Below are 143,801 nucleotides of genomic sequence, written 5' to 3' on the forward strand. Positions count from 1 at the left end.
CATCATTCTGGGTTCTTAGGGGTTCCTTTGGAACTGGCGTTGGCACCAGTGATACCATCCATTTACCTGACTCCGCCAGATGGATTTGCTCCGCATATCCATCTGGAAACCTTCCGTTGAAGTAATTTTGGGAAGGGGCGAAAATACTGGTTAACTGATTGGCCTATGTTGGTGATAGACGGGCCAAATAAACCAATCACATCAACGAAGCATATGACGTACTCGTCAACATGCTTCGTCGTCGCTCGTAACAGAGCGACGAAAACACAACCACAAGCCAAGCTACTCTTGCTGCTGCAGGTAAAGGCTCGTTAGCTCAGCAAAGAAATACTCTGTAATTCCGATAAAACTTGCTCGATAGCCACGCTAACGCTAGTTTCATCGGCTGAAGCCGCCATGTTCTTTAGACTGAACTGTCGCGCTTCTGGTTGCGTCACACCTCAACCCGCCTCAAAGCCAACGCTGATTGGACGTTCGTTTGGTGAACGGCTCAAAATTTTCTTTAACGGAGAGTAGCCAGACTGATCTGCGAGTGACACCTTGAAAGCTCGCGAGATCAGGATGGTCTCACGAGGCTAACCATCCATCCCCTCCTCCCCAAAACTAGCCGTCCAAGTTCAAGGGGTATGAATACTTTTAGAAAGCACTATACAGGAGTGCACGCCACGAGTGAATACATTTGCAAGTGTGGCTTAACAGATCTTTTTTTTCTCAATTTAACAGAAACTGCACCCTTATAGTAAAATGTATGTAAAAATGAATGTGTTTCAACCCAACATCAAGTATTCCCCATCCCCCTCTGATGTGATAAAAAAAAATTATTATTTTTTTTTTTGGGAATGCATGTAGACTGTTTCTCTTCATTTTAAGAAACTGTGTAGAAAAGAAACAAATGACTGGCCAATAAAAGCCTAATTATGTTTTTATGTTTGGAAAAGAAAAAAAAAGATATTTCAGTGGTGCATGGCACTCAGACACGCGCGCGCACACACACACACACACACACACACACACACACACACACACACACACACACACACACACACAGATACAGAAAGAAGAACAAACAAAACCGGCTGAACAAACCAAACACATTTGGCTCGAGAACAGTAATGCACAAGCACATACAGACATGTCTCTCTCTGCGGGGCCCTACCACGCCCACCCACCCACACACACATACACACACACACACACACACACACACACACACACAAACACAAACACACATTTCCGTGCTCTTCAGCCCGTGTACTGCCACCAGTTCTTCAGCCCTGTGAACAAAATAAGTAAAGAATATCCCCAGGACCCAGAAGTGACCCCTGCAGAGAGGCTAAAATGGTTGCTGCCAACAGAGATGTGTGCGTCATTTATGGTGTAATATGTTCTGGCACATAGGTTTGCAATATTCTGGTCAGTTTTGTTTCCCTTCGAAAATCCATTAAACCCTCTTGATTCCTTCGTGTTTGTGTTTGCCTTCTTCGCCCGGCCAAGAGGGGAGCGGGGAAGGAGATATGTGATCCAACAGTTTGTTTGTCTGTTTGTTGATTAAACAGCGCTCCCCAGGCAAACCTCATGAAACCCATAGGAGAAGCGGAGCATGTGCAAAAAATAGAAAAAGTAAAAGAAACATAAAATTTTTGGTACATATCTGGATCGCTTTCTGTAAGACTGCAGAATTTGCTATGGGTTTGGGTCTTGGGTTGAGATTGTCTACCTCATAGAAACCTCCTGAGCTGTAAAAACTGCAGTGGAAAGTAATAAATGCAGCAATGCCTTTGATTTTTTTTTCCACCTTTTACTTTCTGCACTGATAAATTGAAATTAAAAATACACCATCCTCCCTCTGGAGTTACGGGATTTTATTCTCTCTTCTTAGAGTCTTATTGATGTACAGTGGAAACATCCTGAAGGAATCACAGAGGGCATGACCATACCTTACTGCTGATAAGAAAGGTGGAGGGAGAAAGTAGCAATAAAGCCAAAGTAAATCCCTCTGATACCACTTGGCAGACGGTTGCTTGATATACCTCAGCCTGGATATTAAAAATCTCGGATGAGCCATCCAGCTGACAACTTAATCCATTTAGAGTCACTAAGTAAGCAGCAGGAGGCTGACTCAGGGTCAGCGTACACAGAGGTCTGTCATTTCTCGGGTGCAATAAGTTTATCTTTGGTAATCCATATTCCACAGACTTTAAGTGTCAGAAACAGCCAGCGATGGGGGAAAAAGTCCCCATATACAGTCCTCTTCAAAAACATGACTAAAGAAGATCTCTGTGCGAATACGGAAGGCAAAGCCCTTGAAATGCAAAGGCTAGAAAGTGACAATTTTGAAAAATGAAGCCGTGGACTATGTTAATGCAGGGCATGTTTTGGGACAATGCAGGTTTCACCAGGGGCTTTGAGTGACTTAGTGTTTAGGATTCTTGGATGGGGGTGTGAGTGGAATTCAGTTACTGCACTGTGGGGTTTTGGACTCACTGAAAATGAGGGGCAAACTTACAGGTGACAGAAAATCCTTGCATAGAAGACTAAAAAGAGAGTAACATGTAATCAGAGCACATGGGCTACTGTGTGTAAAGGTGATACAAGTAACGTATGACGTAACATATGAGCTACTTGGAATAATGCCAAAACTTTGTACAACCTTGATCAATGTGGGTTGGGTTAGCTTTAGAAGAGGCAGGTTTGGATTGAACCATTGCACCCATTTGGTGTCCTTTGTTGTGATATTATGTGACTGACCGACACAAACTACTGTAGCACATTAATGTGAAGTGGTACCAAAATAATACATACAATTCATAAATGTTTTGCAAATGAAATGTGAAAGTCTGTCACATTATACTTTTCATTTAGCTCCCTTTAGATCCCCATTTAAAGTCCAGTGCAACCAATTGCCTTCAGAAGTCATGCAAATAGCCCCCACCCACAGTTTGTGTTTTAAAGTGCCACTGATCTGAAAAGGCCACAGAGGTTTGGTAGAGAATATTAGTGAACAAACTGCCACTATGTCCTAACATCAAGCTCCTCTGGCTCCTCCCAGTGGTCCTACTGCCATTCGCAGAAATAAACTGGTCCCGGTTAGAAACAACCAATCAGAGCCAGGAGGAATGTCAGGCTCTGATTGGTTGTTAGCAGTGTTAGTCACTCCTGCATACGCCTACATACACCCCCTCCCCGCACAACGCCACCGTCATCCAAGCTCAAGGTTGCCGGTGGGCTGAAGCTGTGCAGAGAAATAGTGGAGAAACAACCTGCCTTACAGCAAAACTGCCAATTTCTGGAGTGGCAGCTGCATGGAAAACAAAGGAGCCGGTGATGGACTTTTGCTGACGCAGACCCACCTAACTGACAGCGGTGAACATCCAGGGAACTGATGTGGAGATAGTGGACTATTCTAAGTACCTGGGAGTTCACTGGACTGAAGTGACAACATTGATGCTCTTTACAGGAAGAGTCAGAGCAGACTTTACCTGCTGAGGAGGCTGAGGTCTTTTGGAGTGCAGGGGGCACTCCTGGAGACCTTCTTTAACTCTGTGGTGGCATCAGCCATCTTCTATGGTGTGGTTTGTTTGAGCAACACTGTATCTGTAGCTGAGAGGAAGCGACTGGATGAACTCATTAGGAGGGCCAGCTCTGTCCTGGAATGCCCACTGGACCCAGTAAAGGTGGTGGGGAACAAAAGGACTGTAAGAAAAATAACATCATTGAATGACAATGTCTCCCACCCATGCATGGAGCTGCTGGAGAGCTCTTTCAGCGACAGACTGCTACACCCTAGATGATCTATGGAGCGCTTCTGCAGGTCGTTCCTTCTACCTGCTGTTAGATTTTATAATCTCTGCTGCCCACAACTTATTCAGTAACTGTTCATAACATGCTAATGGATGCACAGCTTCTGTATTTATCTGCTTCTATCACCTGGGAGAGAGTTTACACAATCTCCCAGGCGATAAGGTACACATGCCTTAGCTTGTTTGAAATGCTGCTGTACTATCATGTCTATTGCATATTATCTCATGTCGTTCTGCTGGTGTTCCTACACTGTTTTCTCAGTCTTTAACTTGAACATTTCATATTTTTTACCTGAGTGTGCCATATTATTAATAATTGTGGAATCCTTACTCTGGTAGTTATTTTTACTGTTATTTTAGCCTTTCTGATAAAAGTTATTCTCTGTTGCTTTACAACTAATATTAATTTAGATTAGCTTGTTTTTTTATAACTATAAATTGTGTACAACTCTGTCTGTGCCTTTGCCACTATCATGTCCGAATTTTCCCAATACAGGAATTTGTTATCTTATCCTCGCTTAATTCTATGATTCTTTGCTTTGTATCTGCAATGTAGAAGGGTCATATAAATAAGGAAAAACCACTGAAGGACAAAGGTGAGTCCAGACTTTTGACTGGTAGTGTGTGTTTCTTTTCTTTTCTTTTTTTCTTTTTTTTTTCAATGAAGAACACCACTTTAGCGATATATTGGAAATCTATATTTCCTGAGAAACAGGGGTGAGAATATTTTGGAGCCCATCACTGGACCTGCACATCAAAGCACTTCCTTGTCACCTTCACGTTTCAGAGCTACATTCATCTTCAGCGCCATCTGATCTCAATGAGCTTCAACATAACAATCTTGGGGTGAAAGGTTTAAAATGGGGTATGCTGCTTTTTAAGATACAAAGAATTTAGCATTTTGTACATATCAGGCCAATTGGATGTAATGTTAAAAGTAATTTTCTTAGGCCGAGTAACAGCTTGAGCAGATTTATAGGGAAGTCGAAAGAAAAGACATTTTGGATATCTATTGCTCTGAAGTTTGTTTGTGCTCCCCCCGAACATCAAACATCCCAAAAACTCTCAAGTCATTCAGCTGGTAATGTTAGCTGATGATGACTCATGTCTTGACAAAGGCGCTTATAGCAAATTTATCGAAGCTGTTCTAAAAAATATCAGCTAAGACGGGAATTATTGTCTGTCTGCTGACTTCACACTGACAGAAACGTGACCGAGAGATGAGAGAATTCCTGGTGCTGCCTTCTGATGAGAGGGAACAGGAACCAGCCTACACTGAATGAAAATCAAATGGTGCCATCTTCTGGGAAAAGTCGCATCATTTCTTAATTTTTTTTTCTCTCTTAACTAACACAAATGTCAATTTAGCAAAATATTTTTTCTAACTGAGGTGGATCTATGGGAATAAGAAGAGAGAGTCTCATCATAAAACATCATGAAAGTGAAAAACAAATTAGCATGCAAATGTTAATGGATACAATATGACATATAAAGAAAATGGTACACCGGATGTAACTGGTGGTTAAGATGCTGTATCTGCAATCAAGTCTGAAATGTAATGTCCTTAGCCCCTAAAATCAATGCCTGTTCTCTAAAAACAAAGACGACAACATTAAAATTGCCCCTTTACCCTGGTGGAAGCAGTAGTCCTTTTTAATTACTAGCAAGTCCTTCAGTACCCAAGGACCAACATATTGTTGGAACATGTGTGAAACAACAGGCACAGAACCCTATTGCATGGTTATTGAGCCAATAGCCTGCTCCACTGTTCCCAGGACTGCTGAAGCCATCTGTCAAATGAGAAAACATCAACACTGTGGTACAAACAGGACTCTTCTATCCCTTAAATAAATCTGACCAAGAGAGATAAAGTGTCTATATATAGCATATATAAATGTATAACATTTCGATTAAAGAAACGTATTAAAACTTGATAAAATGTAACAGAATAAAATGTAACATTCACACTGTAACCTTGATCATTTTTTCTTTCTAAAAAAAAATGTTGTCATGTTGTATTATATGCATTGCATGAATATGTGCTATGTGGAGAGAACATATTTTTTTCAAAATGGCAAATCCCACTAAAGATGAAGAATGCAATTAAAGTTTGATATACCTTCTAAGAGTCTCATTTGACCTGATTTCACTTTTGTTGGAAATAAACGTCATATCACATCAAACCAGGATTGGTCAAGTGCTCCTGGTAATACAATACAATATTTGTCGTGGCTGAAATTCATAGAACATTCAAAGTTGTAGTCCTAAATTTACAGCTCTCAAGACGAAAATTCAGAATTCACTGTTTGAGAGACGCTTTAGGAAATTCTTATTCTGACTCCACACTGTTCTCTAGTGGTTAGAATATGTAGCAATCTCATCTAGGCGCGTGCTTGCGAAAATGTATTTGCGTATTTTCACCACTGGGAGGCAGTGCGTACTCGTAATGATAACCGTGTTGTTTGGAAAAGTACATTTAGGATAATATAACAACATGATAAAGGTACAGACAGCCCTGTGAGCTGCGGACTCAGCATTCAGCGGTCTAATAGTTATTATTATAATATATTATATATATTATTATTATTATTATTATATATTATGTATATTATTATTATTATTATATATAGACAGAAGCCCCATCATCCTCCAGATGGTTGTCGATGTCTGCCCCATACAGAGACAGATTTGAGGAAACAAACGCAAAAGGTTGCCATTGACGGCTATCAAAAAGCTGTCGAAAGCATAAAATAACTACATTTTCCTGTTTTATGCCATTTAGCATTACAATTTCTAATCAGAGAGAATTTTATGTTTGTTTTTGTTTTTATTTCTAAGTATGAGTCCATAAAAATAATTTGGAAATGCCCAAATTATCCTGGCATGATTTTGTAAACTCTGATAGGTTCATTCTCAGGATTTGCGGTCACTGGAGGCAGACTTGTAGATGTGTGTCAAGGAACACTTCAAACACTTCCTTGTGTGACATCATGGAAAAACAGGATGAAAACAGCCAGGCTCTCTATCAGGAAGAGAATTGTGGACCTCCTCAAATCTAGGGTTCAATTGCCAGAAACATGAAGGCACCACATCCGTCTGTTCTACCAATTATATGGTGGCATGACCACACTGAGACACTCCAGCCATCAGACCATTCAGGAAAGCGGATAGTTCCTGGGCCCCAGGGAGGAGTGTGTTGTACAAGCCAAACATCTTGTGAGGATACTGGCTGAAGCAGGTAAAAGAGTGTCATCCATGGTCAAACTAGTCCTGTATCGACATGGGCTGAAAAGCCTCTTGGCAAAGAAGAAACCACTACATAAAAAGGCAGATTACAGTTTGTAAATACATTCAGGCACAAACACTAGACTTCCTGGTGATCTGATGAAACTGAAAGAGAATTTTGTTCGGGTTTGTGGGGAGAAACTTGCAAGCCTAAAAACATCATTAGAATGAAGTACGAGCGTGGCAAGTCGTGTGGGTGTTCACGGTGGCATCACAAGGAAATAACATTATATAAACATTTTGATGGCATTTCAAAACAGGAAATGAATGTGTTGGCAAAACTGGGGACAATGACCCTAAGCATACTACCAAATTATTAACAAAGTGGCACAAGGACAACAGAAGTTAATATTGTGGAGTGGAGTTGTGTGCAGAGCTATAAAATTGTGAGTGAGCTATAGGAGGCCTACAAACCTGACTTAGTTACACCAGTTCTGCTGGTTCTGCTATTGTGGGAAGGTTTTGGAAGAAAATCCAGAATGTTTGACCAGAGTCATATGGTTTAAAAGGCAATAAAAGGTAAGAACTGCTGACCTTGAAAAAGGTATAAAAAAAACAGAGAAAATGATCTGTCTCAGTATTGTGGTTTAACAAATTAACAAATAATTTTAGTAATTGCAACCTAAAACAGGAAATGTTTAGTCAGATTTAGTGGTAGACGAGGTTGAATGTCTCTTAGAGTGCATGATAGAAAGGTAGTTAGGTAGAATATTAGAATTGCATTTATAATTACAATTATTACAATAAGTTTTATTATTTTTATTCTTAGTAGTAGTCACAATTATATTTGTTGATCATATGCAGAAATATACCAATCGTAGTTATTATTAATAAAACAATAAGCACCTTCTTATACTTTCGGATATAAAATTAAACGGGGGATTGAACAACTCTTCGGCACCAGGGCGAACTCCAACTGTCGCCCCTGCAGACATCGTTGAGTTTTGTCTCCATCGTCCCATTACCAGGAATAAAATCAACCATATATCAGAACATAGGAAAATGTGTTATCTAAATCAGCTGAATGCAAATCTTAGTTTTTCTTTAACCATGTAAGCACTGTATCCGACAAGCACGCATTAATCATTTTCCAAAGTGCACTTGGCACTGTACGGCGGACGCGCTGACGTATTCCTGGCGTTTTGATGACGTCTCTTTCAGGCGACAAAAGGAGGGCGGTTTGAAAGCTAAACAGCCGCCGTGTGTCAATATTTGGAAGATGAAACAGTTTATGTTACGAGGCTGAAATATCTCCGCGTTTTTTCGCCAAGGTCTTCTTGTTGGAGGCTCTTTAAAATGGACACAGAGTTAATTTTGCCCTTTTTGAACTACTTTTCTAACGCTAACGGAGCTCGGTGCTAGCTTACTCCCTCAGCCACCGAGCTGCCTTTAGGTTAGCCTTTAGCCCGCTTAAAGCCGCCCGAGGATGGCGAGTGTCCATGAAAGTTTGTATTTCAACCCCATGATGACCAACGGGGTGGTGCACGCTAATGTGTTCGGCATTAAAGACTGGGTGTCTCCGTATAAGATCTCCGTGCTGGCGCTGCTCTATGAGATGTCCTCTTCTAAGATCACCCTGCCGGAGAGGAGGCGGCTCAACAAGCTCATCCTGCCCCTCCAGCAGGTTCTGCTTAACCAGCCCAGATTTGTTTGTGTCTGGCGTTGTGCTGCAAGTGTGGTTCACCGTGTCTCTGCTGTCCTCGTCCGCAGGGTCCGGACCTGACTCTCGATCAGTTCCTGAAGACCGTGGAGGAGTGTTGTCCTCAGACCGCATATGCAGTTAAGCTCAGGTCGGCTGCCTCCTTTTCCTCCTGGCCGGCTCTGTTGTTGAATTTGTGACTCCATGTCGCCAACAACACGCTATAAAGCCATGTGGTCCTAATTAAATAATTCAGATCTTGTGTTTTAAACGTGAGACAGCAGCATGTAGGCCAGATTAATGCATAGTGAGTGGCTGTAGTCCCACGGACAGAGACTGTTTATTTATTTGCAGTCAGGCTCAGTTATGCACACCGAGTTGTAAAGGTAAACAATGTTAGTTGCTTATACTCTGCAGGGAGTCAACCCAAATTTTAGGTTTAAAAGAAGAGGTGTAGATTAGGACTGGTTTGGTAATTATAGAGGTTTATGTTCAGATTCTGTTATTTAATAAAACTAATATAACAAAACCAGTTGAAAACGACAAATTGTCATTTTTTTTAATAAGACACTGAATAAAATCTTCAAATTGATAATCTAGTGTACCACTTGATGTAATTTCACATCAATTGGGCTATGCAGATTAATATTATGCTATTTCACATTTAAAATAAAATTAAAAGTAAAAATATACAATGGATTGACCTGGTTTACGTTTTTGCAAGCATAAACGGAACTATAAGAAAACAATAAGTAAAAGTTTTGCAGAAATCATAGGATAAATCAGGATTTTTTTTAGCCATTATTTAGAGCAGAACACAATGAAAGATAATACTGAGGGTGGATCTGATAGAATAAAAAGGTTTATCTTAGCATACCAGTTGAAAATAAATAAGAAATTGATTTCAAAGTTATGTGCAGGAATACAAAGTTTGAAAAATATCAATACATATCGCAATTGAAACCTGATCAATATCAATAAAAAATATGTCAGACAAAATGGTCACTAATTCCACTGAACTCCGATTCAGATCCACATGATATTCTGGGGGATTTATGCAGAGGAAAGGATTTAGCCTCACAACCTCTCCCGGCAAAACTAAGCAAGGTTGATAGGAGGGCTGACCTGTTTTAAAGGTTAAAGGTTACATTTAAATAGGGTTAGGGTTACAGTATACTTTTATTTTTTCCCCAGAGCCTTGTTTCAAATAGTTAACTAAACAACTATCGATATCGACTGATATGAAAGGCTTCTATCGTGATCCATTTTTCACCCTAACACCATGTTTAAAACAGAAATGGGAAAAAGAAGCAAATGTAGAGTTAACAGAAGAAGACTGGGATGCTACAAACCAACAAATGTGGAAAGTAACGTATTCTTTAACAAGGAGGGAGCTTGGGTGGAAAAACTGTGATATTTTAGAACACCAGGTCAAATGAAGTATCGCCGTACAGTGCTGGCGGGGTAAAGGGTTGCGAACCATGCTCACGTTTTCTGGAGCTGTCCTCCTATTGAGAAGTACTGGAGGGAGCTTAAAGTGTGACTCATACATGTGTAAAGTTTAACCCCCATGTAAAAGCATAACTCTGTCCCCAGACAAATTAGAAAAAGTCCATCAAAGTGGACAGCATCCTACTGAAATAACCTCAGCCTTCAAGTGGTATTCTTTATTGTTAAAATTAAAACTGTTACTTCATGCTGCTGTCTTCCTTTGCTTTTCTCTCAACTTTGTCACCTGAGTGTGCCTTGTTCGGTTTCTGTACATTCTGTACATTTAAACAGTGAACACTTTTTTTTTTTGGCATGTGTTGACAAGTCCCACTTCAGCAGTTAATAATTACCTGAAAACGAATTGGGTTCTCAAAGATTGTTGCGATTGTTTGACAAAAAATAAAAATAGTCCCCTCCTTAGTCCAGCAGTCCACTTTCCACCTGACCGTTTCCAGTCCACAAAGTGGACTGGAAACGGTCAGGTGGAGGTTTGGCATCAGCCTGGTTTTATCCCTCCTCTCAGCAAACCTCTTCTGATCAGCTGAAGATAAACACCCTGCTGGTTTCTTTGCTTTCTATAAGGCACACTATACTGTGATACCTTTTAGCCTATACTGCCTATACAGACTATAATCTTAGTCTGACAGCACTGGTCCAGTTAGGTCCAGATGTCCCAATAGCCCTTAAGCACACGGGTGAATTGAGTACTAACTTCAGATTTCTTTTATATCATAATTTGTCAAGCAGATAAAAAAGTCATCTATAAAGGTTTCATAGTCGGCTTAGTATAGAAATCCTCTTTAATGGGGAAAGAGTCTGCAGAGTTTCGCTGATATGGCTTTTTTTTCTAATCCTTGAAGGCTGCATGAAATGGCAGACGGAGAGCTGAAAGATATGGAGTACTTTTTCTCCACCCTCCCCACTCCATTCACCGCTTTTGATTCGGAGGCTTATAAAACCAGCGTTGTGGGTGAGTAAACCTTGTCGTCTGACGGCCCTTTAGCTCTAGTCAAACCGCCTTGTTTTCCTCAGGGAACCCTGCATTTCCCAATAACTTGTCTTCCCTGTAGGACTTTTTATGAGGCACATGCTGCTGGCGTACAACAAGCTGTCTTTCAGTCAGGTTTACAAGCTGTACAAGTCCCTGCAGCACTATTATCACAGTCACTTCTCCAAGCCCGGCGACAGTTTGCCCGCGCTGGCTGCAGATGACTCGGACATGGACCTCACCAGCACTGAGGACACTGTCGGGGACAGGGCGGACGCCCCGCTGCTTGAGTCCGAGCTTCGGTAAGCAATGCTGTTTTAGGGCCTGAGTCTACCCAGCTGGTTTGTTTTATTCACCCGCATCCCAAAATCTATAGACCTTACACTTCGATATCTTTGAAAGCAGATAACACCAGATTGTGTGTCTGTTTTAGATCTGACAATGCGCCAAGCAGGGGGCCCCTCTCTCAAAAGCAAGCTGAGTATTTTCTTGCAAGACAGGTGAGTCTGGGCAAAGTCTAGAGGAAATGCTGTTGGTAGTTTTGTTCTGGGGGATCTGTCAGACCCAGACGCGCTATGGCAGCATTAAAGCTCGCTCTCTGATTCTGGGACCACTCCTCTGCAGGCTTATCTTCTGAAGAACGATGAGAACAAAGCCCTAAAGCCGGCGGCGCTGCAGGAAGAGCTCAACAACATGCTGAAGTTCAACCCGGACTTTGCAGAAGCGGTGAGGTCCATCAGAACCTCTCCCAGCAGTCTCAGGGATCCACTTGATTTACAGCACATGCCTACAAGTTTGGAGATATCTTATATTGTTTATTGTGAAACAGACATAAACTTCATACATTGGATCGTCTTATTCATTTTTGTGGAATAATTCTATTTATATACTTTGAAAAAGGGATATTTTTACTAAAAGTTTTCACTCCCTAGAAATCTGACCCCTGCCTGATCCGAAGTGAGCGTCAGTGATCCTAAAGCGGCTCTTTGCTCCTCCTCCCATCAACAGCATTACCTGAACTACCTGAACAGCATGAGGGTCCAGGACATCTTCCTCTCCGCTCACAGCCTCCTGCATTACTTCGACCGCCTCATCCTGTCCGGCAACGAGGGGAAGAGCAACGGAGACGAGGGCTACGGCCGAAGTCTCCGCTACGCTGCTCTGAACTTGGCCAGCCTGCACTGCCGCTTCGGCCACTAGTACGCGCCACACCCGAGTGTCGGTTTGTGTGGCAGGATGACGCGTTTAACCCAAATCTGTTGTCCTTTTAGTCAGCAGGCCGATCTGGCTCTACAGGAAGCCATCCGCATCGCCCAGGAGTCCAACGACCACGTGTGCCTGCAGCACTGTCTGGTAAAACATGCAGCTTTGTGTTATGTTCACATTAATGTCGCCTGGGAAGTTTGATAATTACATCAAAGTTTTCCCCGCCAGAGCTGGCTCTACACGCTGGAACAGATGAAAGGCTCCGAAAGCACGGTGTTGACTCAGGATTCAGTGAAAATGGCCGCTCATTTCTGCCTGCCGGTGAGTGCAACACGACCTTTCGGTGAAGATCGCGCTCATTAGTGACACTAATGAGTGCGGCGTTGGCTGTTTTATAGGTTATAGATTCACTTTGACTCTGAACCCGCAGTATGCTCAGTGAAAACCTCTGTACCAGGTTAATGATCAAACTTAATGTGTAGTATTAATGGGAACTTTCCTACTATATGATATGTCTTGCCATTATTTTTACCTGTCATTTTTACCAGCAGCAGAGTTGTTTTGTTAGAAAATGCCAATCTTAAATGTCTGGACACGCAAGGATCAGAATTTGGTTGTATGTTTCCAAGCTTAACTTAAAGGCATACTATGCAACATTTTTCAGTTAATTAATGTGTTCCATACCGTTTTGGATGATTAAATGAGTCATTTCAGGTCGAATAAAGGTTTTCTCGGCCACCCTGGGGGTGTGTGGGGGAAATACCGCAATTGCAAGAGCCCTCGGCCCGCACACACAGAAGTCTCGCTTTACGGCGAGAACTCCATGTGTTTTTGCCATGCCATTCACTATATGCACGCGCGAAAGCAACAACAGAGAACCGCGTGTTAACGTCAAATAAACATGCAAGCATATCGAGTTTTATTATTATTATTATTATTATTATTATTATCTTTTTTTTTTTTTTTTTTTTATGTTGGCGAGACACTACCGCGGCTGCGGCTTGGCGAAGCGGTGGCGTCTCGCCAACATAAAAAAAAAAAAAATAAAAATAATAATAATAATAATAATAATAATAAAACTGGCGAGGCGGCCGCGGCGGGAAGCTTGATGTTCATACTTTCACTGTATTAGTCATTGTTTGTACTGCCGTTTTTATCGACTTTTCGTTGCGTTCGCCTGTCTGCTAAGCTCAAAACAACCGCGCCTGGCTTGACGGAGGAACCAGAACAGCTGAGCATCTTTACAACAGTGCACTTTTACTTTCACCCTCTGGGGGGAGCCTTGCTGGAAAATCAACCCCGGTTGCATAGTATACCTTTAACTTTTATATTTCCAAACAAACTTTTGGAAAGTTTTAGGTTACTTTTGTTCCCCAGGTTCTCTGAGTAGCATGAGTGAGTGTCTCACAATGAGGAACTCCTCATACTCGCCACCAGCCTTGTCTGTCAGTGAAACATTCGACACAGGCTTACCTAGACAACCCTTTGTCCATGAAACAAACAGCTGTTCACCTTTCCTACGTGTTTTGGTTCTAACCCTGAACTCAAGCTAGGGCTCAGACCCAAACGGCCTCCAATCCTCAGCCCAAGGCGGCTACTGCTAAGGGCTCGTGGCAAAGAAACTCGAAGCCGCACGCCCGAGTCAACGCCGCCACCCGCCTCCACTTAGACGGTGAGGGAAGAGAGCGGAGGAAACCGCTGGGGATGGAGAGAGCGAGCTGGACTCACCCACAGTCATGGCTGCATTACAAGCATCACCAAAGAATTATCCTTAATTACACATGCTGCTGTTATGCCCTAGGTTTTGGGCTCATGCTCAATAATAGACTTGATATTATTTAGCTCCCCACGCTGTTCCTCAGTGAAGCAGAGTCTACATGTATGTTTGACTACATGGGGGTTTGACTCTAGAACGGGGGAGTGTTGACTGCGCGCCTGTGTCTGTCTTGGAAGACATAACCTAAAGGCTGCAGCACTCTTTTCATGTTACTGCACCTCTTTTGCATGGATATAACAGTAGCACCAAACATCCAATGGAGAGCAATGGGAGTATTGAGGTGGTTGTCTTTCTTGCTGGTGGAAAGCATGGATAGGTTTAACCATCTGGGTCTCCTGCAGAATCCTGGGCCTCATGACTCTCCTTAGAGCCTGGATTGCCACTTTATCAAAAATCTGTATTGTCGTAATGTTTTACCATAATGAAATCATTGGTGAGGCAGACACCGGCTCAGAATGCACATAAACACACGCAACTCGCAGACACAACAAGACATGATCTTCGTTTTTATTTTGTTTTTTAACAAGTTGATTGCATTGGCCTACATCAGTCCCTGAGGGGCTTTTGCATGTATATAGTCTTTAGCAACTAATGAACTCATTTCCAAGTAAAAAAAATCACACAATAAATTTGCATGGATGCCTAAACAAACAGTCACTGTGACATTGAAGTGTGCAAATGCAAATGTGCAACTAAAAGGCCGTATAGATGATTTCATTTACATCAGATCAGGAACTTGTGGAACCGGAAGTGTTTTTTTGGCATGAAACAGATTACTGGACTGGTGGTTTGTTGGTTTTCAGCAGGGGGGCGATAGCCCTCACACCTTTGGGGAAAGAAGCTGTTTTTTTAAGTCTGCTAGTTTTTGATTTAATGTTCCTGAATTGTTTCCCTGATGTTAGTGGGACTAATTGTGCATTGCCCGGGTGGGTGGGATCTGTGGTAATACGTCTGGCCCTTTTCTGGCCTCCTGCAGCATAAACCGTGTCTAGGTTCTGTGGACTGCATCCCACAATCCCCTCTGCTGGTCCTCACCCCCCGTGCTAAATCTTTCCTCTCCTGCTCTCTGCAGCTTCCATACCACACAGTTATGCTCAGTCACAAAATACTTTCTTTAGTAGCTCTACAAAGGTTTTTAGCAGTTTAGTGGAAAGTCCAGTCCGTTTCTACTTCCTGAGAAAGGAGCCGTTGTTGGACCCTCTTTGTTGGAACTTCACCACTGTGTTTGTGGGATGGACAGCAGAACAGCCCTGGGTGAAAAGGATGAAGAGAGCAGGGCTGAGGACCCAACCCTGTGGCGTTCCTGTGTTGAGGAACAATGGGGCAGATGTGCGTTTCCCTATCCTCAGCCCATGGGGCCTGTAGGTGAGGAAGTCACTGATTCAGGAGCAGAGTGCTGGAGATAATCAGGCTGTGCTGCTTGTACCTTTGCTTTGCCTTCTGGAGGCCTTTTTCAGCTCACTTCTAGCCCTGCTGTCGGCCGGTCTGTCTCCAGATCTGAATCCTGGGCCTTCAGCAGGGACCACGCTGAGCTGTCCATGGTTTCTGGTTAGGAAATACTGGTTGTCTGTGTGGGTAGGACAGCATCAGTGCAGAAGTAAATATATGACAGCACAGATGATATGTAACTCTGTAAATCAACGCCCTGTGTAAACACTCCCCAGTCTGTGTTTTCAAAGCAGTCCTGTAAAGCTGAGCAGGGCTCTTCAGTCCAAACCTTTTGGTAAATGGTGAATGGCTTGTACTTGTATAGCGCTTTAACTAGTCTTGACGACCTCCAAAGTGCTTCACACTACAGTTCAGTCATTCACCCACTCACACCCACATTCACACCCTGACGGTGGTGAGCTATGTTAGTAGCTACAGCTGCCCTGGGGCAGACTGACAGAGGTGAGGCTGCCATACACCGGCACCACCGGGCCCTCTGACCACCTTTTGGGTTTTGATCACGGGTCTGGTTCTGCAGATCAGTGGTTTGTACGCAGGGATCAGGTCCACAGAGATGTGACGCAGCAGCGTTTTATGCTCCTGGGATGTTGCAGTATAGCTGATCTAATATAATGTCGTCTCTGGTCGGGAACCTGATGAATTTATGGAATTTGGGGAGCACAGCTTTTAACTCAAAGTGATTAAAGTCTCCAGCAGCAATCACAGCTGCTTCTGGATTAGGATTCATTTGGTTATTGATAAAACTGCATAACTATGTATTATAGAATACATTATGGAGATGGATGCAGTGGTTATTGAGGATGCGCACACACACACACACTCCCACAGTGTAGTGTCTGGTCATCAATATGGAAGAGGACTTCATGGTGCAAACTAATGAAGCGGCCTCCTTGTAGCATTTCTCCATCAGTGGAAAAGGGCTACATGAATAAACTGAACTGGAAGTGCTTGTAAGTGAAGAAGTGTGCTGTGGTCTGATGAGTCCACATTTCACATTGTTTTTAGAAATCATGTCATCCAGGCCAAAGAGGAAAAGGACTATCTGGATTATCAGCGCAAAGTTAAAAAGCCAGCATCCGTAATGGTAGTGGGGGGGCATTAGTGCCCATGGCGTGGGTAGCTTACACATCTGTGAAGGCGCCATTAACACTGAAAGGTACATCCAGGTTTTGGAGCAACATATGCTGCCATCAAAGCAACGTTGTTGTTTTTTTTTCAGGGACGTTCCTTCTTATTTCAGCAAGATAATCCCAAGCCACCTGCACAGGTCATGGGTACTTGTTGATGGCATTAAAATTATTTCTAAGAGCATTAAAAGAGCGTTAAATTAGAGTTACTCATTCCTGTATAAACCCTGAATTAGTTCCCACACACTTATTGAGTGTTGTTAAAAGGTGATGTGACACAGCGGTAAACCTGCCCGTCTCCCAGGGTTTTTGAACGTATCACAGGCATCATAGTCAAAATGAGTGAATATTTGCAAAACAATGACATTTATCAATTTGGACATTAAATATCTTGTCTCTATAAAGGATTCAATTGAAAAATTGGGCAAAAAGGATTAGCAAGTAATTGTATTCTGTTTCTACTTACGTTTTTCCTTTAGAATTGGGACGTTACACATTAGCACAAGTTGAAGTTGAGATTTTCTTACCCTGTTGTAAGAAAATCCAGAAAGTCCAGAAAAATGTTCCATGTTTCAACTTGCAAAGAACCTTTTTACTACAGCGTCAGGAGCGTTTTACTGCTAAACAGATCACATGCCAGATTAACTTTTCCACACACTGCCTGTTTTTTTTGTCAGCACATGCAGTTCAGACACGTCAAAGTGTTTGTTCTTGTCTGCCATAAAAACTTATCCCCACGGCCTCCTTTAGCAGCTAATTAGCAGCCTATTGGTTCAGATGCGACACCCACGTGTTCGTTTGCACTCGGATCAAGTCGAGAATTGCTTGTTTCAAAGCGGCTTCGCTGTTGGTGTGCTGGTTCAGCAGCCGTCGCTGGAGGTAATATGTGTTCAGGTTATCCCTCATCTTCCCTGCACCCACCGCAGGTTATTTTAGCAAAAGTCAGTTCAACTCACACGATCTGATTCTCATAGTCGCCGTGCTGTTGGGTTAGAAAATATGCTTCTGGTCAGATCTGAAGAATTTCACACGCACGGATCAAAAAGGTGAAATAATTTCTCTCTTTGAAAGTTTCGTTGTTGAACATCACTAGGTTTAAGTGTCTCTCTAATGCCAAGTAACCCAAAGCTATTGTAAATGTTTGAAAAGCAAAGGCGCGGCTCCATATCAGCTGTTGTTCTGCGAACATACAGTGTATCCAGTTTCTCCCTTGTTTGTGCAAGAAACGTTTCGTGAGTAACCCAACCGGTTCCGGTCGTTCATATTGAGGTCACTTCCCCCCACCTGAAATCCACGTTCCTGTTGTGTTATGCTTTACATAATGCATAGGTGTCTGTTGAGCCTTATCCAGCACGTCTCACTCTTCTCCTCTCCCCTGTAGTACCTGGGATCGCTGGACATTCAGTCTCTGGTCCAGCAGGGGGCGATGCAGGGTAAGGCTGCACACAAGCTGATGGACGCGCTGAAGGACACGGAGATCCTGCACTGGAAGCACAGTCTGTCGGAGCTGATCGAGATCAGCCTGGCTCAGACCACGTCCATATGGAGGATGTACGGAAAGAGGTCAGGCTCTACGCTGTGCCCCCCCGACACGCCGCGGTTCTGCTCGCCAGCCCACAGGCTCTGGTGCATTCACTTTAAAGTAAAACCAGTGTCTTATGCCTGGGTTAACAGGGTTCTGGTCAGTAGTTCACATGCAGCCATCAGGGGCAGAACATGCAACGGTACTTTTGGCCTTTTACTGATTTATGGAAAGGTGCTTTTTACAGTAGAGAACGATCATAAGACAGCTTCAGTGATTTCAGGAAACTAGGATTAGGCGCACAAGTTTGGATTTAAAGTCGATTTCACAGTCGAATCCACGCGTTTTCAAAATGAGACATACTGGCTCTAATATTTACACACACCTGTCTCTACTAATACTAGGCTCATGTTGTACCTTGGCCCACGTTTTTTGTGTTTTTTATTTTTTTAAAGCAAGCTGTTTTTGTCTTTAATGTGACCTGCCTTACTTTGCAGCACCATGGCGCTGCAGCAGGCCCAGCTTCTTCTCAACATGAGCAGCCTGGAGCCGGTTAACTTTGGGGTCCACCAGAACAACACGGAGGCCTTCGCTGTGGCTCTGTGCCACCTGGCCGAGCTGCACGCTGAACAGGTAAACATCTGGGGTCCCTGCTTTCCGTCCCGATGCTCGCTGGACAGCTGTATTTTCTTCTGGTTGTAAATAGAGGTTATAAATGTTAAACAGCTCTTGTTTCCAGCTGCTGGGGGAAACCTAACACTGGACTGGTTCTCCTTTCTGCCTTTTTTTTTTATGCAGGGCCTGTACAATGCAACGTCAGAGATCTTCCAGCATCTGAAAGATCAGTTTCCTCCTCACACACAACATTCAAAGGTAGTTTTTCTCCACTTCGGTATTGCACTAATGTGTTAAATAATGGCTATGTAGTGCAGAGGTGAAGATTTGTTCAGATCACTTCAGCTACTATTCTAATAAAACAAAAATTAAGGAAGACTTTGAAAACACATCAGATCACATCAGTGCAGAAATCCTTCTGGATCTCTGCACTGATATGGAACGGCTAACGTGCTGGGAGCAACAGGATGCCACTTCATTTGATGAAAAGCAAAACGACGAACCCACAGAGGGCTTAATCTGACGTCACAGAGAAAGTGGAAGTGAAAAACGGAGGCTGAAGGCTAGTCCAGATTCCTAAATTGTCATTGCAGCAACTCCGAATGCTACTGAGTAGTTAGTGTGGCCCCCGCATGCTGCATGCCTGAGAACATAAGGAGCGCTCCTTATAAGGTGACGGATGGTACCCAGGAGTAGCTCCTTTCTGAATCCTGAGCTCTTTGACAGTCTAGGTGCAACCTGTTGGCGTCAGAGGAACCTAAACATGATGTCTGAGATGCTCTGTTGGATTAAGGTCAGGGGAGTGTAGAGCCCAGTGGTATTAATTTCTTCTCCAGGATCTGACTGCATGCTCTTGCCACATGAGGAATGGGCATTAGCACACACCAGGAGGAACCCAGGACCCACTGCACCAGTGAAGGGTCTAACAATGGGTCTAGGCATTTTATCCCAGTACCTAATGGGGGCCCGGGTGCTATCATGTTCCCTGTATGGGTCTGTTTATGTTTCCATGGATATGCCTCCCCAGACCAACACTGACCCACTACCACGCCGATCATGCTGAGCAGTGCTGAAGGCAGCGTAACGTTCAACGCAGCTTCTCCAGACCCTTTCACCTCTGTCACATGGGCTCAGAGAGACTCGGCTCTCATCTGTGAAAAGACCAGGACGTCAGTGCCGACCTGCCAGTTCTGGTGTCCTCTGGGAAATGCCTGTCGAGCTCCACGGTGCCGGGCAGTGAGCTCAGCGCCTCCTAGATGACATCAGGCCCTCAGGCCACCCTCATGAAGTCTGTTTCTAATGGTTTGGTCAGAGACATTCACACTAGTGACGAGCTGGAGGTCACGCTAGGGCTCTGGCAGAACTCATCCAGATCCTTCTTGCATAACGGAGCAGATACCGGTCCTGGCTGATGGTCCTCCAACAGACCTGTCCAGCTCTCTTAGAGTAAGTGCCCGTCTCTTGGAGCCTCCTCTATGCTCTTGAGGCAGTGCTGGTTGATCCAGCAAGCCGCCTGGCAGTGGCCCATGTTGACGTGCCATCCTGGTGGAGTTGGACTGCCTGATCAAGCTCTGCAGGGTCCAGGTATTGCCTCATGCTACCTGCAGTGACTGATCCAGCCCAAATGGGACACTACTGAACAGTAGTGAAAAAATGCAAAACCATACCTCTTTTTGGGATTGTCTCGTTGTTGCCCCATTAATGCATCTGTTAATTTGATTAAGACCAGAACAGCCGACACTGATTACCTGCCCCTTCACTGCTGAAGTGAAGTTTAAATGACTTGATATTATCCTCTGATTGGGAGTTCCTTTCATTTATTGAGCTGTATGTGTGAGTAAATGTGCAAACTATTGTTCATTAACGTTATCTTGATCCTGTCTTCAGCTCTGGATGCTTTGTGACCTGAAAATCCAGTTTGAGAGGCACATGAACAACAGGAAGTATCATGTAGCCGAGCCGCTGGTAAAGGCCATGTCTGCTTTAAACAAAACAGAGGGACTGTACAGGTAACACCGAACGCACACAATGTCAGTTCTGCTTCCGCTGTTTCACAGGACTGTCATGTGTGCTGCAGTAGTTAACGTGTGTTTATTGACAGGAAAGCAATTGTTCTGAAAGCGCTGAACCGCAGCACAGAGGCATACAGCATCCTACAGCAGCTGCAGGCTCACTGTGAGAAGACCAAATGCACAGAGATAATCATCAGGTTCTTATCGTGTTCTTCGATTATTTCTGCTTGTATTAGTCTGCAGTGCAAAGAGGGCATGCATCAAACGTGGTCCTCCATGAGATTTTAAATGGCTACTTCAACATTTCCAGAACTGAGCATAGGTTGTGTTTTAACTATTGCCTGCGTCCCTTCTTCTTGCCGTGCCAACCAGAGTGATGCTGTCCACCGCTGAGCTTCACTGGGAGTCGTCCAGCTTCTCCACAGCTCTTCCTCTCCTCCTGCAGGCCTTGGCTCTGGCCAGGCAGCACCACCTACAGTCCCTGGCCTCAGAGACCATCCTTCATCTGGCCTTCACTCAGGTCAGCCACAACAAGAGAGCCCGTTACAGCGTTCATCCGTCAACAGCTTCCCGTGCAACGTGGGAGGTGTTAATGCGAAATAAAAGCTGCCAGCCATTGGCTCAAATCAGAAGCAGACTGATTTACAGGATTTTAGGCTTGTAAGGATGTGATTGTAGCTATTTCCAGTACGAGCTGGTGTGATTTGAGCTTCATTGACCTGTCTAATAAATCTGCAGGGAAAATTGAGGATTTGCATATTTAGAACGTGTTAGTGTTTGTCTAATTTTAAATGAAGTTGGAAATAAGAAGGCTTGTGTGACTGGCAGTAATTCTGCGTTTAATTTGCGCATCTGATGGCCGCTTAAGAAAACGAACCTGCAAAAGTAACAGAAGAAGCTACACATGTAACACAAACAGCAAAGCTAAAAACGACTCATAGATGCATGCATGAAAAAATAGTATAGTACCAAAATACTTAAAGTAGTTCTACTTGATGCTGCCGTAACAAAGTCACAATGCTAAAATAGCAAGTCCATAATGACATTGAATTTCAAACTTTAAGTTGTTAAAATTATTCCAAAAATATTAAACAAAAACAAAACAACTGGACTATTTTTCGAAGGTTGAAGACGTTTTGCTTCCTATGCAGAAAGGTCTTCAAACTTCAGAAAGAAGTCCAGTTGTTTTGTTTTTCAAACTTTATTGGAATGACCATGACCTGGATGACTGAGAATCTTCACCAGCATAGTTAAAATGAGTTAAATTAATTAAAACAGTAGACAAACAACCCCATTGTCTGTGTCTAAGCCAATTTACAACATGCTACTTACAGTAGGGTTGAGCTAAATTTACCCGTTATTTCATCTCCGTATTTTGTTTTATCCATTACCAAACTATAACTTTAGAAGGTATTTACCAAGTGTCTCACTGCATGTTTTCAGTTTCATATGAATAAATGCAGGTCAGAAAATCAAACTTACTCATTATTTAGTGCAGGATCTAGATTAAGTAGTCCACTGAAATGCAAACAAAAATAGCGCTCAGTCATATTTTCAGATATGCAGACCCATTCAGTAAAGTAGGATAATATTGAAGAGTTTACACACTCAGTTCACGATAAGTCAAACACTTTATTTAGATTAATTACCGGTACACAGACTGATGTTTTAAAGCCTTTATTTCTGTTTATTATTGTGATTTTCTGCAGACAGCTGACAAAAACATAACATTTAAGATTAGAATATTACATCAGACCAATAAAACTATATTTTGATCACATAAATGTGGGCTTGATAAAAAGTAAATTTAAAACCTGCTTAAAGGTTATTTTTAGGGCTGGGGGATTTGGCTTAAAAATAAAATCTCCGATTTTATTTTACCCAATCAGATTAATAGATTTTTTTTTCTCTCTCCCCTTCATTTTGTAAAACCAAACTGCAAAAAAAATTGTAAACTTGTTTTTTTCCCCAATCATCTTGCCTGAGAGTTGACCTAAATTCAGAGCGCAACCAAATACAATCTGGGAAACATGCTTATAAAACATGATGGCAGGCTCTGCCAGTGTAAATGACAAAAAAATTAATATTTGCACCTAGTGGTTTTACACTGAGCTAGTTTGAGTAGACATCTAAGAAAATACTTTATTTCTCTTGTGTGAATTCACTTATAAAAATAAGTGAATAAATTAAAGTGCCTCATCTTGGGGTAAAAAAGTTTCCTCTTTAGAGTATTTCCACAATATATTTTCCTAAACATATATTCAACATTGCAAGCTTTTACCAAAACAATTTACCCTTTCAAGACCCATATAGTGCAAAGTTACATGGAGGCCCAAGGGGTGCATTGGCAAAAAAAAAAAAAAAAACATCTTCATAATTTGCAAATTTGAATTAATTGATAAAATCTATTTATTGCCCAGCCCTGGTTATTTTATAAAGGTGCTTCTAATCATACAAACAAGCCTCATCAGAATATGTATATTTTCATTTATTGATCATTATTAATAATCCTTTCATAATACCAACTGTGGAAAAAAAGCATGTTCTCCAACATTCCCAACTATATTGGGTTATCTGGTTCTCCTAACATCATTAGTTAGTTTATCATTGTCACAATAAATTTGAATCCCTATTGTGATATTTTTTTTTCCTCTTTATAATAATCAGTGATACTATCATCACCCAAGTTTTATTATTTTTGTGCAAAAATGATCTGACTGGATCAGCATTAGGTGGCATTGGAACCACAACGGGGGTAAATTTATGTGCAACTTCTGAGCTTCCTAGATTGATGACTATTGATAACTGTTACTTAGAAGTCAAAACTCTTATTTTTTTCTGAACTTTAATTTACCAACTCAAAGCATTTTGACTTTTCTAAACCCATGTCCATTATGTTTTCTCTAGCTGATGCTGGGCATCCCTGAGCAGGCTCTGAGTGTTCTCCATGAAGCCATGGAGCCCCTCCTGGCCCACGGAGCCGTCATGGACAAAGGCCGCGCCATGCTGCTGGCCGCTCGCTGTCACATGGCTGTTGCTGGGTTCAGGCTCAAAGGACGAGGACCTCTAGGTAACATTGAACCTCTAGAGCTGCTCTGCAGCAGAACGTGTGGATGTTCCTCCATCTCACTGTCTGCTTTGTGCTTTTTCCCAGCAGATGTGCATTCTGCAGCTTTGGCTGCCGACAGTCTCAATGAGGCCGCGTCCTATTTCTCCAAGCTGAACTGTAAGGAGCGTCTTCGGGACGTCCACTACCTCCAGGCGCAGCTCTACCACTCCCTGGGGCAGACGTCACAGAGCAACAAAAGCGCCATGAACTTCAGGCTGCTGGACCAGGAGCTGCAGTCCCCAGCACCCCCGGTCTTCCTGCAGCTCTAACGGATGTTCTCTTCACAATACCGGCAGACCTGCTAAATTATCTCATGAGGGGATGCATCTGACTGCAGTCGCTGCGCCTCACCATTAAGTTGAGCTGAAGCAGTGTCCGGATTTTTCTCAGCACAAAAACATCTCATCTGAAATAATTTGCATAGTAGGTTGTCAAAGAACATGCAGAACACAAGGTCACAGTTTATATTTCAGCAAAACAGTGCCAAGAGTCATAAATAAAGAGAAGTAAGCACGGCGCTGTACATTCTGTCTTGATTTGTGGTCTGGTACAAGTTCGAGCTGAACACGACTGGTTTATTATCCTCTCTGCAACAGGCCAGGTTGTTACCCGGAGGAAAGACGTGTGGAAAGTTCATCAGGAACAGTCATGGCCGGGCTGAATTCCCCTCCACCTTTGTGATGAATGAGGGTAACGTCACAGATGGCCACAAGATGAATGTGTTTCAGTGGCCTGGGCAATTTCTACTTTGTCTGGAGAATACTGATTAAGCTGGTAGCTGAAGAAGGCAGCCATGGTGTGATGATGCAGCTCGCTATAAGGGATGTCTTTAACCTCCTTCCTCAACCCTCTGATGCTTTCTCTTGAATAATTAAAATATATTGGGGTCGCTCTCTTTCCATGGACAGTGAAATTGGATACTTTTGCTGTAGGATGTAACTTATTTACTATGCAAATCATACAGAGATATAGGATAGAGCTTCCTTTCACAGTGAAAGCCTTAAATAACGACATAGCTTCAGGCTACCTGCCATTTAATCCCTGGATTTACATGTTTTAACATGTTTATGACTACCAGTGCTTTGGGTGTACAGGCCCTTGTCACAAGAGAGAAAAGAGTGTGTCTTCCTGGAAGGGGAAAATTACATAACTTGTCATTCATTTTGTACTTTTAGACATAGTTAACATTTTTCTGCAAAAGGGGTTGAAACCACCAACTATTTCTTAGGATGTTAAAAAGAGTTTATTTTATAGCACGTTTTCAACTACATATGTCTAAGTAATTTACCTGAAAATGTGTACCATGTGAGAAATTAACTTGGCTGAAGAAAGCCTGGAATTTGATTTGAGCATTTTCCAAGTCAGACTTATTACAGAAAAAAAAGGACAATACATTTTATTTGAAAGTGCCTTTCAGGTCAAGGACATAGTACAGATCAAGCAGCACAACAATAAAGCAAAAACAAACAAAGGTTACAGTGAGCCAGAAATCACAGAGTATGCATTTTTAAACCGATGGGTTTTGAGTTTAGACTTGAACTGGTAGAGGGTGTCGGTGTTGCGTATTTCTGGAGGGAGAGAGGGAAAAGCTCTGATCCCCATGGTGCTGAGGCGGGAAGGAGGAACTAAGAGTGCGGGAAGAAGCAGTGATGTGAAGAAGATCAGAAAAGTAAGGGGAGCGAGGTCGTGGATGGACTTGAATGTGTTCAGAAAGATTTTTAATTCTATTCTGAATCTGAGCCGGTGGAGCTGCTGTAGGACTGGGTGGCGTAATGAAATGAAGGATGTTTTGGTAATAAAGCAGTCAAATCCTGAACTATTTGTAGTTTATGGAGGGATTTTTGAAGAAGGCAAAAAAAGACAGGAGACATGAATTGATGCAGAGAGAGGAGAAAGAGAGGGACGAAAATGATTCATATTGTGTAGGTGAAAATAGAGCGGGTGATGTTACTGATGTTAGAAGTAAAGGATGGAGTACTATCGAGAATGACACCCAGACTATAGAACCATCAAGTAAACATGAGAAACTTGATAATATAGATTTGGTGCTTATGTGAAGGATCTCTGGGTTTTCATAAAATATGGAAAAAGGTTTTCAAAATATATTTGATTCTATTATCAAAAAATCTATTATCATAAAAATCTACATTTCTGGAAAAAAAAAAATTTTTTTACATTCATTTATATTTAGATAATGATTGTTACCTTTGGTTTGCCACAACTTCAGATTTCTTTCCAAGTCAGTGGTCATTTTGGTTTACTGACAGATAAACACACTTGTTCAAAGATCAGAAAGAGGCCTTTGAAATCACATTTTAAGGATTTTTGTGAAATTAAAGGTAGAGCTGTCGGCTCTTCCGGAAATGTAAGTAAGAAGCAACAAAATCCCCTTTTTGAAAAGCAGCACATGCGCAAGACCTTCTTACCGGCTTTTCTGCTCCTCAGGGGGATTGTGTGAAAAAAATCTCCCAAATCCACTCTGATCTTATTTCTTTCTTCTGGGGCCTTCCTCTTCTTCTCATAAACTTGTAAAACAGTTTGCTTCTTGCGACTCTGCCTTTTTCAAAGAAAATGGTGAGAGCAGCGGAGCTACAATGAACAGCTAACACCAAAGCTAACTGAACGCATAAACACTAGAAGTGCGCACGCGCAGCCAGCAATCGGTAACTAACAGGGAACGGGTAAGGTACGCGCGTTGGCGTGTGGGACAACCAATAGATAAGCTGATACCCCTGGAACTCGAAGCCGAAAAGATCGTCCACTATACCTTTAAGATACCGCAGATAATAAACTGTAATTTAAAGTCCAGATTATTCTGTGTTATAGATTTATACAGTTTTTCCGGCTGCCAAAAACTGTGAAATAACCCTTTACAACAACAATAAATGGGAAGCCCGCTTAAGTGATGTTCATGATTTGTCAAAAAAAAAAATTCTGATAAAACCAGATTAGGTAACTGTTTATTATATTAAAAAGATTATTGGATTAACTGGAAAAAAATAGTAGAAAAGTGTAGGAGTTTCAAATGGAAATGCGCTGAGCCCCTAAAGGAACATTGAAGGAAATAATAAAAAAACAAAACATTCTGGTGCACACCCGATACTTTGCACCAGAATGTAGATTTATTTTTTTTATTTCCCTTGAATGTCCCTTTAGGGGGTCCGTAGAAACGTCAAAGGAGCCGTGTACACTTTTTTTTACTCTTGAATCTCTGCATATTGGGGATTGTTCTCTAACTAAAGCGGGCCCTCCACCCCTGTCTAAAGCTTCCCTGCTGTTCCTGCTGAAGAACAGAATCCCCACATTATGATGCCGCCCACTCCACACGTCAAGATGGAGAGGATGTGTTCAGTGTGATATCTGCTCTTTTTTCCATTAGTTTTCCCGTCATCTTTCTCCTCGTCATCACACATAATATTCCAGTACAGTGTCTGGGGTAAGACACATCTCTGTTTCAAAATGTTTAATGACAAGCGTGGAGACAAAACATGGCATAAGAACAATGCATGTTTAGAAAAATATATCTGCTAATGCTTTCTTATTTTGGAAGTTTGCTATACATTCACTCAACTGCTACTTGATATTAAACATTGACAAAAAAATAACTTCACTGTTGAGTCGCAGTAGAAAACAACATTTTGAGCTTTCAGTGGGATCAGCTTACAGCAGGAGAAAGATGGAACTTTGTTCAAACAGGCAAACAACCTGAGATGTCTTGGCTCTGAATTAACCGTATTTGCTTGGTCTGTAGCTTTTTACCTATTCGACATGAAAGAAAACCCTCGATTTCCGACAATGTTTCATAAGTTACAGTATAATAACTTTTCATTACAGAAGAGGTTAAAACACCACATGGACAACTTACCAAAAGGAGTCTTGAAACCCGAGAACGTCGTCAGATGTTGTGCTCTTGGTTCATTGGAAATATAGCTGCATTCGTTAATTACTGAATTTAATGCTGAAAACAGATCCAGGTGGAACCACTGGCTTCTGCTTCAATCCCTAAAATTCCTTCTTAACCAGCGTCCAAGAGCAATACTAGGCACAACTTCTTCTTACTTTACCTTAAAACACTAAAATAATTTAAATAGGAAGTCTTGCTGAAAAACAGGTCAGTTCCCGTGTCTCAGTAACAGAAGAGAGGTGGTGGCAGTGTCTCTGGAGTGTAAACATAGCTTGATTCCTCGGTGCAGTTTCCTTTACCATTGTGGTTCTGTCAGTGTCTTGGTGGAAACTCTTTGCTGAGGGAGAGTGGAGAATGACCAGATGGGAGGCTCAGTACCCGGCTGGATAGCCTCCTTTCCGGGGATCGGATTCAGCGCAGAGGCGCTCACCTTGCCGAACCACCGCCTGGACCACAGAGTCTGGAGTCCTCAGTGTTTGTGTTACGTGGTTCTTCTGTTCCAGCCCCTCCAGAACACTCTGCACAACATATCGCACACAAGTACAAAATATTGGACCCCATCAAAGACAACCCCAATGTTACTGTAGAGTTTAAAGAGCTTGAAAACAGAATCCACTGAAACACTTTTTTATTGTTTCTATCTACTTTTTAGGGCCTCTATCGGAACCATGTGGACATTTTTGATTGTGAATTTCCCACCTGGTTTCCAGTCACTGTCATCATATAGCCATTGTTGATCACTGTCTTCTCTCAGTGCAAGACACACCCCTTACTGTGATTTCATGTTCAGATGTCTCTTTACTGAAGTATGCCATTAACAGAGCTATTGCTGCTTTTTTTCTAGTTACTTTCTTAGATTTTTTTACACATAGAAACACTCAGAAACTGTTTATTCTGTCTTTTTTTGTTTCCTTCCTTGATAGGGCCTTTAAAGAAATTATTAACTTGCTGAACTTCTGATTTTTCGTCCTCCCAACCTGAGGCTGGTTTTAGCAGATGGTCCCACACTGAGCCTGGTTATGCTGGAAGTTTCCTCTCGTTAAAAGGGTCCTCTTCCTTCCCACTGTCGGCAAAGGTTTGACCGGTACGCCCGAGAGGCAGTGACTCTACGGGCTTCCTTAGCTAGACCAGCTTTTACCAGCTGGCACTACTTGATCTACTGAATATGAAGACTGTGTGCAGTCGGATTGTCATTGGATTGTACTTAAATCCACAATGTAATTTAATTTACTTATGTAGAAAGTCAATTTTAGATCTCTGCCTTTTTTAAAGTTTTGCAAAACCTTGTGACATTTTACAACATTTTAGAGCAATGTTAACCTGACGCCGCCAGATGGATTTGCTTCGCATATCCATCTGGAAACCTTCCGTTGAAGTAATTTTGGGAAGGGGCGAAAATACTGGTTAGCTGATTGGCCTATGTTGGTGATAGACGGGCCAAATAAACCAATCAGATCAACGAAGCATATGACGTACTCGTCAACACGCTCTGTTACGAGCGACGACAAAAACACAACCACAAGCCAAGCTACTCTTGCTGCTGCAGGTAAAGGCTCGTTAGCTCAGCAAAGAAATACTCTGTAATTCCGATAAAACTTGCTCGATAGCCACGCTAACGCTAGTTTCATCGGCTGAAGCCGCCATGTTCTTTAGACTGAACTGTCGATCTTATCGTTGCGTCACACCTCAACCCGCCTCAAAGCCAATGCTGATTGGACGTTCGTTTGGTGAACGGCTCCAAATTTTCTTTAACGGAGAGTAGCCAGACTGATCTGCGAGCGAAACCTTCAAAGCTCGCGAGATCAGGATGGTCTCACGAGGCTAGAGCAATGTAACACCAGTTAAGAAGTTGCTGGAAGTTTTTTTTAACTTCTAAAATTTAACTGCTTTCAGTCTTGCAGAAAAAAATTAAAGTTGTTTTACAGCCTCTTTCCATGCCTGACTCACCTTTTCGAAGCCTTGCTCCACCACCGTCATGTTGGGGTTGAGTTGATTGTGAACCCGTGGCTCCATCACAGCTTTCTTTAGATCGTAGTTGAAGAAAAGGGAGTTCAGGATAACCTGTTTCCACCACAACATGTAACATCAGTTTGGTACATGCAGAGTGCGAATGCCCAGGAGACGGGAATGACTGACTGATGCTTACTAAGGCAGTAGCTGTGGTGATCTTCGTGCCCCCAGATGCTCCTACAACCATTTTCACTCTGTTGTCTTTGTCAAAGATGATTGTGGGACACATGGAGGACAGAGGCCTTTTTCCTGCAGCAGAGAAACAGAAAGTGATTCCATAGTGCCTTGCAAAAATATTCAAACCTCTTAAAAAAAAATTATTTGTTACAATTTTGTCATATTACGACCATAAGCAACTTTGTGTTTTAAGGGAATTTTATCCAATAGCCACAGGGTTTCCAACTCCAGTCCTGATGTGATCTGTCATCCTGCATATTTTAGAGGTGCCACTGGTTAAACGCACCTGCATCAAATAAATAATTTATCCCCGGGCCGCTGCAGAACCTTGAGACGTACCGTGAAGGTCATTTAACCATTGAATCCTCTGTGTTGGAGCTGGAAAATATCTAAAACTTGCAGGACATCAGTGTTTTGAGGACTATAGTCAGACACCCCATGATAGACCAACACAAAGCAGAGCATCATTTTGAAGTGGAATTATGCTTTTCTTTATTTTTACAAATAAAAATGTAAAACACTGTTTCATTTAAATCATTCAGTGCCAGTTTTCCGTCACACAGGGTGATTATTAGATGCCGGCTATAAAATTTCTTTCTCCTTTTATCTCTTTCCTTCCTCTTTTACATGTTGGCTATGTCCCAATCATGGTTTGCAGCAAATCGTCTTTGTCAAGGGGAAAATTTGCAGAGCGTACACAAAGTGTTGGCATACCAACAAATTATCCTACCTGAGCTGTGCATGTTTGCAGCTCCTCCAGAGGCTGCGTCTCTGATTAATGCTCTCCTTTCCCAAAATGTAAGTTAACATGGATGATAATGTCTTTTTAAAGAATAGATTGAAAAGTTATTTTGGAGATATTCAACGCCTGACAAATTGTTTTATCATCGCAGCATCCTTTCAGGTTCTGGACCAGTTAATCTCTGATCTGCTGCTGTGTTCCTAGGTCTGTTCTGTATTGTTCTCTCTGTTAGCTTCGCAGAACAACTTTGTTTATAGGGAAATTGCATTTCACACAGGTCGATTTCATTTATGATCGGGTGACTTTTGAAGAAAATGCGATTTGATTTTAGGGTGTCAGAGTAAAGGGGGCCGTATTCAAATTCAAAACCAAACTTTTAAACTTTTATTTGTAAAAAAATATTAGAAACCATGTATATTTTTCTTTTGGTTCAAAATCGTGCAATGTGTTGGGAAAAAGAATAGAAACTGTTTGCTTCAGACACACAAAGACCTATGGTTTATGCACCTTTTGATTTGATATAAGAAGAACCAGGATCTGATTGGCCCTAAAGATCCTTTAATATTAGCTGGTAATGGTAACTCCTAGTTTCAATACAGGTACTTCGCACTCAGATTGGCCGAGAGCATGATTTCACCTGGGGTCACATCAGTTTTTATTATCCTTTAGAGAGGATGAGTTTTTCTGGTGGCTGAAGGCCCGTCCTGCCCTCTGATACCCCACACTGGTACTCCTGGATTTGTAAGGTATGAAAGTGATGGATGATTGTCCATGGGAATGGGGAATGGAGAACCAAGTGGGGTTTGACAGGGTTGGGGAAGATACTGTGCAGCATGGCGATTGTCTAAGATAAACTGTCTTTGTTATGTCTCAAGCCAAGGCCACTGTGCAGTATTAGGGGGAGGGCAGATGCAGACTGCAGCGGCACCGTGGGGTGCGATTACTTTCCATCTATGTGATCTCTGCTCTGTTTCTGCAATAAAAGTGCAGGAACTTTATCACCCCTGTCTCCTCATTTAGTAAAGATGGGAACTCAGTTATTATTGTTTAGAATTCCATCCACAATCACACTCAATCCCAAGAGATTTGTGGTTGTCGTGAGACAAAATGTAGTTTGGTCAAGCAGGAATCACCATCGTCATCATTAAGTTTGCTTAAACCTGGCTGTATGAAGTTGTTGGGCGATGGTGGGATTCCAAATCCATTGGTCATGTAAGGAGAGCTGAAGTCATCCATTTCATCGTTGAAGATGATTCCAGTGGACCGAGACATGACTTTAGACCCAAAGCTGTGGGGCAAAAACAGCAGTTAGAAAGGTTTGGTTTCTTTATTTACTTAAATCAAGTGTCTAACACATCAAAGTGAATAGGGGATGGAAACTGTAGGGCTCTCACTATAGATTGATGGTACTGGTAGCAGCGACGGCACTTCCATCCTCGGCTATGACAGACAGGTGAGCTGTGCCATGGTTTTCTGGAACAAAATACTCAGGCTCATAGTAGTTATCTGGGTGGGTGGTGTCATCTGTAATTTTACTCCTTATGCCGTCAGCAAAGTAGTCTGAGGTCATGTTATGGATCAGCTGAAATTGTGCAAAACATCAGTGGCAGCGAAGAAAATTAACGGAAAACACCGTGGCAATTTTTAAGGGATGATGAGAGGTTCTTAAACACGTCTGACCACAGATGTTCCAGTGGAACTGGGAATACTCCAAAACATCCTCAGAATGAAAACCACAAATGGAGAGAGCTTACATCAGTAATGTTGAGGTACCGCGGGTCACCCAGTCTGCTTCTCTTAGCATAAGCAAAGCGAAAAGCCTCTACGATCCGATGGTAAGTTAGAGTTTTTTTCTCGGCTGTAGAGACACTGGTGTCTGTGAAGTTGTACCCTGGGAAATATTAACAACAGAAATGTACAGTCATGTGAGAAAAATGAAAAAAATCAAACAACCTATGAGAGCCTGCATGTTTTTCTAACACATTTGGACATACAGCAAATGATTTATTCAGTTTTAACAATCCTGAAAAATAATATAAGTAGACAAACTAAATCAAACAGATCTTTGAATGCCTTTTCTTAAAATGTTATTACAAAAAAATATATATTCCTTGTGAGTCCTAAATTAGGACACTATATCAGATTAATTCTCAGTCAAAATGGCTAAAATAGAAACAGTCGTATTGCATCATTTAGAGTATTGTTACTCTGAAGGAGATTTGCCATTTTAATACCAGCATGTAGTTAATCAGGTTAGATCTCTGGGTTCTGCCCATCAAAGCAAACTGACTGTTAAAGCTATAGTCCAGTTGGTGAAGATTTTTAGTCATCCAGTTCATGATCATTCAAAAAAAAAGAAGTTAATTAAAAAAAACTGGACTTTTTTCTGAAGTTTGAAGACATTTCGCTTCCCATCCAGAAAGCTTTCTCAATTCAAATGTCTGGAGTAATGTGGAGTTCCAAGCTTAATATTATTGCCCAAAAAAGCCTTGTTATGGGTTAGATAACATGCAAATAAACCAAAACAGGTCCACCTCTTTGGCCTGGCATGCAGGTGATCACAAAATCTCCCTTGTTGTAAAAAATTAGATCTCTGTGGGAGCTGCAGGCCTGTAAAAACTCTGAACAATCCCTGCCGTTTGGTCCAAATGGCAGGGATTGGTCAAAGTTTTGGTCCTGCTCTAACTCTCCTCTGTCCCTCAAGTTCTTGGGGGATCACTATTGGTTATCCCACATGCCGTCATTCTGATGCGCTCATGAAGCACAAGGTCTTCTGCAATAATGGATAGATGAGTTTAGAGCAAAATCAGTTGGACCCCAGAGCAGGCAGGTGTGGCTCAAACTAAATCCAGAAGTCCAGGAAAACATGTTAATACCAGCTGTGAAGCATGGCGCGGGAAGTGTCAGGGTTTGGGGGCGCACCCTGCAAAATGACAGCGACCCCAAATTAATCCACCAAGGATTGGCTAGAAATGAAGGAATATAAATCCTGGGCTCAGGTCTTGCTCTTATTGAGATACTCTGGGGTATCTTGAAATGGGCTGAAGATGCAAGAAACCCCTTAAACATCTCACAGCTGAAAGTAAGGAGTGAGGCAAGCTTTCCTGAGAGTGATGTGAGAGACTGATAGATGGCTAAGAAGCATCTCACTGAAGTTATTAGGGGGGTAGGGATGATCAGATTTCAATATGTGAACTAACTACTTAATGGAGTGTCCTATTTTTTCACATGGCTTAATATTCACATTTTATTTAGATTGTATTATTACTGCCAATAGTTGAGAATCTTTAGGTATGTCCGAGCTTTCTGTTCTAAATAAACGCATGACAGTTTTTCAGAATATAAAATTAATGCTACAAGGTTATCTGTTTGTTGTTTGAAACACAGCTTCTCTGCTACAACAGATGGAGCTGTGAGGGTGCATTTTTATCTGGCAAGCACGAGTGTTTCCTGCCTCCACAACAGGCGGGGAAACGTTCCCGGGATGACCCAGGGAAACCTGACATCCTTTCTTCCACATGGCTGCCCAAGCACTGGGCCAGCCTGCTCACCATCCACTATATTGAGAATGAGTGCCAGCACGGGCCCGCTGGAGGGGGCGTCCGGAACGTGTATGGTGTATTCCCCGACGTTCAGCTGCAGAGGGTTCTCGTTCACTACAGGCTGGTACTCCAGCAAGTCATCGAGGGTGATGATGCCACCTGGAATAAGGTGAAATGGTAACACATGGATTTCAGTTTTGTATTCACTAATTGTTTCCCACTGGACAGACGTGGACATATTTGTTGTTGCTCCAGGTAAAGATGCGTTAGAAGGTGTTAAATTAATTCTTACACTGAATAAAGTAGAAAATTCAACCCTTTATTTGAGCACATTAATTAAAAAATGCCATGCTACGACACATTTCTTTCCAGTACATTTTTATTCACAGCAATCTCTTAAAATTAAGAGTAACTTGACTTAATGTGAGTTTTTAGAAAACTTGTAACTAGCAAACCTTGACTTTATGTTTCCCTACAGTATAATGTAGGATGGTAAGGGAAGTAAAGTTCACTGGTAGAGGACTGCAGTAAAGAGGTGCATCTTAGGGTCACCAAATATTCATAACAGCATAATGTGCTACTGAAATGCCAAAGAGATAGTTAGCCTTGATGCCAGGAAGGATTCTCCTGCCATCACACATTTCTATATAAAACTATTATGTATGTATTCCACTAGTGAACTGAAAATGGGTTGTGACTGGGTAGTGATCTAAAAGAAATTGCTAAAGCAACAAAGAAATGGTTCAACAGACATACAATCAAGCAGCTTTCACTGCCGTCTTAATCTCCAAACCAGATTCCTTTGGAAAAGGAATATAACTGTCTAAGAGTGCACAGAGATTGTTCAAAAAGTAACCAAAGATCCCTCTCACTGTTTGCTCCCACTGGTGAAGGGATTGTACAAAGCAGGAGTAACAATACTTCTGCCACCTATCATGTTGTTTAAACAGTATTTTTTTTTTTTACCCCACTAAATAATTGTACTCAAATGAAAGGTTTCATTTATAAGACTTTTTTGCATCTTAACATGCAGGCATCTTCTGTGTCTGCCTTCCTTTAACTTTGAAAGCAATCAGTCTAGCACATTACCTGCCGCCTGGATGTCCTCGACGATGCTCTGCGCCATGGTCCCGTTATAAAACACATCAGGCCCCTCTTCTGCTATTCTCTGATAAGTGTCAGCCAGCTTTGGGAATCTGACGATGTCATTTTCTTTCAGGATTCTCTTTTGAGAGTCACAAAACACCTCACTGAAAATGACAAAAGCAAGCACAAAAAAAAATCGTACGTGTCTGAATAAAAGAGAAGACAAAGAGATACGACTTTGAAAATGTGGAGCTCGGTGCACACAAAGCCTTGGATGCAAAAGGCTTCTGAGTACAGAGGAGAGTGCTGAAATATAAAACTGCTCCAAGTGAGGAGTTATTTCATATGACACAAAGTCAAAGAAACAAAACAAAAATCTGACACTAATACTGTACCTGTTCTTTATATATGATGAGAAATTATGTTAAGTTATGAGGAGTGAAATGAAAAATAATGCTGAAACACTCTGGGTGCTAAAAGTCATGCTCCAAAAACGAAACGTGCTTTTCCTCTCACACTTCTTGTCAGGTTTTGAGCATTGGGAGATGAACAGAGATGCAGACAAGATCTCAGTAGTCGCATGTTTGATAGGTGAAGGAATTTAATAGATAACACAGCTTACAGGATGACAGGAATACAGGAACCAGGAACATGGCAAGATGATCAGAACACAGCAGATGACGGATGAAGACAGGGAACGTGACAACTGGTAATGGCTGGGCTGACAATATCTATAGAAGGTGAAACGTGAGCAGAAGCAGGTAGTGCTAATTCCACAAGTGGGAAGAATGAGATCTAATTAACAGAGGGAAAGGATGGCAGAGAACTGGCAGGAGCAGAGGGAGAACTGAATCTAATAGGGAAGCAGTAGAATGGCCAGATCTGACGGAACAAACCTAACAGAACTACTAGAATAAAGAACAGATCATCAAACCCCTGATTACCACTCTTAGGATACAAGTTGGGTCTTTGTAAACAGATGTTAATTTAAAAGATTTGACCCAGTATATTGGGTTAGTTGTTTCATTACAGTCGGATCTCAGAAACCCCGGCTTCCAATCGAAAAAATCAATTATAACGGTCGCCTGTAGTAAAGGCCGATTGTCGGATCCAATATGGTAGCTGGTGTTTGCATGTGAAATATACATCTTTAAAGGATGTTTATAAGAGTTACTATGAACAAAACTACATCTCTCCTGGCTCTCACCATATTGGAATCCCAACCTTTTGTTTTTATTTTAGAATCTCAACTTCTCCGACAGTGTTAACTGGAACGCTTTCTACTCATGTTTACCCCATTCCCAGCTCCTTTTTTTTTCATTTTCTGTGGCAAATGGATGCATCATAGGAGCATCATCCTTCTTAGCTGACCAAACAACAAGCTGGTCAGACTTTACTGAACCTCTTGGACAGCATGAAACCACAAATGGAAAGATGACAAACTAATGCTGTTTAACAATGACAAGGTTAGTGAGTTGCATTGATGACTAGTTCACACTACACAACGACAGCAGTTTAGCCAACAAGTAGTTGGCACAAGCTAGTGCTAAAGTCAATACAATGACAGCACAACCTGCATCTGTAACTAAGATCTTAGCTGACCTTAGAATGGCTAGCTAAAAATCTGCTTTATTGACCAAGATTGTGTGCGCAAACAGCGAATTAGACTTTTGTTTACAGTATATAAGTATTATATAAACTTTAGAGGAAATAAAATAAAGCATATGTATGTGTATCTACAGCCCTTTTTCATTTGAAGGAAATAAAAAAGGGCAGGTTGTGGCAATAGGCTCATTTAGCTGACTAGTCCGGCGCTGAGGTGTTCATAATGTTGATCAGAGTGACAGCCTGGGGGAAGAAGCTGTCTCTGTGGCAGCTGTTTTTTGTAAACAGCGCTCTGTACAGTTTGTGTGCAGGATGTGTGGGGTCTGCAGAGATGTTAGCTGCCCTTTTCATGACTCCAGACCTGTACAAGTCCTGGATGGAAAGAAACTCAGACCTGATGATCCTCTCTGCAGACATAATGGTTTGTTGCACCCTGGACCTGTCCTGTTTTGTTGATGAGCCAAACCACACAGTGATGGACAAACACACACAGGACAGACTGGATGATGGCAGTACAGAAGATGACCAGCAGGTCTGGTGTAAGCTTGTACTTCATGAGATGCTGCTGGAAGTACAGATCACACCAGTAGACAAGCTGAGCTCAAGCATGCATTAAAAAAAAGCTTAGCCGCTAAAAGACTAATTTTAAATGATCAACTTCACTCTATAGTTTGAGCTAAATTCGTAAACACAACCAACCCACTGACAGTAACATTAGTATAAAGTCATCATCATTTTACTGTCTTATCATTTCTGTTCGAAGAGGTTCAGTAAAGAATGATGAGGGTTCTTCTACTATCTTCTCTAACCCAACCAACTGGGTCCCAAGTTTTGAATCAACATTTGTTTAAGACTGCCCAACTCCTGCAACAGCGGCTGGAAACCAGCATTTGGGTGAAAGGGGAAAAAAGCAGCCCTTTTAGATCGTTGCTTAAAAGATAGCCCTACGTATTTCATGAAGACACTGTCAAAGCCACATCTTTCTGTTTCCCCCTCACCACATGTTGGTGTCTCCTTGAATGGACTCTTTGCTCTTAAAGATGGCGTGAGCCAGAGCCTTTCCGATGGGGAAACCGTCACGAGCCAGAGCGATGCTGGGCTCAAACAGCTCTTTCCAGGGGAGCCTGCCATGCCGCCTGTGCGCCATCTCGTAACCTCGGATCTCCCCTGGGATTGCAATGGATAATCCACCTGTCATGCAGAAACAATCAGAGTCTTTTTTTAAACATTGTTTATTAACGGAAAAGCACACACAGAAAGTTTAAGTCATTGTCGTTCTACATCCATGTTTTAACGTTGTCTTCCTGTGTTATTTGCTTTTAGGGTAATAAGTATTGTAGACATGATAAAGTACTGAAATGCTGTTACAGACATAATATTCTTCAGAAGCTAGATGGACGGCTTTAAGACTGGTGTTTATCCACCCTAAATCCCTCCCCGGCTGTAAGAGACTAATGGAGTAAAGCAAAAAGAGTAATCCGTTTTAATATATTCTAAAAGCAAGAGGTAGTCTGTACCTGTACGAGAAAGCTTTGTGTTGTTGCCAAACATGTCTTCGGTGGCGTTCATGGGCGCTGTCTCCCTCGCATCTATTGTTTCCACCTTCCCTGTTCGACAGAGAGTCAATACATAGAAAAGGGCTTGTTGTTTCCTTCAGTTGGCATGTTGTGATCTCCTGACCTAGGAAACACACTCACCTGTGGAAGCGTTATATATTATAAAGTAGAGCCCTCCCCCGATGCCCATGCTGTGAGCATTTAAAAGGCCGACACATAGCAGGGCAGCGATGGAAGCGTCCACAGCTGAGCCATTTCTCTTCAAAATGTCCCTGGAAACACAAGAAAGCACTTAGAAGAAGCACCCACGCACTGGACAACGTGTGCACTCAGGGTTCGCTCTCACCTCCCCACTTCTGAGCACTTTCCAGCATCAGCAGCCACGGCAGCCTTTGAGAAGAAGTAATCTGAAGGGGGAGGCGTGTTTTTCCTCCCTAATCCCATGAAGACCCCCAAAAACAGGCTCACCGCAGCCACCAGAAGGACCACCAGACCAGCAATCATGGACTTCCCAACCATCGTCCTGTTCGGGAATATCGTCAAAACACCTTAATCAGACAGGACCCTGCAGTCCAGCAGGATTAGGCCTACCTGCTTTGAAGCTTCTTCCCTGGTATGTTTTCCCTTCAACTGCTTTAAAACAAATCTTTGCTCACCTTTAACCTGCTGTTTTTCTCAGACTAATAAAAAATATTAAACTGAAGAGGAACAACGGGAGCTGACCAGAGCCTGGGTGAGCACTGGATGTAATGGTAAGGTGTTAAAGAACGACTAAGGTAAGTCACTGGGTGTGTCATCCATGGTTTTCAGGTCTTACTCAGCTCAGTGTCATACTGGGCCTATTAAGTATCTCCTGTGTTCAGTCTGGGTTTTTTTAAAGGAGAAGATGACGGATGATGAGATGTTAAAGGATCCTTCTGTCCTCTTGTGACCATTTAAATCATGATGGCGCCATAACTCTAAAAGCTGAAATGCTGAATCAAATCTTCACAGAAATCTGAGGCAGTTACAGGTTAATCCGTCATGTTTCAGAGAATGGTGTGCGTTTTTCAAGTGCTGTATGCCTTCCTCTCAATTGTGTCAAGAGAAATTCTTGGGTTTGTGCCCCCACTCCTCCTTAACCTTCCATTTCTCTCTGATACCAATCTGCAGTAGTTTGCCAAAGTGAAGGTGAGAATTATCTACATAGAGATGCATGGAGACCTGACTCTGCTTTCGGTGGGATTGATGCTCACCAGCTAATACAGTACCTCAGAGAAGTATTTCATGGTCTCTTATACATTTTGTGATGCTACAAGCACATCCTACATTGTGATTTTATGTGATAGATCAACACTAAAGTGAGCATCAATTTCAAACAGATGGTATCGGTATGGAATCGGTATCGGCCGATACTGCACAGCCAGGTATCGGGTATCGGGGCCAAAAAATGGCATTGCCGCAACACTAGTGATTTTATGTGATAGACCAACACTAACATGAGCTTTCAACTTGTTTATTACCAAAATCGGAAAGCGTGTGATATATATATGAACTAACTCTCCTTTTATTCTGGTACCCCTGAAATGACTGTGATAAACCTGTCAAGACATGGTCATCCACCTGAACTGACAGGGTTGGCAAGGTGAGTATTGATTACAGAAGTAGCCAAGAGCCCCAGCTGCAACTTTGGAGGAGCTGCAGAGATCCATAGCAGAGGGGAGATAATGTGTCAGCAACTTTTTGTCACACGCTTCGTAAATGTAACTTTTTATGGAATGTGGGCATAAAGGAATGCATTGCTCAAAGGAAACCTTAAGAAGTGTTTGCAGGATGCCACAAGCCATGTATGAGGCACAGCAAACACGAGGAAGATGCTCTGGTCAAGTTGGGTAAAATCAAATGTTAGCCTAAATACAAAACATTGTGCTGAGGAAGACTAACCCTGCACATCATCCTGAATACATCATCTCTAGTTATAAACACGATGGCAGCTGCATCGTGTGGTGGAAACCTTTTTTTTATGTGGGAACAGGTAAGTTTGTCATAGTTGCTGGGGGGAAAAATGGAGCTAAATACAAGGCAATACTGGAGGAAAACCTGCAGCAGGCTGCAAAAGATATGAGGCTGGGGTGTATGTTCATCTTCCAGCAGGCCAATGGCCCCAAATATAGACCAAGAGCTGCAATGGGAGAGTTCAGATCAAAGTCCTGCATGAGAATGGCTCAGTCAAAGTCCAGAACTAAATCTAATTGAAAATCAGTGAAACTCGAAAACGAATTGGTCTCCGTCCAATCTGACTGAACTTCAGCTGTTCAACAAACAATGGGGAAACAGTTCAGTATGGAGATATTTTCCTGCCATTTTATTGCTTACAACCTTTTGGCAGGAAATTATCTCCATAGTTCAGCCTTTAGATGCAGGACACTGCTAGAGTCAAGCCCCAAATGCTTGTAGCTGTAATTGCAGTGAAAGGCTGCTCTAAGTAGTAGTGACTCGAGAGAGCTGAATAAAAGTTCTTACCACACTTTTTAAGTTTTAATTTGAAGATTTTGGAAACCATGTAACCCATTCCTTCTAATTCTCTCTTCTCCACACTGTGTTGGCATTTCCCACACAATCTCAATAAAATATAGTGGTTGTGACATAACAAAATATAAAACAACATTCAAGGGATTCGTGAATTATTTTACAAGACACTGTATCCTTCAGCAATGTTTAGTGCACAACCCCTGTTGTTAACGCGTATTAATCAGCTCTGTCAGAGGAGCCGGTGGTCTGCTGCTGCTGCAGATCTAATCACTACTATCTTGTTCTGCATCTCTCAGGTTCAAAGCCGCCCCACAGCGGGGATGTTTATCCAGCCGTCACAGCCGGACTGTTGCAGGAGGGGACAATCACGTTACTGTTTGCTGCAGGCCACAGAAGCTTTCCTTGAGTATTCGTGCACGTGACTGTGTCTGGATTACCGACTATCTAGAGGCTTAGTCATGTTTTTATCCCCCGATCTAGACGCTTATACGGGAGGTCTTCCCGCCATGATTTGCCCCAGTTGTTTTTGCACGACAAACAGGGCGGCCCTTCTATTCCTGTACGCGCAGCAGCAAATTTAATCACGGGCCGCGGCGACACAAACAGCTGGGACGAGACCGCAGCAGAGGAGTAAAGGTGACGTCATGTGTTTTCATGGTCAGCTGCTGTTCTGGTAATGACAGGCGCTGAGGTTTGGTGATCTATGTCGTAGCCAGAAGGTATCTCAGCTATTTCTTTTCCAGCAATGATGAGCAAATGGCTTTACTACTTCATTATTTACAACACTGTGCAAAGGTTTTAGGCAGATAAGGCGAAATGCTGTAAACTAAGAATGCTTTTGTCACTGTTATTGGTACATTTTCTTCAGTTTACAAAATGCAGTGAACAAGCAGAAGAGAGAGCTAAAGCAAATCAGTATTTGGTGTGACCACCCTTTGATTTCACGACAGCATCAATTCTTCTTTTGGATGACCCGGACTGGTAGGCTGTTCCTGACATCTTGGAGAACTAACCACGGATCTTCTGCTGATGCAGGGTTCTTCAAATCCTCCTGTCTCTTCATGTAACCTCAGACACAGTTGATTCTGTTGACGTCACGGCTCTGTGGAGCCATGTCATTACTTCCAGAGCTGTTTTTTTTTTCTCTTTCTGCTGAAGATAGGCCCCTTGGCTGTATGGTTGCATGATGCGTCGCTGATGGTATCGCATGATATAATTCAATTCAGTTCATTTACTACAGCGCCAGTTCCCAACAAATGTCATCTCAAGGCACTTTACAAAGTCAGTTTCATCAAATCATACAGACAGACTGGTTAAAAAGCTTTCTATCTGAGTACACCCAGCTCATTTCAGGGAAAGTGGAAAGGAAAACTCTCCTTTAACACGAGGAAACCTCCAGCAGAACCAGACTCCATGTGAACGGTCATCTGCCACAGCCGACTGGGGGTTAGAGAAGACAGAGCAGAGACACAAAAACAACACAGAGACGTTGATCCAGCAGTACTTTCTATGTTAGAGAAGTGTAAAAGTTTAATGGCAGTACTACCTCCATATATGACTTTATCTAAAGAAACACAGCTGATGATGGATAGTATCTACCGGTATTTCTCAGCATTGAGGACACCATTAATCCTGACCAAATGTCCCACTCCATTTTCCAAAATGCAGCTCCAGACTTGTAAGGAACCTCCACTGTGCTTCACTGCTGCCTTCAGACACTTGTTATTGTCCCTCTTTCCAACCCCTTAGCGTACAAAATGCATTCTGCTACAACCAAAGAGTTCACATTTTGACTCATCGGTCCAGATCACCTGCTGCCATTGTTTGGAACCAGAGCTCCTGCTTTCGAGTATGGTGGAGCCGCTGGGCCTCGTTTCAATATCGTCGGTGGAATGGCTTTTGGCTGCAACTCTTTCACTAAGACAACTTCTGGCCAGACTTCTCCACATAGCAACAGGGTGTACCTGTGTCCTACTGTTTTCTGTCCATTGTCAGCTGATGACACAGTTGGACACGTTCCAATTTTAAAGGGTTGTGTTTTTCATCTGCTGAACTAAGTTTCTTTGACATTTTCTGCGCTTCTTCAAAGGAGCTTGAAAAGCAAGTCTTGAAACACCGGCCTGCTTTGACATATTTGTCTGGGAGAGACCTGCTGATGCGGTATATCCACCTTGTGTCTTGTTGCTGTGCTCAGTGCTCAGTCAGCCGTTGTGTATGACCTGTGACAAAAACCTCACCTTGTAGCAGAGCTTGGCTGTTCCTCTCCCAGTTTCAACCCATTTCTGTTTCAGTTCCTGACTTCGATTCAACCTACATGTGACATTGATGCGCATTAGGGTCTGTTTGGTATAGCTGTTTGATCAAACAATTAACTACAATCCTACAAAATCCTTGATGGCACAGGGTAGTAACACCAAATATTTATGTCACTTTGATTTTTCTTTTGTTCGCTCCCTTTACATTTTGTAAATTGATTTAAAAAAAACAACCAGTATTTTAATTTTTTTAACACATTCTTAGATTACAGCAGTTTTTCATGCCAGCCAAAAACTTTTGCACAGTGCTGTAGATAGATATAATATATACATCTATTGTTTTGAGAAAAAAAAGTATTTGTGCTCCTACCTATTTCTTCCGGTTCGGCTTTTCTTTTCTTTTTTGTTACACTTACATGTTTCAGATCAATTAAACATCTGTAAATAGCAGACATAGATAATCCGACTACAACACACAGTGTCCAGATGATGATTTCTTTAATTTAAAAAGCAATCTCAAACCAACCTGGCCCGGTGTTACAGAGTAATAGCTTTCTATACCTAATAACTGCCCGTGCCTCCTTATTAGCAACTACTACCATTAAGCATCACAATAAAAGGCATTAAGTATTTTACATTGCGGAGTCATTTTGACCCACTCTTATATACGGAAATGTTTTAATTCAGCTACACCGGCTTGTTTTTAAGAATGAATGGCCTGTTTAAAGTCATGGTACAGCATTTCAGTCAGAATAACCTTCAGACTTTGAAGATGCCACCTTTATTTTGTGTTGTTAGAACCATTCAGGAGTGGACTTACTGCTGTGGTCTGGATCATTGTCCTGCTGCTTTACCCTAGTACACATGAGCTAAAGGTCACAAAGTGATGCACGGACATTCAGCGACAGGATGTTCTGTTGGAGAGCAGAATTCATGCATCCATCAATTTCAGCAAGTTGCCCAGGTCAGGGAACAGCAAAGCAGCCCCAGAGCTTTACACAACGCAATCCCCATCATCAGTTACTGTCAGTGTACATGATTCAGCAATAACAAGGACATCTCTTACATTTCTATAAGGGACCGCAGATGCATCTATCCTGTAGAAATAATTAGGTCAAACTTAAAGAAGTATTATCTTTTCTAAATGTGGCGGTATACCATAACATATTGGCCGGGGCTAAATGCGTAGAAAATAAACTGTCAAATTGAGGTCGTCATGCTCATGATCAGCATCCAAATCCCTATCAGCAACTGAAGCGTGAATGCTTTGCCTCCAGTTGTCTTGTTATTCTGCATGAATTGTGATCTCTTCACAAACCTGATTTCGTCTGCTGTCCTTTCAAAAAGTCATTACTACATGTTCATGTTTTCCACCCTACAACTTAATGGGTTTGGGAAATGAAAACAAAGGAGCACAGTTGAAAGTGGGCTACGTGTTAGTCAGCATACAAAGCCTAATTATCTCTGTAATATTCAATATCCTATTTTAGCATAATTAGGATGTTGCTATCTTTCTGTTTCAAATTGAAGCAATTAGATCTTGTTTACATTTCGGTTCATGTTTTAGTATAAATATCATTACACAGTAAAAGTGTGGTATTTCTACTCAAGGTGAAATTCTCCAAATATGGAACACCTGAGAGGCAAGCGAGACAAATTTTTAAGTGACTCAAAACAGAAGGTGTTCTGACCTGAATCTCAGTCAAAAACTATAGAGCTGAATCATTTCCAGTGTCTACGTCTGGACCGATTTATCAAAAAGCAAAACCTGAACTACATAAACGATGCAATATTAACAACAACAACAAAAAAAAGAGTAAAAGAGGGTGATGTCTGATAAAGATAAATTCATTTATCAATACTACAGAAATGCAGATCTGTTGGTGCAAATTAGTGTGTCATGATTTGGGTTTGGTTATGGTTTATGTTTGTTATTTGATTAATTACTTCACTCTCCTGCCTTAGGTTCAGTTTCTGTTTTAAGTTCTGTCTTAGTTTTTGAATAGGTTGAGTTTTATTGTGGTTTGATTTTGTTTTATGTTATTAATTTATCCGGCCTGCTCCGACTATTTCTGTCACCGGTCTTCATTCAGTTCACCTGCCAGCATTCTTCCACCCTGTCACTCCCCTTCTCCAGTCACCATCGTATCAGCTTCAGTTTACTCCCAAGCACTTCCCTGTTCCTGATTAGCTCCACCCATGCCAGTAATTAGTTTCACTCCATTCACCTGATCACTCCCTTACTTATACCTGCCTCTGCCCCCTGCAATCTGCCACATCATTGTTTTTTCTGTGCCCAGTGGTGAGTCTAGTTCAGCTTTCTATGCGCTCTGTTTGCATGTTCTTCTGACCCTGTTTTGCCTCTGGATATTTGAGTTAGCCTGCCCCCTGTTTTTGCATATAGTTTTGTCTGTGACTGCTTTTTTGTTATTTTTGGTTATTGAATGCAGTCACCCCATTTTTGGCTTGATGCCCGTTTTGGTTTTTGCATTTTGTTAATAAATTATCTTTTACCTAACCTCTGCGTGTCTGGTTGAATACTGGCTCCCTCTGTCTCTGGTTCGTGACATAGTGGCAATGTAGTGGCTTCATTATATAAAGCACGCCACTGTCCAAAAATACACTATTAAGGAAAATCATTAATAAGGGATATTTAGGGAGGTGGGCAGCCTGAAGAAATAAATATTTGCAGGCAGATCATCTAGTATCCCACACCAAACAATGGTAAGCTTGAATCATAGAAGAGAATAAGGTCAACTCAGTATCAAAGTCCTTTACGCCACAAGGATTGGAGCCACAAATAGATTCAGTGTGGACAGGCAGGGACAATTACTGATAGCTGTCTACTTTGTAGTTGGAAGCCCCCGGTGGGCCCCTCTTATTGGCCCTCTGGGTCCATGGAAACAGATACTGATCCATGTGACAGAGAGTGACTGCGAAAAACTGGGCCACGGATGTTCCTCAAAGAATGAGTCCTGGCTGGAGCAAATAGGATTTGACAGCTTGTATAAAGGCAGACTGACCGCTAAATTGCCCAAAAGAGAAATTTCTATTTATCTAACAGCTTGTGGGAAAGCTCAGGGCTTGTTTGGACAGCTGGAAATAAGACAGGGTTTTCGTTCATTTGAAGGATGATTGAGTGACACCATCAAGGAGGCACTCAGCAGGGACAAGCCATTCAAATGTTGGTCTCACCAAAGCCCCCTCAGCCAGACAGCCACACGCATATCCTATCACGTTTGTTATCAATATGAATGGAAAAATTCAGTGAGCTGCACCGTTTACTTGTTGGTGTCCCTTAGAAATGAATGACGAGAGTTCAGAGAATTCACCCCATACAACCAGACTTTGCTGCTATTTATTTTGCTATACTATTTACAGTTACTAACATCTTTTTGATGGTGCACCCCCCATCCCCCCACACCCACCCCTAGCTGTAATTTTTGCAATTTATGTAGACCAATATACGTAGACCATCCCAATTAATGTCATTTTGTTTGTTTCTGGAAGAAAATGTGACTGACTGGGTCCTTCCTGTCAAACCTGCTTCCAAGAACGGACTGCAATCACCATGGCAACCAAGCTTCCAAAATAAGATTCAGGGAGTTATGTTGGATCATTATGAAAATAGGTTTTGATAACCTAATGGAGCCTAACTATCACTTCCAAAAAGGTTTACAGAAACTCTGGATAAAATAAATAAAACCTCCAATATTGTATGGGCTTTTCATTGCTGTCAAAATAACCTTTAAAACAGTTCTAAGAGAACTGAACCTGGGATGTAAAAGGGATTATTTGAGTCTTTCCAAATAAAGCTCACACAAGCTTTTCAAGATAAAAGCTCTAATCTTTTTATATGTTTACCTATTGCAAAACTAGGTTCCATATCACTAATGCAATCATTTGATTGTTTAACTAAGCATTAAAAATGTGATTCATTTAGTCTTTCAAAATAAAGCTCATACATGATTTGCAAAATAAAAATCTAACTTTTTCATTGATTGATTATTGCAAAGGAGGTTTCAAATTCCTTAAGATGTTTCAATTTAAAGCTAGTTTCCTACACACATATTTTTTTGTGTCTTTATAAGTAAACCTCTTTAATTTCAGGTAATGTAAATAGGGCATTGTTGTATGAATTTCAGGAATTACAATTTTCAGTCAAATGCCTCCAGAGAGTAGGTCACATAATTTCACCCAAGCATGCCTTACGCATTTAGAGTGAGAAAAATGTAAGAAATACTATTATCGTCCCACAATGGGGAAAATTGAGGACATTTCTCATGAAGCCTGGATTTCCAAGTAAGGATTTAGATGAAGCAAACACCGGCTCCGGATGCACATAATTAAACATAAGACGCAGGCACAACAATACATAATCTACTCATTTTATTTTTTTTAATTGATTGCACTGACCAACAACACACCCTGAGGGGCTTAAGTGTGCATATAGTCCTTAGCAGCTAATGGACTCATTTTCGAGTTTAATATAAAAACAAAGTATAGATATAAAACTCTCCATGACTGAACATGTTTTACACACTGCTGTTGCTCAGTGTTGAAATGTTTTTCTGATGCTAGCTATGTTTTTCAAACCCATTTGTTCAGCCTTTTGCATTTTGTATTATTTTGCTTGCATCTTTGAGAGGAAGTGAGACGCTGTGTTATCTCTGTCCAACCTGCTGCCAGAAAAAAAAGCAGGAATCACAATGATGACCAGGGGAACTGCATGTGCTATGTGTGTCACTGACAGAAGGAGGCTAAAGCTGTACTTTCACTGTAAAACTCACAGATTTTCTTAAAAAATAAAATACATCCTGATTTAAACTTGTCATTGCAACTAAAGACAGATTTTAAAAAAACATCCCAATAAGCTTTAACCAACAGAATCAGCCAATAAAATAAGAACTGAATCATTGCGGAGGTCCATTTCTGATTCCTTAGGGGCTAAAACAAACAATCATAAATAAATAATTGGTGCTTTCAGAATAAAACTCACAAATAATCTTCAAGATAAAAGTCAGTGAAACTTCACATTCTTAATGCAACTAAACCAAGCATATAAAGGGGATTATGCTGTTTGTCAGACTAAAGCTAAGATACATTTGAAAAGAAAAGTCTTGCTATGACAGGTAAAAGTTTTATCTGTCATAGGTTCTGATTTGACTCAGATAATAAACACGTCCCTTCTGTCAGTTGTTTTCCCCCAGTCCCTAAAAACAGCAATTATCAAACCACTGCTGAAAAAGAACAATTTAGACAAACTACTACTCCAGAACTACAGGCCCATCTCAAACCTCCCCTTATCAGTAAGATTATTGAAAAAGCTGTGTTTCAACAATTAAACACCTTCTTAACAACGACCAGCTGCTTTGACGTTTTCCAGTCAGATTTCCGTGCTCACCACAGTACAGAGACCGCCCTTATCAAGGTGTTTAATGACATCCATATAAATACAGACTGTGGAAGAACCATCGTGCTGGTACTATTGGACCTCAGTGCAGCATTCAATACTGTCGATCACTCCATCCTGTTAGAGCGCCTGGAGAACTGGGTCTGCCTCTCTGGTACAGCTCTCAACTGGTTTAAATCCTACTTAAAGGACAGGAACTTTTTTGTGTAGGTAACTTTACATCAAAGATGACAAAAATCACATGTGGGGTTCCCCAAGGGTCCATCCTGGGTCCCCTCCTATTCAATATCTACATGCTCCCTCTAGCTAAGATAATAAAAAACAACATCAGCTACCATAACTATGCAGACGACACACAGCTCTACATCACTATGTCACCAGGTGACTATGAACCAGTTCAAGCACTGAGTAAATGCCTAGAAGAAATCAATGCATGGATGTGCCAAAATTTTCTGCAATTGAATAAAAACAAAACTGAAGTAATTTAGTAGAATTGATCACTGTAACTGTGTTTTCACAGGTCTGCCTTAAAAGTGGATCAGACAGCTGCAGCTGATCCAGAACCCTGCTGCCCGCGTCCTCACAAAGACTAAGAAAGTAGAGCACATTTTTTTTTTTCCAGGTATGGGTGTGGTCCGCTCCCTCTCCCAAGAACATCTGAAGTCTCCGCTAGGTGCGGAGCCCATCCCCCCACGTCCTGCCCTCCTCCACTTCGTTGGCGGGCGCCTTGGCCCCCTGGCGCATTGGTTGGCTTCGGGTTTGGGGCGGGTTCCCGGGCGTGCGCCGGCCCGCTCCCGGCGGCCTCTTCGCGGGGCCTGGCCCCCCGGGGGGCGGCCGGGGCCCCCGTCGCGGGGGCGGGGCGCCCCTGGGGCCTCTGGCCCTCAGGGCCCATGGCCGGGACCACTTCAGCGGGGCTAGCTGCCGGCGGAGCCCACGGGCTCGTCTCCGCGGCTCTTGAGGGCGTCGGCATTGCGGTGGCTGGGGGATTTCCTCGGGGTCGTCTCTGCTCCTTCCTTGGGGGGGGGGGGTTGCAGATATCCTGTGTCGGCACCTCCTGGGCGACCTGCTTTAGGGGCCCCTTTGGGAGTCCGGGGTTATGGGTCCCCTGACCCCTGCCTCTGTGCTCGGGGAAGGTGGGTCTTCGGTTCTCCACAATCACTATCAAGCTATTTCTGGATAATCTTCACCTAAACTAGTGCACTTTCACATCTCCCACAGGTGCTGGGTCCCAGGTATTAAGTGTTCACTTATATACAGTAATCTTATAATTTATTTATTTATGTTCTTTCACCTTCTTTTTTTCAAATATCACATTACACATGTCAGCTTACATAATAATATATATGATTTAGCAATGGCATCTAGGTGTTATTCGAGTGTATCTGTTGCTTTATGTCTGTTGGTTGTGCTGCTCTTTTTGTGTCTCTTTCCAGGTGATGGAGCAGACAAAGAAGGTTTTATCATTCTCTCCCTTTTATCTCCTCTTTCTTTCACCTCTACTCTTTTTTTTCTTTTCTTTCACTTTTTGTTCTTCCTTTACTCTCCCATTGTCATGTCCATATAATTTGAAATTCTCCTTGCAGGAATCATAATAAAGCTATTTACAAGCATAAATCAAGTGGAGCACTATGGCGAAAGCCGTTTGCTCCACTTGTAAAAGCAAAATCTGTCGAGCTCTATCTGGCATTGAGACATCAATTCCTATTGCCATATTGCTAGACAGGACACTGGGAAATAAAAAAAAAAAAAAAAAAAAAAAGAAAGTAGAGCACATAACCCCAGTTCTAAAGTCCTTACACTGGCTCCCTGTATCTCAGAGAATAAACTTTAAAATACTTCTGTTAGTCTATAAGTCCCTGAATGGCTTAGCACCTAAATACATCACAGACTTGTTATCAGTGCATCAACCCTCCAGACCACTAAGGTCTTCTGGCTCCAGCCTACTCTGCATACCTAGAACCAGAACCAAACATGGAGAAGCAGCATTTAGTTCCTATGCTCCACTGATCTGGAACAAACTTCCAGAAAACTGTAAAAGTGCGGAAAGCCTGAGTTCCTTGTTTAAATCAAGATTAAAAACACATTTGTTTGAAATTGCCTTTGAATGTTCTAGTTAAACTGTTTTACTGTTTTTAATGTTCTTTTTTGTTTCTACATTCTATCCCTACTTGCTTTTATTCCTATATTTTAACCATGTAAAGCACTTTGCATTGTCTCTGTACTGAATTGTGCTATATAAATAAATTTGCCTTGCCTTGCATTGCCTTTTAAACACCACTTATTACAAAGGAGCACTGCAGAATTTTAATGGCTGCTCTCCGAAGCATTATGCTACCACCACCATGTTTCACTATGTGGATGGTGTTCTTGCAGTCATAGGGTGTGTTGGGTTGGCACCAAACATAGATTTTTCCTTGGTGGCCAAAATGTATAATTTTAGTCTCATCTGACCACAACGCCTGCCTCTGTACATCTGGGGAGTTGCCGATGTATCTCTTGCCAAAACTCAAAACATGCTTCTTATTTTTAACACTAAGTATTGGCTTTTTTCTGGCCACTCGTCCATAAAGCTCAGCTATGGAGTGTACTGCTTATTGTATACAGTAGGACCTGTGATGACTCTTGCGTAGTGGTTCTGCAGCCTCTGAGGCCAAGTTATGCTGACGCCAGATAGGAAGGTTTCTAAAGTCATGCTTAAAAACTTTTAATATTCTCCACAAAACGGCTCCTGTTGTTGCAGACGGTCGTGGTCTGGAATCTCATTACTCCGATTGAGGTTATGGAAAAAGCAGGTGATAACCCAACCAAATAACCAGTTCATTTCAGCTTCTTATACCTGTGTTACTCCACAACGAGAAAAAGACACTTAGATTGCACATGTGGACTTCATTCCCCTAATTATGTGACTTTTAAAGGTAATTGGTTGCACCATTACCTTTTATAGGCTTTGTAGCAAATGGGGAGCACTGCACAAACGGAATTAGAATTTTCCTGAAATGAGCGTATATGTCCTTGATTTGAGCAGGTTAATAAGATGGTATGCCAATGGAATAATATTTTTGCACTTAAAATAGGAACAACTCGTCTCCATCTTATTTCAAGTATCTATTTATCTTATTTTTGGGGTAAAAATACTCATTCCATTGGCAGATCATCTTATTTACCTGCTCAAATCAAGGACATACACACTCATTTCAAGAAGATTTTACTTATTTTTAGTTCTGTTTTTGCAGTGAGGATAAATATGCACCTACCAATTCTTTTTTTAAACATAATTTTCTTATTTCACATCACAAACTATTTTGTGAAGATCTTTCATATGAATAATAAAAAATAAATACATTGCAGCTTTAAATTTTGATCAGGCTTGTGGTTTTGAATATGCCTCTCCAAGAGAATTACCCCCATCCCTTTAAAGGCTTCCTCTGGGTTAAGTTTAAAACCTCGTTCAGCATTTTAACATTCAGAAACAAAAGTTAAACTTTTACACGCTGTTGATTCTTGTGTACTCTTGCCTTAAGACACTGAATATTGATAGGAGCGTTAACCATTTTATTGCGCCGCTCGGAGGGGATTTAAAGCTCGGGAGCAGAGATGCTCAGCAGGCAGCGCACGCTGTGATTGGTCCGACGCTCCACGTTACTCAAACCTAAACAGCAGCGGAGGATGAAGCAGCCGGAGCTCCTCATCATCCCAGGCATCACACGTACCGCACGTAGCCAAGAAAACAAAACAGGGCCGGATGCATGAACCAGTGCTTGCATTCATTTGTTTTTTCCAAGCTCTCCGCCGGATCATCAGTCTGCTGACAGCCAGGCTCGTCGCTGCGCCCCCAGAAAGCTCGCCACCGTTTCCCAGCATCGTCCATGGGGCTGGTCATGCGCTTGCCCTTCTGGTAACACAGTCGCAGTTGCATCCCTAAAGCGTCCGCACAACGACCTCAGCTCGCCATGGGCTCCAGACTGAGCCGACAGAGCAGCCTGGACAACGAGAATTTCTCCAAGAAGCGGCGCAGGCTGCAGGACAGCGTCGGGGAGGGCGACAGGGGCGGCCGGGGCGGCGGGGACTTTCTCTTTGCGCTGATGCTGAAATCAGACAAGCTGCCCGGGATGCTGCGCAGGGCCAACCACAGCCCCTACATGAGGAGGGTGGCGTGGATCAAGGAGATCCAGAAGCTGCTCAAGGAGCGCAGGATCGAGCAGGCGACCGACGTGCTCAAACTACTGAGGAAGGTAAGGAGGGAGGGGAAGGTCGGATGCCCATACCACCATGCATCCTTTTCTCATTAGATAGTTACAGATAAGGGAGCTCTTTGTGAGGATGCGGAGGGACGTTCACGTTTAGACGAGCGCATGCCAGGGGCGCCTCCAGAAACTTTTTAAATGGGTGGCCAGATGGGGGCCACTTATAATTCACGTTTTCGTGAATAATTTTATTATGCCCCTGTCGTGTTAGGGATGAGAGTAGATATCGGATGTTCAGATTTGACAATAAGTACATTTAATTTAAATAAATAAGTAAAATAAAACCCAGCGACCCCATGAGGGATTAAGCGGGTAAGAAAATGGATGGATGGAAGTAAAATAAAAATCTTAGATGCATTAATAAATTAACAAATATATATGCTTTAGCAACCCAGCAGAGAGTTTTCTCTCCTTTGTGAATAAAAAAGGCATTTTATGCCAGTTACCAGTATCAATGTATTCCACTATTTCAAAAACCTTCATGTCCTTTCTGATCTAGAACCATTTTAAAGAGATACCAGAGGGATGCCAGAATGACCAGAGTCTTTTCAGAGCACAGACTAATGCTTTCTGGTCACCTAAGCACCTGTTGCTATGTGCTACTTTTCACCAGAGCTTTCTCAGGCTGAATGGTGCATACAGCTAGCCCTCTCCTAACTATTGACGTGCACTGCTAGTCAGCTGCATGAAAGACACGTCCGGCTCTTTGGAGCCTTTTCGGCATTGTAAATCGTTGGCAGTCAGGATGTGGAAACTTAAGGAGAGCCACCCATCCAATTGATTTGAGGTAATGCTGTTTTAAAACTGAAGTTTTCAAACTTCATGAGGCCTGTTGGTAAAGCAGCAGACTGCAGGCTGGTTAACCTGAGAAAATGGCCAACCGATTAACCAGCTTCATAGACTCCCATGTCCCTTGTATTTAAAGTGTAATGATCAGTATACTGATCTGCAGTGGCAGCAGTGGGAATATATTTTTCTCTTGTAAATAAAAGCTATTAGAGCATATTTTAGTTTTTTTTTTAAATATATTTTTGTAAATACCATGAAATTGTGGATTTTCACTGAAGGTTATAAATCCATGAGAATCTCATTCCCTGTGCTTAGTACAGATACAGCTGTCTTTGATCCTTGGAGGCGGCTGCGTATTGATTTTCTTGTGTTTCTTGATTCATGCTTTCTTTTTATTGTTCCTTTGGTGTTTGTCTACATCCGTTATTGCTCTGGACTGGTTAGATTTCTTCCTGTCTTCCTCCCTGTAAGCCCCAGCTCAGTATTCTCCCTCTACCCTCATTGTTTGCTCTTTATTTTTCATCTGATTTCTTCCACCTGTCTCCTGCGTCATCTCTCCACGCAGCGTCTGTGTATTTACTGCCCGGTGCTCCCCGCTCACAGCTGGTTCGTCTGTTTTCGTCTGTGGACTCTGACTCCTGACGCTTTACTTAGTTCCAACGCTGTGACGTTTTGGAAGTAGCTCTGATTTTTTTTTTTTCCGTTAAATCTCCTCGTCAACACACCCTGCACGTGAGTCCTTCTTCAGCCGGATCCTGACCGTCCTGGGGGATGGGCTCTTGCTCCCGGTCGCTCTGACCTCGGCTCATCCGCTCTTTGCCTGCGCTTTTGCCCCTCGTTCTGTTTCCCCTCGGAGGATTTGTTTGCATGGGAAGTAGGCCACTCTCAGAACAACGTACCTGTGACACATGTTCCATGTGACTCACTGGAGTTAAATGTGCTGCGTGTTGACATGAGATTTGAAAGGATAGTCGGTCAAACTGCACGCTGTGTGTCATTGCACTTCCTCTAATTTTATTTCCCCTCCCTGGATGATGGGCTCTGGCTACTTCCACGCACACACTAACCCCGTGCAGCGATGCCTTTGTTTCCTCCTCTATAGGCAGACCCTTATCTCTCCTCAGGCTGTTCTAATGCTCCCATTACAGCTACATGCCCTCTTTATCGCTTCCCCACATTTAATGGCTATCTCTCTCCGCTGCAACAATTTAAGGCCTGCGGGTCTGTTTACCTTGACGGAAAAACAAATTCTTCTTTAAAGGTTGTATTTACTTTTACTACATAGAAGAAGGTCACAGCAAAAAACATTGAGTACTGGCTGTGCTTCAGTAGCACTCACTTTCCTTTTTTGTTCCACATGTTACTGACAGTTTGGTCGGTTTTTTACAGTGCCCTGCAAAAGTCTGGCTGCACTGGATTTTATTCAGGGGTTTCAAATAAAAGGGGATGACCACCGATGTACACCCCGCTCTGATTTTTATTTGAAAGAAAACATCTATCCTTTTCACCTAGCAACCTCATACCAATAAAATGCATTCTATCTAAAAAAAACTTACCCGGTTGCTTTGAAGTAGTAGTTTGTTTACATTTGATGTTAACTCACAATACAGCTGCATATTCTAAGCGTTTTACTTGTTGCAAAGAGTAGGCAGCATCCAACGATGCCGAGTAAATATTGAGATTTGTTTTTAAAGGTTTTCTCAACTGCGGTGACGTGTTGCATGACATTTAACTGTAATGTAGGGGCATAAACATCTAGCCGCATGTTTGGGAATCTCATTTGTTCAGGTCTGTGTTTTAGCCCCCGATCCTGTGTTAATTACTCTGGAAGCCCTCATACAGGGAGAAAAATGGCACCTCCTTAATTAAGACAAGCAGAAACTGGCTGGGCTTCATGCAGCATATGGGACACACATGCAGGGTCTTTTTTCCCTTTGTGATCTGTTCCTTACGTTATTATTTCTTTTTTAATTAAGCTCTATGTAATGCTGTTCTCTACTGCATTCTGGTAGATTTCATGAAAGATCATGGTCTCAGATATGTTTACCGTTACACTGAGCTCTGCTTCAGGAAGCAACAAAGATCTGAGTCTTGCTTGCAGACACAAGAAGGATTTGTTCCATCATGTCACACTTTGCAAATGGCAATGGATCTGGTCTAAACACAGACAGACAGGGAGATATTTTTATACCTTTCCTCTCAGACAGGCAGCAGCTTCTTCTCCTCCGCTTTGGATTCAGTCTGTGTTTACTGACGCCCTTGTTGAAAAAAGGGGGAGCCGGCTGCCCACTCAGACTGTCTTTTATAATCTATGCTGAATGCGTCGGGCAGAAATTTCTACGCAGATGCTTTTGTGCACGTGTGTTTGAATAGGTGTTTTCCTGATGTATGGAGTGTCTCAAAGGCTTTCTTCTCCCATTGAAACTGCGCAGGCTGCAAAAGAGCTTGTCATTTCTTTCATCAGGACCCTTCAAGCGGGGACACGTTGATGAGGGCTAATCCCACAGTTTCTAACGTGTCGTATTTTAAGTTGCTTTCATTTGTTTCTGCGTTTTAGAAGTTAAAATCAACCAAGATGATAATAGATGGCCTGTGTGGACAGTAAAAGCTGCCTTTTGCAGATTGTTTGGTGAAGTTTGTGAAGATGAATCATTGTGGAAAAATTATCTGTGCAAAGGTCTCGCATTCTGGGTGGTGCACTTCGCCACTGTCTCAATGAATTGATGCAGCATTGATGTCAGATTAATTGTAGCTTTCATTTATACTTTTCTTGTTTTCATGAAGGGAATTAATATATAACATAAAATGTTAATAATATCAAACAAAAACAAATTGGCTGCACATGGTGAATTTACTGTGGAGTTTTTTTTCTAATTCTAAGTGGGCTTATTTCTGGCGAAATATTTGCCCTGTCCTTCAATCAGAAATGGTGAAACTCATTTAAATTGTTTGGTTTTCTGCCACAGACATGGCTTTTAAGGGGCACTCTGTGACTCGAGATCGAGCATGGGACCATTCAGAAGACAATATTTCCCTTCCAAAACCAGTTTTGTGATCATTATCCTGTTGGAAAAACCCAATGCGTCAAATTTATAACCATATAGTTGTTGATTTGAGTTGAAGTTGAAGAATTTGGAGCCATCCCTCCATCTCTATCATTCCATCCTCCTTGTATAATGCAGCAGTAAATCTGGCAGCAAAACACACCCTCTGCATGGCTCTGTCGTCACCAACAGCAACACTTCCACTTCATACAGATTCCTGGATCAATGTGTGCTTCTGTGCTTCTTTGTCTGTCTTGTTGTGTCTCTGCTCTGTCTTCTGTAACCCCCAGTCGGTCGAGGCAGATGACCGTTCATACTGAGCCTGGTTCTGCTGGAGGTTTTTCCTTCCCGCTGATAGGTGTTTTTTCTTTCCACTGTCGCTTTATACTTGCTCAGTATGAGGGATTTCTGCAAAGCCATGGACAATGCAGACGACTCTCCCTGTGGCTCTACGGTTCCCCAGGAGTGAATGCTGCTTTTCGGGACTTAGATGCAATCAACTGGTTCCCTTATATCGGAAATTTTTGACCAATCTGTATAATCTGACCCAATCTGTACAATATGATTGATTTTGACTTTGTAAAGTGCCTTGAGATGACATGCTTCATGAATTGGTGCTATATAAATAAAATTTAATTGAGCTGAAAATACCGCAACTGGCTTGAGTCTTAGTAGTTCTTAGGTTGTTTTTGAACACCCTAATGAATTTTCTGTCTTCTGGTGGTGATAGTGTGGGTGGTATGATTGAAGCCTGTTCAAAATTGTTGTGGCAGAGATCACAAGAACACAACAAAATTGGTTTTGTAATAAATAATCCAGGCTTCCGTCAAAGTTCTGGAATGGCTTCAAATCTCAACCCAATAAAAATAGCTGTGAACTATACTTTAAATCTTGGTTGATACCCAGAAATCTTTAAAAGAATGAATACATTTCTAAATAGGAGGGTGGCGAGACATCAGTCAGGGTTATGCTTAAACCTTCCTGATGGTTACAAGAAGTCTGTAGCTCCTCTGTAATTGCTGAGGGACATTTATCTAAAAATTAAAGGGTGTGTATGTATACATTTCTGCCAGTGTGCAGGATGTTGAAATTGGTTGAATTAGAACAAATGGGCATCAATCTAACTGCAGGAGGAGATTTTAAAACTCATACCGCTGTATTTGGGAAACATTCCCAGGTACCGGCCCGCCCCAGATCTCTCTGTCCACTCTAGATGAAAATCTCTTGTCTCCTTGAATGAATATTTAAAGGAAAACACTGCTTTCATCTCTCTATTTGGAGTCCCAATGCCCTCGACACAGAAGGCACCTATTTCCATCCCTGCTCCTTTTTATGTGCCCAGGCCAAGTGTAGGGGTATTAGCACCCCTACACTTGGCCCTGAGTGTTTTTGTCCACTCAAATGTTTGTTGGTCTTGCTGTGTTTCTCATATCTCTTATCTTGTCTGTTTTTTGTAGGACCTGGGTTTGGAGGGCACCTCAATGAATGACATCTTGTACAAAAACGCCGCCTTTCTCAATCTAGTGGACCCGATCTCACACGAACTGCTGCTCAGCTTGGCACGAGAGATGCAGTGTCCTAAGAAGGTCAGTGAGTGCCTGCGTATTGTGACGCTTGCAAAATAATCACAAAGATGAATTGTTAAAGGTGCATCGTGCTAACGGATCTTATCTTCAAATAAAGCAACTTCCTTTTCTAAATGACCGGCTCTTATGATAGAGAACAATCCAGTCTGAAGTTGTTTTTCTGCAGACGGATGTTACATTTCTTCTGAGGTTGTGGAAACAGCAGCAGCTGCTTGCTGTGCACCATGGATTACTCTCTTTGATGCATTTTTATACCAGAAATAGAGTGATCTGTTAACACAGGCAAATGCGAAAGCATCAAGCCTTAAGGAATGAAAATCAAACGGTAATCGTTTTGAAAAACCGAACATTTAAAAAAAAATACAATTAGTCTGTGATGAAATATATATCTGCTGGCTATATTTGTACAGCCTCATATTAACAGTGGGGCAGCGCTTAGTCATTTCTTGTAATGTTTTACAACGTTGGAGCTTACAGAGACAGGGATCTTTGAACAATTTATTTTCAAACCATCTTAGGTCCTCTCTCATGTTCTGTTCTCTTTAGCTCATTTTTGTATAGATCATAGCTTGTTTTGTTTGGATCATTGTCCAATTTCAGTTCCCAGGTAGAGTCCTCAACATCTTTATCTATATGATAACCTGCAATTTAAAAGGAGAATGACGTCATCCTTCTGTCTGTCTCTAATAGGAAACTATGTTTGCAAACTAGTCCTAAAGAAGAAAAAGTACTTCAAGAAGCAGTAACCATCTCCACTCACATCCAACAATACACAACACAAACAACATAGATGACTCTGATAAATTTGCCAAAAACATTACAATGAATCAAAATCAGGTCTGCTTGTTTAAAAAAAGCTATTGTAATGCACTCTACAAAGGCCCCCCCAGGCCTTTGGAAGACAACCTGACCACAACATTATGGTAGTACACCATCCACAAACACCAGTTGGCATGCAGATAGTATCTACTGGTAGTTATGGAGAGAATTGGTGACCCTAATAGGCCGCTCTATGCTGCAGTTCTCCAACAGTGACACAGCAAGTCATGTATTAATAATTCAAAGTTCCTAGAAACTCAGGCCAACCGTAACAATTAAAGTGTAAATAAAATATGTTTGTGTTACATTTATTTTAAAAGTACCAATTAATGTGCCACTGATCTTCACATGGGATATTTATTTCCCAACCGAACACTTGCACGGATATTAAAGGTTTTACTTTTCTACGCCTTAAGCAGGAGATTATGCTACTCCTATGACAGATTAAGCCGTTTTACAAGTTCTCATCAGCTTTATCAGGTGTACCAATAAACGTGGTTAATTCCCCAGCTTTCACCCATAACTGTGCTTAATTTCTCTTCCTTGGCGTGCTTCCTGTGTTCCCCTCCTCCCCTTCGCCCTGCATGTAATTCGATTTTCTTGCTCTAATGACGCCGCTAAACTGAGTTTTGTTGTGCACTCGCTTAAGGCATCAAGAATAACACTGGATCTGGTTTCCTTTTTATGTGAAAGATAATGCATCATGACAAGTTTTGCACTGATACCTTCATAGATTAGCCCCAAAATGGCTGTTTTTACTCTCAGCGAAAGCCTTTGCTTCATATTCTGCTTGTTTTATTCTGCTCTCTCCTTTTACAGGACGCCGACACCATAAAGTCTTCTGATAAGATCTGTAGACAGCTGATTTACCACCTGACCCCGCACTCAAAGTGGCTGAGGCAGAGCATGTCCAGGCGGAAATCCCAGGCCTGGTAAGCCCTTGTGTCCAGACATCCAGTCTGTAACTAATCTGCAGCTCTGCACAACAGAGCAGTGCTTGGCCACGGGCAGGAGCCTCACGGTATCCACAGCTGTCACTGGTATCGTTTCCAATATGTCCTTCTTTTCACTCAAATCACAATCGTTTTATTATTTCAATTTTCATTACAGAGGGAACTGCATGCAAAAAAGGAATGTAGAATTAGCTTTCAGAAAATAAGGTTCATAAGATCTCCACAGTCCTCTTTATGAACTAAAACTTTGATAATTATTTTTTAATTGCTGTCTAGACACCAAAACTAGGCATTCATATCGTAAAAATGAAGACAATGTGAGCTTTGTGATATCTGACAGGTTCGTTATGAGTCAGCTGAGCGTCAAGGGGATCATAGAGTTAGCTGTCGATCTGGGTGAGCCCTGCTTTGTTGTGCTTGCTGAAGCTTAATTCAGCCCGAGAAAATAGGATCAAAGAGTAATCTGACACCCACAGCGCCTTTTAGATTGTACATACATTAGACGGCAACTATTGTTTAGCTGAAAGCCTTTTTTCCAACAAGCCAGGTTGATTGCTTCATAAATCTGCTGAGGAAGGGGCTGACACTTTGAGACAGCAGCAGCACCATGAGTCATTAACACCAAAATCCTCACTAAAAACAGAATCCTAATAGAAAGGAGGATGGGCTCGAGGTCTGACAGTTTCACCTGCTGCTGCGTTCGAGAACAAATATCTGTCATAGCTAAAGAGACAAGGCCAGCCTGCTGTTCACTGCTTTCCTAACTCATCTCTGAGTGAGTCCTGTACATCTACAGTCATTATAGCAAAGAGAAAATAGGAAGAGCAGTACCTTAGCCTTCATACCATATTATAACATATTTAGTGATTTAGCACTTTAGGAAAACAACACATGGTTGATCATAGTGCTGCACAACAAGTAAAACACAAGACCGAGATAAAAACAATCAAAAATCCACATAAAACCAGACTAGAGGGTAAAATCAATGTCAGACTCACAATGTGTTAAAAGCCAGAGTACAAGTGTGTTTTCAAAGGAGATTTTAAAGGTGCCCAGTCACGTACCATGACTTTACAAATTTCTGCACCAGAAGCTCACTCTCTTTGTGTACAAAGGTCTTCTGATTAGATTATTGTGCCCTGTTGGCTCATTATATTTTATTTATGTCTTTTAACACCTTTTATTTGCTGTATTTGTTAGTAAGTGAAACACCTTTGTGTATATTCTACTTCTAATGGTGTTTTGTGTACATCACAAAACACCGTTACCGGTGTTGTGCCATTACGCACCGGAAGTACGATATTGTGCTCAATGAGTAAACAAGGAGAAGCAATGGAGCCGAGCGTGTCAGCAACGCCCAGCGGAGGTAGTGATGGCAGCATCATGCTGTGAGGATGCTTTTCCTCAACAGAAAAACTGGTGAGGAGTTTCACCTTCTAGAGGGACAACAATCCTAAACATATAGATAGAACAACAATGAAGAGGTTTAGATCTAACCCCTAACCCGTGAGAATAGCTTTATGTTGGTCTGGAAGTCCTTTTGAAATAGCATTAATGTTTGTGGTTGTAACGTGACATGATGTGCAAAACTTCAAAAAGTATCAATGCTTTTGTAGAGTCCTGTGAGATGTGAAAAGTGCTGTCATCGTTAATCCCAGAAGAAATTAATCAGCGCAACTTGGCTTCAGTTCTGGGTTGTGGCTCTAATCAAACTGATTTTCAGGCTATGTGATTAATGGAGAAAATAAAAATCTGAAATTCAAACTCAAATAAACTAATTACATAGATTAGGAGGATTAGTGAGATTCTGATGTTAAGTCAGTGTATTTGAGGCGACTGGTGTGCAGAGCTAATAATAGATTGTGACGAGATGAACCATCCAGCAGCATTGCAAAGGACTGAGTCGTTTTTCTGTGCTCGGCGTACAGAGAGCAACTTCTCAGGGCTGGGATTGCTGATGGTGATTTATCTGCAGTTACTCAGAGCAAGGTGGTAAAGCAATTTTCTCCATCAGAAATTGAAGATGTGACATGCTTTTCTTGGTTATTTGATAAATAACTACTTATTTTGTCAGCTACAGATATAGTGGCCTGGTCTAACATGACACTAACACTATATCAACTCCTCATTTCATAATAGTATTTTTAAATGTGTCATAAAAAAGTATTCATCCCCTCTGCACCTTTCCACATTTTGTCACATTACAACCAAAATCTTCTCTGTGGATTTTGTGTATTTTATGTGCCAGATTAAGACAAAGCAGTGTATGTTCTAGAAACAAAAGGAAAAGGGATCTGTAAATCACTGCAGATCAGAAACATAACAAAGAAAAAAACCTACGGTTTCTTAAATATTTTTGGATTCTTTTTTTTTTCTTTCTTTGTTCTTGGTCTATGTAGATATTTCTTCTATATTCTCCTCAAAAATAACAGATATGTTACGGGCTACACTTTCCTTAATGTCAGTGTCACATTTATTTACCTAGCACATTTTCAAAACAACAGTTGACCAAAGTGCTGCACAATTATACCACCAATCATAAAACAGCAAGTAGAATAAAACTCTAACAAACGAAAATAAAACACAGAAAAGTTACGATTTCTAGGAACTACTTAATGTCTTATACACAGTCAGTCAAAGGCGGGGGGAAAGGAGTTGAGAAAGGAGTTTTTAACAGACATTTAAATGAATCTATGCTCTGAGCGGTGCAGACGTAGAGGTAAGATGTTCCACGGTCTTGGGAAGGCCGAATGCTCGATCACTTCTACGTTTTAACTTTGATCTCGGAGAATTGAGAAGAGACTGTCTGGCTGACCAGACCAGTCAAAGGTGTGCTTGGAGTTATATTTTTATGCTTCTTTGTACCAGTTAAAAGCCAAGCTGCACCGTTCTGGAAACTTTGTAAATGTCGCAGGGATGCTTGATCTTGCCCGACATTTAAAAAGAAGCGATAAAAGCTGCTCAAGATCCCTAAAAAAGACATTAGGCTTCAGTTTAATAATAGACACGTGGGTTTGTTCAATTTAAGAGAACTGTCCAGAATAACACCCGGTTACCGTACTGCAGAGTGACTGCCATTATACAGTACATATATCTCTATGTATAGCCATCTTTTTATATAATATGCTAATCTAGTTTCACAGCAGAGTAGCTGACTACACACAGTTTGTGTACAGGATGTGTGGGGTCTGCAGTTAGCAGCCCTCAATGACAGCTGGTGATATAGGTTTTTTCTTTTCGGTGGGGCCTAGAGGTCGGAGAATACCACACAACAATAATCTTTACTTGAACATAAATCCATCCACAGTCGCTTGCCTGCTGCTGGATTTTTAAGTCTGGTCGGTTCTTTTAAGTTCCTTTATGCACTTTTTTTCCTACAGCGAAAGCCTCATGAATTTTACTATTTTGTAAATAAATGACCGAATGTGTTTTTGCTGCGTCATTCTCTCCTGTCTTGTCATTGTTGTAGTCTGACCCTTTTGTTAGCATCATGTGAGTGACAGTCGTGCCCGTGGGTCTAAACTGCCAAGGGTGTGACGTGTCGATTGACAAGCATCATGATTTATTCTGATTGGATGTAGAATGATACAAAAATTTCTGAATGGCAGTGTGAAGTCACATGGAAGCCGAGAGGTTACAAAGATACAGTACATGTCATTTGTTTCGAAACGTTAACAGTAGGGGGCCTTCACTAAAAATAGCCCCAAATAAACCAAAAATCGAATGGGAATGCTGAAAAATCTGAAGTCGGACACATTTTATGAGAGAACAGCTGTCCTACTTACTTTTTATTTTGTAATTTATGTTTACCGTGTCTGCAATTTTTCCTGCAATTTTATTGGCAAGACGCCACTGGCTGCCCTTTTCCTGACCCTGAAATCATGGATGGAGGGAACTTCAGCTCTGGTGAGTCATCCAGAGTTGAGCTGAGGAGGAAAGATGAACTCTTGGAAAACTTAATGAACTTGTTTTTCTTGCAAGAAGTTAAACTTACTCGGCTTGAAGAAACAGTTCCAAAATTAGTATTTCAATAATTCATCACAGCAATTTGATTCAGGCATACATGATTCAAACGTTAGGAGACTGATGATTCACCAGAGGCGCAAATTGTGTTCACATAGAAAAACCTTCAAAATAGTAAATTTGATTAATAGATTTTTTTTAAATCTGTTTCTAGGCTGTGGCGTTTGACACAGCTTCATCATGAATTTCATTTCAATTCTGATATTTTGCAGAATTCGTCTTCGTTGTTTTGTTTCGCCCAGCACATTGCACTGGATCTACACAGATATTGATCTTAAGTTCATTCATCATCATTTCAACAACACTGAACCACAGCGACATTACTGCCTGCCTCCTGGCTGCTTTATTTCTCAGACTGAACCTCTTGTGGGTTTAAAAATAAAGAAAACAAACATTCTTTGTAGTATGAGAGTCAGCGAAGAATGCAACGGTTTCCGATATGATAACCTTGAGTAAAAATGCCATGGTTTCACGGTATATGCAAACAAACAAACAAATCACATAACAAGATGAACTTTATACAACACGTGACAGATAACAGTAACCAGCCTCGAGTGTCACCTTTGTTCTCTGGTGTCAGATGCATCTGGAAGACGGATGATGGGGGTTTCTGGACAAAATACCCCAGACAACCATTTCTTTGCTTCCTGGGCACAGAAAGATGAGCCTGTCTGAGAGTTGAGTGATCCAAGCTATTACTGCCTGAGGAGAAGCCCTTTCCAACAGTTGTTAGTGTTTTTTTATGCCTCTATCACATAAAAAGCTATAAGGGCCAAATTAACACTGCAAAAGATACATCCAGCCTGAAACATCTCCTCTTTTCCAGTCAGTTAGAAGCTCTTTTAACTTAGCTTAATACTCATGTTTTCCTTAATCTTTATAAATCTTACTGCTCTTCAAGCCTGTACCTGAGCAAATGCTGCTGAGGGCGTGACTATTTTCAACGTGACCGGAAAAACACTTCAAAGCTTTGGAAGTGACAGGTACTGCTGAAGATGACGCTGTAAGTCACCAGGCCGCGGTGGATGCTTTAATTCACTCTGGCACTGCACCAGGATTACAGCCCGCTCCAGGAAGAGCTCAGGTTCAATACACCAGATCCTCCTCCTCGGTGCTCAGCAAATGGATCTTACTGAGAACAAAGGGCTAACCAGGGTGGAGTTATAAATAATCTTTATCATTTTGTCTATGATGTAAATCAATACTCTATTGTATTATACCTCTGTTAGAGATTCTGAGTCTGCAACAAAGCAGATAGACAGTGGCCCAGCACACCATGCTTCTCACATGATATAAATAAAGATTTTTCCTGTACTGTAAAATCACCAAGGTAAAACTTTCTAAATTTATTCCCTGCCCTATATTCCATCCAACCACCCTACATGTATATATCCATCCATCTATCCATCCATCCATCCATCCATCCATCCATCCATCCATTTTCTTCAATTCTCACTGTTACAGACTAAAAGAGTCAGTTATAAAAGTCTTCATAACTGATAGAAAATCGTGTGGTTGTGATAAAATGTATGAATATTGCTAGGATGAGATCAGTTTACATAATTCAACATTTCCATTCTGTCATTCTGATGCTCCCAACACTTTCTGTAACCTTTAATATCACAGAATCGTTTAGCTTCACTGTGTAGTTGGAGTAGTAAGGGACACAAAATTGCCAAAAGCTAAAGCCAGTGTTATCACAAAAAAAGAGATGTCATAAATTTCAGTGAATAGGCATTACTTTGGGACCTCTATAATTTTAAGTAGGAACATGTGCTCTTAATTGACAAAGTTAACTGTGCATGGCTTTATTTTTAATCATAGTTTTAGGTATTTTACAAACAAACATGCTCCTTTTAAAGTGGGTAAAATGTCCTGTTAGTCCGTGGTTCACTCCTGAATTAGAAAACTGCTCTCGTGCTTAATTTCCGTCAGTTACTAAACAAATGTACTGCTTTGATTAAAAAGCAAAAGAGTTTATATTATTTAATAGAAATCAAAAACAGTTTAGATCAATGCAAAATTTGTCAAATGATTAAATCTATATCTGGCAACTCCTATTCAGATCTTCCTCCTTTGTACACATCTCTGTCAAGGGTGCCAATAATTGTGGCGGATCGTGTTTGTACCATCCTTTATTTGCATATGATCTCAGAAGTGTTGGTCAATTAATCTTCGAGCATGTGCAGAATTTCTCAGTACAAGGATATATCCTCAAAATTTTGAACAAGAAAAAACACTTTTTTTTTTTCATTCCTTTCATTTTTATCAGATTTCACTAAGAACGGTCACCCCTGTCTCCAAAATCTCCACCATCAAAATTAAAATAGTCTTTCTTTGTTCTAAAATTTAAAAAGCGCAGCTAAGCACAACATGAAATGACAACTTAGTCAAGTCACAACTAAATATCCTTTTTCTTCCTGTTCCAAAACCAATATTGATTGTGGATGTTTTCTGAAAAAGTTAAAAGACTTTAAAGGTTATTTTTCTGTATTTCTCTATAGTCTCAAGACAACGCTCCAGAAAAAGCTGTCCAGCGACAGTGTGGACCTGTCTGGAATCCCCCTGTCCACTCGTGATGTCCGACAAGTGGCCTTCTACCTCCAGAACAACAGAGACACTGTGATGGCTGTGGACATCAGCTTCACCGAGCTCACCGACGACAACATGAGGCTGCTGCTGCCTCTTCTAGCCTCGCTGCCCAAGCTCAGCACCCTAGCTCTCAACGGTAACCGCCTCACCTTGGCCATCATCAAAGACCTCACTGAAATGCTCAAGGACCCCAAGACCTTCTCCAGTCTGGCGTGGATCGATTTGGGCAACAACGTGGACATTTTCACCATGCCTCAGCCCCTGCTCGTGGCGCTGCGCCGGCGCTGCAGCCTGAAGAGCAGCCTGCCGACCATCTACGAGTACACAGAGGGTCAACCATACTCGTACCACCTGGAGACCTCCATTGAGGAGCCCAGCCACTATGAGGAGGAGGAAGTAGAGGAGGATGAGGAAGATTTGGCCGATAGATTTGACTTGGAGCCGTGGGGTGTGGAGGAGAAACAGCTCTCTAAACATTATGCCCTTCACCACTGTGAGAGGTGATGGACCGTTTCCTTTCCGAAGAGCTTTCAGCTGTGGTTGAAATGACGTCCCACAGCACTCTGTTACTTCCTTCACCCTCTTGTCCTCAAACCACAAGAACAGTCACCCTTTAAAGGCAATGAGGGACACCGGTGCCCACATTGAGTCCTAATCGCCCGAACACAGCTACTGAGCTAATCTTTACCATCTCTGAGTTAACCCAAACAACACAGCGAGAGAGAAAAAAGAAAACGATGGCCTGGACGCTTCACTTACTGTGTTGGTAGATGGTACTCTTGGGAAAAAGGTGGGGTTTCATTGGAGGGTGGCTGGAAGAGACAAGGAACCAGTTTTCTGTCTCTTTCTATCCGTTTATCCACCTCTATCACCACATCTTCCTCTCTGTCGAGAGCCAATGCCCAGGAAACCTTAGTCAGTTGGTCAGACGAAGGAGTAGCATCCCGGTTAGGGAGGGGAGCACCTGGAGTGAAGTGTGGAAACTGTCGGTCCCTGTTGGTTCTCTACCAGGACTGAGGACTCTCTCTGTCAGGCAGGGCCTAGCTCCACATTCTGTGTTCTCTGTTAATCTCTCAACAAAAGCTATGACACAAGTTCAACAGGCCATACAGCCAGCAACCCATCACGTGACGCTAGCAAAACTGCTTTGTCAACTTTTTGTGTCCCCCCCTCCCCTCCAGTGTCCCCTTGTGAATGTCCATGTGCAGATGGAACGGAGGACACAAAACAAAACAGCTGTTTTTGTTTCGACTGGTTATTTTTGGTCACCTTAAAGGACAAAGCGGTCTCAGAAGATAACAGGTAGTACTCAACAATGGAGAGGTGTCTCTGGTTGTTTTTCTTCTTGCATAAAAGCTAATATCACTGCGCTCTTTAGGGTCATAGCCACAGTATTTCAACACATGTATGACTTTTAAAGCCAGCTGGCTTCTAAGTCACCGCAGGGGCCAAACTGCTCTTCCTACTGCCGTCTGTCTCCACAGGTAACGTCCTTACCACTTAATGTTGCTGTTTATCAGTGGCCCTGTGTTGTGAGGCACTTCCTTGACTGTTGTCTATCAGTTTCAGTCTTTCTGCAGTAGCATAACATGACCACTAAGGCTGACAAGAACACTGCAATGCACTTTAAGGCCGTAATGTTTTAATGTTTCACTTTCTCCATAGCGTACACTCTGTGCACAGTGTTCATACCTGGATATTTGCAAAGCGGAAGCTGAAAGTATCCCAAATTATGATGAAGCTGCAGCTACTCAGTTGATTATTGTAATAGGGATCATTAAAAAACAAGCTCACCAGATATATAATAAATGTTCAATAAATGTTATTTGTGTATTTGTGTCAGTAAACTGTCTAAAATGCTGTGTTTTTGTCTCTTGTCTGATTCAGCAATTGTATTTAATTGTATTTAATGACTAAGAACAATGAAACTGAGCCCAAAGTAGTCCTGCTGTTGGATTGAACAGATGACAAAAAGGAAGATGTTTTATGGGGTTACGCAATAAAACAGAAGGTTGCTCAGTAAGTGTTGTCCCAAACAGAGGATATCATTGTTGAAGGATAAAGCCTCAAAGGCTAAACTCTTGTTTCCTCTTTTGTTTGTACAGCGACTTGCAAAAATATGAATATCCCTTGGCCTTTTTCACATTATTTGACTTTACACCCACAAACTTTATTGGATTTTGTTTAATTGTACATTTCAGACCAACAGAAACCTGGCAAAAACATAATTTTCAAGTTTTTTTAGCGAACGCATTCTAAAACGTGTGATGTGTTAGAGTTTTTGTATGTCTCTACCAGCTAGGGTCATCTAGAGACAGATTTTTTTGCCCATTCTTCTTTGCGAAAAAGTTCAGACGCAATCAGATTTGAAGGGGAGTGTCCATGAACACCGACTTTCAGCTTTTTCTACACATCCTGAAATGGATTTAAGTCTGGACTTTTACTGAGGCATTTTATACAATTAATATGCTTTGATCTGAACCATTCGATTGCAGCTCTGACTATCTCTCTAGGGTACTGTTGCAAGATGAACCTTCTCACCAGTCTAAATTCTTTCTTCAGGCTCTGTAGCTAAATCCCCCCCCCCCCCCCTCCCTTGAAATCAGACCAGCCTTCCTTTCCCTGCTGAAGAAAACCAACCCCACATCATGACACTGCCACTACCATGTTTCACAGTGGGAAAGGAGTGTCCAGGGTCCAGGATTTCCACCATACACAATGTCTTGCGCAAATTTAGCCTCTTTTTGTGTCACCTGAACAAAGCTCCTTTTTCAAAGCGTTTGCTATGTCCTATACATGACTTGTGGAAAATTGGCAGCTAAGTACAAACCCACGCACTCTTTTCAGATTTTAATTTGTAAAACAAATTGAGAACCACGTGTAATTGACCTTCCACTCACAAACTATGTGTTGCTCTTTGTTGGTCTATCATCTAACATCACAATGAGGTGCTTTTAAGTTTGTGGTTGTAACATTATGCAAAAAGGCTTAAGGTATATGAATGTTTTTACAAGCTACTGCAGCTTATATTTATGTGTCAGTGTGTCAAACCTTTTCCTCGTGGTCTGCGTATATATGTCTCATGCCATTCAATTACTGCCAATTAAAGAACCTGTGCAAACTGAGAAGTGTCCTCTTGTTTTTCCTAGTATTGTAAAAGGAAGTTACTGAGTTGTTTTACCAGTTGGGTCAACGCGACAGCATGCAGCTGGTCACAGAAACAAGCAGCTAATTGATTTATGCAGATTAGCCTGTGAATATTGCAATAAAAGGAGCTTGCTTAGGGTCATGCTGTTTGGGACTGGCAGCTGGAAAGACAGATGTGTTTAGGAGTCAGCGGAGCAAATCTATATGCTGTCGGGGAAACGCCTGAACTGCAGCCATTTGCCGGGAACGGTACGGTGGTTGCTGCATGAGGCCCCGTCCTTGATCCTCTCCTGGCAACCTTTTGCTCATGCTGCCAGACATGGTAATGTGGCATTTGCTACAAGCGGCTCCTATAAGGTCAGGGCACAGTGTGACTGTCACAACCTCTCCAAAGACCAAATATTGTGTGACAAGCCAACGCAGCCCACCCTAAGAAATATCTGGGTTTGTATTGTTTGACCTTTCCTGTGCAGAATTGGTTTATTTCTGTATTACCAGTAAAATCGCAATTTCTTCAGTGCTGTCGTTGAAGCCGAGAATGTGGTGAAGACATTTAAGCTGGGACACTTGGAGCCTCTCAGATGATCACTGAAAAAAACTTGCCTGTTTGTCACCAGTCATCCAAACTGCATTGATCTTCAAGCTTTTCTCATATTGCTTAAGTTCAGAATATAATCTAAGACGCTTTATCTGACGTATGACTGTCATCATGACCAATCTTCATCATGTACTGCAAGAAACATTTTACAACACAGTTGCAATGCTCAAAAAATAAGATAACCCGATATTGAAGCCAGACACAGCATTACGCTTAAAAAGGTTTATTTATTTAGAAATAAAACAATCAACTAAATTTGGTGCAGGCAGAATAATTTCCAGAGAGAATGAGGGAACAGTAAGTGCTGACAGCAGGCTGCTTAAAGTTGGAGATGATGGCTGACTGAGCTGGAGACATGAGAGCATGTCCGAGAAACAAAGTGGGATCATACAAAGGAGGACAGGAAGGTTGTGTCCAGTAGTCAGAGAGCAATTGTGGTGTCCGAACGAGGGCAAGGCAAGACAGGAGAATCCAAAACGAGAATAGCAAGGCCAAAAACAGGCATTGCAGAAAATACTGGACAGCAACTCACACTAAGCTCAAAGGCATTCTGGCAGCTACTGGCTGTGAGAGGCAGGCATAAAAAAGCAAGAAAGCAGGTGAAACTCGAGGAGGCAGGAGCATCTGCTCACTCTAGTTAGCAGATTGGAGCAGCACAAAGGGAGAGAGAGAGTGGCAAACTCTTAACGGGACTTACACCTTGACAAACACAGGAACGTTGACTAAAGCTGAGGCATCCTCCGGACCCTCAGTGGCATGAACAAAAACGACATGCTGACCCTCAGTGAATGGACCTGTTAGAAATGTGGCGTATGAGTAGAATGTAGAAATGGGATGAACGAGTGGAACGTCAGTCGTGGGAGCAGCATGCACACCTAGACAGTCTGGGACACAAGGCTGGGACACAAGGTCATCAGATAGCACAGAAGTGGTGACACATTATTTTACTGACGATATGTTAGGAAGCGTACAGCCCTTGCATGGGCGTGTACCTAGACTTCTTTATAATGCTTAAGAAATGATCAGTCGGGGCTCTTGCCACATTCATTGCCGTTACGTCATGTTCGATCAGAAGCCCATCAGCGCTGATGTGTCTGTAAACAATTCTTCTGCCTTTTAGATTAAATATGGTAAAATATAGTTACGGTTTGAAGAGTCTTTTTATTACTACAGAAGTCTACAATGCAAACACCACATTATCAGATAAAAGAACCAGGGGAGGCCGAGAACAGGTCGATACTTGAACAGACCTGAGACGTCCTCCTGACCCGCAGTCGACTCACTGACTTACAATCACTGGCTCTGAGGCTCAGTCTGACGCGTGACAACAGAAAACACAGCCGGAGGAATAAGAGAGAAACGGCAGGCAGACGTCAGCATCTCCTGCAGTGAGATGGGTGTTCATGGCAGTGTCTCGAGCCTGTGCTAAGAAGAGGAACCAGGATTCCTTGAGTGAAGCTCCTAACACCCTAACAGGTGAGTTATTCTCCTCCTCCTCCCGACCAAACAAAGCCCAAGTGTTCATCATAATTGCCGAGCTCAACACTTGCCAGCGAAGGCTCCATAGTTGGCCAGACTGTACTGCAATGTCCAGTAAATAGCAGAACCCGATATTCAAGCCAGACATGGTGTTGAGCTTAAAAAGGTCAAAGACAAACTGGGGCCATACACTAGACAGGCAGGAGAAGGAAGACAGGTCAAATGGGCTAGGCTGGAATCATGGTTAATAAAGGTCCAGGATGTGTCCAGTAATCAGAGAGCAGCTGAGGTGTCCAAAAGAGGGCAAGACGAGACAGGAAAAATCCAAAAGAGCATAGCAAGGCCAAAAACAGGCATTGCAGAAAATGCCGGACAGCAACTCACACTAGGTTGGTGAAGATTCTCAGTCATCCAGGTCATGATCAATCCAAAAAAAAAAAGATTAAGAAATAAAAGAACTGGACTCATCGTTTTCATACCTCCATGCATGTGACCACAACAATTCTCCTGTGAGCCAGGCAAACAATGAGCCTAACGACTCTCCAGAGTTGATCAGTTCCAGGTGAATCTACATTTAAATCCAAATTCTAACGAGGCCTCACCGGCAGGTCTATAGAGTTTTGAACTCCACACTACTCCAGACATTTTGAATTAAGAAAGCTTCCTGAATGTGAAGCGAAACGTCTTCAGCTTCAGAATAGAAGTCCCGCTGTTTTATTTTTAGGCAGGTATATAAATGCAAGAAAGCAGGTAGGGCTAGTGGAGGTAATCAGGAAGACCGCACACACTAATTAGCAGCGTGGAGCAGCACAGAGTGGAACACAATCAGCCAGCCCACAAAACAACAGAAGACAGGCAGAATACATGACAATAGTCCAAAGAAAGCTATTTTCTTCAATAAAACATAACGCTCTCTAGTATAAGTTCAATATCCCTCCATTGTTGTTCCATATTTTCTGGCGCAAATACAGAGACAAACAGGATGAACCATGCGCCTACATACTCACATGTTAGGCCATAGTCCGTGGGCCAAAATCTGTAGGACGTCTCCTTATAAAGTTTCGTATGAACTGTCAGGGGGCAACTTTCTTCCACCGGGATAAGTTGCTATACATAACAGTGATCTCAAAACACCAATGTTCCCACGTTTTCACTTGCACATTAATAGGTTATAGCCAATGAAAAATCTAAACTGTGGCGCTCCGGTCCAAGAGGTCACGTGATTAGATTTTTGCTGCTCAGCCAATCAGATCGCTGTATTGTCAGCAGAGCGAGTTCAACCACGTCATCATGGCAGCGCCCGTAAAGGGTTGTATGCATTTGTTTCCAGGCGAAGAAAGCCCAATAATAGCATTTTCTGGAGCCAGTTGGCAAAGATCTTGATGGCAAGGAAAAAGAAATAGCCCAGACCATCCATCACTCATTTTCCGACACGCTTTTCCCCGTTGGGTTTGCGAGGGTTGTCGGTGTCTATCTCCAGCTGTCAATGGGCGAGACGCGGGGTACAACCTGGACAGGTCGCCAGTCCATCGCAGGGCAGAAATAGCCCAGACTTTTGGCCAATTTACTGTGATATCACCAAGACCTGCTGCACTAGGATAGCACAGGCAACAGGTGTCGTTGTGCCAAATGACTTATCCTCGCTAGAGGATAAATCCTGAGAATTGGTGTTTTGAGATCACTACTATGTGTAGCAACTTATCCCGGTGCAAGAAAGTTGCCCCCTGACAGTTCATACGAAAAGTCACTCTACAGATTCTGGCCCACGGCCTACCAGTGTAGGGAGGCTAAATAAACCAGTAAGCATGTTTTTCCCCACACAGAGAGGACATGCAATCCCCATTGTGGTGGATGGGTGTGGTATTGATCACGTGGTGTCAGCAGTGATTGTAAGATCACCTGTTTTGCTCACCTGAGTAGTTGTCAGTGAGTGGGTGATGGGGGATGTCTACTTTTTGCTGACCGCTTTAAGCATTGGATGCCTTTTGTACTTTTTGCCTTTGATCACGGTTTGAACCTGTGGATTCATTTTTTTGCTTCATTGCAACTGGTGTTATGAAGATCAACAACAATAAAAGGATCTTAACCGCAGCTTGGACTGAAGTTTTGAATAGCGAGCGCGTCAACAAGAATTCCCCTATTCAGCCGCTCGGCGACGCAGAGTTTGTTTGACTGTCGCCAATATTTGTCAGCAAAAAATTCGACAGCAACGGAGCTTCTCGCACATCAGGAACTGTGACGCGAGCCCGCACAACCCCGCCATCCTACACCTACGAAAGCGGATCACTTGAGACGGAGAAGGAGAAGACAACGGGGGTATGTAACCGGCGCGTTTTTTGTGCCGTTTAAACCCAGCTTGGTTCCGCCAGGTGAAGCTGTTGTTGTGACACACCCCGCCCCCGCTACGTTTTGCTGTTGGACTGTGGCTGCGGGATTTTGGTGTGCGTGTGTGCGTGGCTCTGCGTGAGTTCAGCAAGCTGATGCTTTGAAGTTTCCTTTTTATTTGGATTTTGGCAAATGACATAAAATGAGTGGATCATCTGCTGCATCTGTTGGTGAAAAACCTGAAAAGGATAAAAGAACTATCGTTCTTACTGAGAAAGCTCTCGCAAATAAAATTGAAACGATCCAAACAGAGCGGAAAAGGCATGTAAATAAAATGAAAGGTGTAATTGTGTCTCTTAAAGATCTAATGAAAGATGATGAAAATTATTCACAAGTAATGTTACAGTTGGATGAGTTAAGACACCTCTCCAAGGATGCCAATGCATTGCATGACTCGCTGCTGACTTTAATTCCACTTGATGAGAAACATAAGCAAAACACATGGTTCTCAAGCATCACTAAATACAACAAGGGGTTTATTGAAGATGTTGAAATATGGCTTTCTGAAAACAATAAATGCTCAAGCAGGCCATCCTCCGGCATGTTACAGTCAGAGAAAACCCCAGTAGAAGGAAAGGCGGAGGTTCAACATATGGAACCTGAATTGTCTGTTAATCCCCAGCATGACAACCACGAGGATGTGTTGCCATCTGATAGTGTTTCAAATCAAGGGAGCAGGTCAAGCTCTAAAGTATCATCAACTTCATCTGCACGTCTCAGGGCAGAAGCTGAAATGGCCGCCTTGCTCACGCGTCAAAATATGCTCAAAGAAAAACACGCTCTGGAAGAACAAGAGGAGCAACTGAGGAAAAGGAAAGAACAGCTTCAGCTTGAAGCAGAAATAGCTGCAACTGCTGCAAAAGTAAAAGTGCTGAAAACTGGATCTGCAGTGCAAAGCACAGCTTCACGGAAATCCAACGGAATGGAATCCTATTTCAAAACAGAAGGAAATGCTCTTGAGCTCCTTAAAGCAGATTCAAAGACTTTTGTTTCACAGACACTTCCCAGGAGAAGTAAAGATTTTGGAAATGCAGAGCTACAAGTAAAAACAATGCAACAGAATGCGACAAGGGAAAAACCTGCACCTCTTCTTATGGGGCCTGATCCTCTAACTAGGACAGCTTCATATATGCCTCTGCAGGAAGCAGCTCAACCAGCAGCCAATGAAACCCTGTTGTCCATCATGGAGAAACAAAACGAGTTAACTTGTATGTTGGTACGTCAGCAAGGTCTTTCTTCGCTGCCTAGAAGAGAAATTCAACCCTTTGATGGCGATCCTCTTCATTTCCAGGCCTTTATGCGTTCATTTGAGCAGGTTATTGAAGGAAAGACAGACGATCCGGATGATTGCCTGCATTATCTTGCACAGTACACTAGGGGTCAGCCCTGCGAACTTGTCAAAAGCTGTCAACATATGCCTGATGGTGCTGGATATGTAAAAGCTAAGACTATGTTGTATGAGCACTTTGGAAATGTGCATATTATTGCATCTGCTTATCTGAATAAAATTCACTCATGGCCTTTGATTAAATCAGAAGATGGAAAAGCTCTTCAGGCATACTGTTTGTTTCTACGTGCATGTTGCAATGCGATGGAGGAGGTTTATGATCTTTCTGAATTAAATACACCTGCCAATATGCTTGCTGTGATTAGAAGATTGCCTTATAAGTTGAAAGATAAATGGCGAACAGCAGCATGTGACATCCAGGAGAAGCAGCATCGCAGAGCTACATTTATTGACATCGTTTTCTTCCTTGAGCGTCAAGTTAAAATTACTACAGATCCTGTCTTTGGAAATCTATGTGACGCTCCATCAACATATTTATCAGTCAAAAAAAGTGATGGAGAGGAATGTTGTCCTCGTCCAAGAACTAGAGGAAGTAGCTTTGGCACAACCATCTCTGCCGTCGAGAGAAATAATTCTTCAGAGGCTCAAGAACATCAGACTGCTGTGAAGATTTGTTTGTTTTGCAAAGGTGGACACAAACTGGATTTATGTTCTGTATTTGATAAGAAACCTCATAATGAGAAGATTTTATTTCTTAGGAAGAATAATGTGTGTTTTGGTTGCCTGTGCACAGGGCACATCAGCAAAGAATGCAGAAATCGCCTTTTATGTAAAATCTGTGGTTTCAGACATGCAAGCATACTTCATATCCACCACAAGAAGAACAAGGTTAAACTTGACACTGAAGCAGATAACACTTCTGTCACAGTCCAGACTAGTGGTCTTACTGGGGCCGGGGAACAAGACTGTAAGCTTTCCATTGTGCCAGTCAAAGTAAAATCAAAGAAAGGTCAAAGAACAGTGGAAACATATGCCTTTCTAGACCAAGGGAGTTCAGCATCCTTTTGTACAGTGGGTCTTATGGACAAGCTGAATCTCACTGGGAGAAAAACAAAGATTCTTTTGCGCACCATGGGACAAGAGAAAGTGATGGACAGCTTTATTGTACCTGAACTGGAAATCGCTGGATTGCACAGCAATATGTATTGTGACATGCCTGACCTCTTCACTCAGCACAGAATGTCTGTAGACCTGAGTAACATCCCAAAGCAACGCGACCTGGATAAATGGCCACATTTGAAGGATGTTCATTTACCAGAGATAAAAGCACAGGTGGAGCTTCTGATTGGCATGAACATGCCCAGAGCTCTAGAACCTTTGGAGGTCATCAGAAGTGAAGGTGACGGACCTTTTGCCATTAAAACGATGCTCGGTTGGACAGTGAATGGGCCACTTGAACAAGAATGCTGTGGAAAACCAAATTGTCCATTAACAGTCACTACCAACAGGATATCTGCTGTTACATTGGACAAGTTATGGAAACAACAGTTCAAGATGGACTTCCCTGAGAGCAGCTATGATGAGCATGTGGGGCTGTCACAGGAAGACTCTAGGTTTCTGGAGTTGGCTAATAAGACCGTGACCTTGAAGGATGGACACTACAGTATTGCCCTGCCTTTGAAAGACAGAGACATAAGAATGCCTGATAACCGTGTAATTGCTGAACAACGTGCCTTAAGCTTGAAGAAAAGGTTCATCAGAGATAAAGACTTCCACAAACATTACACTGTGTTCATGAAAGATCTTATATCCAGAGGTATGAAGGCAGAATCTTTTCTGAATGACACTAAATGGTTATCTGGTCCTGCATTCCTTACACAGCCAGAGACAGATTGGCCAGTTAACCCAGAGAACTTGCAGGAACTTTCACCCGAAGACCGTGAAGTCAAGATGTGTACCTCTGTGGTTGTCTCACCCACACATGATCATGACCATCCATTGGATTCCTTGATTCATCGTACCTCATCCTGGACTCGTCTTGTCAGGGTGATGAGTTGGATTTTGAGATTCAAAACATTGCTCTTACATCGCAAGAAGAACAAGACACATTTCCAGCCTGCATCTAATACAGCTCTGTCTAAATGTGCTCATCCTAGGGTTGAGTTCTGTAATGACTTTCTCTCATTGGGAGAGATTGAGGATGCTGAGATGCAGATAATCCAGTTTTGTCAGAGGAAAAGATATGCTGAAGAGATCTCCTGTCTCCAAAAGGGAAAGAGCGTGAAGCGAAGCAGTCACATATACAAGTTGAATCCTGTTCTAGAGGATAATGTGCTGCGTGTTGGAGGACGTCTCAGCAAGGCTGTCATGTCTGAAGATTCCAAACATCCTATCATAATTCCTAAGGACTTTCACATTGCTGATCTCATTCTTCAGCATATCCATAAAAGTGTGGGTCATGGTGGTAGGAACTACATGCTCTCAAAGCTGCATCAGAAATATTGGATTTCTGGTGCTGGAGCCTTGATTAGAAACATCCTGTCGAGGTGTGTGACCTGCAGACGGCTTCATGGAGCTACAGGCCAGCAGCAAATGGCTGACTTGCCTGAAAGCAGAGTGACTCCTGAGAAACCCCCTTTTAGTTTTGTTGGAGTTGATTATTTTGGTCCATTTGAAGTCAAGCGTGGGAGAAGTCTTGGGAAGAAGTATGGAGTTCTCTTCACGTGTTTAGCAATTAGAGCTGTACATATTGAGGTCGCCTCATCTCTTGACACAGACTCCTTCATTAATGCCTTACGCTGTTTTATTGCAAGGCGAGGCCAAGTTCAAGAGCTGCGGTCTGATAATGGAACCAACTTTGTGGGTGCGGAGCGTGAGCTGAGACAAGCCATAGAAGAGTGGAATCAGGAAAAGATCACTGATACGCTGTTGTTGAAGGGAGTGAAATGGATCTTCAATCCTCCAGCTGGATCGCACCATGGCGGAGCATGGGAGAGATTGATTCGTTCCATCACGATGGAGACAGGTCCAATACATATCTGATCTGTTTTGGAAACGATGGATTAAAGAATATTTGCCACTGCTTCAACAGCGCCAAAAATGGATGAAAATTAAACGCAACTTTGTTCCTGGAGACGTGGTCCTTATAGTGGATGACTCTGCACCTCGTGGTTCCTGGATCATCGGCAAAATCACAGAAACTGTACCAGACAAAAGGGGGCTTGTACGCCAGGTCTGGGTTAAGACTCCAACCAGCCATTTATGCAGACCCATCACAAAGATATGCCTTCTTCAGGAGAGATCCGACCAATAAAGACAACACTTTTTCGACCTGGTTTGACATGACTCTTTGACTTGACTTTAATACTACTAGATGTACATCGCAGACTGACTATATTAGGCTAAGTGCTGGTAACCTCTGGCCTATGACTGACTGACTACATATGGACAAAAGAAGAAAAAAGGAAATGAGTTTATGGACTATTTCAATGTGTAATGTCTCATTCAGTGTTCTGATATAATGTATATGGTGTTGGATGTGTAATTATTACTGTGTAATGATGTAATAATTAGGGGCCGGAATGTGGTGGATGGGTGTGGTATTGATCACGTGGTGTCAGCAGTGATTGTAAGATCACCTGTTTTGCTCACCTGAGTAGTTGTCAGTGAGTGGGTGATGGGGGATGTCTACTTTTTGCTGACCGCTTTAAGCATTGGATGCCTTTTGTACTTTTTGCCTTTGATCACGGTTTGAACCTGTGGATTCATTTTTTTGCTTCATTGCAACTGGTGTTATGAAGATCAACAACAATAAAAGGATCTTAACCGCAGCTTGGACTGAAGTTTTGAATAGCGAGCGCGTCAACAAGAATTCCCCTATTCAGCCGCTCGGCGACGCAGAGTTTGTTTGACTGTCGCCAATACCCATGTTGAAAGGCATATGGCCAGGATTCAAGCTCAGAGTGTGTGTGTGTGTGTGTGTGTGTGTGTGTGTACGCGTGCGTGCGTAAAAAGAGAATTAACCCTTTATACAGATAGATTTTTAAGCATTTGAGACGGATTCCACTTATATTTTTTAAGACTGATGATTATTAATACATGCTGATGATACCCACACATCATTTAACTGTAATAATAATAAGATTTCCACCTATTTACTTTCTCTATTATGTGAAAATGTGACCGTCAGACGACCAGATGAAGGACGACACATATCTTAGGTGTGGTTTGAGGCCTCTGCAGGTTTTGTTTGCCTTTTTCATTGAAACATAATTTCCAGGTCTTTCTAAATATTTTTTAGCCATGGCACATTCTTTTCAGTCAATTTAATGTACATAAAGCCAACAGAGAAATCATATCTCCTACCTAAATTACAAAAAAGTTTATATTCTATTGCAGCAAATACAGAAAATTCAATAAACAGTGGAGTACAACTAAAAGAAGGAATTGGAGCTAATATTTAAAATCAGGTATTTACACAAAACGTGCTAGTCATGTATTCATGAGATCTATTTACATGTAAAAAAAAAAAAAAAAAAAAGAAGTTAATTGAGAGACTTTGTGCATGATGACAATGACCTTCATATCATTAGAAAATATTCAAGGAAGGGCAAAAAATATCCAAGACTTGCTCCTACAAAACACACAAGAAGTGACAAAAAGAGTCTTGTTTTTTCCATGGTGACAGCTTGTTACAGTGTTTGTGAGCCTATTCCAGTCACAGGAAGACATGTTACTGCAAAGCCTCCGCAAATGAAACTTGTTTTTCCGTCTTATTCACTGATGTCCGAGAACAACAGGCACCTTCTGCTGCAGGAGGATCTCAGTCATTTTCAGGACATCCTCTGCAGCCAGCATGACTCTTGGTGTCAATAACCAGCTGCTTCTCCTCGTTTCCTGTAATCAGACACAGCACAGACACAGCCGCCCTTTTTCTCCACAGCATTAACCACGTTGTAGAATCTGGTTGCTTGTTTCTGGTTGTGCCCCAGTGCTTCAAGAGCCTTGATTACATCCTGAAGAGAAAGAAGGAAAAATATGATGAGGTTAAAGCTGTGCAGTGTGTTACCTGACCCCTGAAAACAGTCATAAATGCATTACCTTGTCAAAGTTGGGTTCAAACTTCACTGAGTTTTCAGAGTCAACAAAGACAACAGGAGTAGCAATTGCCTCCTTAAGGCTCTTTCCAAACCAAAGGTGGTTGATGAGGGCCTGCAAGAGAAAGAAGACATCCTGATGGGAATGTGCTGATAACAGTCATGATGATCATGAAGGAAGAGCTAGCTGTGACTACAGCGAGGAGCATCAGAGTGCAGCAGTTAATCCTGAGTGCACTTATTGTGATTGCCATGGCCACGTACAGAGGCCAGCCCCGTTGTGATCATGCTCCCACCACTCGCTCCCGTCACTAGTATCTCCGAACCAGACTTCAGCACAGCGGGGGCCATGGAGGAAGGGGGCTGCTCCCCTGCAGACACAACAAGAGCCATGACTGACAGCACAGACAACTGCAGTTCATGCCAACATTGTCAAGAGAAGAAGAGATAAATGATTGGAAATGCTTTCAATGAATAAATGTGAGTCAGACAGAGAAAGACATGGAGTTCATCTTGATGTGTCTCATCTTTTGTTGAATGTCTCTGGTTAAATTTAAATGTATCTTCTAAAAGGGGCATATTCATACAAATTAGATTTTTCTCTGTTTTTGAATAGTTTTTTGTCCCTAATGTGTTTCGAGACTTCTTTTTCCAGACCTCAAACAGTTTTCAATTTCTTGCTGTTTAGCACCATCAAAACAGATGTATTTGGTAATGAATAGATCAACCTCTTTGTTTTCACAAGTTATCAACCTCTGACACGTTTAACGCCTGTTCTTGTCCCTCACTGCCATCACATTCAAGATGTTGTACATAATACCAATTTTTGTATTACCCAATGGCACTCCCTGCTCTGTCCAAGACTCTGGCACTGTGCCAAGTTTGTAAATGTGATTGTCTGTTCTCAGTCTGACATCAGTAGAACCCAGATTTCTAGTGTTGTGCCATCAAGCCAAAATCAGATTGAATTGGGAACATGTAACATGACACTGCTGCATCCACGCAGAGACAGCCTCTCACAGCAGGGTGCCCTGCTATGAAGCCAGGCTACACCTCACTTATCTTCCTTCTTGCCTGTGAACTCTTGAGGAGAGGTTCGGCGCTGGGGAGACCAGCCACCCATGCGGGCCACATTGGACTCAAAGACTCACAAGCATCTGCAGGGTCAACAAAGCTGAGTAAAATGTGCTTTCTGTGAAACTCATTTCCCTGTTTCGTTGGAAAAGCAAAGGGGGGGGGGGTTCTCTGCAGGCTGGATCGAAGCTAAGTCTCCAGTCTAACTTCTGCGTAACCATACGCTAAAGTGAAAGAATGCCAAAACAACTTTGTTTATTTTTCTCAGCTGTTGCTAGAAATCCGCCTCAAAACGGTGCAGAGCCGTCTCATTTCCTCACCAGGCCAAGCTGAGACGAGGGGCTGATCTGGAGTCGCCCGCTGCAGGGCTGAGTTTCGCATGCCAGGGACTCAACTACGATCCAGAGCTGCCTACTCCAACCGCATTTCGGCTAGCTAAGAGCCACATGTCCACTGCCCGCTGCTGAAATAACCAATGTCTCCTTGGAGCACTGCTTCGAACTGGACGCCCAAAGTGAACCGAACTGACACAGAGGCACCAACAGGCTTGGCATAGAAATAGACAGGGAAAGTTAAATGGTTTGTCTAGAAGGTTTACTTGATGCGTTGTCACACGTGGAGTTGACCGACATAGCTCCCATTAGCATTTTGAGACCATGCCATGCTGATGTAATTTGAGTGTGTTTTCACGGTTATAACAAACTTTATCTCCATAAGGGTTTTATACATTGATGGGATATTGCTGTCTGTGTTATCCGGTTCACTCATTACGACTAAAATAAAGCCGAAGCATTTTAAAATCAACACCGAATGTCCGCTAGCCTAGTAGTTTTAGTTAAGTTTCACTAGGCTTGTAGAGAGGATTTGTTAATTGAAATATAGTGTTAATTCAGATAAACATAATTCTATAGTGATGTTCTCTGTGAATAAATTCCTAAACTTGAAGAGAAGTTGTCACTCATTTATTCTATGTGTGCAGAGTCTGCTGTGTAGAATGTGCAGTGTGTAATAACACATTACTCTCTGTTTCAATGTGTGTCTCATTAGTCTGTCTGACAGTACTCTCATCTGACTTTGTTCTCAGCGATTTGTTCTCCATTAACACTCATTTCATCATCTGAAGTCCCTGACATCAGTGTGAACCATGTTCGTATCATTCTCAGGAACACTGGGCAATACTGGTTTATCCTCAGTCTGTGTTCACTTTATTTAACCTGCACTGACGAACTGAAACAAGTGCGTCCCAAGGACAAAACCTCCAAACCTAAGATGAGCGGAATGGTGTATGCAGTTCAGTGCAGTGAGGAATGTTCTGATCTTTATATTGGAGAAACCAAACAACCTCTCCACAGATGCATGGCTCAATACAGGAGAGCTACCTCCTTAGGACAAGACTCTGCTGTCCACCTACACCTTAAGGACAAAGGACACTCTTTTGAGGACCAAAATGTTCACATTTTGGACAAAGAAGACAGATGGTTTGAAAGGGGTGAGCGAAGCCATCTACATTAGGAGAGAAAAAATAACCTTAAACAGAGGAGGAGGACTTAAGTTCCAACTCTCAAAAACCTATAATACAGCTATAGGGTTAATTCCGGCCAATCATCACCTCAATCCTCACCCTCATACGGGTGATCAAAACATCGTTCCTGTAAGCCAGGCCAATAACGACCCTAACGACTGCCCATTACAGAGGAGTGGACCAGTTTCGGTTCAATCTGTAGGCATACAATGACTTTAACGACTCCCCATTACCAAGGGGGTGGACCTGTATCGGTTCAATTTGCATGTTATCTAAGCCATTACAAGGCTTAGATAACATGAATTTATCAAAACAAGAATCCCACTATGTCTTTTGTACACTACAACTTCATTCTGACCAATAACTGCACCTGACCCTACTATCTGCTTGATTGTAATGCACTTTGTCTCCTGTTTCATATTTTTCATCTGCAGCCCTTAACTGGCTGCACAATGCTCTTCTGCATTTTGCAGCCAGAACGAGAGCCAGCCACCCTCTCGTTCACTGGTGGTGAACGAGAGGGTGGCATCCCTTCGCATTCGTGTGGGGGGGAGGGGTTCTGACTGTTTGTGCTTATGCGCCACACAGCAGTTCGGATCATCCACCCTTTTTGGAGTCCTTGGAGGGGGTACTGGAGAGTGGCCTCCTGTGGACTCCCTCGTTTTGCTGGGGGACTTCAACGCTCACATGGGAAATGACAGTGGGACCTGGAGGGGCGTGGTTGGGAGGAATGGCCCACCTGATCTGAACTTGAGTGGTGTTCTGTTGTTGGACTCCTGTGCTCGTCATTATTTGTCCATCACAAACACCATGTTCAAGCATAAGGGTGTCCACATGTGGTCTTGGTACCAGGACACCCTAGACCGTAGGTCAATGATCGACTTTGTTGTTGTTTCATCTGACCTGCGGACGCATGTCTTGGACACTCGGATACAGATAGGGGCGGAGCTCTCCACCGACCACTAACTGGTGGTGAGCTGGCTCCAATGGTCAGGGAGGAAGCCGGTCAGACCTGGCAGGCCCAAACGTATTGTGAGGGTCTGCTGGGAATGTCTGGCAGAGTCACCTGTGAGACTGAGCTTTAACTCCCACCTCCGGGAGAGCTTTGAACATGTCCCGAGGGAGGCGGGGGGCATTGAGTCTGAATGGACCATGTTCCACGCCTCTATTGTTGAGCCGGCTAGTCGGAGCTGTGGCCGCAAAGGTTGTCGATGCATGTCGCTGCGGCAACCCTCGAACACGCTGGTGGACACCGGTGGTGAGGGAAGCCATCAAGCTGAAGAAGGAGTCCTATCAGGCTTTATTGGCCTGTGGGACTCCGGAAGCAGCTGATGTGTACGGGCAGTCAAAGCGGCAGGCGGCTCGGCTGGTCGCCGAGGCAAAAACTCGGGCGTGGGAAGAGTTTGGAGAGGCCATGGAGAAAGACTTCCGTACAGCTTCGAAGCGATTCTGGTCCACTATCCAGCGTCTCATGAGGGGGAAGCAGTGCAGTACCAACACTGTTTATAGTGGGGGTGGTGTGCTGCTGACCTTGACTAGGGCGTCGTGCGTCAGTGGGCGGAATACTTCGAAGACCTCCTTAATCCCACCAACACGTCTTCCATTGCGGAATCAGAGTCTGAGGACTCTGGGTCAGGTTCTCCCATCTCTGGTGCAGAGGTTGTCGAGGTTGTTAAACAGCTCCTCGGTGGCAAGGCCCCAGGGGTGGATGAGATTCGCCCCGAGTACCTTAAGGCTCTGGATGTTGTGGGGCTGTGTTGGTTAACACGGCTCTGCAGCATTGCGTGGACATCGGGGGCAGTTTCCTTGGATTGGCAGACTGGGGTGGTGGTCCCCCTATTCAAAAAAGGGGACCAGAGGGTGTGTTCCAACTACAGAGGAATTACACTCTTCAGCCTCCCTGGTAAAGTCTACTCCAGGGTTCTGGAAAGGAGGGTCCGTCGGATAGTCGAATCTCAGATTCAGGAAGAGCAGTGTGGTTTTTGTCCTGGCCGTGGAACAGTGGATCAGCTCTATACCCTCAGCAGGATCCTGGAGGGGGCATGGGAGTTTGCCTAACCAGTCTACATGTGCTTTGTGGACCTGGAGAAGGAATTTGACAGAGTCCCTCGAGGGATCCTGTGGGGGGGATACTCCGGGAGTATGGAGTGCCGGGCCCTTTAATAAGGGCTGTCAGGTCTCAGTATGACCGTTGTCAGACCCTGGTCCGCATTGCCGGCAGTAAGTCGGACTCGTTTCCGGTGAGAGTTGGACTCCGCCAAGGTTGCCCTTTGTCACCGATTCTGTTCATAACTTTTATGGACAGAATTTCTAGGCGCAGCCAAGGTGTCAAGGGGATCCGTTTTGGTGGCCTTAGGATTGCGTCTCTGCTATTCGCGGATGACGTGGTCCTATTAGCTTCATCAGGGCGTGATCTACAGCTCTCACTTGAGCGGTTCTCAGCCGAGTGTGAAGCGGCCGGGATGAGAATCAGTGCCTCCAAATCCGAGACCATTGTCTTGAACCGGAAAAGGGTAGAGTGCCTCCTCCGGGTTGGGGAGGATGTGCTACCCCTAGTGGAAAAGTTCAAGTATCTTGGGGTCTTGTTCACGAATGAGGGGAAGATGGAGCGGGAGGTCGACAGGCGGATTGGTGCAGTGTCTGCTGTGAACCGGGTGCTGTACCGATCCGTTGTGGTGAAGAGAGAGCTGAGCCAAAAGGCGAAGCTCTCGATTTACCGGTCGATCTACGTTCCTACCCTCATCTATGGTCACCAGCTTTGGGTCGTGACCGAAAGAACGAGATCCCGGATACAAGTGGCCGAAATGAGTTTTCTCCATAGTGTGTCTGGGCTCTCCCTTAGAGATAGGATGAGGAGCTCAGTCATCCGGGGAGGACTCAGAGTAGAGTCGCTACTCCTCCACGTCGAGAGGAGCCAGTTGAGGTGGCTCAGGCATCTGGTAAAGATGCCTCCTGGGTGAGGTGTTCCGGGCACGTCCCACCGGGAGGAGGCCCAGAGGGAGACCCAGGACACGCTGGAGGGACTATGTCTCTCTGCTGGCCTGGGAACGCCTTGGGTTTCACCGGAGGAGCTGGCCCAAGTGGCTGGGGAGAGGGACGTCTAGGCCTCCCTACTGAAGCTGCTACCCCTGCGACCCGACCCGGATAAACGGAAGACAATGGATGGATGGATGGATGGATAGATTTTAGTAAGCAAGGCTTCCACACCGTCGTCTTTGTATAGAAAATTTGCCGATATTTCCATAGCAGTCTCTCCGGCTCTCTCTCTGGCAGTACTCTGTAACTGGTAACCATCCTCTGCAACCATCGAAAAACTTGTAGAGCCTTTCATTGAAACATCCAGCCCCTTTAATTGAACCACCATTTTTCCTACAACTCCCACACTAGCAGAATACTTGTTGTGTTACACGCGATAACACCTTTCCTCCCAGTGGAGGTTAACAGAAACCACCCCAGAACACAAGAAATGGAGACTGAAAGTCTGTTGTGATTAAATAAAGAGGGGAAATCTATCTTACAAAAAGGTTTAAATTACTTTCTAAAGATTTTTGCAGCTCCCCTCACACCATTGCCATGATGAAGACAAGTAGGTAATCATAAAAACAAGTTGTACGAGACTGTACCAGGATTGTTCTCAACTGACTATAGTAAAAATGAAAAGCCGTTATATTAATCTGATTACCAGGAGAGATGTTATCGGCCCTTCCACAAAAGTCCGTCAGCTCATTGTTTAGGATGATTCCAGTGCTTGGAGAGTAGACCCTGGAGCCAAATCTGTTAAGAAGATGTGCAAGTTAGATAAACTAGGTGAAAGCACTCTGATAACGAAGCACTCCCTTTCTTTAGTTCAGCTCCCAAATAAAAACTGGTCTCCAAAGTTGTGCTGCCATAAAAATCCTTTTTATAAAGAAAAGAGTCCTCAAAAATCCACCCATAGATACATTTGTTCTTAAATTATCTTCCTACTTTATATTGGGAATATAATCTGCCTCACCTCTAACCCCATAGCCAACGGCAACATGACGGGGGCAATGGCCAAATGATCTGGATCCGCACCCAGATTAAGTAGTATGCACACCTAGGAAGGATGCACTAATCAGAGTTCTGTGGTAGATTTCCAGTCTCCAGTTTTTGTAAAGATTTCACCTGAATTATTTAATCAATTCTGATTTCTCTATAGTATAAGAATGTAAAAGAACTACACTGAACTACAAGTAGTATGACTGACTGGAATCATTATTGTGTATTTTTGGCAGCTCAGTTGCACTAGCTTATGTGATGAAGAAGCCCGTTTTATTATCAGTGAGTAGAATCAGCTGCAGACCTACATCAGAACGTACTTTTCTAACCCTCCACTCCCCAACTTGAGATTTTTGATCCTTTGAAAACTATAAGTGCCCCTGTTAAAGCAGAGCTCATCAGATACTGACATGTAGTTGATGGTGCTGGTGACAGCGACGGCTGATCCGTCTTCAGCCAGGACAGACAAGTGTGTGGTACCCATGCTGTCCAGATACGAGGTGAGGTTGTAAAACTCCGGATCGTGTGTCCTGTTGCTGCTGATCAGGCTCCGTATGTAGTTAGCAAAGCTACCTTCTTTTATTTGATTTGCAATCTGTGAAAAATTAAGGGAAACACGCAAATAAAAAGGCAAGACCAATATCATGCATAAGAAAATTATTAAATGAGGTTAGCTTCAAAGCAATCTGTATGCTGTTTTCACTCATTTTACTTTTTGTGCCGTTTTGTTTTTTTAAACGCTACTCTATTAAAAGCATTGTATTAGTTATGTGGAGAACGAAAACGGCTAAATAAGACAGAAAAAATATTGCACTATACAATTTGCATCTCACTTCCCCTTAAAAGTATACTATGCAACCGGGGTTGATTTTCCAGCGAGGCTCCCACCAGAGGGCAAAAGTAAAAGTGCACTGTCGTAAAGCTGCTCAGCTGTTCTTCTGGTTTCTCCGTCAAGCCAGGCGCGGTTGTTTTGAGCTTAGCAGACAGGTGAACGCAACCAAAAGTCGAAAAAACGGCAGCACCAACAATGACTAACACAGTGAAAGTATGAACATGCACACAGAGAGAAAGAAACCATTCCAATGTTATTTACAATCGCATCAGCAGAAACGTGAGGTCCGCGTCAGCCTTGCAGCCTTCTTTTTCTTTTAGCTCTTGCCAGAGCCATAGAGAGAAAGAGTTGCGACACTCTTTGATGTCACCGCCAGGGCAGTCACGTGGTTCGTGTAAACCGCTATAGTTCCAAAACATACGCTGACTTTTATGTTCTTCTATGGGACAGACAACAGCGATTGCGTTATTTAACGGTAAATATATATATAAATATACACCCTACTACTTTTTCAGCTGTTATTGGCGGCAAAAAGCGTACAACGGAGTCCAATAGGAGTGTCGCAACTCTTTCTCTCTATGGCTCTGGCTCTTGCCATTCGAAAAAAAGCTTGCCCGATGTTCACCCGTGTACGACTCCTCTCTCTGTACAGAGCCCTTTTCCTCTTTCTCGCCTGCTCTGACATGGGCTTTCGCTGTTTTCTCGCTGGTTCCGCCATGATAACTGCACAAATATCGCCACTGCGCTAGCAACGAGCACACCTTTCAATGGCGGCGTGTAGCAGTTCTCGCCGTAAAGCAAGACCGACTCTCGCGATGCACCAGACTTCTGAGCCTGTGGGTGCGGGCTGAGGGCTCCTGCAATTGCAAGTACGGTATTTCCCCTACAGACCACCAGGGCGGCCGAGAAAACCTTTTTTAGACCTGAAATGACTCATTTAATGATCCAAAACGGTATGGAACACATTAATTAACTGAAAAATGTTGCATAGTATGCCTTTAAAACTCTCAGTAACAAAATCCCATTTGCAATCCAAATATCATAAACATGATGGTTTGTTGGATGAAAATGTCACAGATAAATGAGGTAAAAATAACCCCAGAAGAGAATAGACAAGGCTACGGGTGTAAACGGAAAAAAGCAAATCCTACTCAAACCATGTAGGTCAACAAAACAACTATAAGATGACATTTGATGACATAAAAAGCAGGAAAAACAAGAATGACTCACTATGAAAAGGAGGAAACGTGTTTGGTTGGAGAAATGAACTACAGCCAGACTGAAGCTCTCCTGCTGAATAGTTGTGAGCACTACTGTTCATGCAGGTTTTTAAACAAAACTGACAATGAATAAATACACACCCTGTATTAACTCCACTTCAGTGGGCGAAAGTCTAACGGGTCCTTTACATTTGTTAATCAAATTAAATGTGGCTTAGAGTGTTTCTATTTTATAATGTCTCCAGGATCTGGATTGCAATCTAAAATTTACTTCACAACAGAGACAAACGATCAGAGATTTGTGAAAACTTTAAAATATCTATTTGTTGTACATCTTTGACTAGCCGTTAAATATATTCCTGACATTTCTGCTAGCCTTTCTTCCATTAAAAGGATTATATAACTAATATAACCATTAGTTATATGGTGGCCTCAGAATTCTGGACATCAATCTCACGCTTAGCATCCTGACCAAGCCTTTAGCCTAGCCCTCCGACTACCTCTGCCTAATCCTGCTCATGGTTTTGAGCCGCGCTTGTATTATGGACACTCTTCCTGTCTCAGCCCTGTGCAGCAACGTTCCTGTGCCGCTTGGACCCGCTGCCCCACATGCTTAACCCAGTCAGAGCCCTTGGAGCTACGGATCTGTTTCAGTGCATCCTCCCACACTCGCTGAAGGTTAGTGGGCTTAGTTGAGGGCACATTTACTCACACTGAGTTGCTCCTGGCCACTAACCTTCCTCTCTCCCCCACAGTGGTTTCTGTGTGCGCTCCCAGCCATCTCCCGACTGAGATCTAGACCTTAATCTTTAATACATTCTTTAAATCCACTCCTGTTGTCTGGCTGAATTATAGGGTCCTCTGTCTGTTGCATTACAGTAGAATCTGGCCAAAAATGGACCCATCGCTGTTACAGGAGTGGCTTTCAGGAGTAGAAAGAGCTATTTCCAGGTTGGGGAAGTGAATATGTGAACTGATAGACTTATTGCAGAAAGTCTCCATTACACTTCTGACTAAAACCAATGCTTCCTGTCGACCCTCAGGTTCAAGCCAGTCGTGAATAGATTATTTCCTCCTGACACCTTTAAAGGAGACCCTGACCACTGCCAGCCTTTTCTGACTCAATGTGAAATTCGTTTCCAGCTAAGAACGGGAGAACAGCAAAAGGGCAGCTAAAGTCACCTATTTGGGATGCTTAGTTCGCTATGGAGCTGGTTTGGGTTTTCAACCCCATTTTACACACGACAGAGAAGCTGCAAGAGGACGTCCGTCAATAGGGGGTTTTCACTGACGTCACTGGCCAACTTCCGGTCCGCCATATTGGGTGGCACACTTCCTTATCTCTAGTTGTCGTACACGTATTATCGTATCGCGAATGGATAAGTACGCCAGCACGCTAGAGCGACCAGATAAGGACGTATATCTGAGGAAATGTTCCGTGATCGACCATATGGACCCGTATGCCCTCCACGGTGCCTTGTTTAGCCGTAATCCAGATGCATTACCTGGTGTTCGGTGAAAACCCTCTGCACACTCTTGAGGAAATGAGGGCTTACAAGGGTCTAGAGGCTCACAACCAGTTCACATCTGGTTATGTACATCAAGGAAATCGACATCATACGTGGACGGGTGAGTTTTAATAAGATGGTAAAAATGTAAACAATCCGACGCAAATGTGTCGCATGCTTCTGCGGTGGCTGACGGCCGGCGGCGGGCGGTGCGCGAAGGCGCTTGGCTGCAAGGCCGATCGACGCCGCTCGCGGCTTTAATTATTTAAGCAGAACAATGACCAGTGCAAAATTAAGTTGTATTTACCGTATTGGCGCCGGTAGGAGCTGCAGATCATAAAGCCAGCAAACAGTGGGAACACAGTAACTCGTTCAAAGGTAAGCTGTGCTCAGACGGGCTCTGGCTCATGCTAACCGTTAGCGCTAACAACCACTCACGCATGTAATGTACTTTTAACTTGCTGCTATGTGTTTCAAACGTTTAGAACACACTCTCATTGACATCGGGATACTGTGGAAAGTTATGATCGGTCGACTTACAACCGCGATCCAAGCGAGCCGACGACTCTTTGTTATCTCTGTAACTCGTTCAAAGGTAAGCTGCGCTCAGATGGGTTAGCACATGCTAACCGTTAGCGCTAACAACCACTCGTGAATGTAATGTACTTTTAACTAGCTGCTATGTGTTTCAAACGTTTAGAACACACTCTCATTGACATCGGGATACTGTGGAAAGTTATGTTCGGTCGACTTACAGCCGCGATCCAAGCGAGCCGACGACTCTTTGTTATCGCTAACAGTTGTTCTCTGTGGTTGCGCCTCCAGGCAGGAAAGCGGTGGAAAATTAATCTGTTTCTATGTTTTTCCCATGGCGATCATGTGTTGCGCTGTTACAGCCCACAATACAGCAACGGTTTACCATGGTTGAAATCAAGTTAAGGTGAAATTAATCAAATTAAAACATGGCTGAGAGAGGGAGTACAGTATGCGGTAGTAATAGGCAGTAGAGGCGGCGGAGGCAGTCAACATGGCAGCCGCGGAAAGTAATAAGTCATAACGCCCAAGCCCTATTATTAATATATTCTTCTTACATGTTTTAAATACTTAACAGTTAATTACCTGTGACAAAGTGAGCACCGCAGACTCTGGCGTATTCCAGCTTAACACCGTCCAAATCGGACCTGGATATCCGTGTCAGCCATAGGTGACGGCGTTGTTCAGAGAGCTGTTTTTTTTTTTTCACACTGATTCACTATTACGGCTGGTAGGCGATAGAAAGAGCGTTGATCTCCACCTCCACGGGCCGTGCAACCAACCATTAAACACGTTTTCCCCATTGTTCACTTCCAATACTGCCTAAGGCGTCATACAATGCAGGTCAACGGTGCGAAACGACTGCCACCCAATATGGCGGACGCGCTGAGTAGTCACGTGAGCGTGACGTCAGCTGAAAACCCCCTATTAAACAAGGAGAAGGGTCTGTTTCTGACTTTATCATCAGCTTTTATAAACTTGCTGCGGATAGCCAATTGAATGAGGAGGCTTTAATGGATACCTTTATGCAAGGTCTTAATGAAAATATTAAGGATGAACTTGCTATCTGTGATAATCCCTGCATATTAAAGACTTTAAATGACCTTGCCACTGATATTGCCTGCAATTAATTGAGAGAAGAAGAAAGGATATTTCTGTTAATAGTCTCTGTTAAAGATTCTGTTAAAGACCATGTTCTCAGGGGACAGATCAACCCTGTGGTTTATCTGCCTATTCTGCCTCCCTCAGCCTTCTTACCAGGAGGAACCTATACAATTAGAACACAGCAGCCTTATTACTAAGGAACGTGAACAAAGGAGGAGGCTTAATTTCTGTTTCTACTGAAGAAGTAAAGGACATATCATTTCCAGATGTCCACTAAAAGACCAGGCTCCTTAGAAGGGAGGAAGTTTCTACTGAGCCAGTGTTAACATTATCCCACCTCCTCAGACAAGATTCCTGCAGTCATAAAGGTTGCCAACTGTACTCACTCTGTGTCTGTATTTGTGGACTCTGGGGCAGACACAGAGTTCATGGATGAGCAGTTTGCAACAGATCTGGGCACCCGTCTGGTCCCGCCTCCCACCTTGCACGGTTCTGGCTCTGGATGTACACACTCTGAAGCAGACATTCTCACAGAAAGTTCCTGTTCATCTGGCTCTTGGGGGTAAAAGACCATAACATTCACAATCATTAAGTCCCTGCAACTATCCATAGTTATGGGAGTAACATGGCTAAAAAGTGCTATCCTCATATTGATTGCCATTCTATCAGATCCTGGGATGGTCATTTGAATACTTATCGGCTTGTTTAGTTGAGGCTAACTTCACTTTCATTCCAGTATCCAAAGTTGAGGAGACCTATCCTGATCTTTCCAAGGTTCCCGGGGTGTATTATGAGTTAAAGGAGTTTTTTTAAAATAAGAATCAGGCCATGTCATTACCCCACATCATCCATATCATTGCTGTATCGGCTTCATACCTAGTACTACTCCCCCTAGAGGTTGACTTGAAGAAGTACACTGACAAATCTCTCAAAACAGCCATCATCTGTCCCTCATCTTCTCCTGAAGGGTCAGTATTTTTCTTCGTTGGAAAGAAAGATCTTTCTCTCCAACCCTGCATTGACTCCAGAGGGTTAAACACCATCACAGTAAAGAATCGATATCCTCCGACCCTCACAGACTCTGCTTTTGACTCCATTCAAGGTTCCATCATATTCACCAAACTGGATCTCTGTAACAAGTGTCATTTGGAATGCATCAGAGAGGGGGATGAGTGAAAAACAGATTTCAACACCCCCTCTGCACATTATTAATATCTAGTCATGCCATTGGGTCCAACGCACTAATAGTCCATCAGGCGTTAGTAACAACATGCTTTGTGACATGATGAGCCAGTATGTTTTCATTTACTTAGATCTCATCTTGATTGTTTCCAAGGGTCTTCAGAGCCATCAATCCCATGTTAGATCTGTACTTCTCCACCTCCTGCAGAACAACCTATTCGTCAATGCGGAGAAGTGCGAGTTCCATCAATCCACAACCTCTGTTCTGGGCTTATTATCTCTCATAAAGGCTATGGATCCCACCAACATTTCTATGGTGCGGAAGTGGCCTCCTCCCACAGACCGCAAGCATCTCCAGAGGTTTATAGGGTTTGCTAATTTCTATAAAAGATTTATAAGAAACTTCAGCCAAATATCTGCACCCTTCATGCTCTCACTTCAACCAAAGTGAGGTTCACATGCAATGACCAAGCCGACAAAACATTCATCAGGCTCAAGCAACTGTTTACCTCAGCACCCGTTCTTTGATCCCCCAACCCAGAGGAACAGTTCATTGTGGAAGTCGACACCTCAAGCACTGGGGTAGGAGCAAGCCAAGAGGCCGTCTGATCACAAAGTTCACCCATGTGCTTTCTTCTCCATGTTTCTGTCTCCTGCTAAATGTAACTATGATGAGAACTGTTGGCTGTCACGCTGGTGCTGGAGGAGGGGAGGCACTGGCTGGAGGGGGCTGAGGAGCTAGACATGGTCTCGACTCAACCCCTGACAAGCCAGGTGGGCCCTGGGGCGCTTCAATTTCTCACTGTTTTTCAGACCCAAAACCAGAAACACGAAACCTGACACTGGATGGAGGAACCTGTGGAGAGATAGGTCAGATGCTCACCAGAAGCACCAGGCCCCTGAGTCATTTCGTAGGGATCACCTGATCCCTAAGGTCCTGGATCTTAGTCCGTAAGTCTTGTCTCTTTTTGCCATCCTGGGTAGAAGAAGACCATTGAGATGGTTTTGGCCTTGTTCTGGTGCGGTTCGCTGGCCCATGACATCAAGAACTATGTTTCTGACTGCCCTGCGCACAGCATTACCAAGTCATCCACCTTCTGGGTTGTTGCGGCCACTTCCTGTTCCGCCCCACCCCTGGTCCCATCTGTCTATAGACTTCATTACCGGCTTGCCCTCTTGCAACAGCCACACTGTCATTCTCACCATTGTTGACTGGTTTTCTAAGACCTTGCAGAAACTCCCTTCGTCCATGGATCAAGTTGGAGATCTTGGTCCAAGAGGTGTTCCATGTGTCACGGATTAAACCCCTGAATTTACTTCAGCACCCCTCCTCCCAACCGGCTTATTGATGGTGAGCCTGTGTACACAGACGCATTTTGTACTTTCGCAGACGGACCTTTGATCTTCAGTACCTTGTGGATTTGGAGGGATATAAACAGTGTCTGAAATTAACTTCCTGATTCACCGGCCAAGTTGGCCGGTAGATGTAAAAAATCAACCGGCCAGGCATATTTTTTACCGGCCAAAATATTAATCCTCACCAGACCTCTCAATTTTTACCAAAAATTAAGAGTGAGATTATGTTAATTTGGTGGTGGTGGGGGGGGGGCGTGGTTGGGGGCATGGCTGACTGGACCCTGGAAGAGAAATCTTTGTTTCCTACCTTTGATAGGAAAATATTAAGATTATAAAAGGCACAATATGGATTATCAGATTCACATCCAGATCCAGGCAATAAGAAAACACTACAGATTATCATTATTCTGTCCATGTTGGTCTCATTTGTGAATGAGGCAGAGTTTCATCAAGCCTATACCGTCCAACATTTTTCCCTCAGCTGCCACACTTAAAGCACACAGGGGTTCACGCTGTGTCTTTACGCTGATCCAGCTGCTGGATGAACAGTGGGGAAAATGCATAAATGAAGACTAAAGGGCTCCTTTAGAGGGGAGAGAAGGAAAAATTTGTCTGAGCTAAAGCCCTTGATGTTACAAGTTCCTTAAAATGACCCTCAAAAGTGCGCACCTAAATTATATGTCACGTAATTTTGCGCACCTGAATTCAAGCGCAAGGAACCATGCCCACCAAAGCACTGCTGGTTCTGTCGTTAAAAACAAAAGAGCATGAAACACAGCTACTGACTCTCCTATTGATTTCAATTGGGACATTTTGGTACGACTGGAAGGACATTAAATGTAGTGATTCACGTTTTGAAGGCTGGCCGCTGATAAAAGCACCTGGCTCCGAGAGGGCGGGGGCCGCAGTAAGAGCGGTGAAGCACAAAGACACAGCACACGTAGTTAAAAAAATGCAGAATAAATAAGAACGAAACTTATAAACAGACTAATTGCCGTTTTAGACTGCATCTGGTTAGCAGCTCTGTTTTCTGATCCAGCGTGCAGCCATGACTGGTTCTGAATGAAGGATTTATCTGGGAGCCGCTCTCCCCCCTTGCTTCCTGCTCCGCAGAAGGAGGCGTTTAGACTGAGCTCTGGATGGACAGAGCTGTGAACGGGTCATCCGCAGCCCAGATGGGCTTTGTTATTTTTTTTGTCATTTTTAATTTATTTGGTACAAACATTTACTCGCCATGTGGCTGCAAGCCCTCTGAAAATCACCCGCCAAACGGGAAATTTACTTGCATTTGGCGACTGGCGAGTGTTAATTTCGGACCCTGGATATGAACCTGAGGAACACTCGTGGATTCTTGGTCACTTTATTATTGACAAGACCCTAATCAAGGAGTTTCATCACCTGACCAACTCAGAGGTCCGTCAAGTGCCGGACATTGAGAAGGGGGTACTGTAATGCTTCCACTATGCAACCATGCATTTTGTGCTTTGTTGCTATCCAGTTGACTGTGTGCTCATTAGTGGGATCAGTGACACCTGTTGCCAGTCTGATTACTGTGAGCCTTTCCACGTGCTACTCTCTCCATATATATCTGCCTCCCACAGTCAGTTTCTGCATGATTGTTGAAAGTCATTGTGTGAGTAAACCATATAGTGTTCTTTGCCCTACCTGCCTGCCAGTGACATTGCCTCAAGTTTTGGATTTCCCTGTTAGCCTTGCCCTTGTCGGATTCTCAAGTTGGACAAATAATTCAGAACATCAACCTCACGCTCAGCCTCCTGACCAAACCTAAACCCTAGCTCTCCGACTACCTCTGCATAATCCACAGTCGTTCATGTATGTGCTCCCTCACCTGATTTCTTGGTGCAATCTCTAACACCAAATGCCATGTGTAAATCAGTGAACACATAGTTTGTGTGGCATTGTTTAAATCAACACTTACTTTTTCTGATTTGAAGTTTGGATCCCGAATGTGCTTCTTTAGTCCGTTGGCAAATTTAAAAGCTTCAACATAGCGGTGATAAAACTGGACCTTTTGATCAGTAGACTGAGGAGATGACTTCATCTGATACCCTGTAAACCAGAATAATAGTTTATTTAAATACAGTATGTTTTTGTGACTGATTTCATTGTCACTATACATTATTTACGACTCTTGGTCAAGACTCTTCCCATATTAGGATAAATGTTCCAAAAGGTAACAGGAAAAGAAATTCAGTGCCCTGTTTCAAACATCTTTTTTTCTATCATGCTACATTTTGCAAATTAACAGTATAGGGAAACAGCAGCATTTTATCTGCATCCAGCAGGAACCTTTCATAATGTTGAGGATGAGGCTGAGGAGTGCTCCTCCTGAGGGGGGTGGGGGGATGTACATCTGGTACTCTCCCATAGGGACAACCCACGCATCAGTTACTGTAGCCTTATATGATGCCAAGTCCTCCAGTGTCAGGACTCCTCCTGGACAAAAACAGGGAAACAAATCATTTCAGCTGAGCAGAGGCCAAAAATCATGAAATCCCATACCAGCCTGCATAAATCATGTCCTGTAAACTGTCCTGGTCTGAGTGCGTACTGTGGCACTTACAGATCAAATTGAATAGTTAATTTATAATTGGATCACTGCGCTATGCAGACACAGAGAACCGGTGGAAACTCTTCTGACAATACCTGCCTCCTGCACATCATGGACTAAATCCTCTGCTATCTTTCCAGTGAAGAAGACGTCCGCTCCATTATTTGCAATCATCTCCAACGTGTCGGCCAGTTTCTCAAATTTGATAATCTCTCCAGCCTTAAGCAGATTTCCATTTTTATCTGAAAATATGTTCCTGAGAACAGTAAGAGAGAGGTGTAAATGTTTAGCTCGCCCTTATATTTTGAGCCACACTGGGAGTCATGTCATCTTACATACCACAGGGACTGCGTCTGGTTTTTGTCAATGCTTTGGATTGATAAGCCTTGGACTAGAGGAATAGGGAATCCCTCTCTGGCCAGCTTGATGGTCGGCTGAAAGAGGTCGGCCCACGGCAGTTTTCCATAAAGTTTGTGCGCCATTTCGTAGCCTCGAATTTCCCCTGGGACCCCAATCCATATACCACCTGCACAGATGGATGAAGGGACAGTGTTTGAATATTTATTTTTTTCTGCAGTGTGGTGTAATTGGGTATAGTATAGAAAAAAAAGACACGATCTTGGTTTTTTTTCATTTACTACAGAATTTTTCATAAATATTACACTACTAGCAGGCATATTTTCATCTTCTGCCCTCAAATCATAAGTTATTATTCTGGTTTTTTTTTTATCCCACTCAGCGATATTTTCATCCACTGACAAACCATTTTCCTACTACTGGTGATCTGAAAAAGCTACTTTACTATGTCCTTTTATTTAGATTGTTTTATTTTGTGAAAAAGTAGCTCATAATTATAAATGTAATACTCTTCCCGCCAGTTGGAATGAACTGTCAGTTCTTGGTTTGCACAGTTGCGCAATGCATTTACCTTTTTCAGATGATGAAGTGAACAGTATACATGAGATTTAAAAATCTTTGAAATTGTTTTGGAGCACAACTGTTTTAAACTTTGCTAAACACTATACCTGATCTGTCTGCTGTGCTCCTTAGTTTTCATGAAGTTGTTTATCAATGTGCTCTAAAAAACCAACAACTATGAGGCCTTTACAGAACAGCTGGATTCATACTAATCTTGCCTGCAGAGTTACCGCAGAATTCTCGCAGTATTTCTGCGTTCACAAATGCACAAGAACATACAGAAAGTAGAGTGCTACACATTATATATTTGGGTTGCCAGATCAGATTTATGCTGAGATTAAGTATTATATTCCCTCATTGGGTGACTTCAGAAGGCCATTTATTACACTGGATGTTATTTTGGGTGTATGACTACAGCCAATGACAACAAAATGCACAAAAATAAAAACGTCCAACTGATGTCATCATGCATAATTTCTTACACTCCACAAAGATGTACTACTTTGTGTTGGTCTATTGCATACAATACACTAGAGGTTTGTGGTTGCAATGAGAAAATGTGTAAAATATTTTAAAGGGTGGGAATACTTAACAAGTCACTGATAGATTTAAAGAAAAGAAAAAAAACTTTCCCTATATGCAAATCTGTCCTTACAGACTGAATTCCTGAAGAGCACAGAGGCCTGTAAAGACGGCTCATAACAGATACAGCAGGAACGACAAGAAAACTCCCTGCAGAGGTCTGGAAGAACATTTTAAAATAGCAAACATGTCTAGTTGCATTTGACATGCAACAGCAACCGACCTGAGATCAGTTTAAAGGACTTGGGGCAGTAGTTCAGCAGGTCAGGGTTCACCTTTGACGGTGCCGTCTCCCTGGAGTTGATGATCTTCACATTACCTTAAAAAAGATATTTACATCATCAGATACCCTCAGTAACTATTCTAATAATTTATCTGTTATCGTTTTCATCTTTTAACACTTTTTTATATAACTTTATTATTATCACACTTTTCCTCACCAGAGCTGTCCATCACTGTGAAGATAGAGCCCCCTCCGATCCCAGCGCTCTGTGGGTTCATAATGCCCGTGCACAAAAGCGCAGCAATGGCGCCATCTACCGCTGAGCCGCCTCTCTGAAGAATGTCCCTGGAAAATTCACACCCGTTACTGCTGCCATTCAGCTGGAAATGTTATACTTTACATAATGCGTAGGTGTCTGTTGAGCCATATTCACATTATTTCACGGAAAAAAAAAAATATTCTCTGAAACATGTTTGTTTTCGCCTCCGGATGTCAGACATGAACATAACCTTAAATCGTAGATGCTGGCCGGAACAGACGGTGAGAAAAATGTTAATTAGCGCTCACCTTCCAATCTCTGAGCACTTCCTTGTGTCTGCGGCCACAGCGGCTTTGGAGAAAGTGCCATTCGGGCATTTGGACTCCGTCCTCCTCGTAGGCCTAGTGCAGAATATGATTACCACAATGATGGCGATAAGAAGCAGCAGCAGCAGCGCGCAACAAGTGTACACCCTAGCCTTGGATCTCGCCATTCCTCTCTGCTGACACTGTAACCCGGCTAATGATGAACCAAACTGAGTGAGCGTATGACTGCGCACTTGGTTGGATCAGAGGGGGCGGGCACCGCTCGGCCTCCTCCACCTCCTGCCTGCAGCTCACTGATGAAAATGAAAGTTATTCTGACTGCCCAGGGGGTGAATGATTAAAATATAGCAATTACCGCCTTGTGAATAATCTGTTTCAATTATATATTATATATAATATGTGAAACAAACAAGCAAACAAAAACAGTAGTGTATATATATATATATATATATATATATATATATATATATATATATATATATATATATATATATATATATATATATATATATATATATATATATATATATACAAGAACTTCTATTTGTTTGCTTGATTGTTTTTCAAGTCAATTTGGGTTTTTGTACCTACCCGTGGATCAATTATGGACCGGTCCAGTTGGTTTAACCCAAAAGTATTGGGTAATGGGCTTGACCAGGACTGGACTAGGACCAAAAAATTGGCCCTGGCATTTTTTGGTCATGGCGGCCCACCAGTTAAATGTTTTGTGAAAACATAAAACATACCAGATGATATATGGACACATTGTGTTGTTTCTTGCGTTAAAATAAAGTGCCCCAGGTGGAGGAGTTTAGGTATCTCGGTGTGTTGTTTACAAATGAGTGAAAGATGGAACGGGAGAATGATGTGGAGAAGAGAGAGCTGAGTCGACGCTCTCGTTATACCTGTCGATCTACGTTCCTACCCTCATCTATGGTCATGAGATTTGGGTCGAGACTGAAAGAACGAGGAGTTGGCCCAAGTGGCTGGGGAGAGGGAACCCTACTAAGGCTTCTACCCCCACAACCCAACCCCAGATAAATGGAAAATGGATGGATGGATGGATGCATGGAGTAGTAGCCTAAATGGATATGAGTATCGATGTTAAAATTCTAAATGCTTTCACAACACCACTTTGACTTTGGCAGAGATGGCCACGGGGCCACTTTCCATTCGTTAATGAAACTGGCTGTCAAACAAACACGGAGATGTCTTTTGAGTGTTTAATGAAGTATGCCATTCATATAAATAAGACGATTAGGCCAAGAATAAGGCAAAACATCCATGTTGAATAAAATGTGGTGCCTTAAAGTTTGAAAAACAATAAGAGAATATGTGTGTGTGTGTGTGTGTGTGTGTGTGTGTGTGTGTGTGTGTGTGTGTGTGTGTGTGTGTGTGTGTGTGTGTGTGTGTGTGTGTGTGTGTGTGTGAAAGAAAGAGATGTAGAGACAGGAAGACAACAGACATTAGTTAAGGTATATGTTACCCGTGCTTTACTTAATCTTAGGCTAGAAACAGAGGATCTTCAAAGGTGGGCTCCAGGAGCAGAGTAAGAGACTGAACACCAAAAATTGATTTTTGTTGGTACCATATATTGTGCAGGAAAACAATCATAACAGACAAACAAAGATATGAAAACAATGGTCATTCAGTTCAAAATACCATAAGACTTCTGCATATTTCTTAAATAACTAGGTCCAGAGAAATCCAGGTCCCAGCAGCAGTGTATGCCACATACAACATCCAGTTCAACGGCCCAGCAGACCAAAGTCCAAGACATTCAAAACGGAGGGGAGGGTTAATGTAGAAAGGCCATGGGCAGTGAGTGGAAAAAAATGGGACAGTAATTTAAAGTGTAAGCTATGCCAGCCCAATCAGAGCAGATGATCCCAAACAGGTGAATTCTGGGCTGAGATAAGCTTCAGGCTTTCTTGCCTTAGCAGTAGGTTTCTAGCTCGCCATCAACACCTGACCTCCAACAAATTTTTTCCCAGCTCCTCCCTAGCCTTTCCCGGCGCCACTACTTCCTGCTTATACAGCAGCTTCATTGGCTTTCCACAGTCATATGACAGTGTGGTGTCAGAGCAGGGCAGTGTTATACTTATTCTTAAGAGGAAAGCTAATCACAAAACTTTATGCCTGGATTACATATATTTTAAATAATTTTATAATCTTACAAAATAGATTATTTTGGACCCAAGAGGAGTGCTACTATTAGAATGCTAAGAATATTTTTTAACTCAAGTAAAAGTAAAAAGTAGCCATCAAAGAAATTATTCAGGTAAGAGTAAAAGAGTGGTAAAAAGGCTCCACTCACTAACTTATCATGAGATTTGATTTCTTATTTAAAAGTTATGTAATCAAAGAAATAGAATATAATGTTATGAACAAATTCAGGTAAGACTAAAAATTTAAAACAATCCAAAAAATAACAGATTCTTGCAGAAGAAGCACTTTTCTTAAGCAATATTTTTTTAAACAAAACTTATGAAACCAGTAGCTAGCCACGGTCATTTTTGGCACTGTATATTCACTTCATGTAAATGGCTCAACAGGTGGAAAAAATGTTAAAACAACAAAGCTTGTGTTCAAACAAAATGTCTCACTCTGACATAAATGTAGATGTCTCTGGTGCATTTTGGATAAAACAGTCAGTTCTTCATTTCAGTGAAGTTATTCATGGTGGGTAGAGCACCCAGAACTTTGACTCTAGTAAGAGTAGCCATACTTCACAATAATATTACTCAATAAAAATAGAAAGTACACTGCAGTGGTAAAGTTCTTAAAAAGCCAATTTGTTCAAAAATTACTAATGTACATGTAACCCTAGTTACCTTCCTCTGCAGTCCAATGCTTTAAAACCAACCCACTGTTATTAGCCCACCATACATTACAATCACCTTAAATTGATTGATTTGATTGTCAACAAAAAAAAAAAACGAATGTGGATACAAAAAAATTTATTGTTATTCCTGGGCATTTTAAAGTGTGTAGAGAAATGCAAATAAAGGTACTAACCCAATCACAGCCTGTGGTGCAAGTGGTTTAAACTTCTTGTGCTCACAATTAGATAAAATCTAAACAGAATGCACTGGGTGTGCAAAATAAAGGAGTGGTAAGAAAGACAAGTGTTTCTAGAAGGACTGGGCCTCCCACGCATTTGGAACAGGAAAATTAAAACAAATAACTCACTCACTACAACAACAAGACTACTACAGAAGCTATTAATAATAGCATTCTAGAATAAGTTTAGCTTATTCTTATTGTCTCTCTTTAAAGTTCAAAATGGCATGTAAACTATTATTTCTCTACTTCTAAAGAAATTAAATGAGATTACCCTTATTTCAAAGAGCTCATTGTTTATTTTTGTTTCATGAGCACTTCACTGTCAGGCTGCAGGTATACTTGCAGTTCTTAGACTATTTCAGTGTGAAATGGGAGCCAGAGCTTTTCAATTACCATTTTATTCAGAAAACGGCTTTGTCAAGTCCGACGACCCCAAAGCGCTTTACACTGCAATCAGTCATTCACACCCAGACGGTGGTGAGCTATGTTAGTAGCCACAGATGCCCTGGGGCAGACTGACAGAGGCGAGGCTGCCATACATCTGCGCCACCGGGCCCTCTGACCACCAGCAGGCAATATGGGTGAAATGTCTTACCCAACGACACAACGACTGAGACGGTCGGAGCAGGGGATCGAACCGGCAACCCGCTATGACAGACTCCCTAACTCATGCACCACTATCACCGGCAAGAGGTAAAACCTAGACAGGTCACCAATCCATTCCGGGGCAGAAATAAGTGCAGTCTTGTGGTTTATTTAGCTTGAGAAATGTTTACAACTCCTAATTTGTCAATGGTATTTTTAAAAGTGCCTTAATAAAGTATTCATACCTTCTGAACCTTTCCACGTTTTGTCACACTTCAACCAAAATCTTCACTGTAGATTTTATGTGCCGGATTCCGGCAAAGCAGTGCATATTTTAGAAACATGATGCATGTTTTTTTGTGTCTGTCCTGTCTCATTGTGAAATTTAACATTTCTAAGCACACAATGTGTGAGAGCTACGCCCCAAATAGACATTTTAAATAACCAATTAGAGAGCAGTATGAAGTCACATGGAACCAAAGGTCACAAAGATACACACACAGTCATTTGTCCGAGGCCCCTTAGTTTTGAAACATTAAAATTAGGAGGCCAACAGAAAAAATAATCACAGATAAACCCAAATTTGAATGGGGATACTGATAAATCTAAAGTCAGAGACACGTTATGAGAAAACAGATGAGATGGTTACTTTTTATTTTGTCATTTTGGTTCCTGCATTTTTGATGGGCGTGATGCCCAACCACCCCCTAATGACAAACTGCCACTGGTTGTCCTTTTCCTGACCCCAAAGTCGTGGATGGAGAGAACTTCAGCTCTGGTGAGTCATCCAGAGTTGAGTTGAGGGAGAAAAAATGTAACTCTTAAATAATTTGATCTTAATGAACTTATTTTTCAGCAGGAAGATAAACTTAATTGACTTGAAGAAACAGTTCAAAATGTTGTATTTCAATAATTCATCGCAGCAATTTGATTCAGGCATACATGATTCAAACCTACGGAGACTGATGATTCGCCAGAGGCACAAATTGTGTTCACATAGAAAAACTTTCAAAATGGGAATTTAATTAATTGTTTTAACAGACATCCCTTACTAGACGGTGGTGTGTGCCACAGCTTCATCATGAATAGCATTTAAATTCTGATATCCTGCAGATTTTGCATTGGATCTCCATATATATCAATCGTAAGTTCATTCATCATCATTTCAACAACACTAAATTATAGTGACAATACTGCCTGCCTTTTAGCTGCTTTTTTTCTCAGCTGAACCTTGCTCCTCAAAGCTCTTGAGGGTTTAAAAATAAAGAAAAGCAACCATCCCCTAGGAATGGACCGGTTTTCAATACGGTAACCTGAGTAAAAATGCCATGGTTTCATGGTATATGCAAACAAACAAAACAAACAAATCACAAAACAAGATGAAATGTATACAACAAATACTGGTAACCAGCCTAGAGTGTCACCTTTGTTGTCTGGTGTCAGATTCTCGTCTGTTTTTGAACGCTCAAACACTGAGAGAATTCAGCTTGCAGGCATGGTTATTAAAATAAGGTCTTTACACAAAACTTGGCTGTCATGTATTCATGAGCTCCATTTACATGTAAAAAATATCAAGTTACTTGAGAGACTTTGTGGATGATGACTATGACTTTCAATTCATTAAAAAACATTCAAGAAAGGGCAAAAATATTCAAGACTTGGTCATTTAAACACAAAAGAAGTGACAAAAACAGTCTTGTTTTTTCCATGGTGACAGCTTGTTACAGTCTGTGTGAGCTCATCAAAGTCACAGGAAGTCATGTTACTGCAAAGCCTCCGCAAATGAAACCTGTTTTTCCGAGTCTTGTTCAGGGAGAACAACAGGCACCTTCTGCTGCAGGAGGATCTCGGTCATTTTCAGGACATCCTCTGCAGCCATAGATGTGTCAATAACCAGCTGCCTCTCCTTGTTTCCTGTCATCAGACACAGCACAGACACATCCGCCCTTTTTCTCCACAGCATTAACTGTTGAATTATATAATCTGTCGGCTTGTTTCAGACTGTGCCCCAATGCTTTAATAGCCTCGATTACATGCTGAAGAGAAATAAGGAAAAATAGGATTAGGTTAAAGCTGTGCAATGTGTTTCCTGACCCCTGAGAACAGTCACAAATGCATTACCTTGTCAAAGTCGAGTTCGAACTCTACTGAGTTTTCAGAGTCAACAAAGACAAGAGGAGTAGCAATTGCCTCTTTAAGGCTCTTTCCAAACCAAAGGTGGTTGATGAGGGCCTGCAAGAGAAAGAAGATATCCTGATGGGAATGTGCTGATAACAGTCATGGTGATCATGAAGGAAGACCTAGCTGTGACTACAGCGAGGAGCATCAGTGTGCAGCAGTTAATTCTGAGTGCAATTATTGTGATTGCCATGGCCACGTACAGAGGCCAGCGCTGTTGTGATTATGCTCCCACCACTCGCTCCGGTCACTAGTATCTCTGAGTCAGACTTCAGCACAGCGGGCGCAATGGAGGAGGGGGGCTGCTCCCCTGCAAACACAACAAGAGCCATGACTGACAGCACAGACAACTGCAGTTCAGGCCAACATTGTCAAGAGAAGAAGAGATAAATGATTGGAAATGCTTTCAATGGAGCGCCAGTAAATAAATATGAGTCAGACAGAGAAAGACATGGAGTTCATCTTCATGTGTCTCATCTTTTGTTGAATGTCTCTTTAATAAGGGACGTATTCATGCTAATTTGATTTGTCAACAGTTTTGTGTTTCAAATGTGTTTTCTTTTCTTTTTCAGACCTCAAACGCTGGACCATTGAAAGTAAGTATACAAAAAGTAAGAATATATGGCCTGCAACGGTCATTTATACTCCTTGAATGTTTTCATAAATTTGTCTGTATTTTATCGGAATGGTATATTCAGTTTGAATGCAGAGCATCTTTATATATACTTTTTAAATTTTCCCCAAATTCTCAATCAGATTTAGGTCTGAATATTATCGTGTTAAATCATCCCATTGTAGTACTGATTGTATGTTTTGTGCCGGCCTATTGCTAGAATGTGAACCTCTGGGCCAGTCTTAAATATTGTGCATTCTCTCATCTGTTTTCCTTGTGAGATTTCTCTACATATAGATCCATCCATCTTTTCATCAACTCTGACTAAGTTCTCTGTGACCGTTGAAGAAAAGGACGCCCACAGCATGATGCTGCCACCACCATATTACACTGTTGGGATGTATACCAGTTACAGATTGCTAATTAGTAGTTTTCTGAAAACAATTGGTTGCACTGGAATTTAATTAAAGGTTTCAAAGTTAAGAGATTGAATACAAACATATGCTTCACCTTCTTTCTTTTTTTCCCGAAAACTACTTAGTTTCAGACAAGAAACACGAAGAATCACTTAAGCATGACTGTTGTGAATGCACATGTAGGCTTGTTTTATTTTAAAACCATTTACATAAACAATTAAATTTGTGTGATTTCTGGAGGAAAGTATTATGGTTCCTTTCTTTGGGTTCAGATTTTAGACTGAATTAGTAACAAACAGAAAGAAAAGCCGAGCTAGCACCCCTGTGAGAAATTTAATACAGAAAGGCTTTCAGCTAAATTCAAACTAATACCATGTTCACCCAACTAGACAAGCTAGATTGATAACGTGTAACACTGCACATCATCAATCTGGTCGCGCGTCTATTCATGGAAAGAAGGGATATTCAGCAGAACTTTCCAAGATGATTGGGTGAAGGGACACCTAGAGCCGCATATCAATGATTAGTTTTAGCCAATCATGGTATCAAATTAAAACGTAATAAGTAGGCCCCATGAGAAACAACAAGTTACGCTGGTCAAGGCACTTTTTCCTGTTTTTCTTTCAAAGAAGAAATCATGGATTCTGACTAAACAAATGTGATAACAGCAGCTATGCATTCGTCCTCCTGCGCTACCATGTCTTTCGTCATAGCTGTATGTCTCACCTCAAACCATAATACTCTGCAGCGTGATTGGCCCGAACCCTTTTTGGTTCCGATTGAGGCGGGAGCAGGACAAGATGGATTCTCATATGTTTGTGAACACACAAATTCAGCTTGCAGGCAAGATTATTGTTCACCACATTACCACCACACACAAACAAACCATTAAACCTGAGTAGATTACAGAAATGGAAACTGGATAGAAACCATCCCAAAACACAAGAAATGGGAGGAAACTGCTATTCTGGCATGATTAAATAAAGAGGGGAAATTTGATCTTATATAAAAGTTTACTTGAGTTTTTCACAATTCTTGCAGCTCCCCTCTCACCATTACTATAACAAAGAGAAGTAGGCAACAAGTAGGCAACAAGTACATCAACAAGTTGTATGAGACTGCAGGATCACCCTTAACTGTCTATAGTATAAATGAAAAGACGTCGTATTAATCTGATTACCAGGAGAGATGTTATCGGTCCTTCCACAAAAGTCGATCAGCTCATTGTTTAGGATGATTCCAGTGCTTGAAGAGTAGACCCCGGAGCCAAATCTGTAAAGAACATGTGCAAGTTAGATAAACTAGGTGATGGCAGTCTGATAATGAAGCACTCTCTTTCTTTAGTAGCATCCTCAAAAATCCACCCATTTGTTTCTAAATCTTCCTACTCTATATGACCTGCCTCACTTCTAATTCTAAAGCCATTGGTTTGACAAAGTAGTGGGGGTGGGGCGCAATGGCCAAATAGTCTGGATCCAGATGGACCCAGATGAAGGTGTATGCACACATGAGATGCACAATCAGACTTGGTCAATTTCCAATCTCCAGTTTTTGTAAAATAGATAAATAAATCACCTGGTTAATTTAATCAATTCCTGGATTCTATGCATATTTATAGAAAAAGAATTTAGAAGAGCTAAACTGAAAATATTTTGTTCCACCTTCCTGCAGAGATTGGTCATTAATATTAGAAGCAGAGGTGATGTCACACCATCTTTGTAAGGACCTGAAAACAGGGTTTTACAAATATGATAAAACAAAAACTAAATAACTACAAAGTAAAAAAAAAAAAAAATCAGCATCTTATATTGTGATTAGCATGGCTATTGTGATGCATCCCAAAACTGCATTAATTTTGCATTTATTTAACTTAAATAGCAGGAGCAGTCTTTTTACCCAAAAACTCAGGGTTTAACATTATCCTAAATACTATTAATGAAAATCGCATTATTCTATTTTCACGTATATATGATTGCAAGAGATACATTAAAACAGTCCCCAGGTCGAACTTTGGTCATGGGCCCGTTGACATTGAAGCTCAGAGCGATTACTGACAGCTTCTCTGTGCTCAGTCACACTGAAACAAACAGGAGGAAAGCGATCTTGACCAGACAGTACACCATCTCTTAGTGGCGTTCTCAGTGGAATGAGTAGTGATTTGTCAACGGCACCCGGTTATGCAGGATTAGAATAGCAGTTAGAAGGAAGAGAATGGTGGTCAAAGTGAAGTAAAAGAGTGGGAAAAGGTGGGGAATGGAGGAAAGTGTCAGTGACAGAGTCAGTGACAGAAAGAGGGTAAAAAGAAGTGAGGGAAGTACACAAGGAACTGATAGTGAAGGCAATGAGGAGTAAATGTTCCAAGAACTATTTATATGAATGTTATAGTAAGATTTGAGGAGGAAGAGAGAGTATAGAAAGTTGATCCACTGAAGTTAACTAAAACACTTAGAGCACAAGTTGGAGAAATCAAATATGCTTTAGCTACTGAGCGATGCACATCTTGTGATTGGGTGTAACACGGAAGGTCAGGTGGAAAAAGCTAAGAAACTGACATGGATGTGCAAAGTCAAAGTTAAAACACCTGCAAGAGCAGGTGAACAGAGAAATAGGGGAAGTAAAGGAGTCGTTGTAGGAGTGCCTCCAAACGGGAATGTGAAACAACTGGTTGGGAATCTGAGGAAAATAAATAGAGAAGTAAAGGAGACATTAGACAATGGCAGGAAACCAGTTTAATAGTGGAATGATGAGTGGAAATTAGTAGTAAGAGCTTTACAAAGACCTTTTGACCACTTAAGGCAATTAAGTGGTCAAAAGGTCTTTGTCATTTTCAACACCTCATTGAATATAAAAAAGCACAGGAAAATATGAGAAGTACAATAAGATGAGCAAATAGAACATTGTTGCGCAGATCTGCTCATTGGTTAGATGTGGGTGCATGAATAGACATTTGGGTGTGCACACACACACACATTAGTATACCACTCTGCAGCACTTCTCAGCAGGTGAAAGAAATCTGGCCCAATCAGCAGCACCCTCAACTCAGGTATATAAGGAATCCACTAACCATTTTGCTGGTTTTGCAACAGAGCTGAGGAAGGCAAACAGAGCCTCCAAAGCAGCATCTCATGGGAAAGGACTTATAAGGACTACCGGTAAGCCACTAACTGGGCTCTATTGGATGAAATTTGACTGTACTTTCGCATTTGAGAAATGAAATGAACAATTTATTGAAGTAACAGTTTGTACTGTTAGTTTATAGTTTGGTTCCACTAAATGTATGTTAAGATATCGAATGTAAAAGACCTTATGTCCTAAGAAAAAGAAAAAAAATGTAATTCTAAAGTGTGTGGATTTGTTTGATTCAAATTCAACCAGACATGGAATTTAAAAATTTAATACTGTGAGTTTATGGTTAAAATTGTAAGAGAAATGTATGTTTAAGGTTAAAATGGAATTAGTCATTAAGATAAATATGTCTAAAATGTATGTTAAAATATTTTGTATGTGTTTTGTAGGTTTTTCACCTGTTCTGTTCATTGGTTCTCACTCATTGGTGAAAATAAAAAGACTGAGTGAATTCCTGAAGTCTTCAAGTCCTCCTTTTCAAGTGTAGGAAGCCATGAAATTATAGGACACTTGACAAACATTTTGGAGAGATTTCTGTAATACAATTGGTAGTAGTACACAAATAGGAGAGGTATGGGAGATGATCTGAAAAATGGGGGGAGACAGAAGAGAATGGAGTTATCCAATACTTAATAAAAAAAATAAAGTAGCGTTAAGTGATAAAGAAAAGGTTGCTTTGTTAGCAAATGCTTTTGTTGAAATACATAGTGGGATAAACTTATGGGCTGAAGATAAGCAGGGATGGGAAAGAACTAGAGGTAGAAATGTTGAAGATTTAGAAAGGAAAGTGAATAACGAAGATTCAATAAATTGTCCCTTTTCTACTGGAGAATTAAAAAGAGCTTCAGATAGAACTAGGAACAGTGCACCAGGGAAAAATGAAATGTGTTATACTATGTTAAATATCTAAGTGATGAAGTATTAAATAATTAGTTAATAGTATTTAATAAGAAATGGAAAGAAGGGAACCTTCTATGTAGTTGGATTCTATTTAGAAAAGCTTCCTTGGAAAAACTATATAGAGCATATTATGGAAAAAGTACAAAAAAAAGTACTTAATATTATAAGGTGTCAACATGGGGTGCTAATTTTGATTCACTTAATTTAATTGAATTAATTAAAAATAGATTATGGGTGTGTGGTATATGGTTTGGCAGCTAAATCCTGGTTAAAAGATTTTTGTGTAATACAAGCTCGAGGATTGAGAATTTTTTTAGGGGCAATTAAAACAACTCCAGCATGTGCATTACAAGACATCAGTTAATGGTTAGTTACTGGATCAATTTGAAAGGACATAATAGGAATCATCAAGGTAAGAAAGTTAGAAAATTGTTCGGGAAAGAGGAAAGGAGGGAAAATACTTTCAGTGGATTGGGGATGATAGAGCACGAACATTTAAATTCTAAAATAAATAATTTAGTCCAACAGTATTATGGTCTTTAAAGCCCACATGGACATGGAAATATATTAATTCAAAAAGATCAGATTACCAGAAATTAAGAAGAAAGGAAAGGTAGTAGATATTTGTCAATAGTTTTATTCTTGAGTAGAAAATAAGTTTAATGATTATTTGCAGATCTTTAATATCCAAAAATTTAAGAAACTAGGGTTGCAGTAGTGATTCCTGAAGTAAATGTTAAGATTAAAAAATAACAAATTTCTTGAGTATATATGCGTTAGAACTATGTTATTTTATTACTATATCATTGGCTCTAAAGTGGGTGGAGGACAGTAGAAGAAGGAAAACTAGAAAATTTCTGAAGAAATTTAGAAAGGTGCCTGCCTCGTGGTGCGTACCGTGCTAATTGTAAGAGTTACCCTTGTGAATATCATATTCCTATGTTCATCACAGTCCCCGCAGTGAGCATTGAAAGGTGTCATGCTAAGCCAATGGAGCATATCCCTGACCTCCTAGGAGCCTCTGGTTTGCAGAGACCATTGTCATGGAAGCTCACACACAGCTATAGCCCTCTCTTTCTCTGTAAAGGCAGAACAAACCTGGCTAAGCAGAAGTTGGTAGGACCTTCTTAGGGCTACTTCCGTTAGCAACATGCTAACCGTTAGCCGCTAACATGGTTGTGTTCAGTATCACCGCGTGATGGTACTGTACTAGTTTGGTTAAAATCCTCCACTGGGAAGTACCGCAAAAAGGGAGAAAATACTATGGGGTATTCGGGCATGGTTTTTGGCTTATTAAGTCACCATGGTAACTCAAAATGGTGGGTGGTACAAAACGCACACTTCACGCAATCAAGACACACATTTTGATATATATATTGTGGGGGTAAAAAATTGAGACTCTTAGCTTTCCACACCAAGATTCAATCCACCAACCTCTTGCATGGCAAGCCCACAGCCTCTGGGCTATACATTAGACATATACAGTCATGTATTCTTGGGACTATAACTGTGTATTGGCCCATTGAAAAGCATTGGCAGTGATAATTTTGCCAATCGGAAGCATATACATAGTATAGAGAACTGTCCCAAGGACTGAACCTTGTGGTACTCCACAAGTGACCATAGAGTTTGAAGAAGATTTATTATTAACATGAACAAACTGGAATCTGTCAGACAGATAAGATTTTGTTATAAGAATTATTATTCTGAAGTCACTATGGCCTCACACCACTCGGACATAGGAGGCCTGGAGACCTGATGTCTGTGTATAAGTTCCACTGTTTGCCGAGTGCAAGGCTGAATGCTGCGTAGAATGATTATTGTCTATGATAGACTGTCTTTGTTATGTCTCAAACCAAGGCCACGGTGCAGTATTTGGGGAAGCCCGAAAAGCGAGGCAGGCAGAGACAGGGCAGACGCAGACTGCAGCGGGACCGTGGGGTGCGATTACTTTCCAACTATGTGAATCTCTGCTCTGTTTCTCAATAAAAGTGCTGGAACATCATCACCGCCGTCTCCTCATTAAGTAAAGATGGGAACTCAGTTACTATTGTTTAGAATTCCACCCAGAACTCCCATAACAATTTGGCGTAAACGAACAAGATCTCCGACCGCCGAGCCGGGGAGTCCGGGGACAGGAGCTGCTTTGGCCAGCCCGGAGAGGTTATCCGGCCTCTGGTACCCCGAATGGATTTTCAAGGGACGTGGAGGAGCTCGTGGTCTCGGAGGGTCTCTGGGCGTCGGCGCGAAGATCCGAACCTTTCTTTCATGAGACAGTAAGGGGATTATTTTCCAGCTCTTTTAAAAACAAACGCAATTGGTCAAAAATGCTTGCAAGCTTTTAAAATTTAAACCCCATTTAAAGTATACCTCAAGAAATTTTTTAATTTAAAACTGTAAACCTAAAAGGTAGTAAAAGTAAAAACCGGTAGAAATGATTAATTATATTTATATAAAACAGGATTCGCAATACAGAACAGTGACTAAGGTTTTAACATTAAACTAAAATTCAAAATGTAATTAAAATAAGTTTTCAGCTGAAATACGGACTGAATGATTTTCACCTGGAGAACGGGTGACCAGTCTGAGCAGTTTGCAGCTGGTCCATTAAAGTCCTCTTGTCTTGGTTTTGTACAAGAGGCTGTCCACTTCTGTTGTGGATGAAAGCGGCAGGGATGCTTAAGTCCTTGACTGTTGCGAAGACGTTCGCAGCTTTGATAAGTGGGGACCCCGACCATTATACCAAAAAGGAGACCATCAGATGTGAAAATAAGATCGTGCTAAGGACGAGTAGAAAATAATAATAAAAACACAAAAAAAGGATAAAATAAATAAAAACAAACAAACAAACAAAAAAAGTCTGGATGCAGAAGAGTCCGTGTAATGGGGGAAAGGCAGAGGTTTTTCAGGGTCAAGCCTTGCCCCAGGGTGGGAGGTTCGATTTCATGCTGAAAAAGTAGGGGCCCAGAAGCATGACATGAATAAGTTATTTGAAATGATTTGATTAAACAGGGATATTTCTCACATAGGGGTTATTATTATTATTACTATTATTTTATTGCAGTACTCCTACTAAATAATAAAAATAAAATTATGAGAAAAAAAGAAAAGCAAAAATTTAATAAAATGAATAAAAACAAGAAAACGGAAACGGAACTAAAAGGACGTTGCACCGGGGAAGCGTTTACAGGGGGACTGACAAGAGACACTTCCGTTATGGGTAAAAGTGTCCTAAACTGCTAATAACAACGTATAACTTTGAAAAATGGATAAGCGTCCAGGTGTATGTGAGACACAGAGTTGTGTCCTTGCGGGGCTGAAACGTAAAACTGCGTGTGGACGAAACTTTCGTGGGTCGTAACCAGCACACGCTCTCCCCTTTTTAAACTAAGTTAACGCGTTGAAAACATCTTTCGGCGTTGACGTTTAAAAATTATGAAAAACATAGACTATTTAAGATAGTGAAAAAAGCAGGCCTGCACGTGTTTGTTTGTCTGATTGTCATCGTCTCTATGTATCTGTACGTATGTAACTGTACGTATGCATGTATCGTATGTATGTATCGTATGTAACTAAACGTTCATCTGTGTGAATTAATTGTTCATGGTTTCAGAATGTTCATTTGTTTTGGGAGAACTGCAGCTCCGTAATTCAAATGACATTTTAAACATGGATTATGTTAACAAAAAGGTAAAGGAAAAGAGATATTTAAATAACAAAGTTTTTTTTTTAACATTAAATATCCGGACCAAATTAAATTGATACACGGTGAGATTAACATGTCTTGAACGAAAATATATCATCTTTGTTAGACAACTGGAACTGGTAATAAGCTTTACATAAAGCTTCTTGAGTTTACTGTATGAAATTAGATCCTATAACTTGTTTTTTTAGCCCTAAAGTAATTTAAAATTACTGAGATCTCATTTCTTATAATAATAATGATTCATCACAAACCAGTCCATGTGAAAGAAGTTAAGAAATACATGATCTTTGATTTAAATAGATGGGAAAAAACTGCTTTGAACAAACTGTATGGAACTAAATATGAATTGCTTTTCTAAGGGTTCTCTATTAATTTATTTTATTTCTTTTTACTTGGGATTTGAATGCAACTAATGATAAAAATTTTGAAAAGCGTCAAAATATCAGAAGGCCACGTTTCACGCGTCAACAGTTACAAAATCATCTGATGTTATTAGTTATGCTGAGCTGAGGCGAACCTCAGAGGGACAGTATAACCTGAAACAGGACAATAGATATGGTAAACAAATCTGATCATGATGTAAACATCTGAATGTTATGGCAAGGCTGGGTCTGTGTGTTCTGGCCTAGGGCACGAAAACTATGTCAGAGGGAAAAATAAAATAAAGCCAGCTTCTGAAGGGTTAAATTCTAATTCTAATCTTGGTTTGTTTTGGGTAGCCTTCTCAATGTGCTGAATTATGGGGAAAACTCTTATCATTTATAGAGAAACACTGGAAGCTCAAAAACTAAAAGGGAAAAATCATTGCTTTAAAGTTTCACCCTTGACCAAATAAGATTGAAAAGGTATATATAAATAAAAGTATTACTAACAGCAAATACACATGGTCAAAGGACCAGAAAGAAATCAAAAGTTGTAATAAGTTAATAATGTATGACATATTGGAAAAGACATAATTGTGCTCCTTGGAAGACAATTTTGTTTTAGTTTTTATGGTTATTTTTTTGTTTTCTTTCTGTTGGAGGCGTTTTGAACAGAGTTTCAAAGGAAAGGTGAAGAATACATACCTTCCCAGGATCAGCAAGAAAAAGCAGAACAACATCACGTTAAAGGGACACTAAGGGGACCAGGGTTTAACTGCATGCTATTAACACTCTTGTTTTTCTCTGAGTTATTGCTTTCAGATTAAAGGGGACGGCACCTTTCTGCCAACAGAAGACTCTGAGAAGACTGAATACTAAATTATACTTAGTTTTAAACAAGTTATGTTAGGAGATCTTCCAGCTGGCAAAGGTGGTGTCTTAATGATGTTTGTTGCTTTCTGCTATTAACAGCTCTATCTTTCTGCTTCTTTTTCTTTGCAAAGAAACCTGGTCAATATGATAGGATTGTGCTAACATAGAGATTTAGTCTCATTTTAGACATTCTCAGATGCGAGAGAATGCAGAAACAGTGCCGCAGTGCCATGGGGGGCAGATCCTTGGGACAAGGACTAAAGGTGATGTCATTGACTTCAGCCTGATCCAGTTTTGAGTTTTATTTTGTCAGAGACAAAGGTTGATTAATTTTTTTTCTATCCTTTTGTTTCTTTTATGTTTGTCATGTTAGAGGGAACACTGTAGTTAAAATGTTTGTGACTGTTTTGCTGTAATTTCTTTTCAACCTATGGAGCATTTCTTTGGCAAAAAATGCTGGCAGAATTCATTCTGTTTGCAGGCGTGAGGACTGGAGGATGGACTCTTGATGAGAAGGAGAATGTTGGGCTGCTGAATTTAGACATTGGACTGAAAAAGGACAATGAAGGACTATGACTGAGGCATCGGACAACCTTCGACAACAAACACAGATGAGTTCTGCAGACACGACTTCATGCATTTCACTTCAGATTTTGTTGTACACAATTAAAACAAAACACACATTATGAAACACATTAAGATTATGTAAAGGTGGAAAACTTTTAAAGAAGCACCTTGATGGAATCATAGAGCAACTTAAAAAGTTAAGTGGGTATTATATCAACAGTTTGATAAATAAATGAATTAATTAGTTTTCACTATATACGTAGAGTAATCTGAACTTTAAATAGCATTTCATTTAATAAACATCTTAGAGTAAGCTGATTTCTGCTACTCTGGCAGGCTTCAATAAAACGCAAAGAAAAGGTTACTGGCTAAAATGGATAAGGTTGCAATAAAATTAGCATAATGACACATCCTACTAACTAACATGGGTAAATTTAGGATTAAAGCATCAGTGTACAATGGTTACAATATTTATGGAGATTTAATATCTTTCAACTAGAACACAAATAACTCAAAAGTCTTTTTAACCAGTTAAACATCCTAAGGGAAAAAACACATAAACACTGAGTTTTAGCTAACTGTTAACCTGAGGGCTTTTAGATCAGGATAATTTAATGGTTATCGTCTTACATACAGAAAATAAGTAATATTAATTTAATTAGATTAAATTATGTGGACATTTTTGATCTGGTCAGGATTGCTGGGGGCTGTGATGATAAAAGGGTAACAGCTTGAAGGTGATATCTCTGAGGAACATCAAAGCAGCAAAGACATCCCACATTGGAACTCCTGTTGTGTAAAGAACATCTTGAATGGGACATAAGGTCCTTACAATGAGAGACGTTCCACACAGGGGGGTGTGGAGACCCCTGGGGCATGGCACCCAGCAGGGATGAGCTGCTGTGGTCTGGAGCTGTTGTGGACTGGGCACAGCTGGTGGAACCAGGCTGGACCCACAGAGAAGACAAGTGGGTCCCACAGGTTACCTGACACCTAACACTGACTGTAAAGGGTTCTGGGTTTTCAGGGTTGTTGAAAACAGAAAGCTTCAGAGAACCTTAACCCTTCCTGACCAGGCACTCAAAATATATAGATCAGATTACCGAGGCCTAGACAAATAGGAACGCAGAGATGCGTTCATCCAAGAACTTTTTAATCAAAGTCCTTAATCCTCAGTTTAAGAAAATAAATAATCACAAAGTACATAATGTAAGGTTTACTTTATTTTAGGATTAATTTGGGAACTAATTCTAATTTGCTTAAGTAGCTTTAGTTGTTCAACAATGTTAGAACATTTTCAAAAAGCTTTCCTGCTCACTGCTTTGTTTTGTAGAACCTTGGCGTCCTTGAACAGTAACAGCATGGTATAAATATTTTGTCTTTTCTGTGCAGAACGGCACCTCACTTTTTTTTTAAAAAAAAGAGAGAGAGAAAGAGGGAAAAGGCTTTCACATGGAAAGGCTTTCTTTTTCTCAGTTGGCTTTTCAAAATAAAATGGGAAATGACATGAAACAAATATGTTTATGAAATTATGTTGCAGAGAACTTCAACTGTCAGACAACAACAGTTAAGACACACATTAAAAGCATTCTGTTAAGAATTATTATGAATTTACTGCAGATACATTTGAACTTAAAGACTACTCTTTTAACTAATAATTAAATTGCAGAATTCTGAGAGCTAAATAATTGTGGACAGAAATATCTTGAATGTGAAAGTGCTTGGAGGATGTTTTTTAATAAATGATACATGGATGGGGGTTTTGATAAGAACACTAATTGCACCTTGTTTCTGTTCTCCAGTGGAAACAAGGACTCGTGTCTGCAGACCATCTTCACAAAGTGTTTTATTAGCGAGAAATGCAAAATAAAATGCTCAGTGCCCATCCAGAACTGAACGCTTATTACCATCTAGCTCAATCGTCCAGCTGCGAGGAGGAACCAAGAAGAGGACTGGGGATGAAGAAGCCAGAGAACTCTGATTCCTTATTCTTCAACGGGAGGAGTTGCCTGAAGAGACCCTAAGCGCGATTAGATTATTTTCTGCCTTGTGCCTGAATGGTCTGAAGGCTTTCTTAACTTTGTGTTCTTGACGTTTCAGACTCTTCTCATATTGTGTTACTGTTTGTTTAACTCCTCTGTTCCAGGGACTCACATGTTTGATTTTTTTGTGTTATGAGATCTACACTTTAATGTTACATCATGTTGATCAATATGGGTTTATGAAAAAATGGAAACTGTTTGCTTCAGACACACAAAGATTTATGGTTTATGCACCTTTTTGATTTGATATAGGAAGAACCAGGATCGGATTGGCTCTAAAGATCCTTTAATATTAGCTGGTAATGTTAACACTTAGATTCAATACAGGGTTTTCAGGCTCAGATTGGCCGAGAGCAGATCTCCCTGGGAGGGGGGCCTTGCAGTTTTTACTACCCCCTTGGGGTAGCTTTTTCTGTTGTTCCCCTGCCCGCACTGAACCTCTCCTGCCTTTGCTCCTGGTGTTGTAAGTTTGGAGTGGTGGATTATCGTCCTTCGTAGGGGTAAGTGGAGAAAGGAGTTGGAGTTGGTATTCAGGGTGGGGAAGAGTAGATGGATTCGAACTTGGTTACTGAACAGGTTTAGCTTACCATAGTCTAATGTAATTTTAAAATATTGTGCGCATAGGGACCTAAAACAGGCCTTACTTAATTAGATGAACCCTAAATTGTAGATAAAAGCTAAACCTTTGATCTTGTGTGTTAAAGCTCTATGAAGCATTCATGTTGATCTGTACTAAAAGTTCCAGCCCGAAAAGCGAGGCAGGCAGAGACAGGGCAGACGCAGACTGCAGCGGGACCGTGGGGTGCGATTACTTTCCAACTATGTGAATCTCTGCTCTGTTTCTCAATAAAAGTGCTGGAACGTCATCACCGCCGTCTCCTCATTAAGTAAAGATGGGAACTCAGTTACTATTGTTTAGAATTCCACCCAGAACTCCCATAACAGATTTAAACCAGCCTAATGCTTTCCCCTTAATCCCTACAGTATGTTCAAGTCTTTCTAGCAGAATATTGTGATCAATTGTATCAAATGCAGCACTGAGATCTAACAGGACAAGTACAGACACAAGTCCGTTATCTGAGGCCAGGAGAATATTAGTGACCTTCATCAGAGCTGTTTCAGTGCTATGATGAGCTGTAAAGCCTGAATGAAACTCCTAGAGTATGTCATTACTTTGTAAATGTTCACATAGTTGATTAGCAAATACTTTCTCAAGAATTTTAGATAGGAAAAGAAGATTGGATATAGGTCTTTAATTTATTAAGTCATCTTAATCAAGAGAAGGTTTCATAAGTAAAGGCTTAATAATAGTTACTTAAAAAGCCTGTGGTATATATCCATTTATAAAGAATAGATTAATCATATCTAAAATAAGGGCATTAATTAAAGGAAATACTTCCATAAATAACTTGGTTGGGTCTGACATACAAGTTGAAGGTTTAGATGAAGCTAAAATTTTAGATAGTTCAGAAAGCTCTTCTGCATCTAAACAGTTCAAACACCAATAAGGTTCAAAAGATTCCTCCAACGCTGCCTCAGTAAATAAGGCAGCGTTGGAGGAATGCACAAACATGGACGTTGTTTAGCTAGACAAAACAACTCTGATTGTAGCAGTCTTTTATGAAACCACAGGCTCTTGATATAACCTAACATATCCTTATATCCCACTGATATGAAAATTTTCAGTTTGAGAGGTTTCAAATACGTCTGACTAGCTGTTCCACTACGCTAAATATTTTACTTTTTCAACAAGCTCACAGTCTTTTTACATCTTTTTTCTACAGGTAGATAACTTTTAGTGGTCATAACTTCACAGAACCTTTCTTCATAATATACAATCTAAGCCTTTAACTTTTAGATTTTTAAAAGCCTGTCAACAAACCCAGCATGTTCCATGACAGACATGGATTGGAAGCTCAAAACAGTAACTTTGCTGTGCTCTGCTGAGCCTTCCTGTTATCCTCTGAAAGCCTCACTCAAAATAAGTTAATTAATATATTCTGATATCACTCTAGATCTTCGGACTTCATTTTAAACATTTTGCTGATGCTGTAAACACCTAATTAGGTCTTCTTCACTTAACAACAAATTGTTGAACCTTGTGTGGTGCATTTACTGATCCAAATTTTGGAGTTCTGGCTGATCAATGCCACTCAATCTGAGACGCTGCCAATCAGCCTATTCCATGGCGCATCTCTATTTTACTTTTTTTATTCAGTTTTTCTTAATATGCTGCATATGTATTATATAAGCCATTGACCACATACCATGCAAAAAAATATCATAAACTAATCATACTGAAGTAATAAACTATGACTGCAAGCCTCAAAACTGATCAATATGGTTAGAATTATTACTTATGATAATTTTTCCACAACTGAGTAATTTTTTTAAGTATGACTGACTGTAATCGTTATTCTCATCAATGAAATCAGCTGTAGACCTACAGCAGAAGGTATTTTTCTAACCCTCCACTCGCAAACCTAAGATGATCTGTCACCCCCCCCCCCCCCCCCCCCCCCACACTTAGTCAATCCTCTGTGAACTATCTGTAGGTGTTCCTGTCAAAGCAGAGCTTATCAGATACTGACATGTAGTTGATGGTGCTGGTGACGGCAACGGCTGATCCATCTCTAGCCAGGACAGACACATGTGTGGTACCCATGCTGTCCAGATACGAGGGGACATTATAATACTCGGGATCGTGTGTCCTGTTGTCGCTTATCAGGCTCCGTATGTGGTCAGCAAAGCTACCTTCTGTTATATTCTTTGCTCTCTGTGAAAGATTAAGGAAGCACATTAATAAAATGCAATATCATGAATAAGAAAATTATTAAATATAAGGTTAGCTTCAAAGCAATCTGTAAGCTGTTTTCACTCATTAGACCTTTTGAGCTATTTTGCCTTTAAAACTCTAGTGTTTTAAAAGTATGGCTTTTAATATTTGCAGAATGAAAACATTTAAATGAGACAGAGAAATAATACACTGCATTTCACTTGCCCTTAAAACTCTCAGTACCAAAATCCCACCATTTGCTATCCAAAAATAATGATTGGTTGACAATTTCACTGATAAACCAGGTAAAAAGAACCCCAGGCGAGAAAAGACAATGCCATGGATATAAACTGAAAAAAGCATATTCTCATTTTCACAACAACTCAAACCAAATGTAGGTCAACATGACAACTAAAATATGACGTTTGAAAACACAAAGAGCAGGAAAAACAAGAACAAAAAATCATCTGATTCCAATCCCCCGCCAACTTCTTGGTGCAATCTCTAACACTGAATACCATCAGCAAACAGGGTTAAATTGGAGGAAATTGTGGTGGCTCGCACTTGACCTTAAGCTCAAGTTGTTGCAATGACCCGGATAACTGAAAATTTGAACAGGCACCAACTACCATGTGTAAATCAGTGAACATGTACTTTGTGTGGCATTGTTTAAATTAATACTTACTTTGATTTCTTCTGATTTGAAGTTTGGATCTCCAATGTACTTCTTTAGTCCGTTGGTAAATTTAAAAGCTTCAACATAGCGGTGATAAAATTGGGTCTTTTGATCAATAGACTGAGGTGATGACTTCATCTGATACCCTGTAAACCAGAATAATAGTTTATTTAAATACAGTATGTTTTTGTGACTGATTTCATTGTCACTTTACATTATTTTCTACGCTTGGTCAATACTCTTCAAACACATGACCTATATAAGATAAGATAAGATAAGATAAGATAAGATAAGATAAGATAAGATAAGAATATATTTATTGTCCCACAATGGGGAAATTCAGACTCTTCCCATATGGCCTATATTAGGATAAATGTTCCAAAAGGTAACAAGAAAAAAAAATCAGTCCCCTGTTTCAAACATCTTTTTTTCTATGATGCTACTTTTTGAAAGTTAACAGTATAGAGAAACAGCAGCATGTCATCTGCATCCAGCAGGAACCTTTCATAATGTTGAGGATGAGGCTGAGGAGTGCTCCTCCTGAAGGGGGTGGGGGGATGTACATCTGGTACTCTCCCATAGGGACAACCCACGCATCAGTTACTGTAGCCTTATATGATGCCAAGTCCAGCAGTGTCAGGACTCCTCCTGGACAAAAACAGGGAAACAAATCATTTCAGCTGAGCAGAGGCAAATATCATAAAACCAGTCCACATAAATCATGTCCTGTAAACTGTCCCAGTCTGAGTGCGTACTGTAGCACTTACAGATCAAATTGAATAGTTAGCTTATAATTGGATCACTGCGCTATGCAGACACAGAGAACCGGTGGAAACTCTTCTGACAATACCTGCCTCCTGCACATCACGGACTAAATCCTCTGCTATCTTTCCAGTGTAGAAGGCGTCTGATCCGTTGTTTGCAATCATCTCCAAAGTGTCGGCCAGTTTCTCAAATTTGATAATGTCTCCAGACTTAAGGAGATTTCCATTTTTATCTGAAAATGCCTTCCTGAGAACAGTAAGAGAGAGGTGCAAATGTTTAGCTCTCCTCTATGTTTCGAGCCACACTGGGAGTCATGTCATCTTACATACCACAGGGACGGCATCTTGGTTTTGTCAATGTTGCTGATGGCGCCACCTTGTACTGGAGGAATAGGGAATCCCTCTCTGGCCAGCTTGATGGTCGGCTGAAAGAGGTCGGCCCACGGCAGTTTTCCATAAAGTTTGTGAGCCATTTCGTAGCCTCGAATTTCCCCTGGGACCCCAATCCATATTCCATTACCATCTGCACAGATGGATGAAGGGACAGTGTTTGAATATTTATTTTGTTCTGCGGTGTGGTGTAATTGGGTATAGAGCAGAAATAAAAGACATCACCTTGGTTATTTTCATTTAATACTGAGTCTGTCATAAATATTAGTGCTAAACACTACTAGCAGGCCTATGCTGATCTTCTGCCCTCAAATCACAAGTTATTATTCCGCCATTTTGAGCCCACTCAGCGATGTTTTCATCTACTTGAAAAAGGAATTTTACTGTGTTCTTTTATTTAGATTTTTTTTTATTTATCATGATAAAATGTGATAGAGCATGAAAAAGTAGCCCATTATTATAGTGTGAAAGGGAAATGATTCATGTCTCTCTTTATATTTCACCTATTTAATTTGTCAAACTTGTCAAAGCACAAACCTGAAAACTTTGGATTCAGCCAATCTGAGTCAATTCTTTGTTAAATTACCTTCAACTGACTTATATTGTTGCCATTTCTTCCTTGTTAAATATCTGAAGCTCAGTCAGATTGAATGGAGAGCGCCTGTGGACAACAATTTTCAGTTCCTGCAACAAAGTCTCCATCTGATTTAGTTCTGGACTTTGACTAGACCATTCTAATAAAATATCCTCTACCCCCGTGTCATGTCTGTTTCAAGGTTATTTTTATTATTATTCAAGAATTGTCCTATATTTAGCTTCCTATCTTCTTCATGCAGGTTTTCAGATAAAACTCATCCTCATCATGCTGCCACCACAATATTTTACTGTGATAATGACATGCTCAGGACAACGTGCAGACTATTTTGTGGGATTAAAACATATTTATTTCTTATGAAATAATGTAATGCAAACACAAATTGGGCCCCAAACATTTGACATTTAAAAATATATTTTTAAATACAATTTCACCTCAGACACATAGTTCAGTCAAAGCTGTGACCTAATGAAAGGCTAATATAATTTTTTTTATACATATACATATATATACATACATATATATTCTGTAAAAATACCCATACACTACATGAGAATCACTGTTAACCCCACTAAGAATAAAACACTGAACCATTTGCTATTATAGCTGTATGTTTAAGGTTTGAAACAACGAAATGTGAAAATCAGTTTAAAATTCAGCAACTTACAATGTATTAAATTCTGATATACATTAAACTGAGAGGAAAGGTGACTTTACAAAATGACGGCTGCACGACACGACAGCGCCAACAGACATTAGTGGTCCTTAAATATGTCTATGTTAGCACCCCCTTTGAACTGCACAATGTTGCTTCGACACAACTTCCTCTTCTGCCAGACACCATTTCTGAGAATGTAATACTCTTCCTGCCAAGTCTGAGAGAACGGAAATGCGTTGGTAGGTTAGCACAGTTGTGCCATGCTTGTACCTCTTTTCAGATGATAAATAGTATTCTGTGAGATTTCTAAAGCTTAGGAATTGCTTTAGAGCACAATGCAGTTTTACATTTTGCTAGACCCTATCCCTGATCCGTCTGCATTGTTCCCATGAAGCTTTCAGGCTTTTACAGAACAGTTTGAATCTATGCCATATTCTATTTTCTAATCGGGTGACTTCAGAAGCCCATTTGTTACACTGGGTGTTATTTTGGGGTGTCAGAGAACAGGCGACATGAGACAAAATGCACATCATGCTTTTCAGGTTTTTGTTTGGGGGAAAAAATGAAAAATGATGTCATCATGCATATTTTCCTGCACTCTAGAAAGATGTACTAGTTTGTGTTGGTCTGTCACATACAATAAAGTATACTATAGCTTTCTGGTTGTAACCAGAAAATATTTCAAATAGTTTAAAGGGTATGTATACTTTTGCAAGTAAAAAAAAAATCCCTGTATGCAAATCTTTCCACAACAGACTGATTTTTTTCAGGAGCACAGAGGCCTGTAAAGACAGTTCAAAACAGATACAGCAGGAACAACAAAATATACTCTCTCCAGAGATCTGGAAGGACATTTAAAAGTAGTAGATCTAGTTGCATTTGACACGCGGCAGCAGCAACCTACCTGCTAACATTTTAGACGACCTGGGGCAGGACTTCAGCCGATCAGGGTTCATGTTTGACGGTGCCGTCTCCCTGGAGTTGATGATCTTCACATTACCTTTAAAAAAATATTTACACCATCAGATATCCTCACCAACTATTATAATAACAATTTTATTTTTTCATCTTTTAACACTTTTTAATTGTAATTTTTTTAATAACTTTATTGCTATCACACTTTTTCCTCACCAGAGCTGTCCATCACCGTGAAGATAGAGCCCCCTCCGATCCCAGCGCTCTGTGGGTTCATGATGCCCGTGCACAAAAGCGCAGCAATAGCGCCATCTACCGCTGAGCCGCCTCTCTGAAGAATGTCCCTGGAAAATGAGCACCCGTTACTTCTGCCATTCAGCTGGAAATGTTGTTATACACCTGCATTGGTGTCTGTTCAGCCATGCCAGCTTCCACGTTATTTAACTGCACACTAAAAGAATATTATCTGAAACGTGTTTGTTCTCACCTCTGAATCTCAGATGTGTGAATAATCCCACATCGTGGCTGTTGTGCGTAAAAGGAAGTCAAAAGTGAAACCATTATTAAATATAACTCACCTTCCAATCTCTGAGCATTTTATTGCGTCTGCGGCCACGGCGGCGTTGCGGAAAGTGCCATTCGGGCATTTTAAACTGCTAATTGTAATGAATATGATTACCGCAATGATGGCGATAACTAGCAGCAGCGAGCAACAAATGCACAACTTAGTTCTCGCCATGCCTCTCTGCTGACACTGTAACCCGGCTGATGATGAACCAAACTGAGTGAGCGCATGACTGCGTACTTGGTTGGATCAGAGGGGGCGGGAACCGCTGGGCTTTCTCCTCTTGCTGCAGAAAATGAAAGTTACTCTGACTGTCCAGGGGATGAATGATTCAAATATAGCAATTACCGCCTTGTGAGTGATTCGAACTGTGCTTGTAGTTTTACTTGGAAAAATCTGCATGCATTATATATTATATAATATATGAAACAAGCAAGCAACCAAAAAACGGCAGTTGATTATATATATATATATATATATATATATATATATATATATATATATATATATATATATATATATATATATATATATATATATATATATATATATATATATATATATGTGTGTGTGTGTGTGTACTATAACTACTGTTTGTTTGCTTGTTTGTTTTTCAAGACAATTTAGGTTTTTGTACCTACCCGTGGATCAATTATGGACCGGTTGATTAGACCCAGTGAGTAATGGGTTTGACCAGGACTGGATCGGCAGCAGTAACGGGTGCAGATTTTCCATGGACACGCTTCAGAGAGGCGGCTCAGCGGTAGATGGCGCTATTGCTGCACTTTTGTGCACAGGCATTATGAACCCACAGAGCGCTGGGATCGGAGGCGGCCCGCCAGTTAAATGTTTTGTGAAGACACAAAATATACCAGATGATATATGGACACATTGTGCTGTTGGGCATCTGGTAAGTATGCCTCCTCGATACCACAGAAGGAGGCGCAGAGGAAGACCCAGGACACGCTGGAGGGAATATGTTTCTCGGCTGGCCTGGGAACGCCTGGGGATTCAGGAGGAGCTGGCCCAAGTGGCTGGGGAGAGGGAAGTCTAGACCTTCCTACTAAGGTTGCTACCCCTACGACCAAACCCTGAATAAGTGGAAGAAGATGGATGGATGGACGGACGGACGGACGGACGGACGGACGGACGGACCGACGGACGGACGGACCGACGGACTGACGGGTGCAGTAGTAGCCTAAATGGAAGAGAGTAACCATGTTAAAATTCTAAATGCTTTCACAACACCACTTTGACTTTGGCAGAGATGGCAGCGGGTCAACAGTTTCCATTCTATAATGAAAGTGGCTGTCAAACAAACACAGAGATGTCTTTTGAGTGTTTTATGAAGTATGCCACTATATAAGATCAGTCCATTTTACCATTTACTGTTCATATAAATAAGACAGTTAGGCCAAGAACAAGGCAAAACATCTATGTTGTGGTGTTTGTGTCTCTGCTCTGTTTTCTCCAACCCCCAGTCGGTTGAGGCAGATGGCCGTTCACACTGAGCCTGGCTCTGCTGGAGGTTTCTTCCTGTTAATGGGGAGTTTTCCTCTCTACTCTTGCAACATGCATGCTCTGTATGAGGGATTGCTGGAAAGCCATCGACAATGCAGATGATTGTTCACTACAAGCTCTTTCAGGAGGAGGGAATGCTGCTCATCATTGACTCTATACAAACTGATAGGTTTCCTTAGATAGGAAACGTTTTGACCAATCTGTCTGTATTTCACTGAATTTGACTTTTTAAAGTGCCTTGAGATCACACGTGTTATGAATTGGTGCTATGTAAATAAAATTTAATTGAACTGAATAGAATTGTTAGAATTGGTTATGTTCATGTCTTTAGTTCATATTACAGTACAGGTATATTCACTTAAGATACCTTTAGCATTTCAGCTGCTAGCATAGTAACATTATGCTAGCAATGTTACTAATTTGTTATAAAGTCAGTATAGCTAGGCAATATTGTCATCGGGGTTATGTACTAAATTTGAGGTGTCAGAGAAATTCAGTTATGCGAACTGAATAATTGTAATTCAACATTTATGATGTTGTTATCCTCATTTTGTTATTGATTTCAGACGGTGGTGTTGCTGTTGCCCACTGATGTATCTGCAGCCTGTCATTCATTTAACAGTGGAGACAGACACCAGTGCCCCCATGACCTTTCAAAGATTAAGTGTGTATGTAAAATAGATAATTTTATCCCAAATATCCATTGCTTTGTACTTCAGGTTATATGTTATATTTCTTAACCCATTGGGACATGTAAAACTTTACATTTGTCACTTTTGTACAAAAAGGGCTGATTCTGGTTGAAAAACTAACCAAGTTTCCTAAGTGTTACATCATCCCATATCTAGTTAAATTGATTGGTTTGACTGTCAACAAAAAAATAACTGGGGTTAAAAAAAAATTGTTATTCCTGGGCAGTTTTAAGAGTGTAGTGAAATGCAAATAAAGGTACTAAACCAATAACTGTAATATTCTGGTTTCTGTTCTGGTTTTATTTTTGAGTCATTTTCCTCTCCTGCTTTAGGTTCTCTGCTTGCTTTGAGTTTGTGTCCTGTCTGGGTTTTTATTTACTGTTAGTTTATCTTGTTTTGTCATCCGTCTTAGTCTTAGCTTTATTTTCTGTTTTAGGTTTTTACTTTAGAGTGATTTTGTTTCTCAGTAAGTTTGGTGTGGTTTCTGTCCACTTGTCCTGTCAGCTTTTTAGCTTTGGTTTCTGGTTTATTTCTTGTTTTGATCTTCTGCACTGATGTCTGGTCTAATTACCCACTCTGCACACCTGCCTTACTCCACCCCTGTTGCAATCATCTCTGACCGGTTCCACCTGCTTCCTCCTCCATATAAACAGTTGAGACCAGACATCAGTGCCAGGTCGTCTTGTTGAGTTATGGGTGAGTCTCCTTCTGCAAGATTCTGTTTTTTGCTTTTGGATTTTTGACCCCCTTTGTCTCCAGTAACCTGAGCCATCCTGTCCTGTCTGTTCCTGCCCTGCTTGCACAATTGGACTGTTTGTTTTTCTGCCATTTTTGTTACAACAGGTTTTTTTGGATTTTGTCTCTGTTTTGATTTCTGTTATTAAAATCCTTCTTTTTAAAGAAACCTCTGCTGGTCTGGCTGAATTCTGGGTCCCCTGCCTCTGATCATTACAATAACAGCCTGTGATGCAAGTGGATGAAACTCAAATTGAGATAAAATCTAAACAGAATGCACTGGGCGTGCAAAATAAAGGAGTGGTAAGAAAGACAGGTGTTTCTAGAAGGACTGGGCCTCCCACACATGTGGAACAGTTTTTCAATTAAATTTTATTTATATAGCGGCAATTCATGAAGCATGTCATCTCAAGGCACTTTACAAAGTCAAATTCAATCAGATTATACAGATTGGTCAAAAACATTTCCTCTCTAAGGAAACCCAGCAGATTGCATCAAGTTTTGACAAGCAGCGTTCATGAAAGGGTGTAGAGCCACAGGGAGAGTTGTCTGCATTGTCCATGGCTTTGCAGCAATCCCTCATACTGAGCAAGCATGAAGCGTCAGTGGAAAGAAAAACTCCTCATTAGCGGGAAGGAAAAACCTCCAGCAGAACCAGGCTCAGTATGAACGGTCATCTGCCTCGACCGACTGGGGGTTACAGAAGACAGAGCAGAGACACAACAAGAAAGACAAACAAGCACAGAAGCACACATTGATCAAGTAATCTGTTCTACATTAGATGGTAATAGCGGGTGATCTGTCTTCCCTGGAAGCAGAATGCCAGGCCAGGTGTAGCTACTATGAAGATAAAAGAGAGAGAGAACAAAAAGTTAAAAGCTGAAATGATGACAAGCAATGCAAAACTGGAGAACAGTAGAACTCATTAAAGTCAGAAAAATAGGCCAGGAAAATTAAACAATACTACTACAAAAGCTAATAATAATATAAAAATAACATTCCTAGAAGAATTTTAGCTTCTACTCACTGGCTCTCTTTAAAATATATATGTTTAACTTCTAAACCTTTAAATTAAATTAACTTTATTTCAAATAGCTCATTGTTTATTTTTGTTTCATGAGCACTTCACTGTTAGGCTGCAGGTTTACTTGCAGTTTTTGGACTATTTCAGTGTGGAATGTGAGCCAGAGCTTTTCAATTACCATTTTACGCAGAAAACGGTAAATGGCTTGTACTTGTATAGCGCTTTGTCAAGTTTGACGACCCCAAAGCGCTTTACACTGCAATCAGTCATTCACCCATTCACAGCCTGACAGTGGTGAGCTATGTTAGTAGCTACATCTGCCCTGGGGCAGACTGACAGAGGCGAGGCTGCCATACATCTGCGCCACCGGGCCCTCTGACCACCAGCAGGCAATTTGGGTGAAGTGTTTTGCCCAAAGACACAACAACTAAGACGGTCGGAGCAGAGTGTCGAACCGGCAGGCCACCAGGACAAACTCTCTAACTCTTGCGCACTGTCGCCCCAAAGAGTACACCCTAGACAGGTCACCAGTCCATCACTGGGAGAAACAAGTCATGCCATTGCTACAGGTCACCTTTCAGTCTTAATGTCAATTCATACAATTATTGTAACTAACGATGTCTCTTTTTTCATGGATATTTTTGCCCACATCCTCAGTGTTTGCCTGCATCCCTTTCCTTACATCTCAGCCCTATGTCACTTGAGACATGGATGGATGGAAACCCTAACCCTCTCCACTGTCCTCCCTGGCTCACTCAGATATTAAAGTGAAAAATCAGTGCAGTGTGGTGGTTTTTTTTTGTTTGAGAAATGTTTACCAAAAGTAGCTTTAGCTAATCTATTGTTAAAGAATTGACCTGGCTGCCGTCATCCCAGGTTCTTTTCCTGACTAATGTGGTGTTTCTATTGTAGACTTCCATAGTAATAAAAAGACTCTTTAAACTGAAACTAGATTTTAAAATATTTAATCTAAAAGGCAGAGCGATGTTTACAGCTTCAGTACTAGAATCTCATACACAACTACGCGACCGGCAGATTTCCGGACGACATAGAGAGCTCATTCCTCACACGGACATTAAGTAGGACCCATTGTGTATGCCCATTCAGGGCGCGCACAGTATGACGTCAGTGTTCCGTTCATCACATTGGTGGAGAAGATCATACTATAATGTAGACGTGTCCTAGCTGACACATCTTCCCCTTATCAGTCATTCTGTCCAATCTAATTATGGCTACGTTCACACTGCAGGCCTTAATGCTCATTTCAGATAATTTGTGAAAAACATTTCAAATATATGCAACTTGTATGTGATCTCCTCTGTGAACTGCATTCATACAATTTAAGTGTCCCGCATGCGCAGAAGAGGACGCAATGACGTAACAAGTAGCATGCATTCTCAGTGTTTGCAGAAGTAAGCATGGATAGTAGCACATCTTGCGTTCTTTAAGTTCTTCTCCAACCGGAGCCAGCACATTAACAACGCAATCTTTTTAAGAAGATCGAAAAGAAAGAGAGCCAAATTTTTGGCAATGGCATTTTGTGGGGCAGTAACAGCAACGTCCATACAGAGAAACCTGTGGGTGCGGAGTCGAAGCCGGGAGTGGTGGGATAGTGATATGAGTGGCTTTACTGATACGGACTTTATTCATGATTTTCAAATGACAAAGGCGATCTTTATGGGTGTCTGTGAACGGCTCTCTTTAGGGCTCTCACGTAAAGACACAGTTTGGCGACCCATAGCAGTGAGTAAACCGTTGCCGTGGGGCTGTATTGGCTGGCAACAGGTACTTGTTACCGCACAATAGCCAACCTCTCTTGCATAGCCAGGTCCACTGTCTGCTCCCTGGTCCATGACTTTTGTAAAGCTGTTTGTGATATCCTCATGCTGGAGTACCTAAAGCTACCCCAGGGGGATGATTTGCAAGAGGTCATTGAAGGCTTCAAACCCAGATCGGGTTTCCCGCAGTGTGGAGGAGCAATAGATGGGAGTCATATCCCAATATTTGCCCCAGAGGAGAACCACACAGAATTTTTTAATCGTAAAGGGTGGCACTCAGTTATCTTGCAGGGAGTCGTGGATCATCGATTTTGGTAAGAAATAGTGATATTTGCACATTTTAAAGTACTGTAGTGCATTCAATAAACAAGGTAGTGCAACAGCTTCACCAACATTTATGCTGAATGGCCAGGAAGCATCCAGGATGCCCGGGTTTTTAGGAATTCCAGTGTTTATTGCCTGGCAGAGATGGGGGAGTTTTATGGAGTTAGTTTCCTGCCAAAACGTTGTACACAAAAAAAATGTGTTGCATACAAATAAAACTTGTTTTGCACACAACAAAATGTGTTGCACACAAATAAAACTTGTTTTGCAAACTGTCCCCAAACGTTGCACTCAAAATATTATCTATAAATTGTCCCCAAGTACAAAACGGTCTCTGCTCGCACAAAACAGCCTCTCCTCGAGTACGAAACATTTCCACACCTCTGCGGCAAATTTCTGCCAAAAGTCACGTGATACAGAGTTGTTGTTCAGACTTCACGACAGCAGGGGGCGCACTCAAAAAACCTGAAACGCGGCGGTTTGGCTGAGGAAGACAGATGTGAAATCACAGGCCGTTTCTCAATTCACGAGAACGCGAGTCCGTACCCGAGTCTGTTCTCGGTAAGAACACAGGAAGATCGGACTTGACGAGAACGCGAGCACGCAGCACGTATTGTGTATTGGAACAGAAGCGTACTCGTGACGTCGTGAGACGCACAATTCTTTAGCATTTCATTTGCATTCCAAACTATTTATACACTACACCACAATAAATCTTATTGATTTTTTTCAAAAACATTTCTAATTTTTAAAACGCCTAAAAAAAAATCTATTTTTTTTAACAGAACTGTGGGTATAAAAGCAGCAGTCGCGGGAATTTCTTTGTTGGGAGTTGTGCTGCTCGTAGTTGGAGCGTCGATTAAGACTTGCAAATAAATCATTCCCTTGTGGAAATAAAATGAGCAATAGGCGCGCTATTGCTGTTGCTTTGGCCGTTAGTCAGCTTTACCAGCAGGCTGCACAACGGGCGGCGCAGTTGAGGAGGCAAATACGAACCAGGAGGAGATTGATGCGGCAGAGGAGGATCAGAAGGCAGGCTTTGCTCGCCCACCTGTTCCAACTGGTAGGCATTTTAAGATTGCCATGCCTGTTTTCTACTTTTATCTTTACAAGAAAAAAAAACATTGAGGATGGTATTAAACATGTGAGCAGGTTGTAATTGTGACTATTTCTCAATGAAGAAAAAGACAATTTTAACATTAGTAACAGTATGTCAGTAGTGTTAAGCCATTTCATTTGCACTTATTGACCATTCCAGTATTGAATATTTAGAAAGGACGAGTCATTTCTATGTCTGCCCACCCTTACAGTGATTAATCTTTAAATTATGTACAGTAAGTTCAGCTCATTCTTTAAGTGAAATGTTAAAAATACCAGAGAAGGGAAGCCAGTTGTTACATTTACTATATATGACTAGTTTTACAGCACTGTACATTTTACTTTTTATTTCTTGAGAACTATATTAATCTGCATGTTAAGCAGGTATAGTTTTATGGTGTGAAAAGGTGAGAACTAAAAAAACAAACAAATTTGGTAATATTTGGACTTTTTTATTTACAGGAAGAAAAAGCAACAAAATATGTGAGGATAAACACCTCGGTACCAATCCTCCAACTATTTTTTAATGAAGGAGACCTGAAACCAGCCTTCAGGCTAAACAGGGCCACTATCGTCCTCCTCCTTCAGCTGCTGCCCCTCCAGAAGGCCCATGGATGGCCACAGGAGATAGAGGTGCTGGTGACCCTTTACTGGCTGGCCTATGGTGTGTCCTACAGGGCAACAGCGGACATCTTTGGGATGCCCCTGTCCACTGTGTGCCGGGTGGTGCACAGAGTTGTCAACTCCCTGATGGGCATCATTCAAAAAATTATTTCCCTGCCAAAACCACAAGATTTGGAGGGAGTGGGGGCTGGTTTTGCCCGCCTTGCCGGGAACGAGGCCTTTAGGGCAGCAGTTGGTGCCATCGATGGGTGTCATGTCCAAATTGTTCCACCTGCAGAGCCACAAAAGAGATGTTATATGAACAGAAAACTCTTCCCCTCAATCATTCTGCAGGGTGTGTGTGATGCAGGTGGACAGTTTTTGGACGTTTACATTGGCAATGTCGGCTCTGTCCATGATGCACTAGTACTGCGGTGCTCGCCGTTGTACAAAAATTCCTTATACCCACCTGAGGGCTTTTTTCTACTCGGCGATGGTGGGTACCCATGCCTCCGGTAGCCGATCACCCTCCTGACGCCCTATCGCCAGCCAGTTGCCAGTAAGATCTCTTACCTTCTTGTTCATAAATAGAGCCAACAATGACACACAATTGATCCAAAGATTATACTAATTGGATAGAACATTGAGACATATGACCTAAATTAAAAGTTAATTTTATCTTTGGTACAGGCCAAGTAGAGGCTCGCTACAACAGACACCACGCCAAGGCAAGAAACATCGTTGAGCGCGCCTTTGGTGGTCTGAAGACACGGTGGCGCTCGATCTTCTTTAAGGCGCTGGAGCTCCGCCCGACGTTTGCCCCCAAAGACATCGCCGCCTGCTGCATCCTCCACAACATTTGTCTCGAGGCAGGTGACCAGGTTGATGTGGAGGAGGAGGTTGACCCAGAGGAGGATGGTCATCCAGCGGCTGAAGACCGGGAGATGTCTGGAAGCTGCCTGCGAGCCAGACTGGCAGCCCAGCTTTCTTGTCCAGCAGAGCTGCCTGAATTTTTAAGTGAACACGACTACATCTGACTTAACAGATGTAGTCGTGTTCACTTCCTGCTTCATTTCATTGTCTTCCACCACTACCTGTCAAAATATGTAAAATAATAATTAAATTCATTTCAGTTCCAACTATTTAATTGTGTGTTTTGGAGGCATTCCCTATTTGTATATGTTAATAGAAGTTATTTCTTTGTTTTTAAAAAATATGTTAGTAACTGGAACAGAATCAAAGTTGAACATATTTCACAAATTAACAAAGTTAAATCATTTGGATAAATTAAATGTCAGGTTTTTTTTAGATACTGTTACTCTTGATTTCTTTATCTTTTTCTCTCTATTCTTTGTGTCCTCACTCAAAAGAAACACAGTAAAATAGGCAAAACATTTCTAGATTTTATTTATAACTTTTCGACAATTTTTTCAAGAAGTGCCAAATGTTTCTTGGCCATTTCAGTAGCCTTCCTCTCTCTGGCTTCCTCCCTAGCCAAGGCTGCCCTCTCCCTCTCCTCATCCTTCTCAGCCTGCTCCTTTAAAAAGTCAAGCAGGACCTCACTGCCTCTCTTCCTGGCCTGCCTCCATGTCCTGTCTGGTGTTGGGGAAGGGGTACAGGCTGAGGTCGTGACCACCACACCGTCTGTGGCAGACGAGCTGCTGGCCACAACCAGAGGAGGACTGATATTATGCTGCCCCTGGAGGGCAGCATCAAGCAGCTCATACCAGGGCCAGGTGGCAGCAGTCACACCACCAACCTCAACCCCCTGCCCAGTAGGTGGGTCTCGTAGCTCCTGAAAAATTGTTTATCATTTTAGTTAATGTGCACAATATCTTTCAACACTGTTTTCTGTGATAATACCAGAAATGTGGTGGGGATAATACATAATGTGAGCTAATATTATGCAGGGAGTTTTGTTATTTTACCTTATATTTCTGCACTAAATTGTGCCACTTCTTCTTGGCCTGCTTTGCAGTGACCTCCAGGCCAGAGGCTTTCACAAAATCACTAGTTGAATTAAAAACAGGTTTAGCATCACAAGAGCTGAAGATGGACATTTAGGCAGATATAAATCAAAACTACTCACTCCCATCCAGTTTTAGAGGAGTTCCTCTTGCCAGTAAATATGCCCTCATTGGCAATACGCCAGTTTATGAGGGCATGTGTTTCTTCTGTTGTCCCTGTTTAAAATATAAATGTCAATTATCTATTACTTTACACAGACTGAACATATTTAGTGACCTATATAATAGTTGATAACTGATTCTTCTGCTTACAGTTATGCGGTTTGTCCATAACATCAGCCATTATAGTATGGATGTTGATATTGTCCTTGGGAATAAATAGATTTCCAATTTATTCCAGCAAGTATTGAGTTAAAAAAGCAACACAAGTCAGTCAGACAAACCCAAAGCAAATTAACGTTTTGCCGAATGAAAACAAAAAACGGCATCAGAACGAGCGGTAGTTCACACACCACTAGGCCGAGAGAAGTGAACCGCAGGTTTCCCTCGGAGGTCTGCGGGTCACTCTGCTCCGCTCAACGTCGTTTTTTTTTTTTTATTATTACGCACTAACTCTGTAAACAGGCCACAAGCTTAAAAGTATAATGTTCTCGCCTCAAACAATCTGAAAACTTACCTTTGGAGAACAATAGCAGCAGAAAAGGGAATTTTGAACGTACCGCTGTGAGCTCCGTTTGCGCTGTCCTGAATTAAGATGCGGCCGCGGTGCATTCTGGGCAAGCGGGCAGTCTGAAGAACGCACAAGTCTGCTCTGATGCATGCTCGATAAAGAGGGCGGGCGAGAACAACATCCGGGGAATTCGGCGCGTTCTCGATTTGGCGTTCTCGGGATTGGAACAGTGCTCGGGCTGAGGCTGATGACGTGTCACGAGTACACGAGCACACGAGAACGCTCAAGAACGCATATTGAGAAATGGCCACAGTTAACAGCATCAACACCCCACAGGTGAGTGTCAAAACGTTCCTGGTGAAAAATTAATAGCTAACTATGCAGATAGAACATGTAAGATTTCAGATTTAAGACACTGGTTAGTTTTATCTCTGATTTAAATATGTTGTGTAATGGACGTTTGAAATATAACATATTTAACCATGATCTGATCTTTAACTCTCCTTTCAGAATTGAACTTCTTTGGAGAGACGTGTGGTGTGCAGGAACTAACATATACTACACTGTGCTGCACTCAGGAGTGGACAACAGCTTGCTTGACCTATCAAACGTGTTAAATAACTTCTGTTGTCACTATTTATTTATCCCAAGACTACAAGCAAGCTTTGACACCATCAGCAGTGGCTGGGATAACCATTCACTCAGAACTGAAGGGAACCTACCACTCAGTCAGTTATGGGAGATGGGAAGCATCCAGCATGCTGCCGTAGAACCAGAAATCACAGAGGTAAGATGGATTTTTTTGTGCTTGCTATTATAAAGTTTTTCACATTGTTTATATTTCAAACCAGAAAGGAATTTATCTGACCGCTCCAATACAACAAAACATTGAGTACATCAGAGAGGTGGCATTTATTATGTTTATTATATTATGTGTTTATTATGGTCATTCAACATAATTGATGGATTTTGGAGTCTTTTTTTCAATCCTTAGCTCCATGAATTAAATTATATTCAGTAAGTTGTCCGTCCATCCGTCCGTTTTCTACCACTTATCCGGGGTCGGGTCGCGGGGGCAGCAGCTTCAGCAGGAAGGCCCAGACGTCCCCCTCCCCAGCCGCTTGGGCCAGCTCCTCCAGGGGAATCCCAAGGCATTCTCAGGCCAGCCTAAAGACATCGTCCCTCCAGCATGTCCTGGGTCTCCCTCTGGGTCTCCTCCCGGTGGGACGTGCCCGGAACACCTCACCAGGGAGGTGTCCAGGAGGCAACTGGCTCCTCTCGACGTGGAGGAGCAGCGGCTCTACTCTGAGTCCTCCCCGGATGACTGAGCTCCTCACCCTATCTCTAAGGGAGAGCCCAGACACACTACAGAGAAAACTCATTTCAGCCGCTTGTATCCAGGATCTCATTCTTTCGGTCATGACCCAAAGCTCGTGACCATAGATGAGGGTAGGAACGTAGATCGACCGGTAAATCGAGAGCTTCGCCTTTTGGCTCAGCTCTCTCTTCACCACAACGGATCGGTACAGCACCCGCTTCACAGCAGATGCTGCACCAATCCGCCTGTCGATCTCCCGCTCCATCTTCCCCCCATTCGTGAACAAGACCCCAAGATACTTGAACTCCTCCACTAGGGGCAGCACATCCTCCCCAACCAGGAGGAGGCACTCTACCCTTTTCCGGTTCAAGACCATGGTCTCGGACTTGGAGGCACTGATTCTCATCCCGGCCGTTTCGCACTCGGCTGCGAACCGCTCCAGTGAGAGCTGTAGATCACGCCCTGATGAAGCCAATAGGACCACGTCATCCGCAAATAACAGAGACGCAATCCTAAGGCCACCAAAACGGATCCCCTCAACACCTTTCTCGTCTAGAAATTCTGTCCATAAAAGTTATGAACAGAATCGGTGGCAAAGGTCAACCTTGGCGGAGTCCAACTCTCACCGGAAACGAGTCCGACTTACTGCCGGCAATGCGGACCAGACTCTGACACCGGTCGTACAGAGACCTGACGGCCCTTATTAAAGGGCCCGGTACTCCATACTCCCGGAGTCCCCCCCACAGGATCCCTCGGGGGACACAATCAAATGCCTTCTCCAGATCCACAAAGCACATGTAGACTGGTTCGGCAAACTCTCATGGCTCCTCCAGGATCCTGCTGAGGGTGTAGAGCTAATCCAGTGTTCCACGGCCAGGACAAAAACCACACTGCTCATCCTGAATCCAAGATTCGACTATCTAACGGACCCTCCTTTCCAGAACCCCTGAATAGACCTTACCAGGGAGGCTTAAGAGTACGATTCCTCTGTAGTTGGAACACACCCTCCGGTCCCCCTTTATAAATAAGGGGACCACCACCCCAGTCTGCCAATCCAGGGGAACTGCCCCCGATGTCCACGCAATGCTGCAGAGCCGCATTAACCAACACAGCCCCACAACATCCGTAACATCAATAAGTTTTAGCAACAAAATTGTAGCCTCTTTTTTAAATTCTCTACATATTTCTATCTTTTTTTCAGGGACTGTGCCTGCCTCAAATTGACTGGGACGAAAGCTGACTGCTTGATGACCCACACTATGGGGTCACTATTCCTGAAACTAGCAATGTGTTGAGCCCCGAACAACTGGTAGCACTGAGGGCAGCCATGGATGCATTGGGACATTTGAATCACATGGCTCAAAAATATATGTTGCTACTGTCCAGTATGTCCAACACTTTACAAGTTTAATCTTATTGTGGCTACCATTGTTGCAAAAGGTTTTCAAGTAGTAAAATCCAGCCAGGAAAATATAACTGTTAGTGTATTTACTGAATAAAAATTTAGAACTTGTGGTAGTATATATAAGGTACTGTATAAACCTTTTTAAAATGCTGAGGTTATTGAAGAAAGGGGCACATGGGGCTGTTACTATAACTGAGGATGCAAACATTGTGGGACAATTAAACAGTCCTTTATTTTCCACATTGTATAATAAACATTGCTTTGATAAAGTCTTTATTTCCAATTCTTACCAATATTAATCAAAGTGAATACACCTTTTCCACAAGGATTGCTTTTATTGTTCAAATTAAGACTGAAATAACTCCATTAATTTTCCAGGTTTTTCCCAGTAAACAATCCATGTATTACCATAAAATGGGCTTTATTTAAAAAAAACTGGCTGATAAAATCAATGAAGCCAAAAACAGGACTATGAAAAACTATTTCTGTATGTAAGACTAAGGAAATTTAGAACAATGTCCAACCTGGCCTTTTTTAACCTTTGTGTTCAGCCTAAACGGCTCCATTAAGTGCTATGAACGACATGCTGCAACAGTTAATGATCAAAGTAGTTAATACTGGGAACTAAAACGGTTATATATTAAGATTATTTTTAAACAAGCCCAAATCCTGTGTCGATTCCATCAAATCTTGAATTGTCCAAAGTCTTGGTAGTGTGATTGAAGCCTGAGTGTCTTAAAGCATGTTGATGACCTGGGTAGACTACCATGGCTAATTTCCACAGTCAGAATTCGTGTAGGAGCCTTCCATCCAACCCAGAACTTTGATGGCCTTCATCTCATCAGTGGATGCTGCAAAAACAGATGTGTTATGGTTATGTAAAGGATAATACTCCTTTTAAAGAAAAAAGTAAATCACTACTAAGATGAAACCAACAAACTTTTCAAGTAAATAGCTGCCCATGTGGCCATTTCCAGCTATGGTTTTTGCCATGGCCAAACCATTTTTATTACGTGCACAACACATATTTGCAATTTTGCACATATGACCTCATTTTTGAATGCCTTTTAGCTTTAGTTCTCTGGTTGTCACGTCAGTGTACTTGTTCAAGTCCTAGTTTTTCTTGTTCTGCTTTTATTTCTAGTTTAGCTTTAGTCTCATATTCTGCTTTAGTGTTATTTTGATTTAGTAGCTCTTTGCTTTAGTTTTTCTTTCGTGTTGTTATACCTGCTCTAGTTTTCTAGTTTTGCCTTTATTTTCTGGTTCTGGGTTTGATTCTTTATTTTGTCGTGTGCTTTATGGGTCCCTGCGCTCTCCCAGAGCTCCTTAGCTTTTAGCGCTCCTTAAGGTCCTAGCGCTCACTTAGGTTCTTGTCCCTAGTTTTGAGCTCTTAGGCTCCCTTACTTTGTCTGGTTTGAACCTCCTAGTTTTTGTTTTGGCCCTTGAATTCTTCTGTTCCCTGGGGTGAGATGACGCTCTTCATTCCCCGGTGTTTTGGGATTTTTCTATTTTTCGGCGTGTTAGAACATCTTCTGTCTTAGGCTTCTTGGTTCCCCGGCGTGTTAAGACGCCCTCTGTGTAACGTTCTGTTGTGGTTCAGGTTATTTTTTCAGTTTAGCCACTTTTCTGTTTTAGGATTTATTTCTGTTTTCTTGTTTTGTATTGGATTTATGCTTAGCCTGTTTTTTAGTCTTTGTTATTAGTTTTTATTTCAGCTCGTGTCTGTTTAGTCTTTGTCTTGTTTTCTACCTTAGGTTTATTGTCTATTAGTCTGTATGCTCCTTTTATCATCTCCACCTGTTTTGGTTAATTATTCCCGCCCTGCTCTCCTGTTCCGTTCACCTATTTAAGCCCGCTTTTGTTTTCTGTTTGTTGCCAGGACGTCTCGTGTTATCACCCTTGACTGTTCTAGTTTAGCCTGCCTGTCAGTTTTGCCCGTTCAGTTTTCTGCTCGCCTGTTTTTGGAGTTTGTTCTATTGCTTGCCTGAAGCCAGCTCTTTTTGCCTCCTGGATTTTTTTTTAATAAACCCCTTTTTAAGCATCAGCTCTGTGTCCGGCTAACATTTGGGTTCTTCCTTTACAATTCATTACATTACGTCCTGGCCAAAAAATTAACCCAAAGCCGACACGTTTTCTCCTTTATGGAGGAGCTATGCTCACTCAGACCGGCGCTCCACTCACCTCCCACACTCAAAGCAGTTGTTCACCGGACTTCCCCTGTCAGTCCACCTCACCGCCGTTCATCCCGGATCCGGACTTTTTTCTGGAGGTCGATGCCGAGATGATCTGGGAGCTCCGTCCCGACTTATTCCCAGAGTCGGTCCCGTTTCCCTCTCCTGACGCAGAGGCGCATGAATCTTCGCTGGCGGTTCCGTCCCGTCGGGAGGAGTCGGCATCCCCGCTAGGTCCGCCGTCCCGCCGACGGAGACGAAGACGGCGGCATGTTGACCAGTCCTCCAGCCAGACCCGGCTGCAGAAACAAATGGACCTTACCAGAGGGGCCACTTTTCATTGGCTGATGCCCATTCTACGTCATAGAGTGGCTACAACGTTCGAAGAAGTCTCACAAACACAAGCTAATGTAGTGCTATACTACCGCTGTACTAGCATACCGGCATAAAGTTTTCGAGTTAATAATCGAAAAATAATAAAAAAATAATGGTTCTCCATTGCCAGTGGGGTATCTGTACTGGTGATGTCAGATATCCCGATCGTATTTGTGGTGGGAAAATTCACAGATTTCCAAAATCAGGTGCAGAATGCCGGGCTTGGATCAAAGCTTGTGCGCGACCACATGAGCAGCTCAACCTTCGTAGGATCAACAAGAACAAGGGAGTGTGTGCTGGTGTAAGTATTATAAATTTGCTTTAATACTTAAAGCAAAGCAATAATACTTATTGCTTATTATTTATTTATTTATTAGCATTTTGTCGGCGGGGATGGGCCAACAGCGTCCCATCCTTATCCGACACCAGCAGACGGAGCGCGAGTGCATAAAGCTAGGCGCGCACCAAAAAGAGCATCGGAAAGTGCAAGTAGGCAGGACAGCAAAGACAAGAGACCATCGATTAGAGCAGAGAGCTTGTTAGTACACACAATTATATACACATCCATAACACAGTGCTGACTAAAAGTTATTTTATTATTTATCATGTGTCACAATTCACATTTTCCACAAACATGAACATCAAACAGAAACAGAATCACTTCTGTTGTTTCAATTGTTTACAGGGATACCATCTAGTTCACAGTGAATGTTCTGAATTATTTACAGGGATACCTACGATGCTGCAGAAAACAATGATGCAGACAAAGGGATAGAGGTGCAAACAGATGAACATTGTAAGTGAGGATAACCAGTTCCTACATGTTTTGTAAATAAGGCACAGCATGATCTTGATAGAAAGCAGCTAAAACTTCTAACATGGATGACATAAATACTTTGTCTGGCCACACTCTTTCTACATGTAGATCCTTGTGGGTGAAAACAATAAAATCACAAAAATCACATCCTGTGATCATAAGTTGACCTTGAACCTGAGCATAGTACATGTGTGTCTTCTTCAGCTGAGCAGAGCCACTGGGTTGCATTTCTAGGCAAAAATTGGGTAGCATGCAGGCATCCAGAATGGTGGAATTTCGAGCGGTATACGGACACTTTATTTCTATTAGACCTGATCGGCCACCGTCACATACTTTGCCGTCGGGTGAAGCACCTATGAAGGGAAAGTGATTACTGACCACAAAACCACACTCATGCAAGTGCCGGTCCTGATGAGTCTGTAAATATTTGGATTTTGCTAAGGGCTCGTTTCTTCGCCCGTAATCCAGTGAAGGGGCTGAAACAGAGTTAGCGTCAAAAATTGACTCTAAAAACTTGTGTTTGACCTTTGCTTTCCTGACCATAACTCGATGGAAATTTGAGGCTGTAAGCCTTTCTTTTTCTTGCCTCAAACCACTCAGCACATTTACTCTGTTTTCTGGTTCGAGCTTCCAGTTCCACAGGATCTTCACAAATATTAAGGTCTTTCAACGCTTTATATCTTTCTGGAAGATCCACTGGTGGGTTATTTGTGACACAGGTGTTGCCACACTGTTGCATGACCGCTGTCGCATCTCCCTTCAAGTTCCTTGTCTGAAACAAAAGAGCAGTATCATCACATTATATACATTTGTCTATATATACATATTTAGTCCTTTTTTATTTTTTGTTTTCAGGGATTTCGCCGCTGGATATGCTTGCAGTGACTGCAGAGTTGGAAATGGCAAAAACTGAAATCAGTCGCTTACAAGCAAAAGTGGAAAATTTAGAAACAGAGCTACAGAAAGAACAGAAACGAAAACTGTTTGGTATTGATGCTGTTGTTGAATCTGAGAAGAACAGCAAAAAAAATCTGTGTGTATATTATACAGGACTTACATTAGTCCGTTTCATGTCACTATTTACATTTCTCTTGCCAAAGAGGGAGACTTTGACTTATGATGAAAACAGAAATGACATTAGAGAAATGTCAGCAGAAAATGGACTTTTCCTGACTATGTGCAGACTGAGACAAAACTTTGGTCTGTTCGATCTAGCAACACGGTTCGGCATTTCACAACAGTCAGCTGGTATAGTATTTAACACTTGGATTGACATTATTTATCTTAAGCTGTGCACTGTTTCTATCTGGCCACACAGACAAACTATAATAGACAACATGCCAAAAGACTTCAAAGCTAATTTCCCTACAACATTAATTATTATTGATGGAACAGAATTAAAAACAGAATCCCCCTGGGCCCATGGTGTGCAAT

The 143,801-nt window shown here is 41.8% G+C and overlaps 6 protein-coding genes and 4 long non-coding RNA genes across 11 annotated transcripts in view; 4 read left to right on the forward strand and 6 right to left on the reverse strand.

Moving 5' to 3' along the window:
* Positions 1-8,511: 8,511 nt before the first annotated feature.
* On the forward strand, positions 8,512-24,537 carry anapc5 (anaphase promoting complex subunit 5). The gene is made up of 17 exons (XM_012849476.3): positions 8,512-8,709; positions 8,796-8,875; positions 11,076-11,185; positions 11,286-11,505; positions 11,637-11,703; positions 11,828-11,929; positions 12,212-12,402; positions 12,475-12,556; positions 12,638-12,730; positions 18,144-18,325; positions 18,782-18,917; positions 19,083-19,157; positions 20,787-20,908; positions 21,001-21,108; positions 21,284-21,431; positions 23,819-23,981; positions 24,069-24,537. Exons 1-17 carry the CDS (start codon positions 8,512-8,514, stop codon positions 24,287-24,289), a joined length of 2,298 nt encoding a protein of 765 aa, XP_012704930.1. The 3' UTR covers positions 24,290-24,537.
* Positions 14,949-17,137, reverse strand: LOC118565026. Its single transcript, XR_004932122.1, has 2 exons — positions 16,119-17,137; positions 14,949-15,903 (listed from the first exon to the last, which is right to left on the reverse strand). It is a non-coding gene; the product is annotated as an uncharacterized LOC118565026 (long non-coding RNA).
* A 2,931-nt stretch (positions 24,538-27,468) lies between the features above and the next one.
* Positions 27,469-67,784, reverse strand: ggt1a (gamma-glutamyltransferase 1a). The gene is made up of 13 exons (XM_036144572.1): positions 67,631-67,784; positions 38,989-39,165; positions 38,784-38,914; positions 38,604-38,693; positions 38,085-38,277; positions 35,485-35,645; positions 34,405-34,554; positions 32,608-32,744; positions 32,248-32,435; positions 32,014-32,141; positions 30,071-30,183; positions 29,872-29,985; positions 27,469-28,442 (listed from the first exon to the last, which is right to left on the reverse strand). The coding sequence occupies exons 2-13, from the start codon at positions 39,159-39,161 to the stop codon at positions 28,296-28,298; spliced, it is 1,725 nt and encodes a 574-aa protein (XP_036000465.1). The 5' UTR covers positions 39,162-39,165; positions 67,631-67,784; the 3' UTR covers positions 27,469-28,295.
* lrrc75ba (leucine rich repeat containing 75Ba) lies at positions 52,449-69,996 on the forward strand. The gene is made up of 4 exons (XM_012849478.3): positions 52,449-53,053; positions 58,356-58,484; positions 60,123-60,235; positions 66,784-69,996. Exons 1-4 carry the CDS (start codon positions 52,772-52,774, stop codon positions 67,373-67,375), a joined length of 1,116 nt encoding a protein of 371 aa, XP_012704932.1. The 5' UTR covers positions 52,449-52,771; the 3' UTR covers positions 67,376-69,996.
* Positions 69,997-80,078: 10,082 nt separating this feature from the next.
* LOC110366629 (glutathione hydrolase 5 proenzyme) lies at positions 80,079-100,317 on the reverse strand. The gene is made up of 12 exons (XM_036144573.1): positions 100,079-100,317; positions 99,729-99,856; positions 99,512-99,607; positions 98,128-98,314; positions 97,884-98,044; positions 97,527-97,673; positions 97,156-97,286; positions 87,891-88,075; positions 87,143-87,234; positions 81,129-81,235; positions 80,869-80,979; positions 80,079-80,783 (listed from the first exon to the last, which is right to left on the reverse strand). The coding sequence occupies exons 1-12, from the start codon at positions 100,261-100,263 to the stop codon at positions 80,637-80,639; spliced, it is 1,677 nt and encodes a 558-aa protein (XP_036000466.1). The 5' UTR covers positions 100,264-100,317; the 3' UTR covers positions 80,079-80,636.
* A 4,431-nt stretch (positions 100,318-104,748) lies between these two features.
* LOC105921898 (glutathione hydrolase 5 proenzyme) lies at positions 104,749-126,044 on the reverse strand. 2 transcript variants are annotated; one of them, XM_036144574.1, is made up of 12 exons: positions 125,883-126,044; positions 125,521-125,648; positions 125,294-125,389; positions 123,077-123,269; positions 122,833-122,993; positions 122,484-122,630; positions 121,992-122,128; positions 121,122-121,306; positions 108,135-108,226; positions 106,129-106,235; positions 105,869-105,979; positions 104,749-105,783 (listed from the first exon to the last, which is right to left on the reverse strand). In XM_036144574.1, exons 1-12 carry the CDS (start codon positions 126,041-126,043, stop codon positions 105,634-105,636), a joined length of 1,668 nt encoding a protein of 555 aa, XP_036000467.1. In that variant the 5' UTR covers position 126,044; the 3' UTR covers positions 104,749-105,633. The 2 variants fall into 2 exon arrangements, 1 of the variants encoding a protein (XP_036000467.1); XR_004932123.1 differs by lacking the exon at positions 106,129-106,235 and having other exon boundaries at positions 105,720-105,783.
* Positions 126,045-134,108: 8,064 nt separating this feature from the next.
* LOC118565033 lies at positions 134,109-134,851 on the forward strand. Its single transcript, XR_004932128.1, has 2 exons — positions 134,109-134,203; positions 134,335-134,851. It is a non-coding gene; the product is annotated as an uncharacterized LOC118565033 (long non-coding RNA).
* Positions 134,852-135,041: 190 nt separating this feature from the next.
* LOC118565031 lies at positions 135,042-135,945 on the reverse strand. The gene is made up of 3 exons (XR_004932126.1): positions 135,734-135,945; positions 135,573-135,654; positions 135,042-135,439 (listed from the first exon to the last, which is right to left on the reverse strand). It is a non-coding gene; the product is annotated as an uncharacterized LOC118565031 (long non-coding RNA).
* A 5,789-nt stretch (positions 135,946-141,734) lies between these two features.
* The window catches only part of LOC118565029, a 2,572-nt gene continuing 505 nt past the window's right edge, over positions 141,735-143,801 (forward strand). Inside the window, exons 1-3 of the mRNA XM_036144576.1 lie at positions 141,735-142,088; positions 142,279-142,346; positions 143,223-143,801. The exon at positions 143,223-143,801 is cut by the window's right edge and continues 505 nt beyond it. Of these exons, the coding sequence (XP_036000469.1) occupies positions 143,240-143,801 (562 nt within the window). The 5' untranslated portion in view covers positions 141,735-142,088; positions 142,279-142,346; positions 143,223-143,239. The remainder of the gene's footprint in view (positions 142,089-142,278; positions 142,347-143,222) is intronic.
* The window catches only part of LOC118565030, a 2,185-nt gene continuing 1,507 nt past the window's right edge, over positions 143,124-143,801 (reverse strand). The window contains exon 4 of the long non-coding RNA XR_004932124.1: positions 143,124-143,139. This is a non-coding gene — a long non-coding RNA (uncharacterized LOC118565030). The remainder of the gene's footprint in view (positions 143,140-143,801) is intronic.

The sequence above is a fragment of the Fundulus heteroclitus genome, chromosome 12, assembly GCF_011125445.2.
Source record: "Fundulus heteroclitus isolate FHET01 chromosome 12, MU-UCD_Fhet_4.1, whole genome shotgun sequence".
NCBI lineage: Eukaryota > Metazoa > Chordata > Actinopteri > Cyprinodontiformes > Fundulidae > Fundulus > Fundulus heteroclitus.

Excerpts from the sequence above, each read along its gene's own strand:
- anapc5 (XM_012849476.3), top strand. The coding sequence starts at position 8,512 with ATGGCGAGTGTCCATGAAAGTTTGTATTTCAACCCCATGATGACCAAC. Across the intron at positions 11,704-11,827 it reads AGTATTTTCTTGCAAGACAG|GCTTATCTTCTGAAGAACGA; the intron begins GTGAGTCTGGGC and ends ACTCCTCTGCAG. Across the intron at positions 23,982-24,068 it reads CAAAGGACGAGGACCTCTAG|ATGTGCATTCTGCAGCTTTG; the intron begins GTAACATTGAAC and ends TTTTCCCAGCAG.
- ggt1a (XM_036144572.1), bottom strand. The coding sequence starts at position 39,161 with ATGGTTGGGAAGTCCATGATTGCTGGTCTGGTGGTCCTTCTGGTGGCT. Across the intron at positions 38,278-38,603 it reads CACAAAGCTTTCTCGTACAG|GTGGATTATCCATTGCAATC; the intron begins GTACAGACTACC and ends TCTGCATGACAG. Across the intron at positions 30,184-32,013 it reads CAACAACTTCATACAGCCAG|GAAAAAGGCCTCTGTCCTCC; the intron begins GTTTAAGCAAAC and ends TCTCTGCTGCAG.
- lrrc75ba (XM_012849478.3), top strand. The coding sequence starts at position 52,772 with ATGGGCTCCAGACTGAGCCGACAGAGCAGCCTGGACAACGAGAATTTC. Across the intron at positions 58,485-60,122 it reads AGATGCAGTGTCCTAAGAAG|GACGCCGACACCATAAAGTC; the intron begins GTCAGTGAGTGC and ends CTCCTTTTACAG. Across the intron at positions 60,236-66,783 it reads AGGCGGAAATCCCAGGCCTG|TCTCAAGACAACGCTCCAGA; the intron begins GTAAGCCCTTGT and ends ATTTCTCTATAG.
- LOC110366629 (XM_036144573.1), bottom strand. The coding sequence starts at position 100,263 with ATGGCGAGATCCAAGGCTAGGGTGTACACTTGTTGCGCGCTGCTGCTG. Across the intron at positions 99,608-99,728 it reads CACAGTGATGGACAGCTCTG|GTAATGTGAAGATCATCAAC; the intron begins GTGAGGAAAAGT and ends ATCTTTTTTAAG. Across the intron at positions 81,236-87,142 it reads GGCCGATAACATCTCTCCTG|GGGAGCAGCCCCCTTCCTCC; the intron begins GTAATCAGATTA and ends TTGTGTCTGCAG.
- LOC105921898 (XM_036144574.1), bottom strand. The coding sequence starts at position 126,043 with ATGGCGAGAACTAAGTTGTGCATTTGTTGCTCGCTGCTGCTAGTTATC. Across the intron at positions 123,270-125,293 it reads GTCGTCTAAAATGTTAGCAG|ATGGTAATGGAATATGGATT; the intron begins GTAGGTTGCTGC and ends CCATCTGTGCAG. Across the intron at positions 122,631-122,832 it reads CCGTGATGTGCAGGAGGCAG|GAGGAGTCCTGACACTGCTG; the intron begins GTATTGTCAGAA and ends GTTTTTGTCCAG.